The 103,616-nt window shown below is 43.7% G+C and overlaps 15 protein-coding genes and 1 long non-coding RNA gene across 26 annotated transcripts in view; 6 read left to right on the top strand and 10 right to left on the bottom strand.

Moving 5' to 3' along the window:
* Positions 1-2,028: 2,028 nt before the first annotated feature.
* kiaa1328 (KIAA1328 ortholog) lies at positions 2,029-16,400 on the bottom strand. Of its 2 annotated transcripts, none has more exons than XM_079265282.1 (11): positions 16,331-16,400; positions 15,425-15,693; positions 15,125-15,225; positions 14,816-14,931; positions 9,112-9,236; positions 7,722-8,074; positions 7,345-7,563; positions 7,161-7,256; positions 6,993-7,084; positions 6,625-6,730; positions 2,029-2,334 (listed from the first exon to the last, which is right to left on the bottom strand). In XM_079265282.1, exons 1-11 carry the CDS (start codon positions 16,383-16,385, stop codon positions 2,112-2,114), a joined length of 1,755 nt encoding a protein of 584 aa, XP_079121408.1. In that variant the 5' UTR covers positions 16,386-16,400; the 3' UTR covers positions 2,029-2,111. The 2 variants fall into 2 exon arrangements, with proteins under 2 accessions (XP_079121408.1, XP_079121407.1); XM_079265281.1 differs by having other exon boundaries at positions 15,425-15,808; positions 16,331-16,369.
* Positions 16,401-16,664: 264 nt separating this feature from the next.
* On the top strand, positions 16,665-18,986 carry tpgs2 (tubulin polyglutamylase complex subunit 2). The gene is made up of 7 exons (XM_079266378.1): positions 16,665-16,794; positions 16,893-16,972; positions 17,064-17,151; positions 17,360-17,506; positions 17,668-17,781; positions 17,919-18,082; positions 18,752-18,986. Exons 1-7 carry the CDS (start codon positions 16,719-16,721, stop codon positions 18,968-18,970), a joined length of 888 nt encoding a protein of 295 aa, XP_079122504.1. The 5' UTR covers positions 16,665-16,718; the 3' UTR covers positions 18,971-18,986.
* Positions 18,987-20,669: 1,683 nt separating this feature from the next.
* Positions 20,670-22,976, bottom strand: aqp7 (aquaporin 7). Its single transcript, XM_079266377.1, has 6 exons — positions 22,762-22,976; positions 21,852-21,978; positions 21,621-21,758; positions 21,340-21,458; positions 20,993-21,210; positions 20,670-20,854 (listed from the first exon to the last, which is right to left on the bottom strand). The coding sequence occupies exons 1-6, from the start codon at positions 22,894-22,896 to the stop codon at positions 20,674-20,676; spliced, it is 918 nt and encodes a 305-aa protein (XP_079122503.1). The 5' UTR covers positions 22,897-22,976; the 3' UTR covers positions 20,670-20,673.
* A 3,408-nt stretch (positions 22,977-26,384) lies between these two features.
* Positions 26,385-31,667, top strand: LOC306775587 (retinol dehydrogenase 12; the record flags this gene model as incomplete). The annotated part of the gene is made up of 6 exons (XM_079266044.1): positions 26,385-26,541; positions 26,867-27,106; positions 27,569-27,658; positions 27,814-28,002; positions 29,245-29,354; positions 31,467-31,667. 6 exons carry the CDS (start codon positions 26,385-26,387, stop codon positions 31,644-31,646), a joined length of 966 nt encoding a protein of 321 aa, XP_079122170.1. The 3' UTR covers positions 31,647-31,667.
* A 215-nt stretch (positions 31,668-31,882) lies between these two features.
* On the bottom strand, positions 31,883-34,413 carry mlnl (motilin-like). Its single transcript, XM_079296962.1, has 5 exons — positions 34,337-34,413; positions 33,626-33,756; positions 32,623-32,721; positions 32,318-32,423; positions 31,883-32,122 (listed from the first exon to the last, which is right to left on the bottom strand). Exons 2-5 carry the CDS (start codon positions 33,743-33,745, stop codon positions 32,115-32,117), a joined length of 333 nt encoding a protein of 110 aa, XP_079153088.1. The 5' UTR covers positions 33,746-33,756; positions 34,337-34,413; the 3' UTR covers positions 31,883-32,114.
* Positions 34,414-36,900: 2,487 nt separating this feature from the next.
* nop56 (NOP56 ribonucleoprotein homolog) lies at positions 36,901-43,733 on the top strand. Its single transcript, XM_079266250.1, has 12 exons — positions 36,901-36,967; positions 37,635-37,724; positions 37,809-37,923; positions 38,439-38,603; positions 40,052-40,250; positions 40,507-40,694; positions 41,079-41,230; positions 41,423-41,523; positions 42,228-42,376; positions 42,586-42,707; positions 42,950-43,051; positions 43,293-43,733. The coding sequence occupies exons 1-12, from the start codon at positions 36,965-36,967 to the stop codon at positions 43,524-43,526; spliced, it is 1,620 nt and encodes a 539-aa protein (XP_079122376.1). The 5' UTR covers positions 36,901-36,964; the 3' UTR covers positions 43,527-43,733.
* Positions 43,734-45,106: 1,373 nt separating this feature from the next.
* On the bottom strand, positions 45,107-57,477 carry ubap2a (ubiquitin associated protein 2a). Of its 3 annotated transcripts, XM_079266229.1 has the most exons (27): positions 57,434-57,477; positions 55,394-55,531; positions 54,989-55,066; positions 54,637-54,747; positions 52,456-52,618; positions 52,264-52,350; positions 52,114-52,177; positions 51,638-51,735; positions 51,404-51,462; positions 51,236-51,306; positions 50,954-51,131; positions 50,543-50,813; positions 50,138-50,442; positions 49,751-49,962; positions 49,292-49,571; positions 48,961-49,000; positions 48,665-48,839; positions 48,311-48,362; positions 47,869-48,193; positions 47,606-47,697; positions 47,371-47,421; positions 47,158-47,251; positions 46,640-47,068; positions 46,421-46,525; positions 46,256-46,323; positions 45,985-46,176; positions 45,107-45,894 (listed from the first exon to the last, which is right to left on the bottom strand). In XM_079266229.1, exons 2-27 carry the CDS (start codon positions 55,487-55,489, stop codon positions 45,799-45,801), a joined length of 3,792 nt encoding a protein of 1,263 aa, XP_079122355.1. In that variant the 5' UTR covers positions 55,490-55,531; positions 57,434-57,477; the 3' UTR covers positions 45,107-45,798. The 3 variants fall into 3 exon arrangements, with proteins under 3 accessions (XP_079122355.1, XP_079122353.1, XP_079122354.1); XM_079266227.1 differs by having other exon boundaries at positions 52,264-52,618; XM_079266228.1 differs by having other exon boundaries at positions 45,985-46,161; positions 52,264-52,618.
* Positions 57,478-57,843: 366 nt separating this feature from the next.
* dcaf12 (DDB1 and CUL4 associated factor 12) lies at positions 57,844-66,059 on the bottom strand. Its single transcript, XM_079297094.1, has 9 exons — positions 65,694-66,059; positions 62,503-62,793; positions 62,098-62,376; positions 61,595-61,655; positions 61,238-61,431; positions 60,851-60,916; positions 60,355-60,517; positions 60,017-60,195; positions 57,844-59,864 (listed from the first exon to the last, which is right to left on the bottom strand). Exons 1-9 carry the CDS (start codon positions 65,751-65,753, stop codon positions 59,706-59,708), a joined length of 1,452 nt encoding a protein of 483 aa, XP_079153220.1. The 5' UTR covers positions 65,754-66,059; the 3' UTR covers positions 57,844-59,705.
* Positions 66,060-66,320: 261 nt separating this feature from the next.
* ubap1 (ubiquitin associated protein 1) lies at positions 66,321-74,055 on the bottom strand. Of its 2 annotated transcripts, XR_013771859.1 has the most exons (8): positions 73,911-74,055; positions 71,951-71,999; positions 71,687-71,811; positions 70,624-71,442; positions 70,330-70,488; positions 69,795-69,896; positions 69,303-69,581; positions 66,321-69,173 (listed from the first exon to the last, which is right to left on the bottom strand). XR_013771859.1 is itself a non-coding variant. In XM_079265265.1 (7 exons), the coding sequence occupies exons 2-7, from the start codon at positions 71,988-71,990 to the stop codon at positions 69,441-69,443; spliced, it is 1,386 nt and encodes a 461-aa protein (XP_079121391.1). In that variant the 5' UTR covers positions 71,991-71,999; positions 73,911-74,055; the 3' UTR covers positions 66,321-69,440. The 2 variants fall into 2 exon arrangements, 1 of the variants encoding a protein (XP_079121391.1); XM_079265265.1 differs by having other exon boundaries at positions 66,321-69,581.
* Positions 74,056-75,278: 1,223 nt separating this feature from the next.
* On the top strand, positions 75,279-84,047 carry ube2r2 (ubiquitin-conjugating enzyme E2R 2). Of its 3 annotated transcripts, none has more exons than XM_079266149.1 (6): positions 75,279-75,842; positions 76,028-76,273; positions 78,369-78,455; positions 78,633-78,730; positions 79,047-79,181; positions 79,314-84,047. In XM_079266149.1, the coding sequence occupies exons 2-6, from the start codon at positions 76,097-76,099 to the stop codon at positions 79,597-79,599; spliced, it is 783 nt and encodes a 260-aa protein (XP_079122275.1). In that variant the 5' UTR covers positions 75,279-75,842; positions 76,028-76,096; the 3' UTR covers positions 79,600-84,047. The 3 variants fall into 3 exon arrangements, with proteins under 3 accessions (XP_079122275.1, XP_079122277.1, XP_079122276.1); XM_079266151.1 differs by having other exon boundaries at positions 75,996-76,273; XM_079266150.1 differs by having other exon boundaries at positions 75,279-76,273.
* Positions 84,048-85,268: 1,221 nt separating this feature from the next.
* LOC306775586 (uncharacterized protein) lies at positions 85,269-88,580 on the bottom strand (the record flags this gene model as incomplete). The annotated part of the gene is made up of 6 exons (XM_079266043.1): positions 88,478-88,580; positions 87,534-88,381; positions 87,146-87,405; positions 86,811-87,059; positions 86,375-86,712; positions 85,269-85,420 (listed from the first exon to the last, which is right to left on the bottom strand). The coding sequence occupies exons 2-6, from the start codon at positions 87,819-87,821 to the stop codon at positions 85,269-85,271; spliced, it is 1,287 nt and encodes a 428-aa protein (XP_079122169.1). The 5' UTR covers positions 87,822-88,381; positions 88,478-88,580.
* On the bottom strand, positions 87,878-90,248 carry LOC306775585 (uncharacterized protein; the record flags this gene model as incomplete). Its single annotated transcript, XM_079266042.1, has 5 exons — positions 90,195-90,248; positions 89,272-89,861; positions 88,843-89,164; positions 88,574-88,738; positions 87,878-88,381 (listed from the first exon to the last, which is right to left on the bottom strand). The coding sequence occupies exons 2-5, from the start codon at positions 89,514-89,516 to the stop codon at positions 87,878-87,880; spliced, it is 1,236 nt and encodes a 411-aa protein (XP_079122168.1). The 5' UTR covers positions 89,517-89,861; positions 90,195-90,248.
* A 255-nt stretch (positions 90,249-90,503) lies between these two features.
* LOC306796816 lies at positions 90,504-91,427 on the bottom strand. The gene is made up of 3 exons (XR_013773074.1): positions 91,028-91,427; positions 90,729-90,938; positions 90,504-90,605 (listed from the first exon to the last, which is right to left on the bottom strand). It is a non-coding gene; the product is annotated as an uncharacterized lncRNA (long non-coding RNA).
* An 848-nt stretch (positions 91,428-92,275) lies between these two features.
* Positions 92,276-97,716, bottom strand: nudt2 (nudix (nucleoside diphosphate linked moiety X)-type motif 2). 5 transcript variants are annotated; one of them, XR_013771860.1, is made up of 4 exons: positions 96,101-97,121; positions 95,609-95,975; positions 92,802-92,854; positions 92,276-92,435 (listed from the first exon to the last, which is right to left on the bottom strand). XR_013771860.1 is itself a non-coding variant. In XM_079265274.1 (3 exons), the coding sequence occupies exons 2-3, from the start codon at positions 96,225-96,227 to the stop codon at positions 95,650-95,652; spliced, it is 453 nt and encodes a 150-aa protein (XP_079121400.1). In that variant the 5' UTR covers positions 96,228-96,231; positions 97,131-97,716; the 3' UTR covers positions 94,675-95,649. The 5 variants fall into 5 exon arrangements, 4 of the variants coding, with proteins under 4 accessions (XP_079121400.1, XP_079121399.1, XP_079121398.1 ...); XM_079265274.1 differs by lacking the exons at positions 92,276-92,435; positions 92,802-92,854 and adding an exon at positions 97,131-97,716 and having other exon boundaries at positions 94,675-95,975; positions 96,101-96,231; XM_079265273.1 differs by lacking the exons at positions 92,276-92,435; positions 92,802-92,854 and adding an exon at positions 97,272-97,716 and having other exon boundaries at positions 94,675-95,975; positions 96,101-96,231.
* Positions 97,717-97,718: 2 nt separating this feature from the next.
* rfesd (Rieske (Fe-S) domain containing) lies at positions 97,719-100,300 on the top strand. Its single transcript, XM_079265270.1, has 4 exons — positions 97,719-97,939; positions 98,802-98,972; positions 99,320-99,354; positions 99,650-100,300. Exons 1-4 carry the CDS (start codon positions 97,765-97,767, stop codon positions 99,932-99,934), a joined length of 666 nt encoding a protein of 221 aa, XP_079121396.1. The 5' UTR covers positions 97,719-97,764; the 3' UTR covers positions 99,935-100,300.
* Positions 100,301-102,281: 1,981 nt separating this feature from the next.
* rhobtb3 (Rho related BTB domain containing 3) overlaps positions 102,282-103,616 on the top strand; it is an 18,058-nt gene continuing 16,723 nt past the window's right edge. The window contains exons 1-2 of the mRNA XM_079265879.1: positions 102,282-102,508; positions 102,842-103,073. Of these exons, the coding sequence (XP_079122005.1) occupies positions 102,507-102,508; positions 102,842-103,073 (234 nt within the window). The 5' untranslated portion in view covers positions 102,282-102,506. The remainder of the gene's footprint in view (positions 102,509-102,841; positions 103,074-103,616) is intronic.

Below are 103,616 nucleotides of genomic sequence, written 5' to 3'. Positions count from 1 at the left end.
ACGGGAACTAGAACGCCACGCACCTCTTCTTCATTTGCTCCAACTTTAAGCTGCAAGTTTACATGAGAAAAGTAAAACAAGGTGTCGTGGTTCAAAAACAACAATAAACAGAGCAGAAGTTTGAATATAAATATATATATATAAATATATACATAAACCGATGAATATACTGTAAATTGTTTCCTTTTTTTGCTCTGTTTTCCTCTGTACATAGGTTTGCATATTTTATAGGACTTTTACTTCTATCTACAAGGACTGGATAAAGTACTTTAAATACTTAAAAAAAAATATATGAATGAAAACATGATAATGCTCATTAAAACCAGGTACAAAAAGAAAATAGTCGCTAGGATACGGTACAAACTGTAGGACCTGACCAAGGCATTTATCCAGAATACAGTCAGGGAGAGCATTGACCTCAGCTAGAGTTTAGACACACATTGACCTATTTTATAGAAAAGAAAAAATACTTTGATGGGTTCTGTTCATTTATCTATTTGTTTAGATATTTATTTATAAGTCATGTCCGAGATAATATGCATGCTTTCATGGCATTATTTTTCTATGAGTTGGTACGTGACCAAATAGTTTTTATATGACATGCATGGGCCACTGTTGTGGTCCACAGATGATCATTGTTCCTGTCTGCAGGACCACGCCTTCAACACTTTGATGACGGAGAAACAAAACGCTCCTATTGACCAAGTGATGTCAAAGACAGATTTTTCATCATTTATTTATGTCTTTATTGATTTATTTATTTTTATGTATTTATTTATTCGTGCCGTTTGATTCAAGATTCGAGCTCTCTTATTGCAACCGACCTGTCTGCTTGTTAGTGCTACTTTGTATCACTCCATCACATATTAACACAGAAGTATTGGCAAATGAACTTCAAAGACAGATCTTTACGATTGCTTGCTGCTGATAAACTATTCAAAACAATGCAGTACAATACGAAAGCCTTATGTGTATTTGTAATTATAAATTCATATTGTTCTGTTCCAAAAAATGTAGCTTTACTAAAAAAAGATGCCAATTGGAGGATTCCTATCATTTTGAGTATCATTCGATTCCATCCTGAAACCTTTAAACCAAGTGAAAAAAGCGGCCAATTCCTACTTAAACACTCCCTCATAAACCGACTGTTCAATCAGATATGTAACACACAAGAAGAAATGCCTTGAGGTCACTATAAAGTGCTGCTAATGTGGAAGGAGCCAATGTCTGACGAATTACTAATCACCGATTGACTGCCGGCATAAAGCATCAGTTTTGATTCTTAAAACTCCATTCCCCTTTTCCCATCTTGCTTTGTATTGTTTGACAGAGCTCTGATCTTGTTCAACTGACGTATTCTACCGAGAGCAAAATTCAATGAAAACTGCACTATCTCATCAAAAGAAATTGAGTTCCTATCATTCTTCTTAATGCCGTTATCAGCTAAGTAGTGTCGCTAGAATCACATTTTCCTTCATATGGTTTTCAAAGTATTCTGGAAATCTATTTCCCAATTTCAGCACATACGGAGGGTGGGGAAATGAATGTTGCATATTAAGCTTCGCCGGGTTCCTGATGAGCTATGCTTCCGATTGGGCAGTGCGCTTTAGGCTCCCGCCCCTGTCTCTCCAGACATTCTCTGGTCCCTTGAACTCTTTTTTTGTAATTTTAAATGAATGATGCGTCTCAGCTTAGCCCAATAATAAAGCACAGTCTAGAATAAAGTGTCTTGTGTCGTGTCATAATTACTGATAACTTATCAATATGAGAAACAAACGTCACCGTTATTCCCCAAAAAAAGGAGGTGATGATTCGGTCCATTTGATTTTAGTCATAATAATCACACCCACAGATTCTCAATGTACAATTGTGTATAGGACGTATTATTGCTGGCAATGTCCTCAGGAACAACCTGCGTAGCTCAACTGTAAACAGTTTTCCTGCAGTGACAACGTAACACCAAACTAGAAGCAAAACCAATTCTGAAAAAACATTTGTTTATTTGTATTAAAACCACAGTATAGCAAGAGTACAATCTCATAATTATTCTGTATTAGAACATCAAGACCAAACGGGTGGATATGAAGCGACTGGACACATTTTCTTCTGTGTCAGCAAATGAAGAAAATATCCTCCAGTATTTGGCTTTCTTCCAGGTCCTGCTGGGTACTCTGAGGATGAGACCCAGCAGGGGTAAGCAGGGTTCTGCCCCCTGGTTTGGGGGCAATGAGCCTACGTTGTGACGTTTTGGGTCTTCGAGACGACTGCTTGCTCAGCTGAGAGGCAGAGACGGGACTGAAGACATCCAATAACTCAACCAGAGAAAAGTCCAACCTAAAGAAAAAAAGCACAATTTTTAAGAGTTCTTTGTTGTTTCATTCAACTCTGTTTTTTTTTCCCACATGGCCTCGGCTTGTTTCAAAAGGTTGGCTTGGCACAGGCCTACATTCAGAACACAGCGGGGCCCCGTCGACGGCCAATGTTGTAAATGAGAATCCTTGTTCCGTTTCATTGTGACACCAGCTCCAGAACGTGCTCTCAATGTTAAACAGAGAGGGTGCAAGTCAAGGGACCGACACCAGACGAGCACAAGGCCAGAGTCTACTTTGAGCCCGTCGCTTGTGCAAAAACATTAGTCATTCACCTTTCACTTGTTAACACAGACCACGTGAAAGCAAATCTCTCCTCGACATGTTAACAACAGCTTTCTTGCTGAAGTGTCCGCTGAACCCTAACAAGCAACGTTAACAAGTCAAAACCACTGGGGCATCCCAGCAGAAAAACACACTTTCTTGCAGGTGTGAGAAAAAGAAAAGAAGGAGAGAACCCAAGGCTTTCTCCCCTGGAATAGAAATGAGGGAATGTGCAGAGAAATAAATAAACCAAAACGGGTAAGATTAAGCTAATAGAGATTCAATCCCTCAGTCTGGCTGGCTTGATAAATTATTCAGTGTATACACAGTCGAACAACGCTATTCCAGATACAAAACATGAATTCTTTAAAGCACGCTCCACTGATGTTGCTCACATAATTCTCTGCTCGTTTAAAGCTGCATCGATTTGCATCGCACGGCTCCGTACACAGCTCTCCCAGGTAAGGCCGATCTTTGACGTGCACTTGTTGATATGCATGTGGGTGGTCAGCGGACAGACACAACTTCCAATCAGGAATGCATTTGTCTTCCTCCGCACGTAACGACAGACCTTAACGCGTCGTGTTTCCACGTTAACTTGAGGCAGCACACATCAGTAGTTGCAAAGCTTTAAAAAGGCAAATTTTGCTTCAGCAACACGAGCTAATGTATGCACATGTTAAGAGTGTGAGGGAGAGAACGTGAATGAGGGGTAAGTCGGCTGAGGAATGATAACTGATGAAAAAAAAAGGAGAGACTGAAGCTCAAGTAAGTAAATCAGTCTTCCTCATTCGGTCTCCTGCCTGTCAACAGCAAAGGAGAAAGCAAAAGAGAGCGTGAGCGAGGGTGTGTGTGTGTGTGTGTGTGTGTGTAAGAGAGAGAGACTGGAAGCGAGTGCAGCTTTGTGGATAGAGAGAAAGGCAGAAAGGGAATGTGGGGGAGGGTCATTGGCTGGGTTCCTTCTCTCGAAATGTGAGAATTTGCATTTTTATTTGTTGATTTATTTAACGGACAGGGCTCTCAAACAGCCATCCATCAACAAACGACATGTCGGTAATGAATAATGCATCACTTACCGGCGGTCACAATCTATAACAAGGGGAGTGTGGGGGGTAGGGGTACAGTTTGGGCAGAAATGGGGGGTAGTGGATTGGGTGAGGGGAGGAGGTGGCACAGAGACTGCACGGGGGCTAGAGAGAATGCCAATAGGTTTTCAGAGGGGTGTAGAGTGCAACAAAGAACTTCATTTCTTGGCTCCAGTTAGTCTGAGGTGAAGTTGTGAATTACTGCTGGATATTAATATCCCCCAAAGGAGTCCTGGAAAATCTATTTTTACTGCCCATGCATATAGAAACAAAATGCATGGACAAGAGAAGGAACAAGTTTCGGTCATTGTAAAAAAAATTCAAATAAAAATCAAGCTTTGGCCCGGGATGTTGGGTCATTTTAACAGCATCTAGAGATGCTGCACTCCGATATTTAAGTATTGTTTAATACTTAAATTTTTGGTGACCGTCAGCAGATAGTAGCCTAAGGGAGTTTAAAATATCTGCAGATGATTCTGACAATATGTATTGAGACTACAGACTCTTCGATGTCAAACGGAATACTTTGTGTTATAAGCCTGCAGATAAAAAAACAAAAAGGTCCTTTAAGAACTACTCTGGAACAAACAGTGGTTACGCTCTGGCTACTTTCTTTCCTTTGTCCTTTGAACACACACACACAGAGAACTGTACCTTTCTTTGTGTAATAAAAACCGTTGGGCTTCATTCTCCCAGCGCACCAATACTGTTTGTCTCTTTTCTCGCTCTGCTAGGCCAGATAAAAACTCCTTCTGCCCACGCTCCCCACCACCTTCTTTCCACTCGTAACTTTCACTGCTTGTTTGGCTCCTCTCTTTCATTAAAGAAAGCCGTCTCACCCCGGCGCCCCTTTTCATTTGCAGTCCAAACAGTAAGATTAAAAAAAAAAACCTACCGGTATAATGGCCACTGCGTATTTCCCGCATGTCAATTTCCCAACCAATCAATAGCAGGCGGGCAGTGGCAGGAAGGATGGAGATGAGATGGGCGGGGTGCGCTGGAACTGTCTCATTACTAACTAGCACAGGATTCATGAAAGGATTAAGAAGGTCACTTAATGTCAACCCCAGCTTCGCTTTGCAATTTGCACATCAAGATTGAATTGGTTACGATTCGATGATCACAAGGGGCACGTTGTTGCCAAGTCAAACAGGGGAGGGGGGGGCGTTCAGGTAACACGCCAAATCTTACAGTAGGAGAGACCTTTCTTTACCAATTGTTTTTGTGTTGTTTATTACATTCTGAGAGCAGTTTAATTTCTTTCATGCTTTATAAATTATGCAGAGATTTTTAGACAGCCTAAGAAAAAGATCTATATCTAATCCAAATCAGTGAGTTACCAAAAGGATTACATCATTCCTCAGAGATGCACATGAAATAAATGTTTATTAAACATGTTGCAAGAAAACCACAAAAGGCATCCGAGAGGCAGACTTCCTCATTGCTGGTTGTAAAAGAAAACTGTGTGTGTGTGTGTGTGTGTGTGTGCGTGCGTGCGTGCATGCGTGCGGCGAAGAGTCCAACACTTTTAATAGGCTTTGGAGGTGTAAATGGATGGTAATAAGATGTGATGCCCTGGGTCTCCTGTTGGAATTAATGGGCATCTGCTGGAGCTCACAGTTCGACTTGGACTACGCACTGTTTTGTTTAAGAGTTGCTCATCGGAGGATGAAAACTTTGAGCTGTTCTGAAGAGAGGCCGTCTCGTAGTTACAGTATCTCCTATTAAGCTTTTTACAAATGGAAATCTGACATTATGCAAGAACAAATTGGCTCAACTTTTGGACTAACAATTTTTTTTAAATAACGCTCTGCAGCACCACTGTTACAAATTGCTTCTCGGCAATTTATATTTTAGCACACACACACACACACACACACAGTGAGATGACAGTCAGGTTAATTAGCATTCTGTTTAAAGGGTGTAAGAAAGAAGGTATTCGTAATTCGTTTTAAGGAAAGTCTAATGCTTGCACTCAGCTATTCATCCCCATCCTCAAAACTCCTCTCCCTTCTTTCTCCCCGTTTCCATTTCTATCCATCTCAACCTGATTTAACTCCCCCCCCCCCGCTTCCCATTCCTCACTTTATCCAATGCCCTCACACCTCACTCACCCTCAAACACACTTTTTAACATCTCTCCCTCACTCTTGCTTTCTCTGTCTCATTACTGTGGCAGAGAGAGAAGGAAGGGCAGTGTGTGCATCCAGAAGTCTGTTCAATTACACCTGCTGCAGGGTCCCTGCTAGGCCGACTAATGGAACGCAGCATGTCTCCTGACAGGCTGGCCACAGCGCTAGCTAGCGCTAGTAAAAAGCTCCATTTAGCCTCTCACAGCTCGAAAAGTTAGCTCGACTAAGAAAACGCATCATTTAGCCTCCAACACTGCAGCAACTGCAAAGCCCAGGAAAAGCTTCTGCATTTCAAAATGTTATAACTGTGCTATATTTATACATTTTGTTATTGTTAACATGTCTTCACAACTCGAGGGAAAAAACATCAATTGCCTTAAAAGGTCAGATAGAATGAATGAAATACTGCGTCCTTCCCAATGTCTCTCACATGGAAAGAGTAGCCCGCCCACACTCAGTATTCTCTGTAGTAGGGAAACGTAGCCCTGAATGAAAAAGCTATATTCAGAATTTCAAACCAGCACAGAAAGAAGTGCTGCCTGGATCCTTCAAGAGCTTAACTGTGCTGTTTTTCATCATCGTTCAATGAGCAATATTAATCTTTTGGCTGACATTGAATCTAACCACCCGGGCTGTTCTTCACAGAACTAATTCTACTTTTTTATTTTGCTTTAGTCCCGCTGCTTATCCAGCATATAGGAAATAATGCTCCACTTACCTAAAAACTATTACAATACACAGGAAATATTTATTAATTGCTGAATTGATGTGTTACCTGGCCCCAGGGGTCTTTTGGATCACAGACACTGAGGTGGGCTTACTCGGGCTGGACTTAGCAGGAGATGTGGCCGCGTCCTTTCTGGACCGCTCTAAGGCCTCTGCTGAGAGATGTTAGATAAGAGTCTTGTATCAGAAACAAGACCAGCAAGGCTGAGAGCAAGGCAGGCAAGACATTGTTTTCAATGACCATGATGCTATACAGTTCCTCCATCTAAGTTTTGCATGCATATGAATGTACTAAAATAAAAAAATCAATAAAATCTAACTCTTGACAGGCACAAGTATGATGTTTTGAGCCAGGATGTTCCTCTGTGTTTAGTCAAGTCAGCATTTAATTATCTCTGATTGAAAATACAAGCTCACCAGCGCCAGTCTCCAGAGGAGCAGGTGCAGTTTGTGGCCGTTTTCCACGCAAACTCTGTCCTGCAGGATGTACCTCTGCATCTTCACACACACTGTGGACCAAAGACAAAATATATTAAGCTGTCGTGTGTGTAGGTGTGTGTGTGTGTGTGGGGGGGGGGGGGGTACCTGGGGGGTACATCTTGGTGGGACGCATTCGCCACCTGTGGGTCTCCATCTCTCGTGTTTGAGCTGCCGAGATCAGATTGAGCCGCTTGTTGAAACCTAACAATAATACGAGATATCGTATCAGCTTGTGACTCTAAACATTCGCGAGCAATGTTACCAGACACGGTTCGCTTCTGTGTACTACCTGCTGTAATCCAGACGCGACTGACGCAGCTCCTGATTCTGCCTGTTGAGCCTCTCCTCCTGCTCAGCCAGCCGTGCGTGCAGCCTCTCCCTCTCCGTCTCCAACTGCATCTTCTGCAGCAGCAGCTGGTGCCTTTTCTCCTCCCAGTCCTCGTGACCCAGCAGAGGCCTGGTCAGGGCTTCATTAGCCTCTGAGCCATTGACACTCCCACCGTGGAGCCTGTGTGTAAATGCACATTTCATTAACTCCATATCCTCACATTCTTAATGTTCATGTCTTCATGAAATGCTAAATTCGATTAAAAAACGACAGGAAACTAATGTAATCATGTGGTTTAATAGGTCAAAGGCTCATGACTGTATGGAGTACTACTGTACCTTTCGCACTCATGCCGGTTAAAGGTGTCATGGTGGCCATTCTCTGGACCCGAGCCGCCGCCTTGACCGCTGCCTAGGCAGGGCTTACATCTGTGGTGGGACTCCCTGCACTCTCTATTCTGAATCCTATGCTGTTTGATCGGCCCGTCAGTTGGACTGAACTCACTATCGCAGGAAAGAGAGGCATGATTGCTAAGGGTTTGTATTGCTCCTCTTCCTCCTCCTCCACCACTATTGTGCACTTGAGGCTGTTGTGCTCGAGTAGCAGCCAGGCTGAGGTATGAGCCATCAAAGAGTGAGCCATTAGCTCTGCTAGTAGATATTCTGCTGGGGGCTTCCTCGCTGCCGAGCACCTGGACAGAGAACAAAGAGGACAATAAATGCATTTTGGCCAATTTACAATGCCTCTGAAAAATTCAGAGCATTTCAGCCAAAAACGTAAGATTGCTCCATAAAACCTTAATGTAGAGCTGGGCTACAAACCAAAACTTACCAATACTGAATAAGGACTCACTAACCAACCTAATTAACTCGTGTTTACGTGCAGTAAAAGCTTTCCCCGTGTTCTTGTTCCACAGGAGCTCACATATCACTTTCACTTTATGCGGAGACCTGAAGCATTTTTCTGTCTTTACTTTCTTTCATTATACGCTCGTATGTAGTGATTGTGTACTGGGCTCCGAGTGCTGCCATAACACAGGTTGACGTACACAGCAGTACAGTCCCTGAACACATCCTGTGTAGACACTAGGATTCAAGCTGCTACTGCTCTAGTCTGCCAACGGTCTGCTTTCACTTGCTCCATGGACATGGTAGTAGGTTTGCGTTGGCTTTATAGCAGCATAAATGCAAATCATCCTTCAAAACCTGTAAACTGGACAGCGGCCACAAGATTAAGAGAACAATTTCTAACTGAGCACAACTGGCAGGTAAGCCAAGGTCAGGAACATTAGGAGATAAACATAAGGAGGAAAGTCCATCTTGTGGTTGACTGGGGAAGAGACTGTGACTAATTTGCCGAGGGTCAGAGAGCAAGCAAACACACATTATTCAGAGCCACCGCGGGACAATGAGGTTGGCCAAGTCATCTATTCTTACAGTGGCTGAAGCCAGAGAGGCGTCTTCGCTCCTGAAGTGTCACCTTGAGAGAGTTTTCACTATGTTGTAGTCATATTGAACCAGTGACTGTAGTGGACTTCTTTGTCATGCATAATTATGGCAATCGGCCATGGGACAATAGGGGAACGTGTCACCGCATGTTGCCTGCGTCTCCTGACGAATGGCAAACACGGGTGTTCTCTCAATATGGCGCGCACAGGAAGAGTCCCATCATGTTACACCGCAACAACACATATTTACAACCTGCCACACACTCCATCCAATACCTTACCCTGCTGTGGGCGGGTGCCTGGCTGAGCTGGGAAATGGACTGGTTAAGTTTGGCCTGTTGCTGAGAAAGGTATTGTTGATATAGTCCAAGCAGCTCCTGGCACTCTCTGTACTGCTGCTGCTGGCCTGGAGGACCAAAGGTTAAGTAACTAACAAACAACAAGTAAAGTGAACAGAACAGAGGAGCAACGTTAGCCTAAAACATTAAAACCCTACCTACCTAAAACTAATAATTAGAATTTAAGTTATGCCTCATTACTTCTTAATGTGAAGTCACTGTGTGGCTCTACTGAGAAGGCAACTTTGTGCACAAATGCCATTTTGGAACAGATAAAGTTCTCTAATGCAACTTAAATAGAAAAAAAAAGATAGATGCTGGATTTAGATCGACGATTGGAATTAAACCCTTGTTTCGGCAATCAATTACACATTTGACCAGAAAAGTACAGAGAACAGCAAAGTTGAAAACAGAGAGGGAGAAGGGGCCAGTAAAATCAAAGTTGTTGTTGTTGTGGCACAGAGCTTTCACCATCTGGGTTGGGCCAAGCTGTGTTGAGCCGAGCCGGGCAATGCCGTGCCAGGCTATCTGCCAGACAGAGAGCTGGCAGACACGAGAAAACTAATCTGGAGCGGAACCACTGCTGTGCCTCAGGAGCCCACTAATGACAGTGGCAGCACCACAGTTCACCAGCACGCACACACACACACACACAAAGATAATGAGCAGGAGAATACACACAAGCACACGTTCAATAATCAACGTCGCTCTGACTTCAACATCCGAGTACACACACACACACACACACACACACACACACACACACACACAGCGAGACACGAGAGCAGAAATTCCCCACCTGCACTGTAAAAAGGCGAACACTACACTAAAATAAAGTAGTACACACACACACCTGCCAAAGCTGACCTTAAAGTGTGCTCCTCCAGGCCTTATCTGTTTACGATGGTGGCCCTGCACCCGCAGCTGATGAGTTTCTCAGCATTTGTTTGAAAAAAGGAAAAAAAAAAGCCCCCATTTTAAGAGAAAAATCAAAGTTCAAAGTAGAGTCTTATTGAAGGAAGAGTTGGCGGAACACTCCATAAGGAAACGCTTTGGTTGTTAGAAGACCTCAATCAGGCTGCGGAAATGAAACAGGGGGCGAGAGAGGAGAGCGGGAGACTGCTTGAAATTGAGACACCAGACACATGCAATGCAGCAGCTCCATAAATATTAGGAAACACTTTGATTGAACCCTCCATCTACGGTAACTAAGGCTCCTCTACCACCGCACTGATAATGTCCATGGAAGTAGATCCATATGGAAAGCCTGAGGACATCACAAGGACATCACATCAAGTAAATATGTGCTGGTAGGTCTGTTTATGCAGCATGAATAAGGGTATTGAAAGGGAGATACCGAATATGCTTATACAGCTCCACCTCACCTCAGTCCAAGATAGAGTTGTGTATCCAGTTGAAAAATGCATGCTGCTCATATTTCGCTCAGATTCACATAAAACAGTTTCCACCTGATTACTCATGCCTAAAACAAATGTTTGCCAATAGACACACATATATAGTACTGTACACTGGAACACAAATTGATGTGGTGGGGACCCACACAAAACAAAATACAAAGACTGTCTGTGGTGTAGCACCAACAGGGCTGCAGCATGATAGCGTCCCAATGCCACGAATAAAAGGTAACGTGTGTTAATGTGTCGACACGCTGACGCAGTCACTGGACAGCAAGCACGGAGTAATCTGAACCGAGTGGAGCGACGCTGATAAGAGTCCACCTCTCTGCCCGTCGCCACACTAAACATGCTTCCTCCACAGCCTTGGACGTCAGCCAATGGGGGGCCAAGCACCCGGCAAGCCCCTGGTTTACACCGGAGCCGCAAAGTGCCAACAATGACTTACTCCTCCCCCCCTGCTCCAAAAATACCCAGAATCAAGGGCTTGGGCTGAAGAGGCTTCAGACGGGGCCTGTCAAAATGATTCACTTCCCTGTCAGGCCGAGGCTCAAATGAAATAATGAAATCCACTTCAAGGTGGAACAAATTTGCACGGGGGGGGTATATTAAAGCCTGCTTTAGCACACTGTGCCAAACAGATTGAGCCTGAGCAGGAATGTGAGAGGAACGGGGGCGGAGACTGACGCGTATGAATGTGTGTGCAATGATGGGGAGTTAATAGAAGAAGACAGTTTACATAACTGCTTCAATACTGAATCTGGAGAAGAGGCACGAGCGCAAGTCACACAATAAACCAATAAATAATGTCAGCTAAGAATTTTTTGTTTTGTTTTTAAAGCAAACATACAGAAACAGTGTCATCACAACTATTCTTGGCCATCTTCAGTGCTCACAACTAAAATGTAAAACCAGTTTTGTAGGCGGAGACTTAGTTGCATCTTGCTGAATCATTACATCTGACATCTTCACAAATGATCTTGTGTCTATGAAATATGTCAACACACATCTACCACACAAAAGCAGACATCCATATAATACATTGTAAAGGTGGGCCAACAACAACTCAATTTTGATTCTTTGCTGCATTATTAATTTCACATTAAGCCCCAATTGGTTAAATTTGACTTTACGATATTCAATCAAGCATTTAAACTGATTCTGTATTTCTTGGCCGTGTCACCAGTAGTCAGAAGGTAGAGCTTCGATAAAAGAAACAATTTAGTTTACTTTGGTTTTAAAAACACCTTTAACAAATAGCGTAGCATATGCTACCTTACGCAGCACATGGCTTCTATCCCATCACTCTTTCCCAGAATAAAAGGTAAGATGCAAAACACCCAGACAAGTTTGTGACAATGGCCCCAGAGCTGACATCAAGGAACATTAGGCGTGTCATCTGCCGAAAAACAAAGCCAGATTTCCACGTTGTAAATATCAGTTCAAAATGGATTTATCTCCCGCAAACCTCTTATCGCAACAAGTAGCATTTTTCACTGACATATTTTAACAGGGCTGTTATTCCCCCCCCCCCCACGAGGTAGAACGGTGCACCGCGTTAGTAACACCAGCTTGACTTCTGCCCATGTCAGCATGCCTTGAAGTACAAAAGGCATCCGTACTATCTTAAACTCAGATTCTGTCCTGTGTGCCAGTCAGTTCCAAATGCCAGCTGAACACCCTTAATATCAAGGGTGCTTTCTCCCTCTCATCCAGGATGGCTTGGGGCTAAGGTATACATTCTTTATACCCCCGACAACCCTGAATCTTGGTTCGATAAGATAAGCTGAGGCGTAATGGAATTAGACTTGACAAGACTCTGATTCAGTGTGTTTGCCTTTGGTGTCTCCTTAACCTTTCAGAGAAGTGCCGGAACCTTCTGCCAGAAAAGAGTCTTCATGACTCCTGCATGCACTTTAAAAGACTACGTTATCCCCCCCTGAGGTGCTTGGATCTGAATACTTTTTTTCCCTCTCAAATACATTTTTAATGGAGTTTAGAAGTTTGGTGTAAATGCCAAGTCTCGGAGCCAAAGTGCCTTTAATTGAGTTGTGCTTTCCTAATTTTCCCCGCCACCGCTGCCAATCGTGCAATTTACCAGCGGGGTCAATTACTCTTCATATTTTGCAGTGTTTTAACCTAAATTGACTGCTGGCCATGCTCTGGTTTGACCTGAGCAGAATTGTTATGAAGACGGTAGGCGAGTTGTGCAAAAACAGCATACGATCGCGACTAACTCGAGCATTAACCTTATAGTAGCCAATCAAGAATCAACTGGTGACCCGTCTGATCCCATTTTGTCAGGAGGAACTGAGAGATATTCCACAGTTAGCATTCAGGGAAGGTTACAAACACACACGGTGGTGAAAGCAGTCAATATCAAAATGCATCTTTGGATGATAAGATGATTTAGACGGTTCGGGCAACGGCTTCAACCTTGAAATTGATTCTGTACACAACAGCGGATCAGCTACAAGCACTTGCAGAATACATCTGCGGCAGGCGTCAAATCATTCAAATGAATCTGCACTATTTCTCTGCCTTTTGTATCAAATTGAACGGTCTTGGCCAAAGACTGTGCATGGCCTTACCTAAGACAACACTGCCCCCAGCAGACAGTCTCATGGAATAGCCTTCAATATGTCATTCAGGAACTTCAAGCACATCTACAGGATATGCAACTGTGTGCCAACAAGTTTTCATTCAAACCAAAAGACTACAGCGGATGTTTTTATCGATTTGGTCCCCCTTTTAGGTTGATGTTTGGATAATCAGTGAAATCACTTGGGGTTAGTGGTGTCACGGATCACGGATCGATCCGTGATCCGTGACACCGGATCACCCCTCACGGTTCGGATCACCCCTCACGGTTCGGATCACTCGTGAACCGCGGATCAATAGAGTATTTATTTATTTTTATTTTAACAGTGTAATCATCATAGTGTGTAAAGTTCTACTGCTGCTGTTTCTTTTCAAGTAGCAAGTCCCCGAATATCAATGCAGAGTGTCAGTGAACAGATATAAAGCAGTAGTGTTCACGTGAACGGAGCAGCTTAGAAGCATTTAACGGTGAAGTCATGGCGAGCGGAGGAACGTCAAAAGCCGCGGCGTCATTTAAGTCGCAAGTTTGGGAACATTTTGTCTTCCGTGTAACGTATAATGACGGATGACACGCCCGGATGACACGCCCCCTCTGTGAGCGTCACACAGACACACACCTGGGGCAGGTGCTGACAGAAGTATCAGAGTGAAGCTGGACAGGCCCAACAGTAATATCACCACAGAAAGGTCTACCCTCTCCCCAGACAATGGAGATATTCTCATCTTTTTGAAAATAATGTCACAGTAATGGTAAACATTATTGTGTATTTGAATGGCATAACCTGACAGGAAGTAAACACAGACCCAAGTTGTTGCTGAGCAGTTCAGTTCAGTGTAAACAGTGGAAGCTCACTGGCTGTTTCTTTCTTTCAGTATTGATCAAAGGACGAGGGAATCAACATACCTCATGTTGCACTTAAACTTAACAGAATTCTTGAATGTATTATTTTTATTTATTTATTTCATTTTGTTTCAAATTGGACATCTTCAATATTTTTGTTTTCATGTAAGACTATAGCCCAAAGTTCTTTGCTTTAAGTGTTCTTGAAGTTCTTTAATTAATAAATGGAAAGCAAAGTTATATTTCTTTCCTCCCCTTTTCTTTGTTGATCCGAAAAATGATCCGAACCGTGACTCCTGAACCGTGATCCGAACCGAACCGTGAGGTTTGTGATCTGTGACACCCCTACTTGGGGTGTTTAAATATGACCCTTTTTGCGCCACTTTTAACATTCTGGTTAAATGTTTTCCAGCCTACTTTATTAAAACATCTTGGTAACATTTACCGGATTTAACTATTGTACCCTGGAGTTGTTGAAGAACATCTAGTTTCCTTAAAATCAGTGCACCACATGTTGCAGTAGCCATAGTAGTACACTCCATACAGCAATCACCCCACTGAGAAGCATATTTTACACCATTAAACACAGCCTGGTTGTCTGAAGATTTCTCACAAACACAAGTTAGAAGTACCAGAAAGTGCATCGCTTTACTGTTCTGATATCACCCAGTACTGCTATAGGCATCAGCACATTAAATGCCCTACTGTTTTATTCAAAGACAATATGGCAAATAAAACAAATGATCCTCACTAGTGTGTTTTTGTTTGCTCAGTTATTTTGAAAGGATACTCTCCCTCTCCCGCACAATGATCACGTTCTGTTGCTCCAGCTTCTGGATCTTGCACTCAAAATGTTCCTGTTCGTCTTTGAGACGCTGCACCGACTCTTCTTTCTCCTCGCTCACTCTGGAGAACGGGATAGAACAGAGTTACAGCATTGGTGGTCTACATTATACATTCAAAGAGTGACATGGGACAGAAAGCTACAGGAGTATAAAATCAAACATTTCAAACAGGCGTAACATTATATTCTTCCATTCATACATTCATATGAATTTTATCTCCAGATAAGAGTTCAGTGGCATATAGTGCTGGCTACCTGGCTAGTTCTTCAATAAGGTTTGCAATCCGGCGCTTATCTTCAGGACAGAGGTCTTTCAAACACACCTGGCTCTTAGCTCTGCTGGCCTCAGAGACTACCTGTGCAAAGAAAGGTCCGCAAGTATGAGAAGACATTAACATAAACTAATAATTAAATTATATAAATAAATAATTCTGTCAGTGTCAATACGTCTTTTCTATAAGTATTCAGATTATCCATATCCTCTCTCTACCACATTCAAACATTTCATTTTATATGTAGGAAAGAGGAAAAAGCATCCTACATCAAACGGTTTACCTGTGTTGAGGGGAGAAAAGTACCCAAGGCTGGAGAGAGTGCATGCTCTGAAACTGCAGTCGCACTGTGATGGGCCGACACTTTTTCCTTGGTGTGAATCCCAGACTGCTCGCTTTGTACGTGGCCCTGTTTCTTGCCACATTTCTTTAGTGTGGTCTCCTTATTGCAGTCATAGCTACGCCTGGCTCGCATCCTGGTACCTCTTTTGCTACTGGTGCTGCCTGATCCAAAACTGAAAGGGGTCTGAGTCTTCCCCTCTCCTTCCACTCCTGAGACAGTTTGTGGAAAGACAGAACAAGAGGATGGCATGTGTACGTGAGCTACATACAGCTATCTGTGTGGTGTGAGACTCACCTGGAACAAACACCAAAGGCTGTTCATCATCTGATACTTTGTGAACAAAGCAAAGAGAACACAGGCACTTCAGTTGACAGTCAAGTTGAATGTAACTGAAGTTATGTGTGCTTCATAACACTAACTGTCGAATCAATAATGTATTAATCCCATATGTAGCTGCTTTCTTCCAATCACCGAGTAACAAACAAAGCAAGAGCTCGCTAGCTAACGTTGACGAAACTGACGTAAAAAGTCGTGCTTGTGTTGAGCTCAGAAGGAAATTTAACAGGGTTGATTGGTGATGATGACAATGAGTACGAACACTATTATAACGTTGAATTAACTGGCGTTACACGTAGGCTAAACGGTTAGCTAGCTATTAACTTAGTTAACGTTAGTTAACTTAACTTAACGCTAACGTTAGCTGTCTCACTTCTTCAGAAATTAAAACTTTCCAGCATTAACACAGACGTAACCTCTGTGAGACTCGTTCGAAAACGTTTTAAAATTGATTCAAGATACGTACGAATGGACAAGAAAGGTGAAGAAGTTAAGTTAAATTAAGCCTACCGCCATTCATCCAAAATATCCCCGAATTTCCACTTTTTGTAGCCGCCGCCGCCATGTTGAAACAACCGCCTCCACTCCCAAGGAGCCAAGCGTTGCTAAGGAATGATAGTCCCGCCTGTCTGTTGCAACGGAACAGCCAATTGGCTAGTTTGGAGGAAGCCGGGTTTCTATTGGCTTACGTTAGTCCCTGTCTCTTGGAATGGAACTGCCGATTGGCTAGTTTGGAGGAAGCCAGGTTTCTATTGGCTTAAACAAGTGTCAAATCAGCGTCATAGCGTCATAGGTCGTTTCCTGTGTATGTTGCCAGCTGAGTTATTTTGAGATAGGTGAACGATACAAGCCATACAGCTACGAGCCTGTGCGCAAATTTGTGAATGCAATTTTCCAAATGGAAGAGCCAAAAGAAAGCTTAACATTCAAAGGTGTTGCTGAGAGACTGACGCTTGGCATTAGTCGAATACTCGGTGTGTATCACTTTTTGTGCTCCAAAACTAGCTAATAAACCGATTAATGTGTTACTGGGCAGTTAATACATGTTATGAATGTGTCTCTGTTGTGCCAGAGAACATGCCTGGTGTGGTCGATGTGCGTTTTGCAGAGAGGGAGCCTGCAGAGAAGAGGAGCCTGCTGTCATGGGAGCAGGTGAAATGTGGACACCTTTTTCAAAGACATCGCAATTTGTTCTGCTTATACATTGTTTTCAAATTAACTCTGCTTAATTTCTTCCTTTTAGAAAAACACTTGTATTTTGCCAGAGGACCTGCGAGACTTCTATCTGACAACAGATGGATTAACACTCACCTGGAGCGTTAAACTAGACAGTAGGTGACCTGATTAGTTTTATGTTCTCTCTGTAATAATATCACTCTCACATAAAGCTTAATTTATTTTAATTCAAAGGCTACTATTTAGATGACATGATACAGGAACATTCAAATGGCTTATGCAATTCTTTCAATTCTAAAGGTCTTTCAGATCTGAGATACCATCGTGTGTGTTTGTGTGTGTGTGTGTGTGTCTTTCTTTCAGATGAGTGTGTTCCCCTAGGAAGCATGATGATCAACAGTGTGGCTCGGCTGTGCCCACTCCTCCAACCAGTATCCTTGTTCTCTCTACCCAATGCACCCTCACTGGCTGACCTGGACTGGGAGGAGGAGGAGGACGACACGGAAAGCGGTAAACCTCACTAGTCGGTTCCTCATGTGGGCATCAACTCAATGTCAGAAATGGATCAAGTCCATTTGTGTGCTCAATTGTGCAGAAAGCAGGCTAATGAATGAAAATGTTGATTTTGGAAAGTCAATATTCATTCAAGACTCATCCGTGCTATCTGTCAGGGACGGCGAATGCTCCCGCTGCACCCCATTTTGATTCCCGGAGCCGCATCTTCGAGCTGGATTCCTGCGGTGGGAATGGCAAAGTGTGTCTAGTCTACAAAAACTGCACCCCAGGTGTTCTGTTTGTATTCACAAATTGCAACTTTTAGGATTTCTCTGAACAACAATGTGATGTAAAAAAAGACATATTAATGTAATCTATGTTAAAATGAGTATTTCATCATTTAGTTGTTGGTCTTTGTATTCTTCAGGTGTGGTAGCCCAGCAGAGTGAAATTTGGTTCCTTGACCGCTCGCTGTGTTGGCATTTACTGACGGCAACCTTCACCTCCTACTACCGCCTGATGATCACTCACCTGGGTCTGCCTGAGTGGCAGTATGCCTTCACCCCATACGGCCCGAGCCCCCAGGCCAAGGTGTTTAATCACTTTCTCGAAGAGCACGTGTTAAGAGTTTCAATGACATCATCAAAACTGTCAGTTACTGCAGAACAATGTCTTTGCAAAGACAAAGACATTGTCTTTGTCTTTCCCTTTTTTTTAAGTCTTTCAGAATCAACCAAACCGTGTTTAGTTCAAATCTATGTCTTTGTACTAATATTAACAAGTCACTGCAGGTGTATAAAATAGATTTTATTCATTCTGTTCCCTTCACAGTATAATACAATGTTGACTGATTTAACACTTAAACAAGATGACACAACACTCAAAGTTTTAAGACACTTACAAAAAGCATAAAAGTGTTTAACCTTTTAGTCCTTACCTACCTCAGCCTCATTGCAATTTCACGAATTGCCGACTGTGTTGTGCCTACTTACCCATACCTGTCTTTCTTAATATATTCTACCCATACCTGTCTTTTTTAATATATTCTAAACAGTGTTTTCCAAATGTTTCTGGGGATGCAGATTACAGTGGTGTAACATTTTGCAAAGGAAGCAGTGGGATTTTTGCAGTTTCCTTGAAATGACCCTACTGTAACACTCACTTCCTAAAGGACAATGTAGGGGTTACTTGGTGTCAACGTTTACTCTACATGACCATACACAGCATTGTAAATTTTCCCTTCTCCTGTTTACTCTACAGCAGTGGGCATCGTTGTACCAGCCACTGACTTTCAGCAGTGAGCTCAACGTAGCTGATCCTGCTGGAGATTTCCATCTCAACAGGCTGGATCCTACGAAGGCCTTCAAAGGCAAAGCCAAGACACCGGTTCCCAAGAAGAAGCAGTCGACACAGTGCAGCTTAGGGAGCACCGCAAAGAGCCAAGGGAGCACAGGAAGACACAGTGGGGGGAGGCGTTGAGAAGGATTCCATCCAAGGAAAACATTTCAATCAACTTAACTGTCCATACAACCAAACAACCAAACATCGCACAGAGGAGCGGCCTGCAATTGGCTGGATTTGGTGTGTTAGCAGTATGCTCCATGAGAGCATGTTGTCGAAAACTAAGTTTGGAATGCTGCATGTATAAATAGATGAACAACCAGCGCCTTCCAACACAAGGCTTTGTGTTTCAATCCAATCGCATCACCAAAAAGCCTCATTTCACACAGTGTTCACTGGTGACACCTAATAGTACAAATAAGTAAAAGCAGCCTATTCATAAAGTATGATAACGTGCTGCTGTTAAATAATCCTCATACGTAGTAACTACAGAACAAATGTAGCAACGGAACCCATGAGGACTCGCTAACACTCAATAAGGACACAGTTTCACTAGCTTCACTAGGCTTAGTTTGCCGTTTTAATTTGTATTGTGTCATACAACAATAATCTCTCTATATATATATATATACATATATATAATTTTCACAGATGTGTTAAAATGGGTAAATATAGCTCATATGATTATGTGACTGTAAAACTGAGGGAAACGGTAAGAAAGAAAGATAATATTGTGTCGGTTTCAGTTGTGGCAGTAAAAGTGCTCGTAGGACTGAAGACTTGTATCTACAATTTGAAACTCAAAATGAAATGATCACAGATTGATCCTCTGATCGCACTCAGCGTCGGTGGAAACGGCTCCATGTATTCGACAGATGCCTCGGAGCTTCACTATCAAACTTTACCTGACTTCAGAGTTCATGCATTGTCTCGCTGAGTCCCTCTGTTAACTTCACAAATATGGAAATGTGTATTGTTTTTATTTGTATAATGACATCTGCTCTGACGACTCCAGATCAATGAACTGATGTGTGGAGGTTATATTCCAGCCTTTCAGACGTGCTAGCTTTATCCATTTAGGGCTCTTGATGCCAAAAGTATACCGCTGAGCAGACTTAATAATAGACATCGAGGGTTAACTTTTTGGTTCAAGTACCTTGGGGCTCCAACGAAGTTAATCAAGACACATTTACACTCTATAGCTTTAGGCTCCTGTGCACTGGATTGTTTTAAAGATGAATGTGTGTCTTATCTTTGGTTGTGCTGCTGCCCTTCCAAGCTGTAAGGAGCCAACTCCTCCGGTCCCTTTTTGATTTTCCTAAAGATACATGTTTATTTATGTGCAATGTATGGTTTACTTTTCTTAACATCCAATGTAGTTTCCAAGCTGATGTAAGTGGTCTCCTGTTGATTGTTATTGATGATGTTTCAGCTGCTATTACCTCACTAATATAAACATGAAATATAAGCTACAAAGTGTGTTTTTTCTTTTTGACTGCATACAAAATGGCACTTCATTTTCAACCGTTTGATCTTAATGTAGTATAACTGGCATGGATTGGATCAATACGCCTTAGATGTCAGCGTCACGGTTGAAAATATCGAATGTATGTGTTGCAGCTACTGACAAGTACAAAAACTGCAGTTGATCGAAATCATGACATGAAACAGACTCATTTATAAATTGCTTAAGAAATTCAAAACCTTATTTAGCCGCCTAAGCAGTTTGTTTTGGGCTATTTTTTTTGTAAACCTTCATAGTCATGGAATGTTTCGACTGCATACAGATGTGCAAATAGCTGTACAGGCCGTACATATTTGGGGGCCCTCAGACACATACATTAGCATATGTTTTCTTGTTTCTCCAGAGAGGCTCTCTCCTCAAACTCGTCCACCAGCCCCTCATCCTGTTCAGAGAGAGGGGGGTGGTGCATTTCCACCAATGCCCTGTAGAGCCCTGCCCCCAATACTCCTCCAATGGGGGGGGCAACTAGAGGCACCCACCACCACCCATTTCCAGACCTGCAGAGATAAAGACAAATAACTGTGAACATGGGTCATTTAACAATTAACAGAGATGTTCTGCCCTTGTCTCACCCCTAGTCACTGTGACATAATACAAATCCTGCCCCCAAAAGCCAGTGTATCCTTCCTGTGTACCTGAACACATCACCCCCCCAGCCTGCTATGGCAGTGAAGACCCTGGGTGCGATGTCTCTGGTGGGGTTGATGGCATAGCCACTGTTGCTGCCCAGAGAAATGCCAATGAGCATCACCAGGAGACCCACTGCGAAGGGCTCGCTGCCCGGTGCCGCCGGTTTGTTCTTCTGATCCGACAAAGCCATCAAGCAGAGCAGCAGCATGGCTGTTCCGAACACCTGGCAGACACACAAAACAAACATCACCATAGATAGCTGCGCGTAAACAACAAAGAAAATGGTCGAGGCAGGCTGTGTCAGATGATGGTGGTTTGTAGCTGTAATCCTTTAATCCTGTTTCGTGTCTACCTGATCAATGAATCCAGCCACCAAGGAGAGGTACGGTGCAGGATAGGTGGCAAAGATACCTGCTGTGGCCTTCACTCCTGTTACAGTCAGGTTTCCTCCACAATAGTCATATATGGCTTCTACATATGGAAACAATTTGGACAAGACAGATACTCTTAGATGTATGGCTGCCACCAGATGTAGAATAGAAATACAGAAATCATACATTGGCAAGAGAAGTAAATATATAATATTCAGTAAGATGACAGGTGTTCAGTGCCGAACATGCCGTGTGCCCTCACCATAATAGACAGCATAGATCGTCCCTGCGGCCAGGAATGACCCAAATAGTTGCGCAAAAACATACAGAGGCAGCATCTTCCACCCAAGGCGGCCAAAGGTGCACATGGTGAATGACACTGCTGCATTCATGTGAGCCCCTGATGGAGAATGAGAAATATGGGTTGGCTGATATCGGGATTTGTGATGGCTTTTAAGGATTCTATAGCGTTCACAAGGGTCAGCTGTCGTACCTGAGACCTTCCCTCCGACATGAACCCCCATAGCAACACCCAGTCCGAAACCCAGATTGATGCTGAGGTACTGTCCGAACGCTCCCCCTCCTGTCACTACCTGGGCCACAGACCCCAGGCCAAACACCTGGACGCAGAGAGAAGTAATTGTGCACAGGCAAAGTCACAGGCGACATTGAAAGAGAAGAAAACTACACAAGGAAACTTCTGGAAAGGCTAGTTTAGGGAAAGCATTCCAGCAAACAGGATATGTAAAGCAACAAAAAGAATGATGAACACAAGAGTTGCGTCAATGAAGTCTCCGTGAGGCAGCCAAGATGTAACTGGACGAATGTTTTTGTTTAGAAATGTTGGTACAGCAAGTGTAAAACAAGCTGAACTGAACCAAACTCTTTCATATAACTTCTAACTCAGTGAAACTGACTGTGGTCCCGGTGGGGGGAAAAAAGCTGACACTGAAAAACATTCATTCAGGAAACAGGAAACATGTGGTTCCTCATTCGAAAGTTATGTGTATTTAGATTTAGAGTGAGTTTGGGTATTCCAAGTAAAGCCTGCAGGGTTCCAAGTATAGGGTTTTTTGTAACAGCTGACACGCACCATGTGACTTTTGCAACCCACTCCATGTGGCCCACTGTCTGACCTACTCTGGCAACACTAGATTTCCTGGTTCACCCACTTGAACCAACCAATCCCCACCCACGACCCCCATCATGTGACTGTAATGCGCTTCTGAGTGTGAACTTTATCAGGGTCAAGAACATGGCATTAATAATCAATGGCACATGTTTGTTACAGATAAGCATGCCTCAAAACAGAGAGGACGTGAAATTGTCACCAGACTGATGAAAATGAGAGACTTTTAGAGATCTAAAACCACACATTATTATACATAGCAAGCACTTCTTACCATCATGACATATGTGCAAAGGGATTCAGCAAGTCCCACTCGAACAAGTTCATTCTTTATCCAAACTCTGGGTCCAGTTACATCGACTCTTTTCCGCTGAGAGACCCCTAGTTCGACTGACTGCAAGTCCTTCATCTCTTCTTCTTCTTTTCTTTACTCCCGTTTCTTTTGGAGTTTATTTTATAATTCAGCAAAAATAAAGATCAAGTTCTGACCCCCTTGAATAATCGAAGTGGTGCCTCCTCCCATGGCAGAGAGTAGTCCAAAAACAAGTCTCTTTCTGGCTACTTGCCCCCTCTATCCTCCTCCCCCTCTAATGTCTCTTTTTGTCTACTCTACTCTCGTTGAGTGTGTGTATGTCTCCCTCTCTCTGTCACACATACCCATTGGGATTTTTCCTCTCTTCAAAGCCTTAATCGAGCCACAGTCAGACCCATGCTTCATAGCTTTGCTTTACTCGAGGATACCAATGAGGATAAATGTTAAAGATGTACCTACTGTGCCAAATCAAGGCAAGTTTATTTGTACAGCACATTTCAACAACAAGGTAATTCAAAGTGCTTCACATAAAACCATCAAAAGCATCAAAACATAAGGCAAAAGAAAAGGAGATTTAAAAACAATTAAGAACATTCATTGTATTAAAACATTTTTTTTTAAAACAGTGTAAGAAATAAAATACAGTAGTAAAATGCAGAAATGCAGGAAATTTATGAATATATTAATTGAATGTGGTTCAATTAAAGGCAGCAGCAAACAGAAAAGTCTTCAATCTTGATTTAAATGAGCTGAGGGTCTCAGCAGACCTGCAGCTTTCTTTACTAAATCAGAGGAAATGTTAGGTGCCCCCTTTAATTGAAAAAATAAATTGGTATACAATTCTATCTTGTGAATGCACATCGGTCAGGAAAAGCTTTTACAAATAGAAACTACTTCAAAGTTTCAGTTTTAATGCTTCATCAGTAAATGTATAACTTGCTCTCATAGAATGTTCTCGTGTGAAATAGATTGCATTGATCAGTCAACTGATTTATGTCACTGTGTAGAGATTATTTAAAATGTTGCCATTTGTATATTTCGTCAGTTTGTTTCATGGACAACATGCCACTCTTATCCATATTATCCATGTTATTTTATTCTGTTAACTGCCCCGATACTGTGTCAAATATGTTCACTTTAAATAACAAGAGATTACAGGGCAGTGGGGGGGGGGGGGGCCATCGCAACAACAGAGAGTATTGATTAAATGTACAGCTCCATTCAACAGTCACACTTATCTGGACTGCACACTGGAAATTTACAAAAGCTTGCCGTCAAGTCCACATATGCTCATCCCATCTGAGCCATTGTTCTTTTCATTTGCTAACATGTTAAAAACAATTGAGTTTAGAGATCGCTGCTTTTGGAAAATTGCTTGCCATTGTTACTTGATGCATAAAGTCTGTTCAAATAGTGCCACTAAAACATAAGAGGTTTCAAGGTGACAATAAAAACTGGTGAAGCCTTCTAATTCCACGACGAGAGATATTTGCTACACTTCTTTAATAAACTAGTAGCGCATTCATCCACTTTCAGTGTCCCCTGGAAACATCCCTAAGTGTGTTTTTACCTGCGACCAGCAGTTCTAAAGCTGACTTGGTCAGTTGGTCAGTGAGTCAACAAAATATTGCAACTGTTTTCACACCAGGAGGCTGAACTTTGTCATGGAGGTCAAGTGTGTGGCCGTGAAGGTGTGTGTTAGTGTTCATGCACATTGGCAATACGGGGGTGTGGCAGTGAGAGTGGCCGATAGCAAAAAGACACATCATTTCTAAACGGATTTAGATACAGTGGCCGATCTGTTGAGGCCAGCACACGTGGAAAGATAGCTTTTCAGACACACGGCGCTAAAAACGTTACCGAAACTGATTTACAGTTATAAGGAATTTAATTCCACTGATGCAAGCACGATCACAGTTACACATTGGAGTACATACTCCTATGAAATATTAAAACAATAAAACCCCATTTGCAAAAACCTCAACTCGGCTCCTCCGGTGAAAAACACGTCCGTCGTCCGGGGGCCATGACAGAGAGAGGGAAAAAGACTTTTAAATTAAACCTCCCACCCCTGTTCGGCACACCCCCTCTTCCATTTATCTCGATTCCTATTGGCTAACTTCCAGGAGTGTATTCGGCTGTCTGCCCGAGTCTACTAACACATTCAATGACTGTCAGTTACATTTTAACCCCTTCTATAATAATCCTTCAGTATGAAAGTTAAACTTCTGCAACTTGGCAGAAGCTTCATGTTTTTTAGCTACTATTCCTACATCACTTTATGTTTATCTTAATTATGCATTCCCAAACCCCTTATGATTATGACTAATTATGAATTATTAATTATGAATTATTAAACACTTTTATTATATCTACTAACTACAGTTTTTTGCTCAAATTTCTTACAATTCCCCCCTAACTCACAGTTCACTGTGAGTTAGCTACTCAAATGTAGTTAGTTATTCAAATGTAGTTAGTTACTCAAATGTAGTTATTTACTCAAATGTAGTTATTTACTCAATGTCCCTGGAGACCTCCCCCCTACTCAATCCAGGGAGAGGCTCCCTATCTATCTAAACAGAGGCAAACAATTCATGCATACAGATATCATTGCAAGTATTCCTGTTCAGTTCCTTTCACAATCGAGTGCGTTGAAAATCACTGCCTTCCATGTCTTGGGGCTGGCAGGATCATGATACAGCCGGATGTTTTAGAAGTCCATCTGGGCCTTATCAGGTCCTTCAGGATCTCCGAGAGGATGGTCAGGAACCGCTTGTGAAGTTCTGCTATGGCACCGCTGGTGGCCTCATCTAGACTGTGGCCATCAGAAGCTCCAATTCGTCCTCATCCTCGTCACATAACTGGTTGCCCTGGACTGGTGTCTGGCTCATCGGTGAAGCAATAAACCCCTGTAGAGGTCCACGGATGCAAGGGAACCCCCATCCACAGACAACTCGGCGGCCTATGACGACAGCACACAGAATAATTACGATTGCCAAAAATGCCCTCTAGTGGCTAAAAATGTGCACTTCCGTTATTTAGGAACACTATTGACAGCCATCAGACTCTAAAGTTCAATCTATTTGTACGGGAGAAAGTGAAATGTGCTGAAACGGTCAAAGTTAAGGGCGTTGTACAGCCAGACAGGATATTTTTCAAGTATATTTCCATGTACTTATCTTGACTGTTGCACACTTTCACAGAGCTTACATACTTTATCTCCTTTGTCTTGTTTGTACACACATATGATAATAATATCTGACCAAAAGTCGAATCAAGCCTGTGAGTCACCGTGAGCTGTGTTTTCTGCTGTCAGTGGCGTCCGTAGTTAACGGGCAATTGTGAAGAACATTAAAAGCAGATGTTTTGTTGTTTTTATGATTTTATGATACTTAGGTTAATGCCCACTAAAGCACAGCCCCTCTGCCCGAATGGGATTGTTCCAGTATGCTGTAACTGTTTACAGCTGTCGGGATTTTCGGCATTAGGCACACCTACTTTGCGTAGAAGAAGGTGGCGCAAACTGGCCAGCTGTGCAGACTCCTCTTTCATTTCGTGTTTGCAGACGCTCAACCGACTGTGCAATGGTTTGGTCGTCTATATTTTGGCACCCTGTCTGGGCCGTTTTCACGGCGGTGCTGGCGGCCGTTGTGCGCATACAGCGCAGAGGTCCCTGGGATCCACAAGCCTGCTCCGTGCGCCTGAAGGGGAAGACCGCAATAGTGACAGGAGCCAATACAGGTTGGTTGAATGTGGCCTCTTCCATTCCACGATACATGATCTCTACTGACGTTTACCATACTGGTAAATGTCACATACCACTTAGAGATGTAATACATCAAAGATGCTTTAAGAGCTGAAACTAGTAAGTTTCAAACATTCTTGGAAACAAATATATGTTTTTACAAGAACCACAGGCTTTTGTACCACAATACTCCATCAACACGGGTATTTAAAAATAGAGCCTATAGGTTCAAAAGGTGTGTTGATTGCTATCTGCTTTATGGACCTTTTTGTTGTTGTAAAGTATTGCAAACAAATATTTAGCTCTCTTTCACTTTACTAGGGATCGGGAAGTTCATTGCCTTGGACTTTGCACGTCGGGGGGCTCGTGTTATTCTGGCCTGTCGAAGCGAAGCCCGGGGGACAGCAGCACTTAAAGAAATCAAGGAGAAGACAGGGAACTCTGACATCCACCTGCGTCTGGTGGACCTGTCTTCTTTGGACTCTGTCAGGGAATTTGCCAAGGGGATTCTCACAGAGGAGAAAGCTCTCCACATCCTCGTCAACAATGCTGGAGTATCAGGTGATACATGTGATGTGCACGCAGCAGAAATGATAGTTTTAAAGCTGCACTGGGCATTTCGGGGGGCGGGGGGGGGGGGGGCAGGAATATCAACAAGAGTTAACCCTAGGAACAATGCAGTATGATAATGGAAACCCAACACTATGTGCTCAGACTTGGCAAAGCTCCCAGCAGAGCAACAGAAGACGTTTGTACAACTCTCTCCATGAGCGTTATGTTGGTGGACTTTCCTTTTTAAAGTTGTAATATGTGGGAGTGAATAAGTCTATGTCCTCATAATTGGCAAAAACAACTGTGTACGTATAAGGTGAAGTCAGGTTAGGTTAAGTTAAAGGTTAGTTGTCATATTTACAGAATGCATTATGCCAATGTGAGGTACTCCTGACTATACAAGTATGTGTTTGTATATCTAATCTTATTTGTTAAATCCAATCTATTTGTTTAATTTAATTCTACTATCAGGTTTACCCAGGCAGATAACCAAGGATGGGTTTGAGTCTTCTTTTGCCACCAACCACCTGGGACCATTTCTCCTCACCAACCTGCTGCTGGGTAGGTCTCTCTTTAATCCAGCTGTTATGTTGTGGGTATGAAATGATGATTAACTGTCATTGTCATGACGTACTTAATATTTTGTCTTCTGTTTCTCTCTCTGCTCCTCGTGTCGTTTTCCTTTCCTCGCTCCGCATGTCTCTGCTTCACCCCAGACCTGATGAAGAGTTCAGCTCCAGCGCGTATTGTCACCCTCGCCTCAGTCAACCATAAGAAGGGTGTAGTGGACTTTTCACATTTTCATGGCGAGAACCTCACTTATCACATGGATTCTGTCTACAACCACACGAAGCTGCACAATGTCATCTGTACGAAGGAGCTAGCGCGCAGGCTAGAAGGGACAGGTGGGCTAAAATCAAGATTGTTATATTAGCCACTGGTATGGCGATTGCATGGTCTATTCTGTTCAATATGTGCTGCAGAAAGTTAAGTCAGTTTTATTTATATAGCCCAACATCACAAATCACAAATATGCCTCAAGGGGCTTTACAGTATGTGCAACACACGACAACCTCTGTCTTTTAACACTTGCTTTAAAATTTAAAAAAATGAAAAGCTGTAACTGGGGAAAAGCGGAAGAAACCTCATGAAGACCGGCTGAGGAGGGATCAAGTCCTGATTGGACAGCCCAGTCTCACAGCATTTCGTGAAACAGTCAGAAAATTAAAAACGAGAGATTTGGTGTATATGGACACAAATTGTGCTCATGTCGCTCAGCACAAAAAAACAAACAAAGTGAGTGAGTGTGTTTTCAAAGTCAACTAAATTATTCTGAGAAGATGTGAAATCTATAGATAATTTGTAAAACATACACAGAAAAGCAAAGCAGTTGTTTGAATTCTTGAAATGTTACAAATACTGTAAATAATTTGTACCAAATAAAAGTACCAGTACGGTCGATTAAAATGCACATTTTAAAATGATCTGCACCCTGAAATGTAGATCAGTAAATGAGACAAACCTGTAAAAGACAACAAATTTATATTTCGCCTTTTATTTTGCTTTAATTGGGCACCTTTGGTTGTCATTGTTCATCGTATATACTACATGCAACATTATGCTCATAGTTCCAATCATTTAGCACCGCTGCTTACTAAACAGGATCTGTGACATGAAACTTCTTGCAATGAACAAGTTTGTTTACGCATTATGTGCTTGCCACCTCTGCTCTTCGTCAAACACACACGAGTTGTCTGATCAGACTTTAAAGACTTTAAATGACACGTGACAAAGTATATATTCCTGTCTTTTGAACTAAAAAGGAACCAGATGAAGGCACGCAAACATTCTAGCTTTTAGCGAAGCAGCTGAAGCTAATTTTCCCCTTTTGATTCTTCTGAAAAGATTAGAAAACAAAATCAACAGACGAAAGTTTGCATTCAACGACTTGTTGCTGAGACTGGCCTTGCTTACATTTTCTGTCCCTCTCTGTTTCTATGTTTTCTGTGGATGTTGTGTGTGTGTGTGTGTGTGTGTGTGTGTGTGTGTGTGTGTGTGTGTGTGTGTGTGTGTGTGTGTGTGTGTGTGTGTGTGTGTGTGTGTGTGTGTGTGTGTATGTGTGTGTGTGTGTGTTTACTTGCATATAGGTGTCACGGCAAACTCTGTCCACCCTGGTATTGTCATGACGGAAGTGTTGAGACACTATCCATTGATGTTTCGTATTATTTTCAACCTGGTTGGATTTTTCTTTTTCAAGGTGAGTAGACCTACATCGAGTCACTGTCCACATCATTTCTCCACTGTCATGTTTTGCAGCTTTCCAGGTTGAATGTGACTGGTTGTTGATCAGTATCCTCCTCCTCCTGGTATTTAAATGCACTCTCACCTAATTTGCTGCAGGCGAGAGACTGGTTTGGCAGAATCAATATCAGAAAGCCAATCACGGTCTGCCTGCTGAGAGAACCTGTCTCACTGAGCATGCTCTCTCTCAGCAGGCAGACCGTGATTCGCTCTCTATGTTCAGGTCAACAAGACCTGCTATTCCCTCAACTGGGGATGCTTGAGTTACAGCACTCCATGGCCAACTGAGCAATTTAATGATTACTTCTCAAAGGCGTGTGGCCCCGTTATGAGAGTTGACCTTCCTGTCGTGTTCCAGTTAAAACTGACCAACTTTCAATTGAATTAATTTGGAAACGCCTGAGCTTGAAATTATAAACAGCCACCGATATAGGGCTAATGTACAATATATATATTATTAGGCCCAAACCCTGATTGCAAGTCAGGATGTTTGCGTATGAGAATGTGTGTATGTACTGTATGCATGTGGCCATGTTGCAACAGCTGGCTGAAATTGATTCTAATAGGGCTTTTTCACGGAAGACATTTTGACATGTCGGGAAAAGCGCCGGAACAAATAATGTAATTAATGATGGCTATTTAGCTGCTTTGATTTCACTTTTGTTCATTCTGGCTGACTGACACTGTCACTTGGACGCTTAAATAGAGCGGAGCCATCGTTAATGCTATTAGTAACACCTGTGCTTTACCTAGTTTGACGAGTCACAATGTTTTATTGTGAGAAAGGCTGTAAAGATATGTTGTTTTCATGATTAGCCAGAGCACAAGCTCAATGTGCAGACCAGCAGAAAACAGCAAGAAAACCAAGACGGACAAGTTGAAGTGCTACCACATGCTTCACCAGTGGTGGAAGTCTGACAATATAAACTAAATATAGAACTTGGTACAAACACACATTGTTCTATGGAATCCTTTGTTCTTTAGCTTTGACTCAGACTTCCAATGAACCGAAGGCAGAAAAGTCAGCACGAGGAATACCAGAGATTTTTGTTGTGTTAAGATCCACATCAGATGAAATGTGTAAGAAGAGCTCAATACCCTTTTTGATCATATTTGAAATTGAATCAGTTTAAGGAGACACAGATATTGTGACAAGCTAAAGGATAAAGCTAATATTCTATTTGTTCTTATTGCTAACAAATCCCATGAAAGGCCAAAACTCACAGAATGACTCTTCGCTAAGCCTGTCCTCCCTTTGTTAGTGTCACTCAAACTCCAGCACGTATGCAATGAACACGTTGATTTACCACTCAAACATACTGTTTAAAACAACTGGACTTGACTGGATTTGAGTGCAAACAGTATATAATGATCACTCAGTGTCGCGTAATGATGCAGGAAAGATTGAGCTAAAAGTGATGCTTTCCATCCATTTGAGGAAGTACTGCTTTGGCATGTTTGCTACAAAAAATACAGTGCTGAGCTAAGACTTTGTCTTTTTAAAAGATGAACCTACTGTATATACTTTGGAGGCATGTTTACTTTGAACAATAATTCAGATTCACTGCAACTTGTTTTAGATATTATTTCTATCAGTTATATGTCGTACAGGGCAAAAAGAGCTGATAATCCCTCATTCCACAGGAAAACTGGTGTCCTCAGCAGACCTATCACATCACACGTGTGTGTGTTGATACAAATACTTTTGTTCCCTGGAATGCACTGGCAACCGCATAATAGTGTGTCACTTGTAACCATGGCTGCACACACATAGCTTTCACGCCGCTTTTACATCTGGGATCCATCACCAGTTTTTGTGGCAGGTCTGTTTCACGGCTGGTCCTTTTCCAACCATTCCCAGAGTCCAAACTCTTGACCTATATCACTTATCCTGTGTCTTTAGGGGCAAACATTTAGGGGCTCAACATCTGGTTATACGAGACACACATCAAGGCCGATATTGCACAAACTTCCCGTTTACATATTTGCACCTACGGAGATATCCATCTGTAACTTGTGTTGCTTGTACTCTCACATTTCCTCTTCATGATTCTTTCCTTCCTCTCAGTCTTCAGAGGAGGGTGCAACCAGCTCAATCTACTGTGCAGTAGCAGAGGAAATGGAGGGAATAACTGGGAAGTATTGTGACAGCGACTGCCGTTTGGTCCTCCCCGCCCCTTTAGCTCGAGACGCTGCCCTGGCAGTCAAGGACTTTGAGATCAGCGAGAGGCTGACATCTAAGCTCTGAAACAACTATCAGGACAATGGAAGCTTGATAACAGAAAAGGGGTCAAATTCCACCCTCTTGCTGCACTTCTTAAGGGAACAGGTCTGACATAATGTGTCTTTTAAAATTATCAGGCGACGTTTCTGAATGCACAAATGAATGTCTTATTTGAAAAGCTTTAATCACTTGCTCAACAAGAACTCAGTTCTGTGAGTAATTTTCGTTGATGAAAATGGTGAATGTTTTGTTCTTTTATAGAAAGAAATGTGACTTTTATTCAGGTATGTGAATCATTGAGTTTCCTGAGACATGCTGACACCATGTGGCCAACTCATGCTTCTTCAGAAATGACAACAGAGGTTCTAATATTAGACACAATCACTTCCCTTTATTGACTTAATCTTCAACCCACAATAAAACATTTGAGCATTCAGTGCTTTTTGAAGAATTTGTACAGCGTTGGTTCATCCCCTGGTGTCGTCAACCTCGCTATTTGGCTACAGAGACAGAGATAGTTTGAGAACAGTAAGGAGGTTTGTAATCATAGCACTATCACTTGTAAGTACAGTATGTGTCTTCTAATCATCTTTGGATAATAAAAGAAGAAACAAGGCCATGTTGTTGATCAGAAGCTTTCTTTTCAAATGAATCAATGTGTCTCATTACGTCTTCTACCATTTAAACATTTGTACCTTTCTGAAGTTCCTCCTCGATCTCATGGATGATCTCTTCGAGCACCGGAGTCACATGATCTAGCTGTTTGGGGGAAAGCCGGACGGCGATCTCCACTGTTTTATCCTGGAGACACAAAAGAAGTGTTAATGGCTTGTATTCAATGAGTCGTTGGTGAAAACAGCAGGGATATTGGGACTGTGTGTGTGTGTGTGTGTGTGTGTGTGTGTTGTGTGTGTGTGTGTGTGTGTGTGTGTGTGTGTGTGTGTGTGTGTGTGTGTGTGTGTGTGTGTGTGTGTGTGTGTGTGTGTGTGTGTGTGCTCACAGGATTTCCACCATGTTCCAGCTGAGGAAGCTGTTGGACTGTCACCTCTTCAAACTGACCATCCTCCGATCGAGGCATGTCCTTTCGACCTTCTCTCTCCTGCAGCACAGACACACAGAGACAAGTTTGCACAAACATGGTAAACTAATGCAATACAGAATGGTTTTCTACTACCTCCAGTCATTCTTTCGTTGTACAAAAGTATGAAGAGCCACTACTTATCGACATAATCCCTTATCAATATACTCATTTGCTTCCTGAGCCACAGACAGTTTATCAGCATCTTATACTGATTCAGCACTGAGAGCAACCTCCACTTGACCTTTTTTTGTGACTTTATCATTCAAACTTTGCAAAACTAAAACACTGCAAAGAAAAACTCCCGAAAATTGTGAGTCTGGATTTGTCATTACATCTTTTCTGTTGGATAAAATGGTGAAATTACTACCGATGTCAATTTTGATGTGTTTTGTGGTACTAGGTCTGCAAATAACAATATATTTTTATTGTTACTTCAGAATCTTTAAGTTATTCTCTCAATTACAAATCATTACTTGGTGTAAAATTGTAATGCTTACTACAACTCTGAACTCAAAGGGGTTGTCATCAAGTAGTTTGTCTTGTCCAACCAACACACCAAAACCCAAAAGATGTTCAATTTAATGAAAATAAAGACAAAGAAAAGTAGCAAAACCTCACAACTGTGGAGCTGGAAACAAGGAAAGTTTGGCATTTTTTCCTGAAAGAATTACACGATTATTTGATTTTGAAAGTATTTGTCAAATGTTTTCAGATCTAAAAACTGTACAGTGTCCAAATGTACGTAACACAATCAAACTGTTGCACATCCAGTCAAGCCACAGGACAAAATGATGTGACACAAAGCTCTAACGAGCATTCAGTATATGTGTGATTGCATTGAAAAGACATCAGGCATCACTATTAAATTGTTGCTCAGATTTATTTCTGCTCACTGTCCAATCATCCAACCCCAGCTGCTTACCTTCATCAGCATCATCTCCTTTGGACTGAAGAAGGTGATGTGTCCCTCTGTCCTCTCAGCCAGCAGCGCCATCAGGCACGCCAACACCAAGCAACCAATCACCGCTCTGCGCATGCTCATTCTGCTCAGTCCTGGACACATGCACACACACTTATACACATGCTGTACATAGGCATACATTCAGAACAGTAACATGCAAGCGTACAGTACAGTCAGTGATTCAGGGGTGAGTGGCACTGAGGCCAGGCCACTTACAGAAATTAGGGAAGGGTTTTTAGCAGTGGGAAAGAGAGGCGACAGTCACAATAGGTCAACATACAGTGTTTGACATAATGTGTGTGTGTGTGTGTGTGTGTGTGTGTGTGTGTGTGTGTGTGTGTGTGTGTGTGCGTGTGTATGTGTGTGTGTCAGAAACAGGAACTGAGTGAAGAGTAAGAAGGACACAGAAGATCCCATGTCATTCTACACTGGAGACGTTGAAAAAGATATAATAGATAGGGAAAGAGAGAGGGGGGGGGAGAAAGTAACAACAACCTGCTCCACTGACAAATGAGATAAGAGGCCAGGGTGGATCAGCCATACTTTCAACAGCAAGATAGCTCTGAACACAAATGTAAGCGAATGAAGACAGCAAAGACAGGAGTATAAGAGAGCGGGGGGGGGGGGGGGGGCAGAGGGAGAGACAGGCAGAAGAAGCCGCAAGTTACTCACGTGCTGTGTCAGCTTTAGTTAGTTGTTTAAGGGAGTGTGCTTTAATATGAGCAGAGCTTCACCGGTCTGAGCGTCAGCTTGTCCAGTCAGCCTTTATATCGAGCCCTCTGCTGATCCCTGAGCTTTTTACTGTCCTCCCTCACATCCGCTCCTCAACGGGCTCCTTCAAGTACTCCCGTCCTTACTCCTGGAAACACACATCTACTCAGGAATCTGGCTTCTTTTTATTAGGGCAGGAAGCTCACCATGCTTTATGTATGTAGGCCTTTGACACAATTGACAAAATGACACATTGATGAGCAAAACTCAAAGGTGGAAGAAGAGCTCTGATTTTATACAAGTAAAAGAAACAATACCAGAGTGTAGAAATACTCTGTTACAAGTTAAAGTCAGGTGTTGATCCTTTTTGTGCAAGCATCAAAACACACTTAAAGAACCAAAAGTACTCACTATGCAGAATGGCCTGCTTCAGAATATTGTATATCATATTATTGGATTATAGTTATTGATGCATTAAAGCTGGTAAAGGTGAAGCTAATTTTCATTTCTTTGTATAATGTTTATCTGCTCAGTAGCTTGTGAATTTCCCAGGGGATCAATAAAGTTTTTCCTTGATCTATACTATTACATCCTAATTTATTTGTTGAATATATATTGTATTATTAATCTGAGCATGCAAAGTAACAAGTAACTGAAGTTATCAAATTAATTAAGTGGAGGAAAAAGTATATGTTTCTCTGACGTAAATATAAAGCAGCAGAAAATGGATATTGTCTAGTAAAGTGCCTCAAAATTGTATTTAAGTACAGTTTTTGAGTAAATGTACTGTGCACCCCCCTGTGGCATATTATGGGGAGGTTTGTGTGAGCTACAGGATGCATATATTCTGATCTTGCAGAATAAGTCAGTCTCATTTAATCATTCTTACAGTATCACACAAGACAGGAAACACATTTGCACGAATCTGACCTTCAAAATAATTTAGGAAGAAGATAAAACGAACTCCTTCATAACTCATCGTAAAACAGACTACTGCTAACTGAGGGGCACAATTCAGTTTTTGTGACTTTCATTTGGATCACCAAGCTAAATACTGAAAAAGGTTATTGGGATTAATACTGGACCTCTGTGTGTGTGTGTGTGTGTGTGTGTGTGTGTGTGTGTGTGTGTGTGTGTGTGTGTGTGTGTGTGTATGTGTGTGTGTGTGTGTGTGTGTGCAGCAGCCAGGAGGCAATCCGTCCAAAGAGGTCTGTCATAAATTTTAAGCTTTTAACCAACACAATGTCACATTTACGACCTGCCAGGAATTTATAACAGACCCAAATGCATCCGCTTCTTGGAAACCTCATGACCCGAAAGAACTTTAATGCTTCTTCCTACATGCAACACTTATCTGTTTTCCTACATGATGGTGAAATGTTATTGCAGGCTGGGTTTACTTTGCTGTTAGAATACTCAGCAGAAGAGGAAAATGAAAAGTATTGCCAGCGTTGTTTCTGTTTTATTGCAATTCAATGACACAAGCACAGCTTTGTATCTCTTCTGTAGCACTTCTTGTAACACCACAATGACGCACAAGCTCTCTTTACATTTTTGCATCACCTAACGATAGGCTCTTTATAATGTGTTCTTATGTTCATGGAATTCACTTCAACCAGCACTTTAACCTTATAGTCAGTGTATTATTTCAAACCAAGTGTGTTGGGTTAGCCTAAATCAATTCAAATGAATCACTTACAGCTTACTACCCTAACTGAATACTTTTTTGTATTGAAGTCCTCGTTCAACGATACGTCTTTATTTTCTTAGTGTCATAAATTAACAAATACCATAAAAAGAAGAAACTCAACAAAGAGTTACACTACAAAGGTATTGTCTGTGTAGCCAACGCCTGATATCGTTTACTCCTGTGTGCCATTAATGGAGCTGGCACGAATAATTGAATAACCGATTGACAGAAAACTAATCTGGCCCTGTTTCGATAATTGATTGAATGTTTAAGTAATTTTTTATGGTGAAAACGGCAAAACATCTGTGGTTCTACTGTAAAATGGTGAATATTAGCTTGTTTTCTTTATCGGCAATGATAGTAACTATATCTTCGCGTTTTGGACTGGAAAAGAAAGAACACAATAATGAGACACACTATTGCACTGGATGACATATTCTTTCATTATCATTATTTATTATGAGTCAGTCCTACATACACCACTTGTATACCCACACGATCCCTAATGTGTAAACTGTGGCGGAAAATGGTCCCCAACAAATGCAACATTTACACCTGTGTGGCTGTGCTGGCCTTTAAAGATCAGTACAGCATCATGAGATACAATAGGCTTGAGTGCCACAGACAGGGTGGTACAGAAGAAAGCAAATATTTAGAGACGCAGTAACGTATTGTTGGTTGATAAATATTCATATATAAATATATAAGATTAAATAACAAGAGCCCTATACTTTATTTTGTATCCAGCAGGCGGATGTTTCTCGGTCAGGTCTCGCGATGTTAGGCTGGTATCGCGGTATTTAAGTCATGTGACGTTCCGCAGAAACGTGTGGCAGCAGTCTTTTTTGCTGCGGACACGGAGCTGAGCAGTCGCATACTGCTGCAGATATTTACTAATCATGGTAAGAGAAGTTGTTCAGGGTGTTTTGGTAACAACAAAGTTAGTAATTGTAGGAAATAGTCGACGGCTCTTTAAAGTTACCTGCGTTTTAAGGATAGAAATGTCTATTTTCATGTGTTTACTACCGTCCAGCTGAAGGCCTTTCAACGCATGTGGCGCTGTTAGCCACCCATGTGGCTAATGTTAACCATAAATAATTACTTAACTTTAAACTACCTAGGCTGCCACTATATACAGGATTCGTATCTGTCGCAGTCTTACAGGTGAACCAAGCCTTTTTTACTTTCAGGCGCAGCACATTAGTTTACGCTGGTGCTTTTCAGTGAACGTTAGCTGATAGCATGAGTTAGCTTCATGCGCAGGCCCAGGACAACACGTGGTTTCATGACGACAACGTGGTTGCGTCTGAAAGTTACCGTAATCTATTAGCAGCACTGCGTTTATGTACGAAGATACGCTTATGAATAATTGTGGCATTTAAAAAGCCATTTTGCACGCTTGACACACATTACGTTAGTTGTGGCGCTACCAAAAATAACTTAAAAGGATGACTTGTACCTTTACAGTTAGCACGTGGACGACTGGAGACGCACTTTGTTTCGGTCATGTTACTATTTGTCCTCTGTTGTATTGTTTCTCTCTTTAATCTAATGTTTTACCTCCTGCAGGTGCTCTTGCACGTGCTGTTCGAGCACGCTGCGGGCTATGCGCTGTTCGTCGTCAAAGAGGTGGAGGATATCGGCATGCTGCTGCCTCAGGTGAGTCTTTGGGCCTTGCTACTTTTGGCGGGTGTAATCTGATATTTGGATGGATCAACGGTAAACGTCAACTTGTTTTTTCAGGTGGAGGAGAGCGTGCTGAGCCTTGGAAAGTTCAACAGCATGGTTAGCTTGGCTGCCTTCTTCCCCTTCAAGTCGGCCCAAGCTGCTCTGGAGAACATGAATGCCATTTCTGAAGGCAAGATGGGTTTTCTACTCTGTGTGTATCATGTCCTCAGTTGTAATGATGTTCAATATCTGTCAATCCCCTGAGTAACTGTGCTGACAACTCCGATAACCCTGAACAACTGAGGAACATCTTTTGAAATGCAGCAGTGTTTGAATATGCTGACACGTGGTTATTTAGTTTTTTGTTTGATTTTATTTTGGACACCAAATTATTTGTAATCAAGAATTAAAATTAACCAAATTGTAGTCTCAATCAATTACGGTACTTATATTTTGGGCAGTAGCCAAGGCTAAACAAACAGTTAAATACATTTTGGACAGGCAAGTGATTGTCTTATCCAGATGGTTAATTCACATAGTGGGCCGTCTCCTGACTGGGAATAAGCATATGCAATCACTTTTTTTAAAAACCAGATCAGGAGCTGCATCAGTCACTGTTGTAAGTTTCAAATTGATTTGCTGCAGAATCTGAGCTTGGTTCCAACAAATGTATACAGAATGATAAGTGAGCTCCTTTACTTGCAGGTGTGGTGCATGCCGACCTGAAGCTGTTCCTGGAGACGAACCTGCCCCTCTCTGGGAAGAAGAAAGCTATTTTGGGGGTTTCAGATGCCAAGATTGGAGCGTCTTTACAAGAAGAATTTACCATTTCCATCCAGACTGGAGGAGTGGTGGCAGAGATAAGCAGAGGTGAGGAGACGGTCTGCCTAAGATTTATTTACATGGACATTATGCTAAAAATGTGTAAATCCTAGCACATTAACTATAATGTGGCTGTCGTGATGAAATTTTTTTTAAACCCTGAAACTCATGAAGGTTCATACTGAAAATCTGAACTGCCACTGGTCACATGCCGTTCTGCTAGGGCTGGGCGATATGGCCTAAAAAAAAAATCTCCGATTTTTTTACAAAAAATCCGATTCACGATTTAAATCGATTTTTTTCCCCCAAAATTTTTTGCAGATGACAGAAGCTGTTGAAAACAATTTTTTCTTTTATTTTGTGATGATTTTCCCAAGTAGGTTGATAAAAATAAAGTGCAAACAAAACCTGAACATTGTAGAAAGGTGCCTGTAGTATACAAAAAGTATTTGGTCACTCTTTTGTTTGCCTGAATCATTTAAATATAAAATTAAATTAAACATAACATTAAATGGCATTAAATAGTAGCCTTCCATTGTAAACAACTGTGCAAATGTAACTTTTTACAGTAAGCTTTTCTAACTGAATACACTGATACAAACACAGCATGAAATAAAATGTATATGACCCTTTAACATTCACATTTTCAAAAGTGCAACATCTGATCTAACATCAACATAACATATTTTGCACAGTAAATAAGTGCATGTAAACAAAATCAAGTGCATTCACAACATAACCAACAGTATTAAACAGTAGTGCATGTTTTTTCTAAATATTTTTTGCCAGGAAGACAAGCCTGTCTACTACCTCTGGCTTCAGGCATGCACGGTGGCATGTAACAATGCCCCCCCCACACACTGAAAAGCCTCTCAGAGGGGGCACTTGTAGCTGGCACAGAGAGGTATTTCTTTGCTAAAGTACTTAGCCTTGGAAAGTTACGTTGGTGACGCTTCCACCAGTCAAGTGGATCGGTGTCTGGGTCAACCTGCTGGACCACAGGTCAGTTGTTGCGGAGTAGAATGACATCCCCTCCAGCTCCGCAGAGATCCTTTGGCGTGTACTATTGTACAGCCGAGGCAAGGCAACGTCAGAAAAATGTTTACGGCTTGGTAGCACGTACCTGGGGTCCAAAGCTTTGAGACGGTGAATAAACCCCGGCTTTTCCACGGTGTATATGGGCACCATATCTTTTGCGATATACATCGCGACTGCATCCGTGATGGCTTTCCACCGGGCACTCTTCTTCTCATGCGGAGTACAGTTGGTGAAGCAGTGAAGCTGCTGGCCGCCATTGTTTTAGTTTGTAAACAATGCGCGCGCACTCTACTACGGGAAAAAGGGGTGGGGGCGATTTTCTCGATTTTCAATAAAACACATCGCCTTAAAGCACACATTCGAATTAATCGATTAAATCGATTTATCGCCCAGCCCTACGTTCTGCTATGGTTCATTAAACTCAAGAAAAACACTTTGGCCGTTATCTTTCCTGTCAGGTGTGCGTGTGCACTTCCACTCCCTCGTGAAGGGTCTGACTGGCCCTGCTGCCTCCAAGGCACAGCTGGGGTTGGGCCACAGCTACTCCAGAGCTAAAGTAAAGTTCAACGTCAACCGAGTCGACAACATGATCATACAGTCCATTGCTCTGTTGGATCAGCTGGACAAAGACATCAACACTTTCTCCATGCGTGTCCGGTAAGGTTCCTTCATGGCACCACTTTTCAGATAGTGTTTTTCACTGTCCCTTGTGTCGCATGGTAATGTCGTCTTCTGACACTGGCGTTCTCGGTTGTAATGATTATCTATATCTGTCAATCCCCTGATTTCCTGTGCTGACAATTTCAATGTAACCCTGAACAACTGAGGCACGTCTCTTGAATATGCTGAACTGGCAACCGTTTTTATTTTGCTGAGTTTTTCTTTTCTAACGATCACTGTCTTGTGTCTGCAGTGAATGGTATGGCTACCACTTCCCAGAGCTGATCAAGGTCGTGCCAGACAACTCTATGTACTGCCGCATGGCTCAGCTCATCGGAAACAGGAAGGAGCTGTCAGAGGAGAGTTTGCCGAGTCTGGAGGAAGTGGTAATGGACGGCGCCAAGGCTCAGGCAATTCTGGACGCGTCCCGTTCCTCCATGGGTCAGCAAATGTTCTTTTTCGTTCTTTAGACATTGAAATACAAATGTGACTGGAATGTGTTTTCCAACCACTTGGCACCTGTGCACAAAACCTGCCTATTTGCACACTAGCCTTTTTAAAGGACATGTATAAATTAAAACTACACCATGCCCCTTTTATGCCCACTCTGGACCAATAATTGTCCTTGGTGATCAACACGGGGGGCACATTAACTCTCTCATAAACCTGGAGTGAACGCAACCCCATCCTCACTGCGGATCCTGTCGGGAGAAACAACCACGCATTTGAGATTACCAGTTAGTTATAGTTGGTAGCTGCACCCACTGCAAAGTGGGTGAGTAGTTGGTCTCCTCTAAACACCCTCTGTGATCTGTTCTTCTCCAGGTATGGACATCTCTCCCATCGACCTGATCAACATAGAGAGATTCTCCACTCGTGTGGTGTCTCTGGCCAGCTACCGGCTGGAGCTGCAGGAGTACCTGCGTTGCAAGATGGCCCAAGTGGCTCCAAATCTAGCAGCCTTAATTGGAGAAATGGTGAGCTGAATGTGTTTTATATATTTCATTACTCTGGGGCCGATGATGTTCTACCAATCTGTCAATCCCCTGAATCTCTGTGTTGACAAATATTTCCGGTTTCCTGATGGTCCTTGCATCAAAATAGTCTATTCTGTAATGGTGGCTCTGTGTTCGTCAGTGAGACTGACTCTGTATTTCATTTTTCTTCAGGTGGGTGCTCGTCTGATCTCCCATGCCGGCAGTCTAACCAACCTGGCCAAGTACCCGGCCTCCACAGTCCAGATCCTGGGAGCAGAGAAGGCCCTGTTCAGGTACTGGGGCCCCCCCGCCCTGCTGGGGAAAGAGGTGGCTGCAGTGATGGCAGGGCTGGGCAGGAGCAGAGCAGGGTGACCGGAGAAGACAAGTCTCCTCCGGAGTGATCCCTCTCTCCCCATTGCACCCCCACAGTCTGAGCAGCCACTCACAGCACTGAGGTAGAACATCTGAGCAACTAGTTAGTCTGGATGCTTAACGCACACTAAGAATCCATAGCCATAGACCGTAACTAAATATCCAGTGTCCTTTTTGCTTGGATGCTTAATAAAAAGTTATCCAGGGAGCCCAAAACAGTTTGTAAAAAAAGATGGGGTTTCTACTTTGTGGCTCTATCGTGTCCGCTGTTGTAATGATGTTCAATATCTGTCAATCCCCTGAGTAACTCTGCTGACAACTCCGATAACCCTGAACAACTGAGGAACACCTTTTGAAATGCAGCAGTGTTTGAATATGCTGACCTGACACGTAGTTATTTAGTTTTTCATTTGGCGATTTTATTTTGGACACCAAATTATTTGTTAATCAAGAATTACAAATCAAATTGTAGTCTAAATCAATTAAGGTACTTGTAAATTTGTGCAGTAGCAGAGGCTAAACAAACATATTGGACAGGCAAGTGATTGTCTTATCCAGATCGCTATTTCACAAAATGAATGTAGTGGTTGATTCTACAACTAAAGTCGGCTGTATTTTCACACAGAGCCCTAAAGACTAAAGGGAACACCCCCAAGTACGGGCTCATCTTCCACTCAACCTTCATCGGCCGTGCTGGTGCCAAGAACAAAGGCCGCATCTCCAGATATCTGGCTAACAAGTGCACAATCGCCTCACGCATTGACTGTTTCTCCGGTGAGTGATGAGACCGTGTGGAATAATGCCCACGTTTGTGATGTGTGGCATAATTGCAATGATGCTCATATTTTTCGTCAACAGTATTCATCCTTCGGGTTGGTGGTGACAAGCTAATATTCCTGAGCAACGCCACGTGTCACTTTAAACTACAATCATCCACTGCAGGATTTATGCTTGAATCTTTTTTTTTATTCATTTTCTTGCAGAGGTACCCACAAGTGTATATGGTGACAAGCTGCGTGGACAGGTGGAGGAGCGCCTGGCTTTCTATGAAACTGGTGAAGTGCCACGGAAGAATGTGGATGTCATGAAAGAGGCTGTGAAAGAGGTGAGCTCAGAAAATGAAGCTGCAGCATGTGAGAGCTACGTCAAAGTGAAGTTGTTGCTAGTCTCCTTTTGATAAGTTCAGTGTCAATGCTGTGAATGATGACACGTCTTTGCCTGACTTCACTGAGGGTACAAAATGATTTAATGAGCCTGACGCAGCATTACCACCCATAAAGAAAAATTGATTGTTTCACTTGGATCAAAAAAACAATTTCTAAATCTTTTTTTTTTTTCTTGTCTTAGGCTACTGATGTTGCAACGGAGATCAAGCGGAAACTGGACAAGAAGGAAAAGAAACGCAGGAAGCGTGCAAAGAAGCTTCAGGATGAAAACGGTGATGCTGAGGTAAGCATTATTTGTAGAAAACGGCATGTTTCGATTTGAGAGTTGACCCACACGTGGTCCTGTCTCAGTGTACGACATGCTAGATCAGCCTGACTCCGAACCATTGGCTGGTCCAAAACAATGGACTTGATCACTGAAGTGAGTCAGACATTGCAGTCACTTAAATTATACGTTCATGGATAGCTCAGAAGTATTAAAAACAAATCACTATTGTTGCTTACCGTTCTCTACTTTCTTGCAGGCTGAGAACGGAGTGAATAAGCAAGCGGCCGAGGAGGCCCCTCCTGCAGAGGACACCCCAGCGAAGAAGAAAAAGAAACGAAAATCTGAGGTAGAGGAAGCCGCTGCCACAGATAATGGAGCAGAGGAAACCGATACTCCTGCAAAGAAGAAAAAGAAACGAAAGTCTGAGAACATCGAATCAGAAGAAACGCCTGCGTCTGGCAAGAAGAAGAAAAAAGAGACTACATATTAGAGGCTGTGGTCAAAGACTGAATCTTTATATTTGTGTACAGTTTTATTTTTTCATTTTTACTCTGACGGTATGTAAGCAGCGGTATGTTTTTGTTTTTTGCGACCTCAAACAGGTTTGATAGAAAATAAATGCTTAACTGCCTTGACGTCAGTGACATTTACTTGTACTTCTGTAAATAACTTATCCATTAAACATGTATAAAGTAAATCATGAATTCTGTTTTACCTGTTGAAATGACCGTATCGTCTGGTTTGGAATTTCCATGATTAGTTTCTCCCAAATATCACTGAGGCTGTTTTATCAGCAGTACTCAAAGCTATTATTTGTACCTCATGTCCATATAATGCTTTAAACAGATTCTTACACAAGCTGTGTGACCTCTCGAGTGTCAATGTTTGTAGGGATGACTTTTCTCCAGTTTTGATTTTGACATAGCTTGAAACTAGGCTGTTGCTTCTAAATCTTTGCTGAAGGTATGTTGGAATACTGATAAGAGCATTTACAAAGCCTCAGTACCAAGACTGCAGTATTAAAGCTAATCACCAAATACGGGGGAGTAGTTACTGATTTGTACTAGAAGAGATGCTCATACACATGCTCATGTAGGGTGAAATCAGTACACAGGTGTAACTAATCTCATTGATTATGGCTCTGCTGGTCCACAAAGTGCCAGCATCTTGGACCTAGAGTACCTTAATGCAGATATAAATTACGGCTATTACCTACACCTGTTTAAATCAAATCTTGTCAGAACAATCTAGCAAATGACTGAAGGAGCTTCTCCCATGTTCAGTGTTCATCATCCATGTAAATCTAAACATCTGTGTGGCTGACCAGAGGCCTTCAATGTCACTTGACTGTAGCTGCCTGGAAATTGACAGTGTAGCTAGAGAACAGTGAACACTGGTGTGACCACACAAACAAGTTAATAAAACAAGACAATACAGTCACAAATTGTAAAGTATTGGCTGCAGATTACAAAGGGCACAACAAGCCACTTAACTCACCTTAAGAGTCCGGTATATAAAAATCAGAGCTCAGCAGGTAAAGGCTTGTTGGAGGTGCTGGAGCTGCCCATAATAGCAGAGCATCCAAAAAAATTCATATTGCAAGAAGTGTGGATACCCCCCCACCCCATCATAAATCTCCACAAAAAAAGAAATGTTCCGGTTTGTTTTGTTCTGTGTAGCTGGTCAAGTGTATTCATTAAAAATGGTCCCGTGTTATGTTACAATTACAGGCTGTTTTATATTTGAGCATCCGATATTAATACTGCTGATACTTTAAGTTATATTGCTACTGGAGCCTTGTTGACTGGCCTTCAGTCCTTTGTGTACTTAGGCACAAGCTCACGGGTGCTGCCGTCCATGCTGCCCGTGTCCTGACCATGTCTGGCACAATTACGTCCTTTGGTTGTTTAGCAGGCCTATATATCAAATAATGCCTTGACTATCTGCATTGTGGGACTGGGAACAGTTTGGTTCATAATGGATTTGCATGATTCAGCGTGTGCATGAAACTTCATGGGTCTGTATCCAGGGAACAATGTGCTTGTTAAGTATTGATTCCAGACCCATATAAACTGTTAATAACTTTTAATTTGGACAACAAGGATTAAACCAATGTTAAAATGACATCAAATCCAAGGCCTGGCCGGTAAAACCAGCCAACTAGTAAGAGTTGAGGAATAAGAAAAAGATGGAGGGAAACCGGGTAAAAAGAAAGTCAAGCTATCAACTCAAGTCACCCTCAATATAAGGTTTCACAGATGCGGGAGACTAAAGTTACAAAAACGTATTTCTTCTAAAACAAAAAAAGGCCTTTGCCGTGAAAATGATGTGTAGAATTTATGTACATCATTCTCGGTTCATGTATGCATACAAAAAAAATCCACATCACAAGATGCTTGTGTTCAAGTATATTCACCAACTTCATCTCCATTAATTTAGCATTCTCATTTTTCCACTTTTTTTTTTTGTTTTGAAATAAAATGTCCTTCAAAATAAAAACAAAATGCAGAAAACCACATTTGATGTCCTACCAATACATATATACTGTATAAATACATACATAAATATATTTTACATACAACAGCCATAAATTTGAAAAGGGGATATACAGAGCAGGGAGGGTGGGGAGGGGGGTGGTAGTGTGTGTTTTAGCTTGTGTTGTAAAATGGTTTGTCCCTCTATTTTCTCATCAGTCAGATACACAGGTGCGGTGCCGTGTGTTGGTGTCTGTGTCAATACACACACACACACACACACGCATCTCAGTTGGCCCAGTAGGGGGAGCTGCCATAGCTCGACTTGTTGACTTGGCTCTTCTGCTGCAGGCTGCTGGACTGGCCACGCTGGCTCGGACCCCCCTGAACATGGATAGACATGCGTGTGAGCGCCTGGAGAAACCGGTAAAACCAGTGCAACAACAAACAACAAAAAATGTCTGCAGGTGTTACCTGTCCATCCTGAGCTAGGTGGTGGTGCAGCAGCTGTGAGTGTGGTTGCTGGTGAGGCAGGATGTGGAGGAATGGGGCCGGTGCATAGCCTCCGGGAGCTGCTCCGGGGTTCAGAGGCCCCGGGCCCCCCAGCGCTGATGGCAGACTGAAGGGAGGAGATGTTCCCGCATGGAAACCCTGCTTATCAAAAGACTGCAGATAAAGTACAAATTAAACTCAAAACCGGATTATTTATGAGTATCAACACAAGACAACAGTGGGTGGGGCTCACCTGGGTCTTATTGTAAACACTTCCACTGATGTCCGGCACACCGGAGTTACTGGACGTCACCGAGACGCCTAGCAGAATGACAGCAACAAACATGTACACATTACAAACCACTGTAAAAATCCAAATGAACACATTGGAAACACTTGATTGTTTCGTCCTTCTTACCTTTGCCGGGCCCAGAAGCAGCAGCTTTGGCTTGTGCCTGTGAGGAGGAGTTGTATCCTTTACTGTAGTCCACTCCTGCTGGCCCCGCTGTCAGCTCCTCATACCCTGCGCAAGAAAACTAAGTTCAGTGTTCAAACGATACACACAAGAGTTTGGGAACTACTTAACCCAGCATCAAATGGATTTCCCAAAGCTGCATGAAGTGGTGCGCTCACGAACCTGAGCTGAAGGCGTGCTGGCCGTAACCACTGGGCTGCTGCTGCGTCTGCTGCTGGAAGGGGCTCGCCGAGGGGTTTCCCAGACCGAGGCCCATACTGTGCTGCTTGGCCGAGGCCGGGCCCCCGGGAGGAACAAACATGGTGTGGCCATACTGGAAGGCAGCAGCACTGGGTACGGCACCGGGAACCCCGGTGTAGTAAGGCAGGCCTGCGTAGCTGTAGCCTGGAGGCAGAAAGGCCTGCTGACTGCTGTGGTGTTGCGGCTGGCTGTGGTGTTGCGGCTGGCCCTGGGGCTGAGGCTGGGCCTGGGGGGGCTGAGGCTGGGCCTGGTTCTGTCCTTGGCTCTGGCCCTGGGAAGCCTGCGAGGCAGCAAGGTTGGTGGGGGGTGCCGGGGAGGTGGAGTCGTTCCTGCCAAACTTTGTGACTTCACCTGAAATAAACAGGTGAGATGTCACTTGAGAACAAAACACAGCATTTTAGGATTTTGGACAAGGCCAGCAAGGGTTGAAGGAGCTTTACCTGAGTAGGGGTTGTTGGCGAGGCTCCCGTCTCTACCAGAGAGAGTTGCTGCGGGGCCAGGGAATGTGATTCCATAGTAATCCTGCAAAGAGGGCTGAAGGGACAGGAGAAGGATGAGGAGGAGAAGAGCCACACAACAACACAGCAACCTAAACAAGTTGATTTAGAACGAGAGAGGAGCCGCCCCAGGAGGAGTGTGGTGATGAGGCTCACCATTGGCAGTCTGGACTGGAGCATATGGAGGTCTTCGTAACCATAGATCTGCTGTGAAACACAAAGGACAGAGATCATCAGCGAGAAAAACTGCAAAATGTGTCCAAAAAAACCCAACACACACACACACACACACACGAACTGAAGGGACTAGCAAATATCATGATTTGTGTTCACCGATTTCAAAGAAAATCCAGCACACTGCCATGATTCTAGACCCCGAGGGTCTACTTACTGCGTATGCTGGCAGCAGCCCCCCTGGGCCCATGATATACTGGTTGGGCAGTAGAGGAGGCACTCCCTGGGATAAATTAGGAGGAGCTTTACCTGTCAAAACAATGCCGCCACAACCATCACTTTCAGATACTTTCACGTGACCAAACGGCAACAAGTACAAATATTTGGGCTTGTATCATCAAGGGAGCTCAACAAATGAGTGAAAGCAACACAGCACACATTTCCCGTGTGTGTGTGTGTGTGTCTGGAGTCTGTGCTTACCGGCGGTGGAGGAGAGCAGAGCCGTGTTCCTCGGTGCAGAGAGGTTGGACGTGGCAGTAGCTCCATTGGAGCCGAGTCCCAGCGCTGCGCTGGCGGCAATGGCAGCATTGTGAAGTACACTGGCGCCGACAATACCACCGACCGTGCTGCCCATGTGGTTGCCCATGTGGTTGCCCATGTGGTTGCCCATGTTGGCCATGTTGACCAGGTGGCCGATGCCGCTGCTACTGTTGCTGCTGTTGTGGGTCAAGTGGAGTGCGGAGGGCTGCGATGACGCGTAGGACGGAGCCAGAGAGCTCACGCTGCTGTGGTCAACACCGGTGTACTGCGGACAGGGAGGGAGCGGGACATCGGTAGCATGGTAGCATCAGCTGTTTGCTTACATATTATACACACAAAAAAAAAAAGAATGATGCTTGGGGAAGATGAGACATGTACTTACGGTGAGGGAGCTGGAGCCCAGAGCTGACACTGAGGAATGATTGCTGATATGACTGTAGAGTGACGGCAGAGAGGACAGACATGATCAGAGTATTGTGGTGCCAGTGGAAAAACGTCAAAATATTTTTGTTTTTATGCCGCTATTCCTCAATTCAATTTATTTTTTGGATGCAAAAGACAATTTTTAACATCATGAAAGTATCATTGTGTTATTATGAATAAATGAGTGCCGTGTGCGAACATGTGGTGGCAGCAGCAGCAGCAGCAGGCACCCACTATACTGAACTCTCTTCGAGGATTCAGGCTGGCTGAACATGGCCAGGAAATTCAAACTTGTGCAATGTAGGTTTGTCACCTGTTGAGTGAGTTGAGTTGGCTGGCTGAGGGCAGGTCCTGTGCCAGGTTGGAGAGTGTGGTGGAGCTGTGTGCGGGCAGGGAGGATTGTAAGTGGGAGGAGGGAGCCGAGGCACCGTTGGTGCTGATGTTCAGAGACGGCGACTCCGGCTTCGGTGTAGAGGACGCTGATGAAGCTGAGAGTAAGAGGAAAGAAAAGGACTTCATTTGTAAAAGACTCAAAACAGCACAGCCAACGAAAGATGGCGCTTGGTCGACATTTACAACAGAAAGTATACATCAGTACTGGGAACTTACTGTCTAGAGCAGTAGAGGTCCTTACACCATTCAGACCATTCTGGTGATATAAGAACGCAGCTCAGTGTCAGCGTATACCGACAACCGATCAAGACCACTGTCATATCGATGTGGCAAACATACACAGTGCGAACAAAACATCATTGAATTCAGCACAGACTTGAACTACATGTGAGAGGACCAGACAAAAAGGTGAAAATCAAAACCTAAAACAGGATTCATGCTGTTACTATAAAAGTTTGATTGTCTTAAGGGGCTACGGGCAAATCCTCTGGTGAGAAAATGCAGGCAAAAAAAACTACAAAGCTGTATTAACTTGGCCATTTCTCACCATGACTGGTCCCGTGGCCTCTTTACTCTGGGAAAAGGCCAGTCGTGTGTGAGCGGGCATGGTCCCGTCGTAACTCCCCCCCACTGTGGAGAAGTGAGAGGAGGGTACAGAGGAGGAGGTGGCGGCGACTGTCGAAGAACACGATTGTGGGTTGGAGGAGCCGGCAGTCCCTAATGAGGAGGGAGCGAGGCTGGGCATCGGCACAGAGGAGTGATATACCGGCTCTGACGAGGAGAGAGGCAGAGGCAGGGCCACGGAGAGAGGGCTGCCCAGCGACTCACTGCAACACAGCAGGGAGAGACGGGAAAGTTATTAGATACACTTCGTTAACAAACCCCCCCCGCATTACGGCTCTTTGATCCATTTCATGTCTGATCTGTAGTGTTTTAGAATTTTCAAACAGTTTCTGTTTTCATATGTATAAAAAGGTTAGAAGTAGTCAGTCAGCAGCGACGGTACCTGAGTGGTTTGGAGTACAGGCTCGTCTGGCTCTGTGTCCCTGGTCCCGGTGCAGGGGCCGGTGTGGACTCCCTGGATGCTGCCATCGCACAATTGTCAACGCCTCCGAACTCCGGCAATGCCGACTCCGAGCCGAAGTCTAGAGCTCCGAACTGGAGGTTCAGCCCGGGGACGTCAGCCGAGCCGGGCATCTCTACCGCTGTGGAGGGGATCTGCCACAATGGAGGGAACGGTCAGGTTTCCGGGGCCATGATTTTAAGCTCATATAACTACCTCGTATGTGGTCATTTAGAAAAGATTTGCCTAAATGTGCAAATAATATGTAAATATTCAAGAGTAGCCACATGTGCATCGGATTGTTCTCTCCATCAACATCAATCCCCTAACCTTCGATGTGGGCGGTATCCTTCGTTTCTGGCCTTTGAGCTGTGCCCGTTGCTGCTGTGGTGTACTGCCACCCTGAGGGTCCAGCCCTGCGCCAGGGGCAGGAGGTTTAGCACCAGCAGCAGCCATCATCGGGCCCGCCTGTGCTGGCGTGCTGGCGTGGTGGGGAGCGGGCGAGGCTGAAGCAGGGGGCGCTTGTTGTTGCGATGGAGGACTGGGTTGACGTGCCAGAGGCAAGGAGGGGCCGGCGTGCCTCTGAACCAGCTGACTCAGCACCAGAGAAGGCTCTGGCTGCAGGCCAAACTCACCTGCATGACACAAGTCGCACAAGGATTATAAATAGAATGCGTGCCTCTGTTAATACATGTGGCAAAAACAGAACTTGAACACACCCACTTGAACACTTACGGCTGAACTGCGAGGACAGCGAGGTGGTGTTGGATTCCGAAGCCTTGATGTCCCAGCTAGAGGAGGCGGGTGGAGGTACAGGTGCTCCCAGGCCTGGCAGTCGGCAAATGGAGGTGTTGCTTCCCTGGGTGCTGGCAGGAGGCGCAGCCTGGGATGAAGGTAGCGGACCCAAGCCAGGGCCCTTCAGCTGTTCCAGTATCTGAGCTCCAGCGCTAGGCGGAGCCCTTTTGGCCTGCCCCAGATCCCCAAAACCAGCTCCCAGAACCGACGACTGGCACAGACAGGAGGAGAAAAGTGTCATCACCAGTCTTTGTTTCGGTGTGCCAGTTTATTTACATGTGACGGATGAAGGAATGTGTATGAAAAAAAGGGTGCAGAGTATCAAAAGCAACTTTATTTTTATTTTTTTACCAGAGCAGCATGAGCATAGCTAGTGCTACCGGTGGCGTTGCGACTGGGGGGCGGGTGCTGTTGCGGTGGCTGGTGGTGGTGGTGAGAGTTTGTGAAGACCAGACTCTGAGAGGAAGAGGACGACGGTGGCTCTCTTCCTCCGACTCCCGGCTTCTGCAGCAGAGAGGCGAGGTCCAGACTAACACGGAAACACGTCGGTCAAAAGTCAATGTAGAAAATGCTTGCAGGACAGCCAATCAAAGTTTGCCAATGTATGCCGTTATAGTTGAGCCAGTTACTCACCTTTGCCCAGGTGTGATGTGATTCTCAGCAGCAGGTGCACATGAGGAGGTGAACACTTTGGTCTCTGAGAGCTGCAGGAACAAAAACACACAAGAGACACAGACGTGTTTCAAATGTGCACCACCACTGTGTGATTGACAGACTTCTCCTGCAATTGTGTCAACTCACGCCAACATCCTCGCTCCAGTCCTCGGATGCCCAGTCTTCCAAGGGACCCCTCCAGGTCACTAGAGAGCAACCAGCGATGAGTCAGAAAGTTTAACGGTGGGATGAGCAGGTTAACACAACGCAGGATACCTGTAGCGTATTAACATTTGCATAAAAGCTACACTGTACTGTCCGCTCAGTACATTGCGATGCGTTTGTTTACCACAAAGCTGCGGTTACAGGTGAAGAGCTCACCTGTCCCCTCTGTGCTGTTGTTGGCCGCCGTGTCCCACACCTCCGTTTGTGTGTTCCCTGACCGAGCCTCCGAGGTATAGTCCGCTGGATTGAAGGTGCTGTGGAAGAGTCGAGGAGAGGTATATGTAGTTACACAGAAATAAACTGAAGAGGCAGGGGAGTAGTCGACAGATTTAGGTCATTATGTTCCCTCCCATTAGACGAGGGATGAGATGTTGATTTCTGGTGCTTAGCAGAGGTTAAGGTGAGATACGTTTATTATTATGTTATTAAGACACCACATCTCAATGGGACCGGTGACTGAAGACTCACAATGTTTAAAGAGGAAACTCTAAAAAGTCAGTTGCAAGAAAAATCCAAATTCTCGCACTCATTCAGAAACCAAATCCACAACAAAGTTACATTTCCTGGCCTAATAAATTTACACCTAAACGTATGTGAACACCCCTGAGAGTGTGTGTGTGTTGTCACCATACCCCATGCCCTGGGCTGAGAACCGGCTCCCTGGTGGTCCCCTGCCTCTGCCTCGCCCTCCAGATCCTGCATAACATGGATACACAAAGGTCAACAACATCCACGCCAGCGTTGGGCGTGCCGACAAAGGGTTCTAATGTGCACGCGCTCACCTCGGCCACCACCTCTGGCCCTCCGACCTCGATCTGCACCTCTGTCCACTGGTGGCACCTCCACTCCGTTCTCCTCCGGACGTGGTGCTGTACGTGTGCAAATGCATATTATATCATCAAACATACTGATGCTGAGACACGGCAGAAGAGACGGGAGACTCTGAACTAGATTTAAATGAATGTGAAGTTTACCCGGTCGACTGCGACTGCTCCCCCGGCCCTTGCGGTTGGCTGCCGTGCGGCCCTTGCTAGCCTCCCTCTCTCCTTTCTTCTCCCGGTTTTCCTTGTTCTCCTTGCTGTCTGATGGACCCTCCTTCACCAGGGGCTTCTTCTTCCCCACCGTCTCCCATGAGGTCTGAACACAGACGAGGAACAACAGGAGAGAGAGAAGGGAAAAAAAACACAGAAAGAGTAAACCACAAAATATATATTATCTCACATGTTCCTTATAAGGAAGCTATAGCCAGAAGTAAAACAATGACTCAACATTGATAACATGCTTCAGTGAGCAGACGTTTGTTTAAACTAAAATAAATAAATCTCTGCTTCCATTTCACAGTTGCAGCCGGTCAAAGTAACTAGACAAGTGGCTGGTTGAACATCGCATTTCAAACAGTTTCGAGTGTGTTTTGTTCATCAAGAGGATAAAGAGACACTACAGGACACGATAAAAACTGTTCTGGAAACAGTTACAGAAAAGACCAACGTATTTACTGAAGTGTGCGCTAGGCTGTGTTACGTAAGACAAACATCAGGTGAGGATATGTAATTGGTAGAGTTTCAATACTAAACAACATAATGATTAAAACCACACAGTCAGTAAAACAAGTGTGTTAATTAGGTAATAGGCCACTCTTTTCTTGGGCTACACCTCCTCTTACAGCTAACACACTCTGCAACCTTTCCTTTTGTTTATGACAGTTAAGATCTTGAGGAGTACAGTAGAAGCAGGTGTAGTCGGAAGGTTGCAGTGTTTACAATAACAGCGGAGACTTCCACGTAAAAAGGAGGAAACCGGCTATTTACTATTTTGGGATTTCCAGGACACCAAAACAACCAGGTAGCTGTCTGACCGGCCCTACAGCCTCTCCTCGCCATCTGTGCCAGCTGGCATTCTTCAGAAATGTTGCGACACTCACTTAGACCGGCAACACACGGGCAGAACAGCACCTCAGTGTTTGCCAGACATTCGGCAGCCCGTTTGACCTTCCTCTCTGAGCAGCAGGGGGGGAACATAGTGTTTTTCACAACATGTGTTAATCTTCTGAGCACGTTACATAACTTGAAATGTAGTAGTGAGGTGCCAGAATGCTTTGTTTTGTGACTTCACTAAGGACAATATATAAAATATCTTTCTGTAATTTTTACTTTTTTGTCATTGTGTTGAACATGGACCTGCAGAATGTGTTTCGGCTGCGTTTTTTCACTCATCTCTCCTCTGACAGAACAGATACGATTGTATTTTAAATCAATGCAGCTGTTGTAGGAGCGGTCGATTAACGCGCATTCTCTCGTAGTGTCACTTCAAAACTTTCTTTTATTCCAGAAAAGCATCAAAAGCATACATGGAAGTCATCTTGAACAGATTCAACAGTAAATCATAATTAGCATGGTTTGATGTACAAGCGGTAGCATGATTATAATTTCCTTAAAAGTCTAGAATGTACAGGTACAACACAAATCAGAGTAATGGCTTCTACAGCTGTCTTCACAGGTTGCGCAATGGCTTGCGTTTTTGCATTACATGCATTTGTGAAGCAAAACTACTCAACGTCTGGGTCATGATCCAGGTACAGTTTAATAAGCCTGCGCTTTTTGCGAATTTGGGCTGAAGTACCTCCAGATGAATGGTACTCATGACATATCATCACTATCCTCCACATACAAAGAACAGGGCCCTGGTCTGAGATCTGGTGTGTAGTTTGTGCACTCTCAAGTAAAAAACGAATTGTATTGTGAGCAGCACAGCAACCAAAGTCTTGCAGCACGAGGCTTAAGCTGCGGCAGTGAGCATGAAACCAGCTGACAGAAATTGTATGGCGCCATTGTTACGGTTATTAATGCCACGTCATACAGTGACATATCAAAAAAGCTCTATTATATTTGTAGCAACACGAGTACAATGTGAAATTTAGAGCATGAAAGACTTTTTCAACTTATTCTCACAGTTCATGCTTCTGTTTTTACCCATAGAATGAGTACGGTAATTAAAATGTTAATTTTACATTTTGTTAAAAACAGTTCCATCCAGAGCTGCGGCACATTCTGCCTTCCAGCATAAAAATACATTCACAATATCTGATATTGCAAATTCATATAGCTCCCACTAAGGGGAGTTTAAGATGAGATCAAATGAGACGTGACGTCGTTTACCATGTCCGAGGTGCTCTCTAGGAGAAAGTTGATGGCTCTGCTAACATCCTCGTTGCAGTCGTGGAGTGCTACCATGCACTCGTCCTGGTTCTTCCCAGTCACTTCCATCAGCTGTAGGCAGCGCGCGCACACGCACACACGCACACACGCGCACACACACCATATTAGAATTGTCTAGCAGTCAACAAGGGTGTACCAATGACAAAATACACCGTTTTTTCACCACATAGAAGTACACGTCACAGCAAGGCGAGGTGTCACTCATGGCATCAAATATTTTTCATTTGTCACCATAGAGTGCTGAGTCATGGAAGATCAACAGGTTGCACTGACTAGTAAACACGCGCCTGACCTGGTTAACTTTGTCCTCAAAGTCAGCATCATTCTTGTCATAGATCACCTGGGCGAGCCGGATCTGCTCGGCAGTAGCCTGCGTCATGGAGAACAATGGGGGAAGTTTTTGGTTGACAGGAGCAAAAACGTATGCCACTTACAAAGATAATGATCAGAGAGGTATTCATGTAACTATATGGATACAAAGCAAGTGCCTCCTATCGTCATTATTTTGTATCGAATGCACTATTGTGGCTGTAATAGCAAATAAATCCTTGTTAATATTGGCCACGGAGGTCTCCTTGCCTCATGTGTGCACTGAGGTTTTGTTGACAGTCTGCTTGCACACCAGTGTTTTGTATAACGTAGCGTGTGCTCTGCTTTCATTGAGTTTCTCCATGTTCGTGCAGTTGCGGTGGCTCACCTGTATCTGTTTCTGTGGTTGTGACGCTTGAGTAGCAGCAGGCAGCGCTTTTTCCCGAGGGCCCCGGGCCTTGTCGCCGCCCAGCGAGCTCATCATATACAGTATATACAAAACTCTGTATGTACAAAATAGAAAAATCTGCAAAAGGAAACAAGCAACATGGAAGGACGAGCAAAATCAACGAATAGTTCTTAAACCCACAGATTATGTCAGTTAATTAACGATGTTGTTACAGCAGAGCCTCAATACTTTGCCTTATGCGAGTACATAAAGGAAAGAATTGTTTAATTCAATACTTTTCCTTATGCGAGTACATAAAGGAAAGAATTGTTTAATACCACAAATATGTGTTGTGAGAGGAGCTATTGCGCAAATACTGGCCTTATGAAGCCTAAAGACACACAGTTGGCCTGGTGACAACAGCTTTGCTGGAAATCTAGGCCAAGGAGGGAGAGCGACCCAGTGTCCTCTTACAAACAGCAAAGACCTCAGCGTGTGAGCACCACACACCCTGACTCCACTCTACTAAGCTAGATAGTACACACACACTATAAACTAAACTACTGCAGTTAAATGCTGAATTCTTCTCTGTGTATTACAACTTGGTCCCATACAAGTTGCTACAAATTGGATAGATACCACATAACCATGCATTAATATGTTTTCGTGGCAAATATTAAACACTTCTCACAACCATAGACACACACACACACACACACAAACACACACATACACACAGACACACAGAGGGGGCTTTATACAAAAGGTGACTGCTCAATACCTTGTAGTACAAACACCCTGTAGTGCAATTTGTGTTTCAAGCTTCGACTATGGTGTCCATTGTTAGGATAATAACATACGTCCCCAGTGACCCATTTGTTTTATGTCAGAGAACAAAAGCAACCCAGTTTACAGTGCCTGAGTGACGTTGGTCGATGCACTGCTGCCATTGGCTGCTGGTCTGAACAAAGCTAAATGCAAAAAAAGCACGAACTGCCTTTAAATTTAATTTCAGTGAAAAATCAAGATTCTCTTTTTATAAGTGAGAAACATAGTACAGTAGCAGCTGCTGCACTATCTATTGGATGTTTTCAAATATCAACACAGCGTTTAACGTACGAGTGTGGACGGTGTTAAGAGATAAACAATAACAAAACAGTCGTTTCAGTAACGTTAACTCCGCACATCTCAAACGTTCATCACATGTATTTGGACATGACTTTACTGCCATGACATGAAATAAAATAACGTCACCAGTTAACTTACTCGTATATGTTTACGTACATTTACTTCTACCTGGTTAACGCTAACTAAGAATTAGCTACAGCTTATTTTAATAATAATAAAGCGAGCGGAGCGTTGTTTTGAAGCCATGCTAACGTTAGCCCGCTGCTGTTAGGTTAGCTACTTATTTCATGAGACTACATATGGGACGATTCGGTTGACGTTGCATGGCAATCTTGAAACAAAATAAATCAGATTATTGTAGTGTCGTTCTGGACTTAACACTGAGCGACTTAGTGGTGTTGATGCTGGGGGTCCCTTTGTCCTCGCTAGCATAGACTCATGTTAGCTCCTAGCATGCTAATGCTGACACCAGACCGTCGATAGCGGGGATGAAGCTAGCTAACGGTGCTAGCGGTCTAAATCTGGTCCAAGTGGATAACCAGCGACTGTGTAACTGGCTTCATCGTGTTTTATACGTATATATAGTTCCGCTCAGTTATCTAACGATTACTGGCAGTTTCGTCAAGCGTGTCCTCGACATGTAAACACCGGGCTAGCGAGCTAACAACATAACTGTGTTAAATCTCAAGAAAAAGGGGGCCTCTTTAGCGGAGCCCAATCCCATCCCGACATTGCCGGAAAACAAGACAACAGAAAAATTGCGAAAGACATCCCTCACAAGCCCGTGTCAGCAACGCAACGAAGCCAGCCAGCAACTACCTCAGCGAAAGCGCGCTTAAGTACACGGCGTATAAGCGTTGAAATACAGACACTGAACTTGGAAAATCATAAGAAAAATAGTGTTTTTATTACCTGCTAACACGCTTCACTCAGCCAGCAGCAGACAAGGTGGTCACGTGACGTGCGCTGCCGTGGCGGTGGATGCTCCCTCTTCTCCGGGTCACAACTAACTTCCTAATACTCACCATCAAGCACACGTCGTGCAGTTAGGATGGACGTTTATACTTTGATATCTATGTGTATATATATATATTGATATATTATCTGTTGTGTTCATTGGAGATGCATATTTATACAGCATATGACAACAATGCAGACTGGTCTACCACAGAGCCCTTCCTGTCTTGAAAGCTCCCATATAATGAAGGATTATCTTATTTTATATGGTTAGACATCATTAATGGCAACATCTAGATTTAGCAATGAACCATTTTAATTCAAAAATAAATTGAATAAACGATGGTCAAGCATGAAAAAAGAAACGTTACATCAATATACATTTACTTTTTTATTATTTACTCTTTTTAAAGATTTAATAGCTTGTTTTTTTTCCAGATGTTTATATCTTACAATATCCTCAGATTCAGTCATTTGTAAAAACATTCACGAGGCATGTATAAAAAAACCAAGGCATCACCAAGTAGACAGATCAATCCACACACCTCCTCAAACGTATACATAAAAATGTATGCAACTGTCCCAATGTATTTTACACATACACATTTACATATAAAATACACTTTAAAAGTGTTGGTTTATTTGTTCAAATTGTAGTCTTAATTGGGGTTTCTCTTTTCAATATGTCATTATCATGAAAACCACAGAAAATTTCCATGTAGAAAAGGAAAAGCTATGATCGCCTGCGGCAGTCTTTCACAGAAAGACCAGAGGAAGGCAAAAACATAAGTCAAGCCTGCCTCTACCAAACAAGGAAAAAAGCAGAATCACTCACTCCTTGGTACAAAAAAGAAGAATAAAGTTTTACAACAGTGACAACAAATGTATGTGCCTGCAGCATCTAACTCCAGGGTAGAGTCCAAAAACCCTCAATATTTCTCCTTGCACCTTCTTGCTGGATTACTGAGAAGATCAGAGTGAACTACCACAGATCTTCTCCCTAGTTCCTGTGGAGGAGTCCCATAATCATGGGAGGGATTTAACCTCGACATTAAAGGCTCCTCAATCTATCAATAATCATATTTGTATTTGCTACCGAAACTTAAAATTGTGGGTTCAATTGTAACGATAACAGATGAGAATTTAAACACCACTAATGGTCAAATCTGCTCAAAGTATTCTGGTCAAAGAGAACAGGAACATACGCAAAAGGGCAAAGAGACAATACATCCTTCAAAAGAAGCAGCTATAAACACCCCTGACCAACTGAATAAAGGTGACTGAGAAAGGGGAAAATAAATACAAATAATGAAAATTAGAATATCAGCAGGGCACACACAAAAAATAAAATAAGCATTTGTTGGGATTAATTAATAGCAGAACACTGCATTTAGCAATATTAATGTTTCACCTTTACATCATCTCGGTAAGAACAAACATGAACACAAAGTTCCATTTTGATTGGCTTCTTTGCTTTTACTTCTGCGTGGAGAAGAGCGAAGTTCTTTGTGATTGTTGTGGGACAGGACAGGCTGCTCCGACTAGTAAGTATTCTCTATCGAATGTCAAACCGCACTCCGGCTCAGTCCTTCGACATTAACTGTCTCTCCAGTCACTCTTCTTCCTCTCAGTTATTGCCGTCCATTTTAGTGAGAGAACGAAAAGGAACTTTTAGAAGAAAAATTCCACAGGTATTCCACAGAGACACTGTCTTTTACCACAGAGGAAGCAGCGGTAAACACCGTCCTTACATACAAAAAAACAAGCCAGCGAAATACCATAGCCTAATCCCTGCGGGTTGGACATTTTAAATTATGAAAACATGTACTACTTTAGTCTAGATGTTTCTCAAAACGCTTCAGAGTCCCTCAGTGGCAGACTTTGCAGAGCTTACAAATGACTAGTTCATTGTTTGTACACATTTTAATACAAAAAACTAAGTAGTTGAGGTGGAAGGAGAAAAAGGAATAATTGGGAGAGAAAGGGATATAGGAATATGAGGACACTAACATACACAACGACAATATTCAAAGCTGCGATACTGTGGGGGCAAGATCATGCTCCTGAGTCCACATGTGAGCAAAACAGAGTGACACTTCAATGAGCAAGAGGAATACCAAAGACAGTGATGTCAACAGACTTGAAGAGGGAGAGGGACGGAGGGACTGGTTAGGGGAAAAAGTCTGGACGAGGATGTAGTGATAGAGTGACGGAAGAGACGGAGAGGCTAGCTCCACAGTCCTGCGTAGTTGCCGTGCAGGCCAGAACAGAGTGGTCCACCTGCTACGAACAGCTTGGTGCCAGAGTCGTCGTAGCAGTGGGTGTACACCGCGTTGGGGAAGGAATGAATGTCTGAGAAGTAACTCCTCCACGTCTCATCGTGATTCTGAGAGTTGGGAGAGCAGGAGAGGAGAGAAGGAAGTGAAAAGTAGTGAAAACTAAATCTATGACAACAATGCTACAACATCTGTGTCAGGTCAACTCAAGCTAAGCACTTGTATGTTTATTATCAAAGACAAATAGGCAAATAATGTGTACCAGCCAGCCTTTCCCTGTCGAGAGTTTGAGGATGCCATCTCCTGGGAACTTCCGGTACCCTCCGCCTGGATTCAAAGGGTTCTCTAGAAATCTCTGGGCCCGGATGTCGTAGAAGAGAAGGGAACCTTGGCCGGTGCCCACTGTCACAATGTGCTCGTAGAAGCTCACTGAACGGATCCCTGCACAGACAAAAGATGTCTCGAATGCATAGCTACTCAAAAGTAAACGCCAGTATTTAAACATTGTCATGACGTAGTTTCGGGAGGTAATCAGCCCTCCGCTTCTGCCATTGCTGTAGCTTTTTTTTTTTTCCTTCCATAAGTTTATGGATTACTCACCACTTCCTCTCTCTCTTGAATTGACAGACTTGATGCTGTGTGTAGGCTGCCGTGGATCCAGAAAGGACACATGGGCCTGAGAACCCACAGCGTACACCGACCATTCCTCCCCATATGCCAGACACACATTCTCTTTGCAGTGAGGCAGCTTGGTGGACAGTATCTAGAGGGAAGCGCCATAGAATGTTAAATGGGAACTAAGTAAAGGTGATGTCAACAACAGTCCTTCCTTCTCCGTATAGTTGACACAGAATTGTGCACATGCATGCCTGGGACGCTCCATTAAATAAGAAACGTGTACGAAATATTTACTATTTTGGTGAGCAATTGATCTTGTATCAGACTTAACTGGCAGTGTAAAAAAAAAGCACTAATACAACTCGCAGCAAGCTGTAGTCACCCTGTTCTCCCTTAGCTGAATGTATCACTGTGGTATGAAGTATGCAGAGAAAACACATCACATGATTATTAGTCACACTGTAGAAATGGGAGTTACCTTGCACAAGTTGTGCTCAGCTTTCCAGAGGTGGAAATAGCCATCCAGAGAGACAGCACCAAGCTCCTAGAAAGGGAAGACACACATGGGAAGACAGATGTAAATAACTGACGCTGAGATGTGCAGAAACAACAGGTTCTGACAGTCAACTTGTTTGTTTTGATGTGAAACTTCCAATACTTTTCAGGCTTGACCACTACTGTGGTCAGCTTGAAGGATTGATAGTGGATTTCTCTGGTGACTCACTTTCAGCATAAAGAAATACATCTAATCATCCACTCCTGTAGCACAATCCACTCCTCTGATGGCCATGTGTACGCTAAATATCAAACTACAAAGCAATTGTAAGAAATCAATCACATGGTTCGCCAGGACGATGATTCTTACCTTATGGTTGTTGTTGAAGGCCAGGGCACGGACTTTACAGTTGTATGGGTTAGTGTACTCCTTTGGGATGTCCTTGAGGGCACGGTGGGAGATGTGGGCGTATGAGGGTACCGCCTCTTCATTCTGACTCCGCTCCGCCTGGCTCATTACTTCCTCTGTCACCTCCCACAGGCCCATGGAGCCATCTCTGGACCCTAGGCATTTAAAAACACAAGTTGATTACTGCCTAGAGTATTTCTGGCTCCACGAACAGCATACAAAAGTGAAAAATAGACATAGGATTGTCATTTGGGTATTGTGCACAATGCTCACACAGCAGTGGTCATTCATACAAGTTAACTCATATACCCAACTCACCAGAAACCGCCATGTTGTCACTGATCCAAGCTATGGAGAAGATCCAGTCATTGTGACCTTCCTGAAAAAATAATGGCCACTATGTAAAAGCAAAACAACGTGTGTTCTTCTGCGTGAATTGCTGAACAGCTCTTGCTAAACGGTGGCTGGGAAATATGAACAAAATATACATCATGGTTATAAAATCTCATTTTTCACCCCTCTCTGGTTGAGAGTATGCAATCAGGGAATCAATCACGGGTGTTATCTTGGTATTAAAAGTGTTGACCAAGTGGAACATTTGACACTCTTTGGTACTTAATCAGCAGTCAAGAAATGACAAAAAATCCTTAGAATTCATCCTCTGGGGACAGCAAACCCTCCATGATACGCCATGCTGGCAGGACTCAAACACTGTGGCTGGTGGACAGAAAGAATTGTAACAGAATGACTTGCAGTGGGCAAAAAGAGAGGATTAGAAACCATAAGCGATGACTGGATGTCAGATAACCCAAACCACTTACATCTCCCACACAAACAGGGTCCAATGTGGGCAGCTGGTAGATGGCCAGGCTGTTGGGGTTGTCTCCTCCTGTGGCTAGCAGCGTTCCAGAGGGGTTGAGTTCAATAGCGTGGATCCCACAGCCCTGCTGGTCCAGCCGGGCACGGGACACTCCTGTGGGTTGGTAATGCCGCCCCGCCACCACTGCACCCACCGCCCCAGAGTCTGCACCATGACACTCCCTGTCCTTCAGCATGGGAATGCGTGTTATCTGCCCTGTCAGGACATCAGCTACAAAAAGCTGCAGGTAAAGGAAGGAAAGACATCTGGTTAGAATATCAAATATTTGAGTGCATGTAATCTCACACCAAGTGTTAGAAATATGTCAAACCAATGAATGCAGGTGAGTAACAAAATGACATCTCACCGTGTTACACTTGGTCCCACACACCACCTGCCTGTGGTTGAGCCACTGTGAAGCAAACACCTTGTTGAGTCGCCCTAGGGAGAACTCTCTCTCCTTGAGGATGCCAGGGAGCCTGCCGGCGGCAAAGCCCCGGAGGCTCCGCTGGAGCCGTAACTCGTGCTGCTGTTGAGGTCTGAACTCCCGCCCCCGGAGGGCACATACCACCGAGCGCCGACTGCACCACCACTGCTGGGCATGACGTGATGAACAAGAAACACGGCTCCGCTTGTGTGGTGCTTGACACCAGCCCAGCTGAGGAAAGAGGGTGGGGAATAAAAATGAAGTGACTTTAGTCAAATACAATATCTGACAGAGACTAGCAATAATAATGTTTTACTTACAATTGCGCAGTGGGGGGCCGTGCATTTTATACCTGGGCCTTCACTGCTGGTCCTGCAGCTGAACTACCACCTTATAACCACATTGTGGCGCCACAGCTGATTTTTAAGGCTGTAACTATGTACGTCTTCGTATTAAACCGTTTGAATAACGCACGAGCATTTAGAGAATGCAAAAGCCTAATTTCAGGAAAACATAATGTTCTCAGCTGGTCTGGCTGTGGGATCCACTGTCATTCCTTAATGACAAGCCGCAAACCAAAGAGAGTGACATAGGATTTTACTTTCACAACTTTAACATTGAACGCACCTCTCTGCAGTGTCTTTCCTCCTCTCATCACTCTCTGTCATGGTGCAGCTCAACTCAGTCAGAATGCATTTTGATTGGCTGAGCTGAATCACGTGATGTGATTCACGACCCATCAGCCTCTGCTGGCTGTTAAGTTTCGTGATAGTCACATGCTTGCCCACTGACCAATCACAGCACACCTAGCGGGAAAGCTACAGATGAACACTGAGCGGCATGTAATGCTGACGTCATTATAGGCCGGCTAGCAGCCGCTGACACGTCAAAGAATACGCCCAACATGTCAATGTTCGGTGTCCGCAAGGTTGGCGGTTCGATCCTTGGTTACTACATGTTCTGTGCCGCAGTGTTCCTGAGCAAGATGCTAAACTCCCGACTGCTCCCCAGGCGCCTGTCATTGGCAGCCCACTGCTCCCTACATAGGGATGGGTCAAATGTAATCTGCACTGGCTGCAGGCGAGAGTCTGCAGGCCTCTGGCTCTGTTCTTACATAGAGACACAGAGGTGAGATCTGAGAGCAACTGAGGAAGACAGTAGCTGTGCAATGAGAAAATAAGATAATGGGAAAATATTTTTATAAATTACAATACATGTAGTGCATTTAAGAAAAATTATTAAATTACATTTTTTTTTTTTAATATAAATAGCTTTGTGATTCTGTTTAGGCCAGCAGAGAAGGCCTTGCAGGCCCTGACGGCCCGCCACTGCAATTGCGGAAAAGTTTAGTGGATCATGGAAATATTACAGCAGAACCACACTCATCCTTGACACTTCATCGGGATGTGTACTCAATTTACAGGCCTAGTCTACACAAGAGCCCTGAATTTAATATTGCTCAGGTAGGCCAATATTATTGGCTGTCTATGATGTAGGTTAAGACCACCCCTATATTTAGTCAGTAGACCTCATAAGACATACTGATTGCATTATCACTGGTAATGAACACAAAATAAATCTCTTTCACACACACACACACACAAAAAGCATGCTCATAAGGTACACCAGTCACACTTGTGTCCGACCATTCATTTAAACTTTGCAACATTGTTGCTAAGACTTTTATGGGCATATAAATCTAACTTGGCCTGTAAAATTAAAAGCTCTCCTACTAACAATATACAACCTCAGGCTTTAAACGTGATATTCCACTTTATTGTGTTGATTTATAATTTACTTTATAGGGATATTTAAGGACACAGCCAAAGCTGGTACATTAATATTGTATACAAATTGCAATTTGCCATAATGGTAAAATTATATTACCTGGGACTCTCTTAAAATGAAAGAGGTAACACAGAAACTGGCAGAACAGCTAGTACTGAAAGAAGACATCAGATAGATGAATTTTCACTTATTTTAAAGCTGCTTAAATAATGCTTAAATAATGCCGTTTGGAAACGTTTGAGGGTCCCTGTCCCTGGGCACCATTCTTCTCTACAGAGGCATACACCAGTTCCTAATCATTGTTTTGTGAGGCATCTCATACTTAAAGGATATGCAAAAAACCCGGTTACATTTTGTTCTACGTATTTGATCGCTCACACAGAAACAACCAGAAGAATCTGAATTGGCATCACAATAACATTACAAATGTTATGGGATGATTATGAATTGTCTAACCCTGGCCTAATTATTCATACCCATTATAAGCTGTGTAAAACACAAAAAGCAGACTAAAAAAAGAATTATATTGACATAGATTTGGTTTAATTCTGCTGATGAATAATTGTGACCTCACACGCCTGACACAAGCATTGACATTGTTAACATACGATGCAGAAAAAGGAAGCTCGTACAGTATTGCTATCTTTAATGAAAAGCTAGTGATGCTGCTGACAAATTATGATGTCAGCAACTGGGCTCAGGACTGACTGATGAATGTCCATTCCATTATCTTGGACAGGCCGATCTACGGTTAGTCTGTGTATATTTAAGTGAGCTATGCCAGCTAACTTAGTTAGCTAGCATAGCTCTATCTGCGTCTATCTGCTAACGTTAGCTTAACAGCTAGCAACGGCTAACGTTATGCCTTATATTTGGACAAATTCCGTTTTAAATTATGACAAACGCTCTTCTGGATAGTGACTGTAGGGTGACAAGTGATGACCCCAAGCGAACAAGGGACTGTCAATTGTATCTAATCGTGATTACAATCAAATAATAATAAGACAAGGTAACTAGCCCTTCGGCTAACGTTGACCAAGCTGTCGCATTGATAACGGACATCCTTTGGATAACGCCATGCTAACATTAACGGGTAACGTTTCTGACTTTCAAATATGAACATGTCGTTAAAAATGACTGCAGTTGTTATTTGTTTGGTGGATGTTATGTTCACGTAGTGTAATATATTGTAGTGGTTTATTGGTCAAAATGTCATCTATAGCTTGCCTCTGACATGGCTTTAATCAGCTAAAAACCTGGTTAGCCCAATGCTAGTTAGCATGCTAATATAACTGACTAGCGTTAGCTTAGTTAATACAGATCCGCACCGAGTTTCCGCCTACCTGTTGTTGGTCCTTGGGCTCTCCTGCCTTCCTTTTCCTGCTAACTGTTTTTCTCGCCATAATCTGAGACACACAGCTCCCTCACCCACATGGAGGGTAAAAGTGACTCTGGACACTGGATCATATAATGGCGATATGCTGTGTTGTTCCTTGGCCCTCGCTGGCAGCGTCCGACGACGAGCAAGGGCGATCACATACGGGAGAGGTTGGTTAGTGACCGGTTTAGGATTGTCGCTGACCTACTCTCATTAGCTTGCCTCCTTGGCTCCCAAGTAATAATACAGTCTGGTTGTACTCCTTTTTCAGATTCTAACAACGTCGCTAGCTCCAACCAGAGGGTACACACTCTCCTTTTTCTCCTACCGAGTCGCGTCAGCAACGGCGAAAGCATTGAGCATCGCGCAGCCGCACTAAAATTAAACATCAACAAAAACAAGGTCGTACGTGAACGCGAGCGTCATGCGTGCTCGTTTACGCCAACTGCGTGATATCATTGATCAGATGATGTTTTCTCCCCGTTTTAAGGAAATACAATTTTGTGTCAGCGGGAAAAGAATGTTTTTTTAATATGCCCAAATATAAATTTCATAACAGCAATCTTTTATTGTTTTAATTTTTATTTCAGGAAATATGTCAATACAATCCAACCATGAGCTGTCAAATGTGTGCTTTGTTAGAAAATGCAGTTTTATTAAATGACAAAAATAATAAAAATATCAATATAATTCATTGGGCATTGTTCTGTCTGTTATTCATGACATTTGGTATCTATCTGTAATTGTTATTGTGAACATTGAGAACTTCTAGCAGCCATCTGGACAATCTCAGGTTAAAGGGAAGAAATCATACATCTTAATATTATAAATTCTCCAGACTTAGCTTCCTCGATAGTTCTTAAGGTGGCCATTGTTTGGTTGAGCACAAAATCATTGATAACATGAGAATCTGAAATCACACAGATGGCTTGTCACTACCTGGACCTCAAGTCATATCTGTTAACAGACATACATGACTCTGTAATCTTCTGTTTATCAACCCTGGTGAGCTCAAGCAGACCAAATATGGCCTCTATATTCTGATGCATAACTGTCCTTTTTTCTGCTGATGGGCCACACACAGTTGGATGTTTCCAGTTGCCACTGACAATACCTGTATGGACACTCATCTGTATTGTTGCTGCAAACTGAACCGAGAGAACAAAAAATGCATTTGCTGTAGAAGAGGAACAAACAGGGAGCAGGAGAGTTGTGCTTTCTCATCAGCTTCATATCAACACATCTAATATGTTGTGACCATACTTGAGAAAATGATCTATACCAAATGAAGTAAAAAAATTAAAAAAAATGCAACAAACGGCAACGATGAACAGTCTCACCACTGAAAAAGATGTGCACATTTAATCATGAGGATTTTCCAAATCATTCAAGAAGAAATTGAACATTTTGCAAATCACATTTCAGGAGCTTGGGAAAGAACACTCAACTCAGCCAACTCTTAATTATACCTTTGAGATATTTCAACGTTCATTAGGTTCACTGGCGCCCTGTTAAATTATGCTGCGACTTAAGAGATACATAAACCCTAATTAATGACAACCTACCCGCACAACGAGGAGATTGCAACAGAAAGGGAGGAGGCATTGATGGAGGTCCAGAACCTGCCCGTGTTGTGTTGTTTGCGTGCATCAGGCACCGTCCTTGCCACAGAAACAGCAGAATGGATTGAAGGACAGGTTGACGATGGCGTGCGTCTCATTAGCAAACACTGGGGTGTTTTCACTTTGCTTGCAAGTTGGTTGAAAGCATCCCAGAGGGAGATTTATTTCCTGCAAGCATGTGCTCATTTGTCTGGTTTTAGTGGTGCCATATATTCTGCAGACGCTTGGTCTAAGTAAAATGATGTCTGTATTGGAAATAAACCCCCCTATTGATTTTTTCCCAAAACCAGGCGTTTTTTAAAAATTGATTTGTGGGTGGATAATTCTTTTTTTGTAATCGTGAAACGTAGAACAAAGTACTGGACCTGCCCCAAGCAAAGTGCCGCTTCTCCAAAGTCACATTTTGCTAACTTTGAATCCTTAGTCTGTTACCACACCTCACGATCCCCATCAGTACCACGGAGATCAAGATTACGGGTCATTCTGCCATCCTTACCTTTGGTGCAACTGAGCAGACATGCTTTTTAAAACATTTGTGTAGCACTGAACCCAGACATACTATGAAAATAAAGAATCCTGGCCTTCTTTTAAACACCCAATCGACATATATGGGGGAAATGCTTTTAGCTTGTGGTTGACAAACATTTGTTAAATTTACATTTAAGACTGTGGAGATGGCAAAAACCTAAAATCAAGATGGCCACTCATTTCATACTACACATGAGAAAAGAAAGTGGAAGTCAACAAACAAAGTGTCATGTTTGATTAGATTGTGTGGCATGAAATCCAAAAAACAGAGAATAAATTATGGCGATCACTGAAATCAAACCCATTCTAGTCACATCCCAATTTCTATCAAGGCTTGAAGACGATTTCTTATCTCCCGACAACATTACTCGAGTCAACAGTAACACAATATGAAATGTCTCTATTGCACTGTGATGTGGTTGCAAAAACAAGCCCTCACTTACATTTGATTTGTTTTAAACCCACTCACTTTTTTTCCAGTCTGCAAACAGAAGTCCGTGACAGTTCAACGTGAGTTAACATATCTTATATTACCGTATCAAACTCTTTCTGTTTAAATGAAAGTATCAGTGTAGTATTTTAAATAAGATAACATATGAAACATGTGTGCTGTATGTGACACATCAGCGCCAGGGGGTTATGGGATATTTCTTATTATTTCCGAGACAGGAACTTTCCCTCTGTCTCCCCACTGCTTTAACAGGCCCTTCCAGTGCAGGTTAAAGAGCGTACTGGGAGAGTAGCATCTCTCATGTTCTGAGTAATCGTGACTACGGATCTATTATGCAGTTCCTAATACAGAAATCAAAGAAATGGACTCTTTATGCCGACATGAAAAAGCGCACAAATGAACAGAAAAACAGATGAATTAATGAAAGAATAAAGTAGTAGGTGCAGGGCACCAGAGCAGAGAGGGCACTTCTTGAGAGTCAGTTGTCTGTCTGGCAACTGGGATTTAGATTTTTATTTTATTTTTAATGTTAGTTGGCCCCCCACCCGATCCCTGCCACCATTTACTAGGTCTGCACAGCGCAGTGGAAGATGGCAGCTTAGTCGTTTGGGAGTTTCAAGAGTTCAAACGGGTCTTTCTGTGATGCAGAACCCGTCACCAGCTCCCCATTCGGTCCTGCACCTTTGCCTGCAGACAGATAGGACTTCCACGATAGGAAGCAATCCGGAACGGCATTAAATCGCCACAGCTCATTATATTCAGTTTCTCCATTTCCAGTGCAGTCATTCTTCCCATTCTTGAATATCCTAGCAGTCCAAAATCCTGGGAACTAACCCCAGGATTTCTGAGAAAAAAAAAAAAAGAAAACACCACCATGAAGTATTGTTACGCTTTTACCCCCTCCACTCTAGGCACGCAGTCTTTAAGAAGTGCTGAGACATGATACGTTTTAGCACAGAGAGAGAAATACAACCTTCTCCCAGCGGTCCCTTCCACAGCCAAGGCAAGGGCGGGACATGGTGTGACAGGGTAGGCAGAAGGAAAGGGGCTGTGTTGGGTCGGAGCGGGAGGCGAGCCCTGGGCTGGGCTTTGGTTGGCTGGTTAGCTCGGCTCAGCTAGCTGCTGCCCGAGCCATCAGGTCCTCTAGAGCCTTGTCCTGATCGTTGTTGTGGACCAGCAGCACCTCTTTGATGGCGTCCCGTTGAAATCCCATTTCGCCAAATCTTGACATTAGCTCAAGGAACTGCAAAGCCTGGGAAGGATGACAAAATAAATAAAACTACAATAGCTAAAATAATCTATTCATGTAATCTATAGACTTATCCTGGTTATGAAAAGATAGGGGGTGTCGCTCATATTTAAAGACTGAACACCGTGTTTTCTAGCTTCTAATTATTTGACTTAACGTATAAACACAATGCGCGCTCTTCAGGTGTACAGTTAGCTAAAAGCAAATAGTACAGACCTTTTCCTCTGAGCATTGGTACATCTCTAAACATTCCTCCACTGCAATTGCATCGAAGCCCCGCTCACACAGACGCCCATGGACAAACAGGTAGTCCAGTACCTTAGACAAACAAGCAGTACATTTTTATTAACAAAATCCATAAAAGATGCATTTTGGATTGAAATTATTAAATGGTAATGTTTTGAATGTATCACTGTTTGCACCTTGCATCTAAAGCTAGATCATCGTTTAAAACCAGCTAATACAAATTCTATCTGATATACTAACCCCCTAAATTAGTCGACAGTGGTTGGATTGGTCATGTTGTGTAGTATTAGCTGTACATATCACAGAAACTTAGCTATTGCCATAACTTTTGAGACAACAGAAGGTGTGATGAAACAACTTTATTTTTAATTTAAGGCTCTATTTACAAAAGAACTGCACTGAACCAAATTACACGAGCACACAAACAATGAACTGTTGAGCACGCTGACGAGTGAATATGCTAGGAATCCAGATTCCTGTGCATTAGTGCGAGAGGGTGTCGCACCTGTTCCACATTCTGCCCCTGTCTCTGCATGGCCCGTAGGACACCCTCATAGGAGTAGCCCATGCCCACAAGGGTTTCCACGCACTGACGCTCGCTGGGGGTCATGCTGAGCAGCGCTCCACCACACGGCAGACCAGCAGATCCGGACCCGGGGTTGGCCTGGAGAAAAAACATGAATGAATGTCAATGAGGTTCCTGAGATTCGTTATCTACCATCACTGGTTAATCTACGTCACTATTCCAAAAACAAACCATGCACACAATTAGTCTGGCAGTATTTGATCTCATGCTCACCGGTTTTGGTGAGACACTCTTTGTGTGGCTGGTCGGCTCAAGGGGAACAACAACTTGGGCCTTGGGTGTGTTCGGTGGGCTGCCATTGATTAGGTGCTGTCGGGGAGCAGGGAGTGGGCTGTACCTCAGTGGCTCTGGGTCACCAGAGTCAGAGAGCTTGGGAAAAGTGAGAGAGCGGATGTTGCAGGGCCGATCGTCGGTTTCAAACCCCGTTCTGCCAGGGTGACCAACTTTGTCCATGTCCAGCAAGGCAATCAACCCGTTGGGTTTATGGGAAAAGCCAGGTTTGGCTGCTAGGCTGGTGTTGATGCTGGGAGGAGACGGGCTGTTTCCACGTGACATCTGGGAAACCTCGGGTGGGGATACAGAGGGAGGAGGAGGAGGAGGAGGTTGGGGCTGGGGCTGGCTCTGGAGGATGTTCCTGAGCTCCTCCCGATCGTCCAAAGTTTTGAGCTCCAGCTTGTCAAAGGGGTCCTCTTCCCGCTCAAAGTCAGCTAGGTTGAGGCTGTGCAGCTGGGGAGTGCTGGGCAGGATTTTCCTGGGGCCAAGCCTGGGGGCAGGCAGTGGAGTGAGGATGTCGTTATGGCACAGCCCCGCCAGGACGGGGTTCAACGCTGGTGGTAGACGGTCCTGGTCCTCTGCAGCAGACCGGGGTTTCTTCCCACCACCAGCATCCATGTCCTGGGCCTGTGCCGAGCACTCCCTGCTCTCCGCCTCCTGCTTGGCTGCTGCTGCCTCTTCTGCTCGGGCTTCTGCTGCTCTGGCCTCAGCCAGTTCAACCCCCCAGCGCACGCTACGCCTCTCCAGAGAAAAGTCATACTGTTGAGGCCGCAGTAAGAGGAAGAGAGTAAGACGGGCAAAGAGGGCACATAGAGCGACAGGAAAAACCAAGAACAATGATGAGTATAAGAGCCACATGAAATTACATCATTAAAAAAAACTTGGTGTAAAAAGGTTGCTGTAATTTATAAAAAATAACAATAGGTCAGCATGGTTAAGCCCTGCTGAGGATGTAAGTGCAGCATACACTGGTGCAAAATCAACACATTCTCCTGTGCCTTACCTCCGAGTCCACTAGCAAAGCGCGACAGTCTGGGAGACAGAAACCGACAGGAAGCCCCACTTTGGCTGGGCAGCGGAATTTGTCATTGATCTTGAAGGGAACAGCATCAAGGTAGCTGATGGGTCCTGTGTCCAATAAGAAAACAAAGTACGCATATATTAGAACAGACAGTGGAACTACAGGCACATTGAACCTACACTTCACTCAGAAGGATCAGTGCTGTCAAACAGTGAAACAAGAAAGTGTTAAAAATAGGTTCCTCACCATTGTTGTATGCATCTGATCCAGACTTCCTCGCAGCCATTTAGAAACTCTGAAAGCAGACGTGAGTGTACACCAGGTGTAAAGTTAGTGAGCAGTGGGAATGCCATATTTTTTTAAATGTCAAAGAGAGTTCATATTTACATGGACGGTCAATATATCAACGACCCATGGTGCAACAGTGTATGAAAACAGCCCAAAATGGAATTCCCCCGCCTTTCAAGCGTGACATTTCTTCGGACAAAGCAGATTCTAGTGTGCGTCTTTCACTGACCTCACAAATTAGTCCTAAAGAAGCGTTTTAATCAAAGCGCATGAGCAACGACACTTTATCACATGGTCGTGCAAATCATTTTTTTCTTTTCAAATTAAAATTCTTCACTTTCTCATTGGCTTTGTACATTCCACCGTTTTTGCATGTCAAGTCACATAATCCCAATTATTCGGTCATGCCTTGCAACAGTGGCTGACATTGTCAACACAGAGACGCCACTGTTTCCACATCCGCTCAACACAGAACTTTCATCTGTGTGCTGCTGAAGTCTGGTGTTCAGTAGAAGTAGTAGTAGTAGCGATTTTAACATATCGAACTTAGAAACTGTTGTGGCCAAAACTTCACAGAGACCTGGCTCCATCGTGGCCTCCCGGATAAAGCTATATTCACTTGATGAACACAGGACTACGGTGGGATAAGAGGAACCGGACTCGTGTTTTGAATCAATGATACTCAAACACAGACGAAGTTGATGGACAATGTTACCCTGATGTTGATTTATTTATTTATTTATTTTTTAAGTTAAGATACCAGCCATATTATCTGCCCGGAGAATTCAGCGTTTTGTTTTTGTTGCTGCTCTCTACACTCATCTGGAATAAAAAAAACTACTGTTTTGGTTTTCTTGCGTAACACAATTGCATTTTGTTCAACAACCCTGTTTTGCAAATGATTGTATGAAGACACAAAATGAGCAGCAATACACAGTAGCTCGTAGTACACTGCAATCGGCTGACTATCACCAGCACCAGCAGAGTGACTCACGTGGGAATCCATAACTACAAACACATCTATGTGAAAATGCAGCCTACAGGCAGGTTACTTGTACTACACTAACCTGGGAGCTGTTTGTTCACCGTCCATTAGCCCCAATTTGGAGTTTAGGCATCACACTTTAGACTCTCTGGCTGATCATGCGCGACCACAGTAATGGGCCACACATGATCAAGAATGATCTCGCGATCAGGAGTTATTTCTCTTATCAGATTCTTTAATTTGAATCTTGTGACGTCACGTTATACACCACGTAGGTTGGTTATAATCTTTGTTACTCGCCATAATGTTATAGAACACCACATCCACCATACATGTCTGTTCTGCGTGGTTGTTTTTAACAAGTTAGATTGTACTCGAGGTTGGAGTACAACCACTACAGCACAACACGTCAAGGTAGTCGTGTTAGCCAGCTAGCTAGCTAGCTTAGTGAGATCTTAACTGCTCCAAACTTAAAACGACACCGAAAGGATCGCAGTACCTACAATTCATCACGTCACAGGTTTATCTTTAAAATTGACGTCAAGGATCCCAGCTGTCACGTAGTGAGCACACTTTACGTACGATAGTGTTTGCTCGTTAGCTCATGTCAATAAAGTTATAATAGTGTTTATTAGCAACAAGCTAAGCTATCAGTACTCTGGTCACTCCTAGCTCAACGCAGCTAACGGCTAAGAAGTCAACGTCTGATATGACATGAGTGTGAGTGAAATAGTAAAGTCCAAAGAATGAATTCACTAAAAAAACACTAGCCACTGGATAATGTTTCATAGGTAAAAGCTAGTGTTGATGCTAATACGCTGAGCTAGTGGCCTGGCTGTAATAGTATGTGGCTGGTTGAGACAGACCGCTGCCTCTGCTGCCACCGCCCCTGAAACTAACCTAAGCTCACATACAACCACAGACTCCTCTCACCTGTGTCTGCTCCGTCCCGTTTGTTTTTTCAAAAATCCCAAACGATGTTCTTGCCGAGATGGCACTCAAATGTAAACTATTGTCAGGAAGAGTTTTATTTATACTGAAATCCCTTTCCTGCTTCAGCGTGGGACGCCATCTTGATTTGTCAAAGCTCCCTTTCGCCTGGTTCCTGTCTGATGTCACTCGGCTACGTTACGTCAGAACATCACATCCAGATGTGGAGGTGATGGTGTGAGCATGCTGACAGCGCCTATTATTCAAAACCTTCATTTGAATGACGAGAAGCACTGCTTTCGCTACCTTTGCTTTAAAAACAGCACCTATCACTGAAAAATGCACTCCTTGAAATTGATTTATCAAAGAGCTGGGGCTGAAAGAGTTTATTAATGCGTGTATTTTATTGCCTCTGATAAATGTGTATTGTGCCCTTTAATGTTAATTCTCTTTAGTGCTGTGTTTTCCTAGGGACATGTATACCGCCCTGCTTCTAATGTTACAATTTAATTTACAAAGAGACAGATGTTCATTTCTGTGTTTGTTTTAATCAGATTCTTCGATATCTGGAGCCATTAAGATACATGATTAATATAGAGAGAGAGTGACAGAGTAGCATCTTCTAATCTAATTCTTACCCAAAGTTAGCTGTTGGGTAGTGTAGACGCTTAATAAACCTCATTACCTCATTCATTTCTGAAATTGAAAATATTGTGCACCGCTTGCAAAATTAAGTATTTATCATAAATAAAACTGTCAAACTATCAAAACCCTTTATTTATATTAAAACGATAGACGTGAAGGATACCAAATGATGTAATCAACTCGGCAATACAGATAATAAAAACGAATCTACTCAGTCAAGCCACTTTGTTGTCAGAACTGATGATGATAAACTAGTGAAAGCAGCATTATGTAAACTATTGATCAAGTATAACATCGGGAAATGTAGGACTTCCTAAAGTACTGATGTGAAGTTCTTCGGTATGTCATCTCTGAAGAAATCACAGAACTAAAGTCAAGCATCAGATGTTAAGGAAAGAAGGTAGCCTAACTTGAGTGAGAAGAAGTTCAAATGAAAGCTAACACATCGAGCTGCCTTTTTAATGATCAACAAACGTTGTTATATAACAACGTCATCGTTTAAGAAAGCGAGTACACGTAATTGTAGATGGTAATTGTAGTAACTTTTCAAACGTCTAAAATTGTAAAATGCACAAATGTGTGAATGTCTTCATTTATGTTTTCAAATCTTTTTTTTCAACATGATTCTTTTTTGGCTTCAGCATCGAGTGCGCGCACGTCACGCTCAGATCCGTTACGTGCTTTACGTTTTGCAGACACGCGCAATGATAGCCGGAAGCACCGATGGGAGGAAAATAAAAAATCGATGCAATCCAGTGTTGATCGCGAGTGTAAACCGCTAACTTACTGTCCTTTTTCGCCACGGTAGGCTCGAATTGATCAGCCTGCTTTTCCGCCGCCAGTGCGCCGGAGGGGACGGAAGGAGAGCTGCTCCGTTTGAACGAAGTTGCTCGGTTAGGGGGGGTTTAGCTGACGTGTGGAGAAGTTGAGACTGCCGAGGAAGAGCGAGAGAGAGAGCAGATAAACAAACATAAACAAGCGGGGATCAGCTGAGCGCCTGTCCGAACACCGAACCAGCAGCAGCACGGAGAGAGAGTCTCCTCTTTCGAGCCCGAGAATGATCCGCAGGAGACCGTTGACTTTACACCGATACTAGCTCCATGTCAACTGTCAACACTGGCACACAAAGAATTTCGGAAACACAACACGAGGACCAGCCATTAAGCAGAACATCCACTGCTCCTGTCACTGTATCTTTTGTCGAGACATAACCAGGCTAGCATGGACGACCAATGAGTGTACCTCGGCTGTAACGAAACGAACACACATTACAGTGCAAAGGAGACGGAGGTAAACACTTTTTTATTAACTTTGCATTTCCCCACAAAGGGCCTGCGAACTAAACCAACTGACTTGAGCTAGCTCGGCAGGGCCACACATCCTGTTTGTGTTTGAATCCTTCATGTGGCGGTCAGTTTAGCAGCAGGACTCTCATCTATGCAGGCGTGTTTCTTTTTGCCCTGAACGTGTTCTAGAAAGACTCACCAATACAAACGAAAAGGCAAACAAGATAGTAGGTGTCTGGTGTCAGGAGTGGGATTAACATGGCCCACCAGGCAACCCCTAGTTCCCAGAAGGCCCTGATGATGGAGCTGAAGTCTCTGCAGGAGCAGCCGGTGGAGGGCTTCCGCATCACGCTGGTGGAGGAGTCTGACCTCTACAACTGGGAAGTGGCCATCTTCGGACCTCCGAACACCCTGTATGAGGGAGGCTACTTTAAGGTGGGACCAAGCTTTCTAATACCAGGAGGACATCATGAGTTCATACCAGTCAAAACATGTCACCTGGTTTAGATTATGAGACGCACTCTTGGACGGGCTGCCTTGTGGCTTGTGAGCGGGAGGGTCGCCAGTTCAAGTCCCCCACAGGGACTAAGTACGGCGTGTGCACTGGTAGCTGGAGACGTACCCTTGAGCAAGGCACAGAATGCTGTATGGTAGCTGCTCAATGTGCCTAATACGAGGATGAGTTAAATGCAGAGATCTTTCATTGCGCGTGGTGCTGTGTAAACTTGTGGGACAAAAGATAGTTTATTTACATTTCTCACACGGTGTAATTGTGCTCCTGTGTGTAAGTTTTCTTGGCGAATAGGATATCTAGGGAATTGCTGCAACTTGGAAAACAGCCAGGTAGTAGTGACAGTGACTCTGTTTAAAGTATCAGAGCAAATAAAGTCTTATCATGGTTATTGCATTTTTTAAAACTGTAATTCAGCAATGCCCGAGCTCAACTCTGCTGGCTCACCTCTGCTGGTATAAGATTTTTTTGGGGATTTTAAGCCTTTGTAGACGGCCATTTAATATTTCTTTGATTTTTCCTCTTTCTCCCCTCTCCCTCCATTCTCCTTGTCCAGCCCTCTCCCCCTTGCTGTATGATGGTTGTGCTTCAGATAGCTATTTTTAGCTATGAGACCGATTCTAAATGGCACCTCAGCACAGAAAAAGAGTAACGGAGAAGGGCACGACGAGACTCATCTCGCCGTCTTTCATGTTACTTATTCAGTCTAACTTCTAAAAAGTGTGGTACCACATTCAAGTCGAGGCAATGCAGACGATGCTGTAATCTTCCAGGAATGCCAAAATAGTTCAGAGGAGCAAGTGTTGCTGCCGTCGTTGATCGAGTTAGGCTTTGCAGTGACATCCTGTTGTCCGTTCTTGTCCCTCTTTCAGGACAGACAGATGTGCAACAGCTGGAGTTTGCAATTTACCTGCAAGTGTTTACAAGACACGTGTAACATAAAACATTTGGCCTGCAGACACTTTCAAACCCTGGACCTTCTCTCTTTGCAATAATACTATTTAGAGTCTGTAATACTACAGGAAGGAACGCCTGATGTACTTTTTGTGCAGGTGTGAGTGATGAAGTGTTGGTATTGACCAGTGTACCGATGTAACCCTGCATGGAAGCTCAGGTGTCATGACATCTGTGTTTTTAATGTCCCAAGGCTGCTTCTGGTGTTGCGACTAGTTGTGGAGCAATGATAGTCCTATCTGAGTGTCAGCAGCTCGGTGAGAGCCGGGGTGGTGTTACACACACACACACGCCCAGGCCGACATGCCTTTCACCTAGATAATTGCGCAATACGGAAAGAAAACACAGAAACCAGAAGTAGAGTTACATAGATCTGACTTTTCCGGTCCTGATATCGATACTTGGGCTTCTGTGTATCGGCCGATACCGAGTACAGATCAGATGCTGGTGTTTAATTCATAAACTGGATGCCTCACTGTGTGGAAGTGACGAGGATCATTCTCTTATGTTTCAGGCTTGGCTTGATCATTGCTTTTCCTAACTTTGTAAAACACAATATAACAAATACATGCATAGATATACATGTACTGAATTGTTATTCATTATTAAAATAGTAAATTGTATGCCAACAAACTTACAGTATACAATTCAAGTGTAAACCCTTTTTAATGCAGTGGTGCAGAATCCAATTTGTCATATCGCTCCAGTGTGGACATATCAAGTTTATCCTCGTTGAGATCTAGATGAAAGTTAATATCAATTTATAGCTCCTTGAGACACCTGCAACACTGACTCATGTTGTTTCTCTTTATTTTTGTTGAAGGAAGAACTTTATTTGTCTCACTTGAGAAATGATGTCTTGCAAATATTACAAACTCGTATGTTATTTGTTTGTATAAAGCACTTTTTTTTTTCCACATTGAACATATCGATGTGTTACGCCAGCCTCCAAAACATCAACTCTCCTCTCCCGTGGCTCTCTTCACCCTCAAGCTGAAAGTTAGCATAAAGGAAGTCAAGCTTGGTAAAAACATGTGTAGACTGTCGACCCGTTTGTTCTCCCAGGCTCACATCAAGTTCCCAGTTGACTACCCGTACTCTCCTCCAACCTTCCGCTTCCTCACCAAGATGTGGCACCCCAACATTTACGAGGTAAAGCACGTTGTGTCTCTCATTTTTGTCGTTTTCACACAATTCGTTTTAGCCGTTATCCATGCCAATTTGGTATTTGTATAGTTTGTGTTAAAATGGAGCCATTTAGAGGCTAAATGTAGACACCCGCATGTCGTCATGACAGATGTTGAATAGTGCATTTTGTTCTCTTTCCAGAACGGAGATGTGTGCATCTCCATCCTGCACCCTCCCGTCGATGACCCTCAGAGCGGGGAGCTGCCCTCTGAAAGGTGGAACCCCACCCAGAACGTCAGGTAATCTCTCCTCCACACAACCTCGGCTTCTCTTCAATCTATTCTACAACACAGACGGGCAGCCTTTTTATAACTTTGCTGTTATTTTGAATGCAATGTGGACATTCATAAGGGTAGAGGACTTTCCAATGTTCGTCTACAAATAACAGAAATTTAAACCTGAGCAGATCTGTTGCAGCATGTAATTGACCAGGTTCAGATGAAGCTAGCTATAGTTTAAATAAAAGCCAGAGTCGAGCTTTTCGTTCATACAAAGTCAGGATCTGATATATTGGCGTGTCCTCATTTTCGGTCTGTGTGGTTCTGTCGTAATCAGGACGATCCTGCTTAGTGTGATCTCCCTGCTCAATGAGCCCAACACCTTCTCCCCGGCTAACGTGGACGCGTCTGTCATGTTTCGCAAATGGAGGGACAGCAAAGGCAAGGACAAGGAGTACGCAGAGATTATCAGGTAATTCACGATAGAGTGTTTTTCATCCTTGTACAGACAAATGTTCAATGTGCTTACAGAGAATCACCCGGTCTGTCCGCGTAGACGTGACGTTAAACACTGACTTTGAGTTTATTGCTCTCTGGTTTACAGGAAGCAGGTGATGTCAACGGCGGCAGAGGCGGAGCGCGATGGCGTCAAGGTGCCGACCACTTTGGCGGAGTATTGCGTCCAGACCAGGGTTCCCTCCCAGGACAGCAGTTCAGACCTCCTCTACGACGACCTCTATGATGATGACATGGAGGAGGAGGACGAGGACGAAGATGAGAGCGAGATGGAGTCCGTAGGCGAAGCCGGGGGGATCAGCCCCACGGAGGATGGCGGGACGACCACCAGACGCTACGACAACCAGGACGACTCTGGCAACGAAGACTCATGATGATCTGGATGATACCCCCCCCCCCCCCCTACTCTTATGTGTTGCGTTACGATTTTCAGTGTGTGTGTGCGCGCGTGTGTATGTTTGCACATACAGTGGGGTCAAAAGTCAACTGCCAAAAAAACCGTTTCATCATTTATTAAACTAAAACAAATGGTCATTCAAACAACAGTTGTAGTCTCAATCAAAGTCAGAATTTGTGTGTTTCCACCGTTTGCCTTAATTACAGCTTGCACTCCGTCTGGCATCAGATGTTTTGCAGAGTTGAAATTATTCCAGCACTGTTTTGAGAGCATCCCCCCCCCCCCCCCCCCCCCAAGTGTTTTTGAGGTTACGTTATATATCACTTTTTTTTCCCTTTTTTTTTTTAAATGCATGCCTCTGCAGAACAGAGTAGTGTCGCTCTACGGCCAGTGTGTGATTAATCTTGTGCAAGTTACTGACCCCAGACGAGGCAAAACATCCCCCACGCCTGAATATTTCCACCGCCGTGTTTTTATTCCCTGTAGTATTAGTATTAGTATTATTATTATTATTATTACTCTCTTTCCTGCAACCAGCTCCTCGCGGACTGCACTGTAAGCTGTTTGGTTGCAACCATGACATTGAATTTCTTTTCTTGGTCGTCAACAGTGAAATTTCAGTGTTGTTCAATCCACGCTAAACCATCAGACTTGTTTTTGCCATTAAAAATGTAGTTTGTTAACTGCTACAGTTTTGTCGGTCTTTTAACTGTAGTTTTTGTCGGCTGGAGTAGGAATTTATTTGCTTTGCGTCTTGGCTGCAGATGCGTGAAAGTGTTTGCTTTAAACCACAGTGCCGTCTCCAGTCGTGTCTCGTCCTTGTTTGGGTGAGAATAACTCGGTTTTGTGAAAATCTTTCCGGCCTTTAAATCGGAGCCATGTTATCATGACCATGCATTAACAGTTCATTTGTCATTTAAAATACATAATAAATAACATTGTGCGGGAGCGTACATGCGTTAACATCTGCATACATGGTGAGACAAAAAAATATCGGAATTTAAATTACAAGCATTTCCCAAAGATAAAATCAATCCCACTCATCAGTTCTAAATAACCGTGTGCAAAGTGAACACGCCGTCTTAGTTCTTGATAAATGATGGAAACAAACTGTCCTCGTGGTGGTTTCTTGCACCCCGCTGTAGCCGGCCGGCTCTTTGTCGGGCTAGTCCACGTCAGATTGTCTGGTTCCGTGTTAAACGATTGTCTTTACTTGTTGCTGTTTTTAACTTCTTCTGTTTAGTTGGTTGATGTCCTGTCCTCCCTGACTTGTCCCCTGTATTTTTCTGGGCGGGGCGCCGACGGTCTGGCTGATGGACACTTTGCTGTTTGGCTCATTAACCGGTCGATGAGCTGGCCGGCTCGTCCTGTCATTGTCCCCTCAGTGTGTCTTCTGGCAGAAACTCTGTCCCTCACACGCCTGTCTGTTCAACTTAAAATTTCAAACACAGGCTCTGTCGTGACTCCATCCTCTTGGACCCACCTTCACGTCTGCACTCTCATGATCCCTTAAAGTAATGTCATTTGGTTAGGAGGGGTGGGGGGGGACACGGTCTTGACCTTTTCCCACGTCGCCTCCTGCACCTCTGTCTGCCTCTTAAACCTCAGGGCCTCAATAGACTTTCACTGAGAGAGAAAAACCAGTCAAGGAGAAACTTAAACCGGCTCCTCACCTCCACCTACTTTTTTTTCCACACTTTCCGCATCACTGGGTGGTTGTAGAGGGCAGAGAGTAAACTCAAAGTCTCCAAAAACCCACCGCCAGCGTCTTTACACGTGACTGAGTGTTGCTGTTGGTCTTGATTAAGGTTCTTTTAAGTTGATTTCTTATTAGTCGGCTTGAGTCAGATTTTAAAAAAACATCAAACTGCACCTGTCGAGACTTTCTCCTTGAGAACACATTATGTTGCGATCGATGTGAAAATGTTTCGTTTTTGAGCCAACTCGAGCTTAAATGCGACTTTGTGAAAATTGGACGTTGTTGCTGTGCTACACCACGTCCAGAGTCTGTTTATCGACGGGGACAAAATCAACATGCAGCTTAGCGACACATTTGCATTTGAACGAATATGACACTGATTGCCTGTTATTTGTGTGTGTGTATAATTACATTTACTATTCATCTATTGACTACAATGTCAGGGTTTTCTTGTTCCTGTCTCTGGAACAGGTGCAGACTTCTGTCTCACTGGTGAGTTTGCCCAAATGCCCTCTTGGACTTTGTCCAGCTGAGAAAACATTGCTTTCTAGTGCTGTTTTGGTGAGGACTGGACTGGCTGAGGATTTGACTGATTTAAAAAAAGGTTTGGACACACTGGACATAATGTGACGAATATTACTTGTGTGGCATCAAGTAAACCATTTGGGTTGTTTTTTTTTGGTTGGAGGTATGAATCTGTTGCCCTTTTCAACGCAACAGAGCACTGCGCAAACCTTTGATTCAAACGGATGGATTTTATGCCAAGGAAACCAAGTACAGCCCCACAATCGATCATTTTGAGGACTATGGAGCAATGGCTGCATGTGGTGGATTTAACGCCATTTGAATAAACTCTGTTCGGGATACCTTTTTGGACTTTAATGTGAAACCAGAGGAGTGAAACATTTCCTCCGGGCTCTGTGCTTTGGAGGCTCACAGAGACTGGATCCTGGTGAGGACGTGGAGAGGAAATCCGTTCCTGAACCGGATCTTTAATGGATTTGATGTCAAGGCACAACAGGAGGGGGATGAATGCCAGAAATCCTGTTCTTCTCTAGATGTGGTCCCCATTTGTTTTGCCCATCCCTCACCATATCGAGAAGAAGTAAAATCATAGAAATTAAATGTACCAATGTCATGTGTATCTGCTAAAGGACTAGTCGGACATATTGGGGAAATATGCTCCTTTACTTTGTGGCTGAGATGAGATCTATACCACCATAATGCGTTAAGATGAAACTACGGACGGACACCATTTAGCTTAGCTTTGCACAAAGACTGGAAAGAGGGGGAAACGTTTAGTTTAGTTCTGTCTATATCTCATTTAATCTAGGGCTGCCCCCTCTTAGTCGACTTATCTGTGGTTTTTGTCTTACTCGACTAAGATTTACTTTGACAGTATTTGCTTTTTTCATGTTGAATGACTTCCAAGAGACTTATGAGCACATCACCAGTAAACACAAGATTTAAAGTGGTGCTTTTATGTGATTCTTTGTAGAGAAACTCAAGTTTTACAGATCTGTCTATTAAATCAACTGATCAATTAGTCGGCAAAGAATTTATTTCGTCGAGGACAGGCCTAGATTAATCTGTATGAAACACTTAGTGTAAAAATGTCACTTCTTTGTTTTGCAGAGGTTGTGTGCAACTAGTTATTGGCTGGTAGTAGTAACTTCCAGGAGTCCACCATTATGCTGAGCTCAGCTGACCGCTTGCTGTCTGTAGCTCAGTATCTAACGGACCGACATAAAAGTCTTGTAAATCTTCTCATCGAACTCCTTGCCAGAAAGCAAACAATTGTGTATTTCCCCAAATGGCCAACTATTCCTTTTTGATATGAAGCTAAAGCCAGTAGCAGGTTAGCTTAGCTTGATTTAGAAACTGGAACAGGTGAAGCTACCCTGGCTCTTTCTAAATGCAACTAAATCCACCTACCAACTCCTTTAAAGCTCACTAATGAACATGCTGTATGTTGTTTGTTTACAAAAAGAAAAATATTGTGGCCAGGAGACGTCCTGTAGTCTACCTTTAGCTAGCCGTTTCCTTTTGTTTCCAGTCGTTGTGCTAAGCTAAGCTACGCTAACCAGCTGCTGGCATTAGCTTCACACTTAACAGACACAAGCGAGTGTCATTAATCTTCTCATCAAACTCTAGGCAAGAAAACAAATAAGCTTATCATGAATTTAGAAATCAGAATCTGCATTTTTAGAATTGATCTTGTTGAGGCGTAGTGTTGCCCTTAAGAGAGCACATTACAATGATCTTCAAACTTAAAATCCTCTTTTTTGACTCTTTTGTATGCCTTGTTTTTATAAGGAGGGCAGGTGGAGAAGAGCTCAGGGGGCCTTTTGAGGGAAGGAGATCAAACAATCATTTTCTCTGAGGGATGACGATAGTACCCAAATCCCAACCTAAGAAATGACACTAAAAAGCACTGCAGTTTAAGATGAGATGTTATTCCATACACACCGTTACGAAGGCCTGAATGAAATCATTTAGTTCATTTAACCTGGGTGTGTGTGAGCATATGTGTGCACATGTGTGTATTTTTTTTTCAAGTGTGTACCTTCGCATGGTCACACACTTAGACTGACCTGCGTGTGTCCACACATTGCTGTTAAAGCTGTCCTGGTTTCTTTTCTTTGATGTTATGTCATTTTATTCCTCATCATTTTTGTGTTTGTGAGGATGCAATTGTCACTCATAAAGTTTCTATTGTAAAATGATACATTGTTGGGTTTGTTTGCAGTACAGCTTTGATATCTGTCGCTAAGCCCACGGTGAGCTGGTTTTTGGAGTAGAAATAGGATTGGTATGCAAATGGCGGTATACAGTTATTGTGGTTCAGTTGGGAAATCATACAAAAATAAAACGGTGTCATTGAAGCCTGTCGAAAGGTTTTGCCCTTATTTTGATATTGGCAACTGGTCACTACTACAAGCTACATGGATAATTTGTGTGCTACGGTAAATGTATTTTGTGCTTAAAGTCTTGGTTCACCCGACTTACATATAAATACACTGTTAGTGGTATCCAGTCATACATACTGGTTTAATTTGTCCAGATGTTATCAGAGAGTTCTGCTTATACTCTGATACAATTCATTTGAACGGGACTTTGTGTCTTGTGGAAGAAAATTACATTAAAAAAAACTCCTACAGCAACAGGTGTTATAGAAAATGGTCCCTATGAAATCTTTTGACAGTGTGACATAGTCACGTTGCTGTTCAATGTTTTCTTGTAAAGCTTTGAGCACCACTAACAGAATTCCATTCACCTCCGCTGAACTTAAGTGGAAGCGAAAACCTTTTTTTTTTAAAAGAATGAATACCTCAAATCCTGAAAAATTTAATCAAACTATTCACATTTTTTCACAGTGAACTGACCCTTAAAGGTTCCTTGATGGCCAAAGCTTGTACAACATTATGGAAGTTAATTGCACTCTAATTAAAAGTCCTTATGACACCGAATGCATAAAAAAGATTTGTATCTTACCTTATAATAAGATGGCAGTTGAACTAACATGTTGCAGAGGAAATGTTTAATCAAAAACTGTAAATACCAGTGTAACGCTATGGTCTAGCTGACGTCCATACAGCAGCATACAGCGGTGGTTAGCGACGTTAGAGTCCAGCCAACAGCTGATAAAACGGTTCAAACAGCACCAACGTTAGCTGGTTAACACAAAGCACAGACAAAGAGTGTAACGTTATAACTTCAGGTATTAATATTGAAGTTTCACATCGTAGGAACTATAAAGCTCAGACTGTAATGTTACAGTCTAGTCATCCATCACTCAGATAAGGGCAGTAAACTAAGTGTGACCGATGTCCGAAGTTTATATGAGTTCTACTGTGTTGTACATTCATATCTAACACAAATTAACAAGCGCTATATCAATAAGATTGAATAAAAATGAAAGTATTGCACTTGCTGGTAATACCTGTTTACGTCTCAACGTAGCGAGGATCCAACATGGCGGCTCCAGATTTAGGATTAGACACAACGCAGCCATCTGATTGGATGTAGAATTTGAGACAATTTGAGACAACGCAGCCATCTGATTGGATGGCAAAAGCGTGTATGGCCTGATTGGCTCCTGGAATTTGAGACATATTGAGAATTTGGCACAAAGGAGAACGAGCTTGTTGCCCATTCTTCTCTGAGGAAAGGGAGGGCACGCGGGCCCTCCCTGTGCATCTGGTGGGATGCAGAAGGTTGGCGGTTCGATCCCTGCCAACGGCAAAGTGTTAAAAAGTTACGAAATAGTTGGCATGGTCAGCAATAAGTAGATTATTAATAATAAATAGTTGTAACAGTGCTTAGTAGGTAGACTAGTAATAAAGTAGCTGTGTAATGTCATAACATCTGTCCTTGTCTTGTCTCTCCTCAACAGACACAGCATTGAACAAGCTGCTCATATATTAAAAAGTTCTAATGACATCTTGTGTTCTTATAAGTAGATAGATTATTAATAATAAATAGTTGGAACAGTGCTTAGTAGGTCGACTAGTAATAAAGTAGCTGTGTAATGTCATAACATCTGTCCTTGTCTTCCTTGTCTGTCCTTGTCTTCCTTGTCTGTCCTCAACAGACAGCATTGAACAAGCTGCTCATATATTAAAAAGTTCTAATGACATCTTGTGTTCTTGGGATCATTCTGCTCATTCAAACATGTTGTCTGTTAACAGTTTCTAATTTATTGTTCATTATTTGACCACTTCGACCCCTAAGTGTATCAGCAGTACATTGCGTAAACACATATAATATATATGTGTGTGTATGTGTCTCATATTTCTATCCTAATGTGTAAAGCTGGCTGGTTGTTAAACCAGTTTTACAATCAGAAATAATAAAGCTTCCAAACAAACAAAGTGCAGATTACATACTTTTATTTACAAATTCAAAATGATGGAGGGAGGAATAAATAAAGAAAAACAGAACAGAACAGTCTCCCTCAACAGAACAGAACAGAACAGAACAGTCTCCACCAAAAGAGCGAGTGTGTCCTGTAGCCAGTGTTTTGGGCTGGCCACACTTTGTGCACGTGTACTGTGTCGTCGGCCGACGGGGTTTGGGCAGCGGCTCCTGCCCTGCTGCAGCAGCCTCGGCCGCCTTCCTCTTCCTATATGCCGTGGACCTGGACATGTGTGGTCCAGGAAGAGGAGGGTGACCGGCAGGGACAGGAGCGGGGAAGACACCCGGGAGCGTTGCGGGTGGAGGAGGAGGAGGAGGGGGAAGGCCAATGGAGGACGGGCCGGGCTGCTCATCGGGGACATTGAAGGGGAAGGGCTGTCCTTGTCCCACCTGAACAGAGGACAGCCCTTTAGCTGGAGGGAGAGGGAGGATGGCAATACATCCCTCCCTCTTTTCTTCTGCCGCCAAGAGAACCTGGGAGACAAACGCAGATTGTTCTTAGGCTCTTCATCAAATGATAAATCTCAGATTACAACCCATCAAAACTTTAAAGCTTCATGTTGAACCCTTACCACTGGGTCAGGGTCCTCTGATTTAGCTCAAAGAGCTGGATCTCTGTCTGAGCCATCAGCCTCAGGCTGGCCAGCACTCCCTCTCTGATGGCCACGTAGTCCGTGAGGATGAGGGACCACCGAGTCCTCGTCAACCCACGGACCCGCGTAGCCACTGGGTGGAGCTGGCAGAGCCGGCTGCAAACTGCCTCGACCAGGCGACTGGCGCTGGGCCAGTTTGCAGGGCTGGAGTTCGGTCCGAGAAGGCAGCTGAAACAGTCATGGAGAGCAAAGTCTGGGTTGATATACAGCAGATATTTACAAGAGGATACATTCATATTTGAAAAAAATCGTACCGTTGGAGACTCTCCTTGCCAGGACAGGAGGTGTTCTTCCCCTTCGCTGCCTTGAACCGCCCCTTAGGTTGCCTCTCCCGGTATCTGGGAGGGTAGACAACTCGCTGTTTGTCCTGCTCTGGCAAGCGATTCCAGAGCAGGATGAGTCTGTCTACCCTACTGTCTGTAAGCCCCTGAAGGTTCCTTCCTTCCACCAGGGCCTGGGCCAGCTTCAGGACGTGCTGATACCCAGGCTGGTCATCAGGACCCTGTATATTCTCCTGAGAAGAAACAAGAAAGGAAGAGGAGGAGAAACGAGTCAGTAAGCACAGAGCGATGCGCTGTGAAATATGAAATATTCTATCGTCACTGTTATCATCATCGTCATCAGTATCGGTAGCGAACTTACCTCAGGGGCCTCAGGAGGGGCATCCTGGTCAGGGGCGGCTGGACCGGATGGCTCAGACGATGCGTCAGCTGGATCACCTGACCGGGCTGCTGCTGTGCTGGTGGATGGGGTATCGGCCTCGAAGATGGTGGGGTCCACATCTTCCACGATACCCTCATCATCATCCTCCTCGAGCGACTCGATGGCGGCGTCAGCCTCGTCCGGAGTGTCAGGGTCCAAGCTGACGTCCTCAAGCACTCTGCCTGTCTGCTGGTACAGGTACTCTACCCCGATGAGCTCCCCTGTCATACAGCAAACTCGAACCGGTGGTGGTGCAGCTGCTGCTGCGCGGTCCTCGTTCCACCTCACCAGTCCATCAACCAGGAACGCCTGGAAGTGCTTGGCCTGCCGGTCTGGGTGTACAGCAGCACACCTGGTGGGTCCTGAATGCAGCTGAGGTGGGTCTTCTGTGTACTCCAAATGTCCTCGATGCGGCGGGCGTCCAGCAACGGGATGTCCAGGGTGTCGCGTCCTGCTGGTCCACCGAAGGTGTCGAGGAGCTCCTGGATGAGGATTGCCGATTCCTCGGGCCCACGTGTCCTCCGGCGACAGTGGAGCCTCCACTCCTCTCTGGAGATCCTCCGGATTACCGCGGCGTCAGTCAGGCCAACCATTCCGTGCTTCCCCTCCAGCTGGGGCCGCTTAGCCTCAGTTAGACGGCGGGCATCATCAGGATCGACCTCGAAGATGCAGTGAGACAGCTGCCTCATGAACGTGGGGTAAAGCTCGTGGCTCTCAGTGGTGACACCTGATGCAAAGCGTCGCATCAGGTGCCAGATGTCCAGTCTCACCACGAGCTTTTCCCACTCCTGTGAAAGAAGAAACATAATGTGGTTTAATCTTCTCCTAAACTGTACTCTTATATTACTGATTCAGTATTTGTATTAACAGTCTCAGTTTCACACCTGAAACAAGGCAGCTGTCTTCGACACGCCGTTCTTGTTGCAGCAGTCGCGGTCCACGTAGATCAGCCGGGGGGGGGGGGGGGGGGGGGGAGGTACCCCGGCGAGTCGGTACCGCCTCATCAATCCGGCTGCCATCGTGGACAGGCCCTCGGCGCTCTCGGAGCAGGTGAGGACGCTGATGAGGACCTGCCCGTGCTCATTACCGACGTTGGTAACCCAGGCGGCCGTGTCAGAGGCGGCACCTGCGAGCTTCTTCGTCACCTGGAGAAAGAGAGATTAGAAATGTTAATGTGAGAGCATAAACACACAGCTGTGGTGTCAAAGCAGCTGGTAGAAAATATGAAACTGTGACAAACTTTACTCGCCTTCTTGGTGGAATCCATCTTCAAGATGGATCCGAAGGTGGACGTGATCCTGGCCTTGTACTCGTCCAGCCGCGTCAGCACATCGTAGCCGTAAACGGTCAGCAGCCAGACGGGGGACGGCACGGGGGGCATCTGGGGTGGTGGTGGAATCTGCCTCGCCGAACACAAGGCCCGGAACTGCTCGCATATGCCGAGGTACAGGATCGCTCTCCGCATCCAGGTGTCCGAGTGCTGCTCCCGCAGGCTGTTGTACAGCCGATTAGCACTGTTGCCCAGAGTGCGAGACCTCAGCTGCGCAACAACCCTCATGTCACAGGACAGCCTGCACAACCACAACACAAGCATTATGTACAACTTTGTCACCACAGACAGACATCAAACAGGATGTTCAACACAAACAAATATAAAGATATTAATATAATGTCTTACTTGTACGTCAGTACAGCTGGAAATTGGCAGCTGTAGGTGGGGGACAGCTGCCTGATGATGCCCTGTGACCACCCGCCGACCTTCTTCTTACATCGACGGCACTCCAGGTACTCAGTGGCCATGAGGTACCAGCCGTCGATTTCCAGGACCCTCCGGATGGTCCTGTACAGCCCAGCCTTTGTCATTGACCCAGTGCACAAAGGCTGGGGACATGTCAGCTGCAGATGCCAAATCCGGTGTGGCATCCAGAGGAACAGCCGGCATGCAAAGAAGGGGTCGGGGGATGCGGGAGGCTGGTTGTAGACCGACCGGGATTGGGGGGGGGGACCACCAGAGATTCAGCTCACTGACGAGCCGAGACCTCCCCAAGCTGTCCCTGGTAAACAGCACTCGACCGATCCACTGCTGCTGCTCGACTACTGGAAGTTGTACGAGGTGTTCTCGGTCCAGCACGGCCTCCAGCAGCTCCTCGTCTGTGGGCTCGTCCAGTGCAGCAGAGTCACCAGCCCCCTGACGTGGTGCAGCTGAGGTGGAGGGGGCAGGAGGAGGAGGTGGTGGCGGGAGCGAAAGAGAGGCCTGTACATCTGAGGCTTAAAGAGAAATAAAATGTGACGGTAATCTTAAAGGATAATATTGTTGTGTTAATATTGAGAGACGGACACACATTGAGCCAAGCTGCATATAAAAACTACAGGAGCACAGAGGGTGGTTTTGAAGAGAAAATGGTGACGATGACAAACACAACAGATTAGACATGTTGATCAGACATGTTGAGTGAGTGATGCAGGCAGCAGACAGGAGACTAGAGAAAGCAGGGTGAAGAAAATGTTACTCTGCAGGTGCTCTCCCATTAGTGATGCGTTAGTGATCTGAGATGTGCACCAGGCAGACATCAGATAGTTTTCCATTCAACCCAAACTTACCAGTTTACTCTCCTCCTCTGATTAAAGAAGCATTTTAAAGTAAAAAAAAAAAAGTGTCAACAATGAATTCAGGTCTTTCTGTTATTATCAAATCGTGACCAGAGTATAACCTTACTTTTTACTTACACTTCTCCAAGTCAACTACTGCCTTGACCAGCTCTTCATCCGAAGGCTCCTCAGAGCTGGTCTGAAGGGGTTGAAGTGGGAGGCTGTAATCACACGATGACAGAACATAACACAGTGAACACAGGAATTTCAATAAAGTTGAACTAACTCTGCATATAGTTTTGGCTGGACTTGCCTGGAGATGCAGGCTTAATGGCCACCATCTTTTTAACATGGGCCTGCATTTCCACCGCAGACAGAGAACGCCGCCCAGAGACAAAGGCCGCAAGTGCTGAACCAAGAGGCCTATAATAACAATAAATGACACACAGCAACATTAATGATGAGACAACATTACAAATACTAACATTCTTCAGGGAGGTCATCCAGGTACATCAAAGTCAGAGAGCTTTACAGTAAAACACGTACTGTGATGCACTCTTAGCTCTCTGGCTTGCGGCCGAGACAGAGGCTGTGCTGCTGCTGCTGCTGGTGGTGGTGGCGACAGCAGCCGTGGTGGTGGATGAAGCAGCAGCAGAAGCTCTCGTCCTCTGCCTGTCTCTGCTCCGGACGTAGTGGACGGCTTTCTCCATCTGCGTACCCGGAGTTGGTGCCTTCCTTCGGAGGTAGTTGACAAATCTGTACGAATCAGACATTTGTCACATGATTCTATTAATCGATGGTCAGCACAGCAACTATATTATAATCCAAATGTTACAAAGATGTACCGGATCTTCTTGGTGTCCTCGGACTCGTACAGGCTCTGCAGGGTCTCAAATTTGAAGTCCTCGAAGCCGACAAGCACCTGTCCCTCCCGACCGGGCTGGAGGGACTTCGCCAACGCCTCCTCAAACGCCCGGTGAAACCTGACTGCCTCCGCAAACTCAGGGTACGCCAAGGAGTAGCGGGTGAAGGCGTCCTGCAAGGTCACAAAGGGAGGTTAAACCAGTCATCACTCTTTTTAAATTAAATTCACGTGTACTGAAGGACCCCACCTTGTTGGCCTTGTTGACGTTAAAACAAGACGTTTAGTGGAAACACTTTCACACTAAACATTACACGTAACAACATATTTGATTTAATATCTGAACCGATGAGAAGAAGTTTGTTTAAAGTTAACGAGGAGAACCAGAGACGTCACACTGGACCGTCATCCTCACGTTAATCATCGATAACGTCACTTTTAATGGACACAAAGTCTCCGAGACAAATAAAGACAACTGCCGTGTTTGTAGAAAACATGCAACACGAGAAGTGAGAAAATAACGAGGTGAAGTCTGAGAGCAGAAAAGTCAAAGTTGAATGTCTGAGACAGACATGTCTTCAGAGTGAAGGAGCTCCGCTCCGCTCTGCTGCTGCAGTACTGACAGCGGCCATGGTGGCGCTGCTTCACACGCTGTTTCACACCAAATATGAAAATAAATCATAAAAATATTCATAGAAAATCATATTTTCAGCAATAAGGAACGCTTCACGAATTTGCGTGTCATCCTTGCGCAGGGGCCATGCTAATCTTCTCTGTATCGTTCCAATTTTAGTATATGTGCTATCGAAATAACACAACTAACTAATAGTCCTGGGAGGTACTTATAGGTCCACACCCGGGTAGATTCTCTCTATTGGTAGCAGAGCATGTGGGCATGTGAGGGAGCCAAAACCGGGTTAGAATGTCTCTATCTGGGCAGAAAACACAAGTATGAAGAGGTCTGGGTGCTGCGCTGTGAACCCTGAACCCTTCACCGGCTCTAGAATCTGGTATGGAACAGTCTGACCCACTTCAGGTCCCGTCTGCCCTGCTGAGGTACCCACTAGGCCGATGGGAATCTATTCAGCGAGCACTGACGTCAGTCGGACAGGATTGGCGAGCTGCAGACGAGAGGACAAAAGGATCTACTCACCGCTCCGCCTCCATTCCGCCTAGATGCACTTTGACCCACAGCTGGGGGACACAAAGAGAGCAGGATCGAGGGGGAGGGGGGAGGACACACAGAGACACACAGGCTGCAACACGGCTCCTGAACGAAGGACTCGTGGAGCTGCTGAAGGTTTCTGCTGACTCAGACACTCCGGAGCAGAAGGACGGAGGACTGAGACGGTCTGAGGATCCACAACGAGACACGAGCCTGAGACCAGAAGCTGTGAGGGAGGAGAGACGAACCAGGAGGAAACAACACAGAGTCCACATCTGGAGCTTTATGTCTTCATCATGTTGTTCTGCTGCAGATAAACTCTTCAGGACTTTATATGAAGAACCCTGAACCTCTTTATGTTCAGTCTGTGTTCTAAACTCAACCAGCTTCACATGATCAGGACTGAAGGGGACAAGAGGGACATGTAGTCCACCTCATTCAGACTCATTCTAGAGTCCACATGTGTGTGTTTAACAAGCAGGACTGTTTCTATTCCACTGACTAAACTCTGTTCTTTATTTTCACATTATGTGGTTTCTTCCTGCTTCCTGTTTTCATTAAAAAAAATGTCGGTGCAGTTTCACAAACTCACCAGCAGGTGTCGCTCTATGACCGGTCTATGGAGTGAGGGGCGCTGTAGTCTGACTGCAGAACATAGAGGGAAACACACATGCAACATGAGTCACAACTAATTTGTTTTAACCTTGAAAAACATGAATTCCATTTTTTTTTAAATCGTGAGTTTAGACAAAAAAATGTGGCATGTTTCTACTTGCACTGATTGTTGTTGATTGTTAAATGTTTGCACCTCCCGTCATGGCAAATTCATTGTATGTTCAACATACCATTCTGATTATGGTCTATAAAACATTCTTAAAAATCCAATGCATTCCTTGATCAGAGATTAGGTTTCAGCTGGATGAAGTAGTAGTCCAAGTTCCAAGTTATCTTTTTGATCCAAATTCAAATGTTTTGATTGAGCTATATGAGGTGACATTCTGTTTATAAAAGAGTGATGTCAAAGCACAACCAGGGCACACTGGTGACATCATTGCTGTGAGACTCAGCATGGGGTTGTGTTGGCTAAGTAATGTACTTGCTGTAGTTGTAGTCTACTAACTGTAGTTCTAGTATAGTTTAGTGTCCCAAATGCTATCTAATTAGCCCTGTGTATACACCAGCTAGTAGTTTAGTTAGTTGTAGTGTAGTAGTTAGATAGCCGTACCTGAATTGACAGCATGTGTCAGCGCGGGATAGCCGAGCCAAGGGTAATAGGGCTTTAGTTACCCGGATGGTGTACAGACTTAAATGGCACTGGATGAACGATCGGGCTAGGTGTAGAGCATCTTGATGTTTGAACCTACTTATATCCCATACCTGAATGTGCGTAGGTATTTTATACAGTTGGGTGGTAAAAGGATAGCCCCTCGGCCCGAACCGTCACACAAAAATGTCCACTTCTAATCCACTGAGTTGTGCGCCAAAAACTGACTGGTCAAAATGTTGTCTGTGTCAGACAGTTAAAAAGGAAGAGTTGAAATCTCCTCCAACTAATTATGCATGTAGTCCTGAAACCGATGGTTATTCTATGATTGCTGCAAATGTACCACGCTTTCAAGCAATTAACCAACTGCCAATCAGGTTGGTTGGCAGTCCCGATTGGACGACGGAAGTGGTATTGAAGAAACGCTGAGAAAGAACAAAGCCAACTAGAAAATGCATTTCCTGCTGAAAATGCGTTGGAATGCTGAAAGCTGAAATGAATCTCAAAAACATTGCTGAAAATAGATATCCAATTTAAAAAAAATTGCAAAAAGCTGAATAATTCAAAAGTTGAGATTACAAATATGAAGTTATATCACCCCTCTCCTGAAAGAGCTGAACATTTTGATATTCGAACGGTTTCTGTAGCTTAAAAGAATTCCAGTAGTAGTAGAAGTATTATTCGCAGTATAAGTATGAGTAGCATTTGAATAAGTACTAGTTGTATTAGTAGTGATATTTGTAGTAGCAGAAGTTGTCGTCGAAGTATTTGCAATTAGAAGTAGTAGAAGTAGTAGTATCAGCAGTCGTACTAATAGCTGTAGTAGTATTAGTACTGGTTATTAGTACTGGTAGTAGCAGGAATAGCAGTATTAGCAGTTGTGGTATCAGTAATAATAGTAGTGGTAGTGGTAGTAATAGCAGTAGTGGTAGTAATAATATTTATGGTAGCAGTAATAGCAGTAGCAGTAGTAGTAATAGTAGCAACAGCAAAAGTTGTAGTAGTAGTGGTAATACTAGAAATATTAGCAGTATTAGTAAGAGCATTCATTATTTCAAGAAAAAAGCCTAATTTTGAGCGAAACGTTTAAATACAGTTAATCCATGAGGCTTTTATTTTGAAAGGGTGGGACTGGGTGGGGGAGGGAGGGGGAGAGGAGACATAATCATCATGTTTGACACATAAACAGAGGTTATTAAATGACAGGCTTCGTCACAAGCAGTTCAGTTAGAATTCACTCTCTGGGGCTTTTATTTTGAAATGGGGTGTGGGGTGTGGGGGAGAAGGGGAGAGACAGAATCATAATGTTAGATAAACACAAACCGGTTATTAAATGACAGGCTCATCACAAGCATTTCAGTTAGGATTCATTCTGTGGCGCTTTTATTTAAAATGGCATGTGTGTGTGTGGGGGGGGGGGGGGTGGAGGAGGGTGGAAAGACCTCTAAAGAGCCATAAGACCTGAAAGACTGTATGAGAGAGAGACACACACAGAGAGACAGAGAGAGAGAAGAAAGAATGAGTGAGAGAGAGAGCGAGAAGAAAGAATGAGAGAGAGAGCGCGAGAAGCTCATTTTATTCAGTTCATAATTTTTGCTTCAGCAATTTGTTTGTACTCCAGTATTGGATACTGTCTTTTTTGTGTGTTTTTTTTAGTTATGAGTTCCCCTTGTGTATATTTTTCATATTATAAATTAAGGTTTTATAAATATTTAGGTACACAAAAAAAAGTTCTATTTATTTTCAACACATTTAATTCCAACTACAGATGGATTAAAATCATTCTCTTCAGGTTTACGCTGCTCCACTGAGTACCAGGGAATATTAAGTGGGTGTCCATCTCCATGATTTTCTTTTTCTTTTGTGTTTTAGCTTATTTACATTTAAGATATGTGTATATCTAACCTCATAACACATGGCTTCCAAAGACAGAAAATGTTTTTGGTTTTGTGCAGCTAAGATCAAATCAGTAATCGGTTTTCAAGCATTCATTCTTTTCCTCCCTACTCAACTTTGTCTTGACAGAATCTATTCAGCCTTAAATCATACAGTACCGTACGGACAAAGTGTTTAACTCAGCGCTATTTGAACCTCACGGAGACATAATCATCAATCACATAAATTGAGTGCTCTACCAACATGCCAGCGCTCCCTTCTGCACAGTGTACGTCCTGGTTCATCGCTGCTTGTCCCGCTGAACCTCCAGGTGTCTGTGTGCCGCTCTCAGTGTGTCCTGCAGGTCTTTGTACTGAGCCAAACTGCAAGCGTCCTCCAGCCGGGCCCAGCGGTAGTCCTGGTGCTCGTCAGACAAAGCCACCGCTGTTCCTGGGTCTCTCAGCTCGGCCAGCCAGTACAGCACCTCTTTGGGTCTGCCTCGCACCTTGTAGCGCAGCTCCTGCACAAAGCCGTCAATCACCTGCAATTGCTCTGCCCCCAGCCCCGCCTCCTCCTTGGTCTCTCTCAGAGCTGTGGTGAGGTCGTCCTCACCTGGATCCACGTGACCTGATGGTGAACAGGTTAGATATAACTAACACAAAGAACACTTAAAGCTATATGAGTGGAATTTAGCTCATAAGGGGTTACACTCAACTACATGATAAGTGTACATTTTTTGAACTTGTAAACACCTTTGGGTGGGGTCCAGTGGTGCGTGCCATAAGAGGTCTGCAAGAGGAGGTACTCGATGTTATCTGGTGGAGGGATACAACCGGCCAGACGACGAAACACTATGAAGCCACAAGCACGCAGCGCCATCTCCCTGTTCAACAAAGTCACACAAAACACATCTTGCATCACATGTGTGCAGCCGAGCCACCCGTCCATTCGAGCTAAGGTCAGGTTTTAATGAAGAAATGAAAACGTGTGACCCTTATTCTTATCCTCGTCCTCATCCTCTGCTGCTGGTGGGCTGTCATATGTATGATCCGACGTTAAACTCATATCAAGCAATGCTGAGGCTGCATCTATGTGTTTCGCCTGTTGTACACGCTCGACACGTCTCTGGCACCGACTGCTGTCACGGGCCGATGAAGCTTCGGTAACCTTCTCATGTCCAAGTTTAATTTATATTTCCTTTATTAAATACTGTTCACAAACGAATTTGTAAATAAAATCACTGACCACTTATAAAGTGATCCGCACATACTCGAGTGTACGCCAAATTCCATTCCTTTATATCTCGAGAGATGCGTGACAGCCATTTCTCGCGACGTCGCTTGGATAGCTCCTTCGTGTCATTTCCTTGATGTGTAATGACCGCTGGCAAACGAAAGAATGATTTCTTGTCTCTATCAGCTCTGCTGCCACAACCAAAGACAGCACAAAAGTTCACCACCGATAGGTTATGCGACTCAGCCGTGCATGCCAGTGGCTTTGTGTGTACTCCAACATGGCCGACAGCTAAACTGTGACGTCACACGAGACCACTCTATATTAGCCTTTGCTGGTGAGTCACGAGAAAGTTCAGCAGTGTTGCTTTTGACTTGATTAGCTTGTAGCAGAAAATCAAATGGCTCTTACATCGCTGTGCTGCTAATTCTGTGACAGATCTCCCTCGTTTACAGACCCGCGTACAACACTGCTGCATCAGCAATGATTGTTCACCTGTGCAAAAAATAAGCCTGTTAGCATTTATGTCACGTTAGCTAGCTAGCTTACTCATCCGCTCGCGCAGATCAGATGCTCCGTGTGTTGGCTGTTCTGGCTCCGTGTGTTGGCTGTTCTTCTCACTGTACTCAAAATGCTCGCTGTTCTACCTTTCATGAACACAGACTGCAGGTTTGACGAGCAGTTACTTACTTAACTTTTAAATATGTGAGCTCTGTTTGTCACCATGCTGATATCACTGTGCTGCTCCGTGTCCGGGTCTCTTTGATGACCGGACATAAATAGTTCCGCTTTGTAGAACTGCTTTGACAGTACTCGCTGCTCCTTCCACTGGTAATAAAATAAATATGATATATATTGTATTATTTATTAAGAATACTTAAATAAAAATGAAAGTGCTCCTTGTTAAGATAATATAATATTGTAATGCTATATGATTATTAGATAATACTACAAGTTATTGTAGGGGATCATTTTGTTCAATATTGCTTTCTGTTCTAATTGTAACGACTTTATATACGGTACTGTTGGGTGTGTTGGGTATGCATCTATAATGATGTATTATTTAATAAATTCATTGTACTAATATGTATTATATGTATATGTGTATTAATAATAATATTCCCTCTGGCTCTGCCTTTACTTTTCTTTGTATGATAGAGTAAATATAAATATTTTTGTACTAATGAATAGCTGTTTAGCCTGTGGGACACAGATAAGAAATGTACCCATGATAGGATCACGTGAAGACAGCTTGTGTCAGAAGATAATAGAGATGGGCCGACTTTACCACACCAGCCGAGTTGTCAGCAGTGCAGTTGTTCAACTTGACGGAGGAGACACTGCTGCTGAGTTTCAAGGTAAAGGCAAAAACTCACCCGAAATACATGTTTTGTTATTTTCATGTAAAATATATACGGGGGTGAGGGAGAGTCAGACAGACAGATGCATAAACACAATGTAAGTTTAAAGGATTTGTACAAATGTATCCCATATGGCTCACTTAAAGAAAATATTTTGTTTTTCTGACATAAAGAATGATCTTGGTTTTCTTCATTCTTTGCATGCAGCTGTCTGTGGTTCAGCCAGATGCCTCAGGACATGTGACTGTCGCTGCCACTACTATTGTGCTTACTCAGCCTGCACTGAAGTGCTCGTTATTCCACTCCACTATACAGGAATCACACTTGGGTTCAGGTTCCACTCCATCCATTTATTATTTGTATGTGTACTGACTGTCACAGAGATTACACATGGATGTAGGACTGCGGGCTCCAGATCATCAGGCACTCGATTGGTCTGCTATTTTGTATTTAGAGAAATAATCCTTCAGCTTTGGATAGATACGATTCCACATGTGTACATCCAATGGTTAAACTGGTGCTGATGAGAAAGATATTAGGGATTAGTATTGCAGGTCTGCGTATGTTTGGAGTAGAGATCAGTGGCAAAAGATGTTCAAGCTGCATGTTCTGAAGGTCTTGTGGAGTTAATGACAACTGTGAGTGACGAATCCAAAAGCCACATTTTCATGTGGAGTTGAGATTTAAGTTGAAGATCTGACCCAGAAACACAGCATAGTTACCGCGCTGCACAGACGGCATTGACTGGAGGATTGTTACAACCAATATTGAGATTTGGCAAAGAAAAATAACACAGTTCTATGTGATAAATACTGAATTGTGATTCTTTTTTTTTTGTTTCTATTGGCCTTCTAAGCAGCATTTCACAGAGCCATGGAGGAGGAGAAGCAGCCAACTGGAGAGCCTCACTTTGTGGGGAAGAAAGAAGAACTGATTGAAGCAAAGCGCTCTTTCAGAACACTCGAGGGTCGGGACATACTGATCATCTACCACCAGAGCGTCTTCTATGCTATGGATTCTTACTGCTATCGTGAGTTCAGTTCTTCTCTAAACAGTTGCTGCTTGTGAGAGAGGGAAAGCGCGACCATCATGCTTTAGTTTTTTTTACGCCAAATGTTATTATATATGAAAAGTATAGTATTGGCTGACTTCATCTAACAACATGTATTCTTGTCTGTTGACACTGGTGCTTATTTAAAATTGCTGCTGATAGACATCCTGTGATGGGGTATTTAACAGTGAGCTGCTTTGCTTTTTTTTATCCATGAAACATTTTAGCTCATATCACTTCTAAATTGCGTCCAGTCAGCGAAAGGTTAGTGTACTCTAAACTGTTTGCTTACTCTGCAATACACTGATGCTCTACCCTCTCGACAGATGCTGGGGGAATACTGCAGAATGGAGACATTGAGGTGAGGTTTGCATTCGACTTAAGAGATTGTGTCTGACCCAGAGCAAAGAAAACAAAATGCCATTTAAGTTAAAGTACAGTACTTTTGTGTTTTGTTGCCACATGCATGCTTTCACAGGCTGTTTCATCTGCACTGCAACCCTTACTGATGTGCTGAGGCAGAGAAACACCGTAATTAAGATATCCAACCTGCATAACATTAAATTAATGTTATGCTCACGTTGAAGGGCCTAAATGACCTACACTCGTCATCCCACATGAGGTTGTTTACCTGCTTTCTTTCAACATACTTACAGGAAATTGCTGGCAAGCTGTGCATAATTTGTCCAAATCACAAGTACAAGATCTCTCTTGCCAAAGGAGAGGGCATGTACAAGGCCAGGGACCCCCAGGAAAAGCCGCCTGTGCACAGATGGTACTCCAAAGGTGTGAAGCAGCGGATCCACACGGTCACTGAGACCAGCGGGGATGTCTATGTAAAGCTCTCTGAGGACACGTGCTGGATCGAGTCAGACTTCTTCCAGGGAGAGATGGGCAAGGTGGAAAGGGACAAAGTTGCAGCAGCTGAGAAGAAAACATAATAGTAAAACCAGTGTTTTAAAATGTGAAATGGCTTCACGTGTGCCTTGCTAGTTGTTTACATAATGTTAAAATGTTTTACTGAAAAAATATGTCACTTATTGCTGTGTAAGGTGGACAAAAGCATTGCAAAACAATCATGGAGTTCACAAAATGAACTTTTTTAATTTGATTTATGTATCTCAAATCGGGATCATATATGTGATGTATGAGCTGAATACGTATCCATACTCGTGTATCCCTCTGCATTTCAACTTTCTCATGTATTATGCATACAGTGAATGAATTATTCAGATAAAAAAGTTTTGTACTGATGATTTCAAAAAGTGGAAAATTGTTAAAATATAAAGATCATACAATACTGGTCACGTTTTTTGTAACATTCATGTCTGTTTTATTCCCTCAGATAACATCAGAAAATATGCATATCAGGTCACAGGCTACGTAGATTCCAACATCTGGGATTTGTGTTGTGACATGTTTCTTTTTCATTGGCAAAAAATTCTTTGAGCAACTGTAAAAAAAACAACTTGCTGAGGATACCAAGCCAACACAGTCCCTGAGGTTGTTGAAAGGTGTGTTGACACTGACAGCAGCTTCCGACAGGTACCGTGGCTCGCTGAAAGGAGCTCACTCCTTTCCATAATATTCTTTGCACATGTTTTGTCGGCCAATGGATTGGTCAAAATTGGTGAAGCAGCATTCGAGACACCTTGAAATTTTCACAAAAATGCTGGTTCTTACAATTACCATAATGCATCTTAATAGCATCCTCTGTTGGACTCTCCCGGCCTGGAAAAACACCCCCATCTTAAAAAGATTTCTGATATAATTTCAAGTCTTGAGTAGGCTGTCATACACTTTTTGCAAAAAGGTGAGGTTGTTTATCTGGCTTGTATGAAAAATAAAACCTTGAATTATAATTTGTTGCATAGTCATCATATATGATGTAAAGAGTCAAGACAGCTTGTCGCGTTCAGATTATTTCTTTGTTTCCGTACCCATTGTGCATGGCTAAGAGTGGCATGGCCCTAGAACTGCAAATGCCACGGGTTGAGAACAAAAAGGCTATGGGGTTTGATGTTCTTCTGTGCATGAATGATGCAGGTCTCTGTAGCCTACAAACTCACAACCCAGTCTGAAGCCTCCGCCTATGTGACGCTTTGAATACAATCAAGAAATGCACAGGGGCCCTGGGTTACATGGAAGGAGAGGAGTGAGCGCTTCTGCGAAGTTACTACACATGAAATTTTAAAATATTATTAGGTGGTTAAATTGAGAGTCTGGATACAAAGCAGGTGCCGTTATGTGCAGATGGTCGTTTGCAATAGGTCAAGTTAGAGCGCTCCTTGTCAAGATAAAGAGCAGACTGTGAGGGCAAACTGCTTAGCAGGGCTTGTGCATCTTATTCCAGAGGGAGAGCACTGCACAGCATGCAAGCAGCATGATCACTGTGTTGCAGGGCATTCAAATCCAAGGCCTTCTAAATTGCTCTCGGGTTGGTTTTATGTCTTGCATTTTTAATCTTGATTATGAATGACAGCAGACCCTGATAAAACCATAAATACTATTTTTCCTTTTTTAAATGCTCTCAAAGCCCCTGGAGCATGTCCAAGAGGGACTATAATATCTCATTATCACCTATATGCTACCACTGACTGACTCCCACTGCAAAACATCCCTAAAGCCAGTTCGTTTATATTTTCTTGCTGCATTAGCAAACAATCTCCTAACACTTGATCATTATATTCATGTGGTGGAGTTCAGTGTCTGTCTTTGTGAGTCATGGACAAGCGAACAGAAGTTATTGGCGCACACATGGTCACATGGATAAAGCTCTAGCTCTGTAATTGCTTCGAGGTGAAACCATCAGCTTTGGAATGACAATAAGGTGAAAAACTGTTTGACTGACCAAAATTGTCATTTCCTGCTAGCCAGGGGAACGGGTGTTTGTATGTGTTTGTTGGCGCGCGCTGCTTATACGCGTATGCCCGCGTGCGTGTTGCTGAGTCAGGCGCCACCACTCTCTGCTCAGTCCGTTGCTCGCTCTCTCTCTCGCGCGCGCTCTCTCTCCAGTTGTTCTTTGCCACCGAGACTTTGTTTTATCCGCCGACGTCATTCATGTGGTCTGGCCGCCGAGGCGCGAGGCTGCCCTCTCCTCGTCGCTAATTGTGTTTCCTACCGACTGACAAATTGTTTTGTCTGTTAGCGCATTGGCTGCCCATGGGCGCAGCTGTACACACACGTACACACACACACACACACACACGCGCACTCTCTGCTGCTCCGCCGGCTGGGCTGTCCGGTGCACCTCTGCGGTGGGTTCGGGACGGTATCGGAGTCTCCGCTTTTATGAATGAATAACGAGACGGGGAAATGCGAGTGACCGCGAAACTCCCCAGCAGCAGCCGTGCTCCCGGGGGGGCAGCCACCGATGAGAGGGATTAACGACGGAGCGGAGCCGCGGCTCATTGCGGAAAAGCCGAGTCTGACTGCAGACTGGCGAGGAAAACGCACCGCGAGGGAAACGGGCTCCATAGCGTAGAGCAGCGGAACGAAACCGCGGTGACCACAATGTAAGTTGCTGTGAAGCTGCAACTCATTAAGGCATATGAGCAGAGGGGGGGTTACTGGTTGCATGCTTTTTTTCTGGTAGACTACATTGCTTCATAGGCAATGCATCGCCGACAATATGTCTCAAAGTGTCTGATTTATTGGACCACAATTCCCTCTCAGGTGTAGCCTATTAGGGCCTTGGCAAGCTTTTCATTTTCAGTGTCATAATGGTGATGCACTCTCTCCGTGATAGACATTATTAAGGACCAAAATGTGCCTCCTCTCTACCTCAGCGCTATAGCCTTAAAATGATTGGTTCAAGTCACTCCAACCACGAGTTGTCTGGTTTACAGGTCCATCCAAATCGTGGCTCTGGGCAGCGAGTGCCCCGGAGGGGTCGGGCCCGGGGAGGAGATCATGGGCCAGGGGCAGCTCCAGGGAGGCCTGCTGTGGAGCTACCTGGGCCACGGAGCGCTGGTGGGACCCTGCGACCTGGAGAGCAGCATGCACAACCCGGCCTTCATGGAGTACACCTCGCGCGTGTTCGGAGACGTCACTGTAGTGGTTCGGGATTGCCCCAGCTGGGTAAGAGAGACATGGTGGTGTGTTTGTGTGTGCAGAACAGAATGAGAAAACGGACACCTGCATATTGATTACAGTGTGAATCTTTGCTTTGAATTATTTTTGATCATACATGTGTCCAACCCCTAATGTGCATGTTAAAAGGGACCCTTAGGGAGTCATTTATGGTGTTGCTTTGACTCTAACTCCCTTGCACCTTAAAGCTTGTGTGATGATAAATCTGACTTGTTCTTCACAGGGAAGGTCAGGGCAGGACAAGAGGGCAAAAAACAAGACATAAAAATGAGGGGTAATTTTGCCAGAGCGTTGTCATTGTGAAAGAATGTGTGTCACTTGACACTGGTATGCTGTTTACTTGCTCACTCTGCTTCTGTTTCTCACAAGACGAACAACATTTCAAATTCCAGAAAGCCTCTTGCCTTCCAGGGCTGATTGCAAGCTTTAAAAAAAAAAGTCTCTAGTTTAAGGAGGACGCTAATTTAACATGCGATGCACACGAAAAAAAGAATAATGAAAGAACTTTCTTGCTCTTAATGGCATGTGAAA

This window comes from Melanostigma gelatinosum (assembly GCF_949748355.1).
Source record: "Melanostigma gelatinosum genome assembly, chromosome: 3".
Taxonomy (NCBI): Eukaryota; Metazoa; Chordata; class Actinopteri; order Perciformes; family Zoarcidae; genus Melanostigma; species Melanostigma gelatinosum.
This window is presented reverse-complemented; position numbering and strand designations above follow the sequence as displayed.

Excerpts from the sequence above, each read along its gene's own strand:
- ubap2a (XM_079266227.1), bottom strand. The coding sequence starts at position 55,489 with ATGATGAGCTCGCTGGGCGGCGACAAGGCCCGGGGCCCTCGGGAAAAA. Across the intron at positions 52,619-54,636 it reads TAGAGAGCACCTCGGACATG|ACCTCATGGGAGACGGTGGG; the intron begins GTAAACGACGTC and ends GTCTGTGTTCAG. Across the intron at positions 47,422-47,605 it reads GGCTGCTGCCAGCATACGCA|CAGATCTATGGTTACGAAGA; the intron begins GTAAGTAGACCC and ends TGTGTTTCACAG.
- mlnl (XM_079296962.1), bottom strand. The coding sequence starts at position 33,745 with ATGAGCATGCGCAGAGCGGTGATTGGTTGCTTGGTGTTGGCGTGCCTG. Across the intron at positions 32,722-33,625 it reads AGGAGATGATGCTGATGAAG|GAGAGAGAAGGTCGAAAGGA; the intron begins GTAAGCAGCTGG and ends TCTGTGCTGCAG. Across the intron at positions 32,424-32,622 it reads TGGAACATGGTGGAAATCCT|GATAAAACAGTGGAGATCGC; the intron begins GTGAGCACACAC and ends TTGTGTCTCCAG.
- ubap1 (XM_079265265.1), bottom strand. The coding sequence starts at position 71,990 with ATGGCTGCGAGGAAGTCTGGATCAGATGCATACAACAATG. Across the intron at positions 71,812-71,950 it reads ATCAGATGCATACAACAATG|GACCCATCAGCTACCTTGAT; the intron begins GTGAGGAACCTA and ends TATTGGACACAG. Across the intron at positions 69,582-69,794 it reads ACCAATGCTCAGAGGAAAAG|GCTTTGCAGTTCCTTGAGCT; the intron begins GTCTGTACTATT and ends CATCCTTCCCAG.
- dcaf12 (XM_079297094.1), bottom strand. The coding sequence starts at position 65,753 with ATGGCGAGAAAAACAGTTAGCAGGAAAAGGAAGGCAGGAGAGCCCAAG. Across the intron at positions 60,518-60,850 it reads CTGAGCACAACTTGTGCAAG|ATACTGTCCACCAAGCTGCC; the intron begins GTAACTCCCATT and ends GCTTCCCTCTAG. Across the intron at positions 59,865-60,016 it reads CGACAGGGAAAGGCTGGCTG|AATCACGATGAGACGTGGAG; the intron begins GTACACATTATT and ends CCCAACTCTCAG.
- ube2r2 (XM_079266149.1), top strand. The coding sequence starts at position 76,097 with ATGGCCCACCAGGCAACCCCTAGTTCCCAGAAGGCCCTGATGATGGAG. Across the intron at positions 78,731-79,046 it reads AACCCCACCCAGAACGTCAG|GACGATCCTGCTTAGTGTGA; the intron begins GTAATCTCTCCT and ends TGTCGTAATCAG. Across the intron at positions 79,182-79,313 it reads GAGTACGCAGAGATTATCAG|GAAGCAGGTGATGTCAACGG; the intron begins GTAATTCACGAT and ends TCTGGTTTACAG.
- tpgs2 (XM_079266378.1), top strand. The coding sequence starts at position 16,719 with ATGGAAGAGCCAAAAGAAAGCTTAACATTCAAAGGTGTTGCTGAGAGA. Across the intron at positions 16,795-16,892 it reads TGGCATTAGTCGAATACTCG|AGAACATGCCTGGTGTGGTC; the intron begins GTGTGTATCACT and ends CTGTTGTGCCAG. Across the intron at positions 17,152-17,359 it reads CTGGAGCGTTAAACTAGACA|ATGAGTGTGTTCCCCTAGGA; the intron begins GTAGGTGACCTG and ends TCTTTCTTTCAG.
- nudt2 (XM_079265271.1), bottom strand. The coding sequence starts at position 96,296 with ATGGACGGGTGGCTCGGCTGCACACATGTGATGCAAGATGTGTTTTGT. Across the intron at positions 95,976-96,100 it reads CCACTGGACCCCACCCAAAG|GTCACGTGGATCCAGGTGAG; the intron begins GTGTTTACAAGT and ends GTTCACCATCAG.
- nop56 (XM_079266250.1), top strand. Across the intron at positions 40,251-40,506 it reads ACTTTCTCCATGCGTGTCCG|TGAATGGTATGGCTACCACT; the intron begins GTAAGGTTCCTT and ends TTGTGTCTGCAG. Across the intron at positions 41,524-42,227 it reads GCAGAGAAGGCCCTGTTCAG|AGCCCTAAAGACTAAAGGGA; the intron begins GTACTGGGGCCC and ends ATTTTCACACAG.
- aqp7 (XM_079266377.1), bottom strand. The coding sequence starts at position 22,896 with ATGAAGGACTTGCAGTCAGTCGAACTAGGGGTCTCTCAGCGGAAAAGA. Across the intron at positions 21,211-21,339 it reads TGGCTGGATTCATTGATCAG|GTGTTCGGAACAGCCATGCT; the intron begins GTAGACACGAAA and ends TGTGTCTGCCAG. Across the intron at positions 20,855-20,992 it reads TGGGGGGGTGATGTGTTCAG|GTCTGGAAATGGGTGGTGGT; the intron begins GTACACAGGAAG and ends TTATCTCTGCAG.
- rfesd (XM_079265270.1), top strand. The coding sequence starts at position 97,765 with ATGAATAGCTGTTTAGCCTGTGGGACACAGATAAGAAATGTACCCATG. Across the intron at positions 98,973-99,319 it reads TATGGATTCTTACTGCTATC|ATGCTGGGGGAATACTGCAG; the intron begins GTGAGTTCAGTT and ends CCCTCTCGACAG. Across the intron at positions 99,355-99,649 it reads TGCAGAATGGAGACATTGAG|GAAATTGCTGGCAAGCTGTG; the intron begins GTGAGGTTTGCA and ends ACATACTTACAG.
- kiaa1328 (XM_079265282.1), bottom strand. The coding sequence starts at position 16,385 with ATGGCGGCGGCGGCTACAAAAAGTGGAAATTCGGGGATATTTTGGATG. Across the intron at positions 7,085-7,160 it reads CACCAAGATGTACCCCCCAG|TGTGTGTGAAGATGCAGAGG; the intron begins GTACCCCCCCCC and ends TTTGGTCCACAG. Across the intron at positions 6,731-6,992 it reads TCCTCTGGAGACTGGCGCTG|CAGAGGCCTTAGAGCGGTCC; the intron begins GTGAGCTTGTAT and ends AACATCTCTCAG.